Genomic DNA, 144,179 nt, shown 5'->3' on the forward strand with positions numbered 1-144,179 from the left:
TGTACTCAAGGTCATGTAGTTAAGTGGGAGAATTGGGATGGAAACACCAACCTCTTGAGGAGAAAATGGGGCTAAATGACCTCTAATTTTTCCATTTAGTTCTAATAGTGTCTAAGTCTATAATTCTAAAAGTTACCTCAATAAAGTATTCAAAGTTTCCAGGAACCTCAAACCCATTGAAACTGGAAGAAGTATATTCTGGGAGCTCTGCATCCTTGAATAACCTTAATTTCAGAGCTAATTCATTTTGGTTGTTGGATGCTTTCTAGAAACCACACTCCTATAAATAGGATGCCAAACAAAATGGGGAGCTAACCTTATAATGGTTCATATCTCTAAAGTGCTTTTTAAAGTTCTATTCTCTCAAAAACTCTGCCAGATGGGGATAACAATTATTGTTATCCCCATATCACAGATAAGAATGCTTGAGAGTCAGGTCTACTGAAACTGACCCATATTACCTCAGTGTGTTCTAATGATAGTAGACAAAACTTCCTAACTACTCTCTGAGATTATTATGCTAGGACACACTTATTTAAAGGTGTTTATCTGTTTTAATAATCCCTAAATTACTGAAGTGGATAAAATGTCTATATCTATGCCTTTGAAGGAAATCTGAGGAGCCAAATAGCCATGCAGATGCCACATGGCCTTGGTCTATGAATTAATCCTTTGTTGATATCAAAGGAATGTAGAGAAAGGATCCAGGAACTGAAAAGGAATCACGTGAAAGTCATCTCATTGTGATTTTCACTTTTCTCCTGAGTAAAATGGTTGGACTAGATGACTTTCAAGAGTTCTTCTGGTCATAAATCCTGTTATTCAAGCTAGTGTTACTTAACTAATTATTCCCTTCTGACTTTTTTTTCCCAAATGGATCTCTAGATGAGTGGCTATGTGAGATTGAATTAGACAAAGCTAATGACTAGTAGTAGCATATAAGACACTACTGTCTTTTCCACCTTTGAATTTTAACTTGAACTGCTTTCAGGACTATAGCAATTCTTTTAAGTCCTCTAGGTAAAGTTAAAAAATGCCATCCACTCTGTGCTATTGTCTTTGAGCCTTAAGTATAATAATAATAAAAAAAAAGCATGACAGTAAAAAGAGTGCTGGATTTGGAGTCAGAGGACCTTTGCAATTTATTCTCTGTGTGCTGTTCCATGAACAAGACACACTGCTTCTCAACTGTGGGCATTCTGTCTGCCTGTCCCTATGTCTGTAACTCAGGTCATCCTGATTTCAGGGCCAATGCTCTATTCACCACTCCACCAAGCTTTTTCAGAGATCCATTTTTTCTGAAACATTTGCCCAAGATTAGTTCTAGGGCAAAAACTTCTTTTCGAACTTGCTTATAAATTATAACTTCCAGGAAAATGTTAGTTTTCTAAGCTTTTCTTTTTATCTTTGTCCTTGAATCCTCAGCACCTAACTTGGTGCCTTGCACAGAGGGAGTTAAAAAAGTGTTTGTTGTATTGAATTGTGCCTCGTTCTACTCAAACTCAAAAGGTAGAATTAGGAGCCATGGGTCAAAGTAACAAAGAAGTAAATTTCTGTTGGACATAAAGAAAAACTTCATAATAATCAGTTGTCCAAAAGTGGAATGGTCTATTTCAATGAAGTCCAATCCTCCCTCAGACATAGATTCTGTCCAAAATTTTCAGCTTTCTTCAAGCAGGGTTTGTGGCAGATAGTTTGTGTTCAGACCAAACACAAATGTCTTCAATAAATTAAACAAGCTGAAGAGAGCCAAGTAGACTATGCACTGTGCAGTCATATGAAATAGTGGTCTAGATTTTGCAAGATCAGTTAAGGTGAATTCTAAGCAAGACTGAAACTGAAAGAATAGTATGGGAGAAAGCCACTTTTCTAGAATATCTATGTGAGCAGAGTTAGAGCAAACTTCCTTTCCTAGAGGCCATTGAGCCCATTTCACAGATTTAGAGCCTGAAGCTCAGAGTGCTTAAGTGACTTGCCTTGCTATAGTTACTTAATAACTAAGGTGGGATTTGAAGCCAGGTCTTCCTGACTCCAAGTCCTGTACCATTTTCCCACCATATTATTCCACTTAAGAGCCCAAGGCTCATAATGTTACCAGACTAGCACTCTTTGTCAACTATCTCAAACTACCTCTCTGGGCAGATGGATCCCCAAACGTCTAAACCAAGTACATTTTCTAGCATGCCAACAGTACTAAAGCAGTTTTGCTTTTTATAGATATACCTTTTTCACTCTCAACTTGGTTTCCAAAGAGAAATGTCCCTTTGACATTTCTCTCATATTTGGTCCTCCTTTTAGTCTTTCCTTCTTTTATGGAGGTAAATTTCCCTTTCTTCTATCTGTTTTCTGTTCTATGGTTCTCTCTCAGTTAATCTCCCAAGGTGGCAGCAGCAAAAATCAATTTATAGTCCTCTGCTAGAGAATAAGATAAAACCTACAGAGGAAACTCATGCAAATGGGGATGCTTGCCATTTTATGAAATTGATTTTGATACCTATTTGTAGATTTTGTTTGCTTTCTCCTCCTGTGTTCATGAAGCTTCTTTTACTTGTCCAGGGTCTGCTGGCTGTACCAATAGAACTTCAGTGAGCATGCCCATTACATTCTGATCAAATTTAAGACTGAGTGATACAGCACACTATCTTTTAACTTGCCTGTGAATTGCCTGAGACTGTTCCCCAAAGCATAAAGCAGTCTTTCTCTGGCAAAACAACTTGTTTTATAACACATTGGGTGCATCTATAGAACTAGAAGAACATTTTTCTACATGAACTGAGATTGGCAAACAATTTGATTTTTATTGTCTCAACTGGGGATTTTAGAATCAGAGAACTACAAAGGAGAGAAAGAACCCAGAGGTTATCATTTAGTCTAGACGCTGGCAGAGCATGAATTCCCTCTACAAAATCCCCAATAAGTGATATCTAATCCCTGCTTTGAAGACTTCTCCTCACAGGAAACTCATTATTTCCCTTGAAATGGCCCATTCCATTTTTGGACAGTTCTAATGTCTTTGAAGAATTTCCTAATTTTATGATAAAAACTGTTTCTCCATAATTTGTAACCATTAGTCTCAGTTCTGTCTTTTTAAACACACATTCATATGCTAACAATAAACATTTATTATCAGCATTTAGCATCTGTCATGTGTCATATGTTATATACATTTACTGTGTGACATGGTGGGGCTAGGTGACACAGTGGATAGAGTACTAGAACTGGAGTCAGGAAGATCTGAGTTCAAATTCAGGCTTCAACACTTGCTAAATATGTAACCTTGAGTAAGTCACTTAATCCTGTTTGTCTCCGTTTCCTCATCTATAAAATGACCTAAAGAAGGAAATGGCAAACCACTTTCATAATTTTGTAAAAAAAAATCTCAAATGGCATGCTAAGGAATCATGCATGGCTAAAAAAAACTGAATAACAACAACTATGTCATGTACTCTGTTCAGTGTCAGGGATACAAGGAAAGGAAAAAAAGAGAGAGTTTCTGCTCTCCAGGAGTTCACAATCTAATGAGGAAACCAAGATGAAAACATCAATGTATAAACAAGTGACATGCAGGATGAATTGAAGATAATCAAAAGGAAGAAATTAAGAAGATTCAGGAAAGACTTCCTGTAGAAGGTGGAATTTAAGCTGGGTCTTGAAGAAAGGCAGAAGAGAGAATTCAATTTTTGGAAGAGAGCCAGTGAAAATGTAGAGTTGGAAGGTGGAGTGTCTTTCTTGTGTGAGGAATAAGGATGCCATTATCACTGGATAACATACAAGGTACAATAAAACTAAAAAGGTGGAGCAGAGGCAGGTTAGAAAGGGCTTTGAATGCCAAGGAGAAGCTTTTATTTGATCAGGGAAGTGATATGGAGGCAGGAGAGTTTAATGGAATAGGGGACTGACATGGTCAAACTGTGTCCAAGGAAGATCAGAGTAGAGGATGGAGTGGAGTTGGAAGAGACCAACCAGCAGGCTACTACAGTAGTCTAAGCTATGCCTAACCCCTCCATCTAAACCTTACCTTGTCTAAGCAAAGAATCTAGATATCATCAGCTCATTTGCTTGTGGCATGTATTCTAGTTTCTTCACCATGTTGGTTGTCTACTTCTGGATGCACACCATCTTGTCAATGTCCTTCCTAACGTGTGAGACTTAGAACCAATCAGAATACTGCAGATGAGAACTCCCTTATTATCTCACCATCTACATCAAGAATCTCTTCAATAATCTTTTTTTTTTTTTGCTCTTAATATAGTTTTTTTTAAGTACCTTTCTGCTTTCTTTAGCATTTATCATGTCTCATCTTAAGCTGGAACCCTAGTGTTCCTCATTATAACCTTGGTACACGTTTTCATTCCTTCCTTGCTTCTATCTCTTATGTAGGTCTTTTGAAATTACTTATGCCTGAACAGGTATCTAATTAAATCATGTTTTTTTTTAATATGATTCCTTTTATTTATCATTTTCAACTAGCTTGTCAAAATATATTTCTTCAGTACTTCTTCTAGTCCAAGGGTCATTACTTTGTTTTGTGTCACCAAATCCTTTGGTAATCTGAAAAAGCCTGTGAACTTTTCAGGATCATAATAATTGTAGAAAATGCTAAATCTCAGTTATAGGTTAATGAAAATTAAAATGCAATTTATTTCCCATCCAAATTCATAGAACCACTGAAATCTATCCATGAACCCCTTCTTGGATCCCAGGTTAAGAATCTCTATGCTAATTTCTCTTGGCTATCTGACAATGCAATTTACTTTCTAAGGTGCAGAGAGATGATAAAGATTTTTGAGCAAAAGAGTGACATAGCCAGATCTATGGAAAAAAAGGAGTAGCCTGACAATTTTCCCAAGTGCAGCCTAGAAGAGGAAAAGAGTGAAATAGCAAAGCTCCATTAAGAAGATATTGAAATAGTTTAGAGGAGGAGCAATGACTTTGGTGATGATAAAAACAGGGAGGTGATGAATCAATGAAACTTGATCACATGAGGCAAGTCACTTAGCCTCTCTGGACTTCTGTTTCCTTATGTGTCAAATGAGGAAGTTGGAATATATATGATCCTTTCAATATCCATTCTTATTAGGTTTGAAATGAGAGCAAGATGGAAGAGTTAAAGCTAATATAGAGATTTCAAATATGGAAGACCAGATGAACTGTTTGGGGGGAAAAGCATTAATAAAAAGAATGATGTCAGAAGAAAAAAATAAGTTTAAGGGGAATATTAGAAAAGCTTATTCAATTCTATATTACAGTTATTTGTATATACTTTTTTCTTTCCTACTAAGCTTCATGGTACTTGAAGACTGAACCATGTCTCATTTCTGTACTGCCTTTTTTTTTTTCAAACATCTTCCTCTCCCCTTTCCCTCATACTTCAGTAGCCTCAGACTTCCCTCAGAGTCCTAAGAAGCACTCCAAAAGTGATGGTGTTATATATAGCAAATAGGTGAAAGTGAAATGCATATTTGGAAGAAAGGCTTTTCAGTGTTCTTTAAAATACATTTAATTGTCCACCGCCTTAGAAGGAACAGATGGAGTCCAAATGCAAATTGGGACACAGCAATCTTTCACTTTATTTTCTCCATGAATTTTTGTCTAGTCTAAGCAATATGTGTCTTCTTCCACAATGTGATGAACATGGGAATATATATATATGTACATATATATATATAATATGATAATATATGTTCAACCTATATCATATTACCTGCCTTCTTGAGGAGGGAGGAGTGATGGGGAAAGAGAGAACATTAACTGCAAAATATCAGGAAATGAATATTAAGAAATTTTATGGACATGCAGCCTGAAAAGAAAAACATTTTAAAAAGGCAAAAAACAAAACAAAACAAAACAAAAAAACAAGATGCATAAAATTGTCATCTGCCTTCCCTGACTAAAAATTAGGGTACTTCTGTGTACAAGCATTGGCTTAGCAAAAAAAAAAAATAAATAAAAAAAAAACATTGTGGACAGGTAGTAGAGATCATTTATCAGTAAAAGCTATGAACCTTGCATTCTTTGAAGTCTTCTAGAGTACAGTAGTGTTGGGATTTCTGAAAACAACTTTGACTGATGGTCCAAAACAAGAAACAGAGACCTGATCTTGGCTTCAGAACTAATAATTCCTCCAGAATTAAATTTAAAACTGGAATTTGACTGAGGTGACTGCACCAGCAGTTCTACATCATTCTTTTGGTCCAGTATGCTGGCACACAAGCATTTGAGCATGCATGTACCTTGCATATTGTTGCTTTACATTTGCATATTCATGGTACCCAGATGCCTGGGGACCAGCCAAAACAGCTCTCAGAAGCAAATCAAAAAGGATACAATTATAAGGTTTCAGTGTGAAATTTAAAAAATAATAATCCTTTGAACCAAGCAATTTTCATTTGCTGATTTGTAAAGTCATTTCCCAAAGCTGACTAATAATAAAGATTCAAAGCCCCTTTTAACCAGGATGAATAAATTGACGTTTAAATTGGAAGGCAAACTGAGGAAGACAAAGAGCACAGGACCCTTGACTCTCTCCAGGTGGACAAAGTTATTTACTTTTAGTTCAATGCTCATTGTGTAAAAGTTTTGCTACTGGGCATAATACAACCAGGAGCATAAATGTTAATAAATAAATATGTTAACAGGTGTTTACTGAACATCTACAATATGCCCAATTTTGTGCTAATCCTTACAGGGGGAAAAATAAGATATAGGTCTTACTCTTTTTTTTTTTTTCAATTCTTACCTTCTATCTTAGAATTAATACTGTGTATTAGTTCCATGGTAGAAGAGTGGTAAGGGCTAGGCAAAGGGGGTTAAGTGGTTTGTCCAGGATCACAAAGCTATAAAGTGCCTGGGGTTGGATCTGAACCAATGACCTCCCATCTCCATGCCACCAAGCAGCCTCTACGGTCCTTACTCTTATAGAGCTCTTTATTTACTTGAGAAAATATGAAATGATAAATATTAAAGAATAGTGGCCAAAACCAAAACAATGCCAAAGTGGGTGAAGCAAGATCTGAGTAATTAATATTAATAATTGCATTTATATAGAACTTTTAAGTATTGCAATTTTCAAAGTTTTGCACATACTGTCTCATTTTCTCCTAACAACTCAGAAATGTAGATGCTGTTATCCCCATTTGGCACATAAAATCCATGGCCTGGGGATGGATAATCCCTCTTATCAAAGTGTCTCAGCTCTGAAAGTAAAAGGAGAAGATTCAGTCCCTTGGGAGATGGGGAGAGTCTGATACCAGAGAGAAGAAAATTCGTTTTTCCTTAGTTCACCCGAGGTCTGGCCAGATATACTTCTCCTGGAAGCACTCATTTTTATCATTTGAGGAAATGTTGAAGAGATTATCTCTTGCTGGACAGCTAATACCTGGTTCCAAATAGCCCCAAACACTTAACTCAAGTAGTTGCTACCAAGGCTCAGAACATCCATTCTAAGGTTTCTATGTAGTCACTCTTTCTAATGGAAATAAACACAAAGCAGAGAAGTCAGTGAGGTCCTTGAGATTTATATCAGGCTTACCTAAATGAGTATAAGCACTTCTATGTGAGTAGTCCTTATAGATAATGAGAGTTATGGGGACACATTTCCTTCTTCCTGCCCTTAGCTTCAATGGAAGGCCAGCAGAGAACCCAAGAAGCCCTGGCACAGTTGAATGGGAGGGACTTTGTCCTTTCTCTTAAGTTTTATTGATTGTGCAGCTTTTTCTGACCCCACTCTGCTCCTCTCCGTTCAGGGAACATGGGCGCAACCAGAAACCTCTATTAACTACTCTTCATGCCTTTGAGAAAGAGGACAAAGAATATGTGCCTTTAAAGTGTCCAAGACAGGCTTAGATCCCTGGGAAATGTCCCAGAGAGAACACACGTCAACAAAAGAAGCTTAGCTCAAAGCTCAGCTCCATGCCTATATGTACTTCATGAATTGTGCTTAAGCCCAACTCCCTATTACATACGGATGAGGAAACTGAGGCTCCAAGAGGTTAATTTGCTAAGATACAAAGCTAATAAGTACCTGAATTGAAATGTGAACTCAAGTCTTCCTGATTAAAAGTAATTTAATCTATTTTCTTTTCAATATAAAGTAGAAATTTAATTTAGAATGCATCGGTTAAGCGCAGAAGAAAAAGAAATGATTGATCACGTGGTTCAATGAGATTATGATTGGGGTTTTGGTGTTAAATGGTTGCTCTATTGCAAATATGAATATTATGGAAATGGGTTTTCAACAATGATGCATGTATAACCCAGTGGAATTGCTTGTCAGCTCCAGAAGAGGGGAAAGAAGAGGAGAGGGGAAGATCATGAATCATGTAACCATGGAAAAATATTCTAAATTAATTCATTAATTTTTTTAAAAGAATGCATTGATTAAGGAGGACTACTTAGAGGAGATAGTCTTAAGGAACAGATAAGGCTTGACTAAGTAGGAGGAAGAATGCCCTTCTAGAAGAGAGAAACAACATAAACAAAAAGGGCAAAAACAGGAATAGCTCTAGTTGGAGGATATACAAATAGGAGACATTAGCACATTGCCATATGAGTGTTCCATCATGTCCTGAAACTTAGGCTAATGATTTGCATAGTAAATTTCCCACTATCTAAGGATGTCTAAAGATCTTTTGAGATCCAACCTCCAAAGATACCACTGAAGGAAAGGAGACAGAAAACTAGTGAAAAGGGGAAAAGGGCAAAAAGTACCAAAGGTTTTACAAAGAAGAAAACTCAAAGACCTTAAACATTAACAAATTTAAACAACCAGAAAAACAGTAACAGCAGTAGAAAATAGTGCCTTCAGAACTGGTAAACAAATTTATCTACCTATGAAGAAATAATAGTAATTAAAGGAAATATAATGCAAAATAAAGCAAAATGTTTCAACATTTGATGACTCAGAGGACTCTGAAACTTGAGGAAAACATAGAGTCAAAACATCCTATTCCTGAGTGGTTTAAAGAGAAATGAACATTATGAGAGAAGAATGTTGATTTTGCACAGGAAAAAATAATAAACTTGAATCTGCAATGGCAAAATTCACCAGAGAAATAAAAGAGAGAATAATGGATGTGAAATCCAAATACACAGAAGTGAATGACAATCTAGAAGAAGAGAAGCAAAAAACAAGAATATTAAAAAGGGAATATGTTCACTAAATAAGCAAAACATACTAATCTTAAAGATGGGATGCTTAGAGGCAAATTAAGAATCAGAAGCCTCCCATAAGAACATGACAGGACAAAAAACCTTGAGGATATGAAATAATAGAAGAGAATTGACCAGAATTTCTAAACATAGGACATGAAATTCATAGAAAGAATTCACAAATCACCTCCAAAAAAAATCCAAAGACTAAAAACTCTAAGACACATAGTGGTAAAAAAACAACTCATCTCGGAAATAAGAAGTTCTGCAAACCATTAGGAAAAAAAAGATTTTCAAATACAAAGAAAAGAACATTTGAATGATGCAAGACTATTCCATACCCTCTAGAAAAAGGAGAAGGGCATGGAATAATGTATTCCCAAGATCAGTGGAACTGAGGTTGCAGCCCAGGGAGACCTAGTCTACAAATCTGAACTTCATCACACCTACAAAATGTGTAAATAAGGAAGAGTTTGAAACATTTTTAGGGGGAAATGAAGAGATTATTTGTTTCTTGAACACCTCCAAACAATATAAATGCAGAGAAGGACAGTAACAACAACAGAATGACAACAAAGAAACCGGTAAGAAACTTTCTAAGTGTTCTCAAAGAGACAGGAGTGAAGGTGAACATCTGGTAAAGGTACCAGTGAAGAGGTAGACTGGGAGGTGCTATGGACAGAGCTTGGCAATACCCAGTCTATTGATGAATGTTTCCTTCATGAGACTAAATTATAATGTTGGAGAATACATTGAAGAAGGGGAAGGTAACACTGGAATAGGGAGAAGCAAGGTCAAATCAATGATTAGCACTGAGGGGAAAGCAGCCTTGCCATCTTAAAAGAGCCTCCAGGGAAGCAAATCAAAGAGATGTGGTTGCAGGGAAAGGAATAAGCCCAGATTGGTGGAGTGGGGTGGGATAAAACTAGTGAATGGTCTTATGGATAAAGAAGAGATAAAGGGAACTGAAGACTTTATTCTGGATGAAGCCTGGGAAATTTGGGAGTAGGATTCTCTGGAGACAACTAATACATAGAGGAGCAAGAGAGCATGGACACAGGGGAGGATATTTCAATGCAAAATAGAAATAAAAAGATCGTCAAGAGAGAGTATAGATCAGTGATGGGCTCTATAATCAGCAACACAGTGGTGGAAGGCTACTTCCAAGGTGCAGTGTCTTCTCTGACACCTGTAATAATTGACATTGTTCTAAAAGCGAGGCACAATGAAAAAGGGGATTGATGGGGCAAGCTGTATAAGACAATAGCAGGAAGAGCTATAGTGGAGAGTCTAGAATGGATACACTGTGAGCTTTGATTGCATGGAAAATCCAGAGAAAAGAAAGAGAGTAGATAATTAAAGAAGGTGGGTCTGGAGTAAAGAGAAAGAGAAGATGGATAATAAAGAGAGTGACATAGATCCTTTTTGGAAAGGGCCACAAAATGAAATCTCAAAACTATGGAATAGATCTAACTGAAGGGGCAGAAAGTAAGAGCTAATTTACTTGATTGAAAGGGAAAAAGAAGGTGAAGAAATATATAATCAGATAAAATCAGGAGAGAAATAGGAACTAATAAGGAAAATCCAAAATAGAAAGAGCTATCAAATGAGAAGATAAGGGATGAGGGGAAGAGAGTCAATGGGAGCAGGGCCATCTTAAAAAAAAAAAGTAAAGTGGACAAAGGAAAGTGGAAAGAATGATAGCATAACAAAAAATCAAAAGTGAAGCAACAAAATTATAAAGATTAAGTAAGACTCAAATGAAGAAATATGAGAAAACACCAACCTACCCCTTCATGGAGATGGAAGGTCTACAGGTCTTACACATTACTCATGTTTTTAGACTTTTTCAATGTGTCAATTAGTTGTGTGATTTTTTTTTTCATCACCAAAATAATTGTCATATTGGATGGCTCTCTGGGAAGGGAAGAGGGGGAATTATGATGATGTAAGAAACAGAAAATATGAATAAAAACTTATTTAAAAAACTGCATTATCTCACCCCTCTGATCAGAAGTACTTGTTAACTCTGTATTAACTACAGCATAAAATCCAACCTTTTGATGCTGATATTCAAGATTCTCTAGAATGTTCCGCTATAATTTAAAAAATTACAAAGAGGAAAACATTGACATTGTATAGGGAAAATTCTCTAACAATCAGTTTTATCCAAAAATTGAATTCCCTTTCTTAGGAGGTAATATATTCCCTGTTACTGGAGGTCTTGAAACAAAGATGGTACAATGATTTGTTTGATTGTTGTAGAAGGAATACTTGTTCAGAATGCATAGCCTCTAAGGTCTCTTCTAAGACTTAAACTCCTTGGTACTCTCCTACAATTTCTCAAAGTTAACCTTTATTTATGCAGACTTATCCTTTTTTACTATTCCTTGAAACCAAGCAAGTTCATTTTTTGATTCTTTGCCTTTGTCTCTGCAGTGACCTTAGCTTCCTTCAATCCTGAAAACTACTAGTCTGTACCTATATAAATTCCATCATCCTTCAAGCCCCTATGATTCCCTCCTTTTTTGAGAAATCATCATATTTAGCCACCTGGGTCTTATCACACCCTTTTAGCTCATTGCTTGTATCAACACTCTGCATCTACTATTCTTTCTGGTTTCAACTTCTCAGAACAAAATGCCCTTCTCAGGAGAAGCTCATCACTTCTAAATTTTCCATCATACTACTAACTCAAATCTTGATTGACTCCATCTCCATCAGCCTAATTTCCCCTCTTTTTGGAGGGCTGGAAGTGTAGTATAGCACTTTTCTCATTTATAGCACTTAATTTGTAGAGGGTAGAAACTATACTCTCAGATCACTCCACCTTGCATTCAGCTGCCCTGCCTGGTTTCACCTCCACAGAAAAAAAATGCCCCCAGTTAAGTACCCCTGGTGTATCTTCCCCTGAACCCTCTATCCATGCTTTCCTGCCTCCTTTTGTATATTGTTATCCCCTTTAAAAGCTTATTGAGGGCAGAGACTCTCTTTTTGAAAAGTTACATCCCTAGCATTTAGCACAATGTTTGGCATGTCATAGGCACAGAATAAACATGTATTAGATTGGACTAGATCTGATTCATTTTGGTGTTAATATGTGGTCTTTTACTATTAATTACATATTTTAAGTTCATTTGCTTCATTTCCCCCAACAAGAAAATAAGCTCACAAAGCAGGGATCACATTTCCGGCTTTTCTGCATCTCATTTAGCATTTAGTATGGTGCAATCACAAAGTAGGTGACTAACAGGTACATCTTGAATTGATTAATGACATACTACTGATTGACTATTGTTCCTTTCAGTCTTACCTGAAAAACATACTGACTCCCAATAATATTCTTAAAAAAAAAACGTATATACAGGTATAATAATAAAAAAAAAAAACCACCATCAAGTCAACATGTTAGCTAGCATTTATGAAGTCCTGACTATGTCCCAGGTGAGACAACTAGGTAACACAATGGTTAGAGCACTGGGTCTGGAGTCAGGAAGTTCTGAGTTCAAATCTAATCTCAGATATTCACTAGGTATCTGACCCCAGGCATCTCACTTTACCTATTTGCCTGTATCCCCAGGAGATGGGAATGGGAAACCACATATGAAAACCTCATATGAAGAGTCTGACATGATTGAGTGACTGCTAAGAGCTGAGGATACCAAGAAAGATGAAAAATAACTTCTGTCCTCTAGGAGCTTACAGTCTAATGGAGAAGACAACATACAAACGACTAGGTGCATGCATGATGCAGACAAGGTAAATTGGAGGTAATTAGCAGAGGGAAGGCTGCTTATAGAAGTAGAGAGAAACCGACTGGCAGAGATGAGGGGAGAGAACATTCTAGGTATAGGGGACAAGAGAAAAAAGATACAGAGTCAGGAAAGGAACATCAAGGAAACTTGTGGTGTTGGTATTATTTCTTTGGAAGGGAGTAAGTTATAAGAAGATTAGAAAAATAGGAAGGCTCTAGGCCAGTGATGGTGAACCTTTTTAGAGTCTGAGTGCCCAAACTGCAACTCTCACAACACATGTGAGTCCCCCATCCCCTAACCCCAGAGAGGAGAAGGAAGAAGTGCTCCCATTGGGTTTCTGGGCAGAGGGATGTGTGATGTGAGAAATGTTCTCAGGCACATGTGAAGAGGATAAAGGGGAGCATCCCATGCCATTGGTTCATCAACATGGATCTAGACTATGAAGGAAGGGCTCTAAAGGCCTGAAAGGTGGCTTTATATTTGATATAAAAGGACATAGAGAAATATTTGTTTGTACTAAATATGGGGGTAACATGGTCACATCTGAGCCTTAGAAAAATCACTTTCGAAGTTGAATGAAGGATGAAGGAGAAGAGTACTTGAGGTAGAAAGACCCACCAATGAGCTATTGCAATATTCTTGGTCTAAGATGATAAGATCCTGCACCAAAGTTTTTACTTTGTCAATGGAGAAAAACCCATCCATGGAAAATATTGAAAAAAATAGAATAGCAGAATATAGAGACTATGGTAAATCCACCAAGATAATCTTCTTGACTCAGATCAGTCTATAGGTGGGCAGAAAGGCAATGCTGTAGATTAGTTAGAGTCTGTGTCCTGGTAGAGACAAGAATAACAAAATATAAATTCTGCCCCTTTTCATAAGGGTTAGGGTATTGAAAGGGAAAGGAACAATACAAGTTATACACTCTTTTAAATGTAATAGTTCTCTGATTACAATAGACACTAGCCAGAGGTATAAGAAATTGTGATATACAAATTATATGTAGTTAGGTAAATCCAGGTATATAAATTTTGGTCCAACTTTGTCCAGTTGAGGAGATGAGAGTTATTGAATGTCCTTCATCTAGTTAACTCTGTCCAGTCATCTGGATCTAGTCTTCTTATTTCAAGATTTCTTTAAAAAATGTCACCTTTGATTCAGTCTCTTTTCCACCCAATTTAATCTGAGCTTCTTTCCATTGTTTTCAAGAAGTCTGTGTTTCTTCTTCCATTAGACTAAATTCTTTTTTAATCTTTCCCTCTTAATAGGCTTCCCTCTTCCCTCTAAACTAGATTCCTTTATTGATCAACCTGTTCTCTCAACCCAGAGCTCCCAAGGCAACTTTGTTTGTTTGTTTGTTTTTTTCTTAACTCTATAAAAATTCATTCTAATGTTTCTAATTCACTCTTCTGATTTCCTTACTCCTCTGACAAAATACTATCAATGGCTTCCCATTGTCTATTGAATGGAATAACTGCCACAATCTGACTCAGACAAATCCTTCTAGGCTTCTGCAATATTATGCCCTTGTCATGGACTCTACATTGCAGTGAAATTGCATTCCTCACTATGCTCTATTTTTGTCCCATTCCTTTGTTTTTGGTGTGTCTTTGCTGATATTTTATTGCATATTTGGAATGAACCTTTCCATCATCTCCTCCTGGTGCAAAGTCCATCTTGGACATGTATGCTACCACATGCATGAGCCTTTTTCCTCAGAAAAGTGATTTCTCCCTCCTCAAATTTCTCCTCACACTTTCCCTGGACTTGACATATTCTAATTTGCATTCAAAGTATTTGTCGAATCCCCTCCTTGGATCCTGAACTCTGTTATATTTCACTTGTATATCCTTAGAATCTAGAAACGAACATAATAGGTACTTCAGAGATAGTTGCTCAGTTTAATTTAATCACACTAGCCAATCAACCAACTGCCAAAAACTTGTAAAAATATCTCACACTAAGGCATGTTCAATGCATTCCTAGTTATCTCTGTCCTTTAGAAAGCCATTTCCCAAAATACCCATTAAGAAAAAGCCTGGAGGCCAATCCTTTGACTTGCTAGGAAGCTCATTATTTGACTAAACAGGTGACATATTTTGGAAGAGGTAAATCACTGATTGTTAAAACATTTCACTTTAATTTTGATGACTCACCCAGTCAGTCTGATTTCTCATTTTCTGTCCAGAAGTGAAATAGCCACTATCGGCATTCATATTTATTTATTTTTATAGACACCATCATCTGGTAATCAAGTATTACATTATAAGAGGCTGATTTTCTGAAGCATGAAATGGATATATAAATACAAGTCTGTGACCTGTAACATCCAATTTCAAATCTGTTATCCAGAAACAACAACCTAACAGGTAACTCAAGATTTTCATCCATTACACATAAAATTGTAAATATTCAAAAGCATTAATCATGCAAAGTGAATTTAGAGTAACTCCACTCATGGGGGAGGGGGTTAGACTAAATATCTCATTTATACCAAGTTTTGTTTTCCAAATTCAATTCTTTTCATTTCTCCTCCCATTTCTCAAATTCAGAGATGAAGAAAGAAAGGGGACAGCATTTAAGAAGAACGGCTTCAACAGACACATCCAGAATTGACACATTCATTCTGTTTTTCAACATTTCACAGAATCTGGCTTCAGATCATCAGAATAATTTATTATCCAGAGTACTCACAGGAATTGGAAGCTGGTGAACAACCCAAAAAAGTACACATCATATTAGTTCTAGGCAAAATTATCCAGAAGGTAATAATTGTAATTGGTGTTCCTTCATGCCTGCCCTTCCCTTAATTCCACCCTAATTATAAGTATTCTTGACCTATGTCTAGTCATCTCAGGATTCTTGATATTTATCCCACTTGGTTTCTGAGCATATGTTCTCCCCAGACCTTTTCTTCCTCCCATCACTCAAGTATCTCGGGTAAAGAACAGATAAATTAACTTGCACTGATTTTGTAAATAGACACAGTGGTGTGATGCATGGTTATCCTTCCTCAATAACATGTCATAGGATCATGGATCTAGAATTAAAAAGAATCCCAGAAGTCATTAAAGTCAACCCACTGATGTATACTTTTGGACTATGTGTCAACTCTGAACCCTTTGGGATCTGTTATTTTACAGATGAAGAAATTAAGACCCAGGAAGATTAAAATACCATTTACAGGTAAAAGTATCAGAGATGGAATTTGAATTCAGGTCCTCCTACTCTAGCAACAGGATTCTTGCTACTATAACATGTATTTTTGACAGTTAATGGCATAAAACAAAGTAATGAGTAATGAGAATTATAGGCTGTGACTAGACCAGTAAAGAAAATATTTTGAGATAGGGAGACTATTCTTAATCTAAGGAGTTCAAGTGACCTACCTATGTGTGAGGTTGACCTTACACACCTATCATACATTGCCTATAACTTTACATGTACAATTAATTAAAAAGGAAAGGATCACTTGAATTTTAAAAATCAACTCTTCCTAGCTAAAATCAGTTTCCTGGCAATTTGAATCCATTTTCTCTTCTTCTGTTCTCAGTAATGGAAAGCAACTAGTCTACATTTGTCATTCCCAATAACCCCTAATACAAAATCACATTCTAGTTTCCAGAATAAAAAACCCAAATGATTTTAAACTTGTCCATTAAATTGTACTTTTCAATATATTCACAATATGTTGGCATTGGGATTTTTTTGGCCCTTCAACTTTTTCATTTGGTTACCCCTTAAAGTATGGAGTTTCTAATGCAATCTGCCATTCAAGTAAAGATTTATAAAGGGAAAAGTGAATGCCTACATAGATTCTGATACTTCACACATTAAAATAAGGCATGATTGTTGACCAGTTTAAAGGGAGGAATACACTTACATTCTTCAGACTAAAAAATGAACATTCTTTGGCCCATATGGGATAAGTAAGATTAATTATTTTTCAATAATAACATTTCATAATTTTATGGTCCTATTTTACTAAGATATAAACCCCTTACTTTTATGCTAGCATGAGCATCTAGAAAAAAGAAAAAGCTTCCCCTCTCCCCAAACTCTTACCTCTCATCTTAGAACCAACACTGTGTATGGGTTCCAAGGCAGAAGAAAGGTAATATCTAGGCAATAGGGATTTATTGGGACATAATTACCTTCCCTATCTCTTTTAACTAAATCTATTTTTACTTTGGCTTTGTCAGATATCATGATTATGACTCCTGCCTTCTTTTTATCAATTGATGGCCAATAGATTTTGCTCCATCTGATTACCTTTACCCTACCCTATGTATGTCTACCTTCCTTGTGTGTGTTTCTTGTAGACAACATATTGTAGGATTTTGGATTCTAATTCACTCTTCTATTTGCTTCCATTTTATGGGCTCATTAATTCCATTCACATTCAGAGTTATTATTAACAGCTGTGTATTTCCCAACATTTTGATTTCTAGTCCTGATCCTGTCCATTCTTCTTTCACTATTTCCTTCTACACCAGTGTTTTGTTTTTACTCAGTTCCCCAAATTCCCACCCTTATTTTACTTCCCTTTCTACAACCTTTCCCTTCTTATTCCCCTCTTATTTTCTTTACAGTCTTTTTAAACTACCCCCTAACTCTCTCCCTCCCTTGTATTGCTTCCCTCCCCACCAGTCTGTTTGCTACCCTTCTGCTTCTCTTTAGAGCACAAGTCAATTCTCTGCCCCAATAGATCTGATTGGTCTTCCCTCTTTGATTCAATTTCAATACATGTAAGAATTAAATATTTCCTGTCTCCAACCTCTTTACCCTTCCAATGTATTGGTTTTCTCCCCTACTCCCGCCATGAGCTTCTTTGTGACATATAAATTTAGCCTATTTTGTCTCTTTCCCCATTTCTCTTAGTATTAACCTCTTTTTTTACCTCTAGTTTTACACACACACACACACACACACACATATATATATATATGTCTTGGCATTTCATCCTATACAGTTTATCACCTTTCCCTCTAAGTATAATTCTTCTAGCTGCCCAGATGATAATAACAATTCTTAAGAATTACAAATATCCTCTTTTCTTGTATGGATACCAATCATTTTAACTTATTGGGTTCCTTAAAAAAAGTGTTGTTTTTTTCCCTTTCTTAATTACCTTTTGGTGATTCTCTTGAATTCTGTGTTTGGGCATCAAATTTTCTGTTTAAGTCCAGTCTTTTCTTTATGAATGCTAGGAGGTCTTCTATTTTATTAAATGACCATACTTTTCCCTGCAAAAATATAGTAAGTTTTTCTGGGTAGTTGATTCATGGTTGTAGACCTAGTTCCCTTTCTTTCTGGAATATCATATTCCTTTCAGTCCCTCACTATAGATGCTGCCAGCATCTTATCCTATCTTATTCTAACTGTGATTCCATGGTGTCTGAATGACTTCTTTTTATAAGCTTGTAATATTTTTTTCCTTGGTCTGGTAGTTCTTGAATTTGACTATAACATTCCTGGATGTTGTCAATTGAGGATTAAGTATAGGAGGTTATCTGTGAATTCTTTCAATCTCCTCTTTGCCCTCTTACTCTAGAATATAGGGATATAGAATGATATCACGACTTTTTCTTTTGTCATGATCTTCTGGTAGTCCAAGAATTCTTACATTGTCTCTCCTTGACCTGTTTTCTAGATCTTCTGTTTTGTTGAAGTGTTTCATATTTTCCTCAATTTTTTCATTCTTTTGATTTTGTTTTATAGTTTCCTGCTGCCTTGTGAAGTTGTTTGCTTCTAGTTGTTGGATTCTAGTTTTTAAAGACTGAAATTCATCCCGGGCTTTGTGGCCATCCTTCTCCTTCTGATCTTTCATCTTCTTTGTCTCATTTTTAATCTCATTAGTTTTGGTTTTCAAGACCCTGTTTTCTCATTTTAGTTCAAGTACCAGATGACTTATCTTGCTTTTTAAGTTCTTTTCTCAGTTATCTTCAGCCTCTCTTAATTGTTTTTTGAATTGTATTTTGAGTTCTTCCAAAGTCTGTGTCCAATTCACTGGAGTTTCTGTGTTTTTGCTTGCTGTTCCTTGATCCTCCTCTCTTCTATTGATCCTCCTTTGTTCATTGCCTAAATAGAAACTGTTGATTGTAATTTCTTTTTTCTTTTTTTTGTTTACTCATATTTTCTCCTTCTTTCCCCTCTGTAGTTGCCTGTAGTCTTTCTCCTCTCATTATATGCTGGATCTGTGTGTTTGGGCTATTCTGTCCTGAAGGGGCTTCTTCTCTGTTCTACTGATTGATCAGGTTAGTCAGATCTTCCCCAGCTGACCACAGAAGCTGAGAAGGAGCAGGACTTCCCATCTTGTTATCAAATTTGTTGCCCCTAGTTTGTTGCTGCCTTTTACCATTGGAACTGAGTCAGCAAATCTCTCAGATCAGTCTATGGGGGAGGGGTGTTGGAGCTTGAGCTTCCCTTCCCTCTGAAGGCTTATTATTTGCCCTATTGATGAGATTGAGTCAGGGTAGAGTTGATCTGCCAAGGTGGCTGTGCCCTGAGGCCAAAACCTAGAGTAGGGGAGGCAAGATAGAGCATCTTGGCTGTGACTGGGCTGCCTGCTCTGTGCTTCTCCTACAGTGGTCTCTATACCACCTATATTCAATGTCCTGAGCCTGGCACAGCTGTGCCAGTAAGGTACCCCTCCTAGACTAGTTCCCTTGCCACATAGATTCTAGCCACTGATGGAGGCTCAGCACTGTAGGTGTGGGAGGGGTCCTGGGACCTTCCTTCTTCCTTCCCTTTAAACCCAAGTGTTCTTGAATTCAGTCTTTTTTTGGGGGTGTACCTTTTAAGTTGGTTCCAGGAGGAGGGTTCCCTAGCTCTGTCCTGTTGTTAGATTTAGTTTTCAGTCCCCTCAAAGCATTGTGTTTTTTATTGGTGAGGAAGGGTTTGAGGAGGTGTGAGGTGTTGCTGTATCTAAGCCGCCATTTTGACTCTACCCTTAACCTCTTTTTTGCCTCAGTTTCTTTAACTATATAATGGATATATTAGTAGCACCTACCTCTTAGTATTGTTTTCAGGATGAAACAAAACAATAATTTTTCAGATTTAGCACAATGTCTTGTACTATAAGTAAACACTATAATTGTTAGTTATTAAAATAGCTGAATTTCTGGAGATTGAAAAAAAGCCAATTACTTTATAAGTACTTTCCAAAAGCTATAACACAGCTCCCAATCTATAACTTCAAGCCCAAACCTCTCAAAATTAGAAAGAAAACCACTAGACACTTCATATTTCAATTATGAATCTCCAAAATAAAAAATTATTTTCAAATTTGTAGACTAAATTTTAAAAGTTTTATTTAATAAATATAACCTCACATTATATAATATATGAATATAAAGAAAATATCAACATAAATGTTCATACAAATGATATATTAATATAAAGAGCATATGCATATAAATGTTTAAATAGAAAAGAATGTATGAATATTAATAAATATAAATAATATATGATTATATTTTAAAACATATTTTTGCTATATTTCTATATTCACATATATGTGTGCATATTTTCATATGAGTATATGTGGGTGGTATGCACATGCATGTATTATATATTTATGTGTTGTGTATGTCTAAACACCTACAAATATATACACAAATACACACTACCAAAACCTTTCTATTAGTTTTGGGATAATTCTCATTAAAATTCTTTAGTTTAGGGATCAAAATCATAGTAAGCCAAGGGCCTCTTTACCAACATTTTGCTATCTCCAAAAGGCTGAGAGATGTTGGATTAAACCAAGCCTTAAAACCGGAGAAAGCAGGGCTTGCTGTCCTGCATCCTACATAAAGATCACTTCTAACAGGGTGCTGCTGCCCTGTGTTCCTTGAACTCAATTGTCGACTTTGCGCAGTTGACCCCAGAGGACGCAGCTGTTTATAATGTAACTATGAAAATAAAATGATTAAACTCAACATACTAGGCTTCTCTGAAAATAAAAATGTATTCTATTCCTAGACAGTTGTTAGAATTCAATTTTTCACAGGAAGGACTTTCAGAACAACTTAATTAGGAAGGGACACACTATACATAGGAATACTCTTCCAGAGAAGGGGAAGAACAAGTCCCTGGATTCTTAATTAGATTAAGTTTTGTCAACATAAATTCCATAGCAACTAAGAAAGAATTCCCCAAGTGTTAAGAAGAATATACTGAGTCTTTTGATCACACACACACACACACAGAGCACAAAGACGTTGGGAAACATAAAAGCAAAAACAAGTATTGTCTGGTATGGTAGAAAGAGCACAGGATGAGGCATCAAGAGATAACTGTGTTGTCTCCTCCTAACTCTGTGACTGTGGGAAAGTCACTTCTCTCAAATACTCATTTTCCATGGATGAATATAATAATATTTAGATTAACAGCCTTAAAAAGTAATTGTAATGATGATGATTTGTAAATTTGAAGATATTATATAAATAAGCAATTATTATTATCAATGAATAAAGAAGCCTTGAAATGCTTCTCATATGACTATTCCTGTTCTAGACATTTGAGGGAAGGAGGAAATATAAAAAAGGATCAGATGCAATCCTTGCCTTTTAGAAGTTTATAGTCTGGGTGAGTTTATCTCTCATTTGTGTATTATTTTCCCATCTATTCTCTGTCCTCCTACACGGAAATATGCTTTATCTTCCACCTCTCAGAATCTCTGGTTTGTCCAGTCTCAGTTCTAGTACCACCTCATACCTAAAGCCTTTCCTTATGCTGCCTCCCCCAGCCATTAGTGATTGCCCACCAAGATTTCTAGATGTAATGCATATTCACATATATGCACACACATCTACATATTGGTTATCTACATATATGCACACAAAATACATATATGTATTTTGTTACAGTTTTATAAAGAATAATATATGTTAACATAATAATGTAATAGATATGATTTATTATAAATATGTAATAAATTATAATAAATATGCTTATCTAAGAGAAACAAATTCTCATATTAGCCATGTTCAAAAATCTATGTTTCATTCTTTTATTTCTCCTCCCTCCCACCCACCTCTACTCTTCAAGAAGGCAGGGAACATGGCATAAACTATATATTTATATATATAATCAATATTTTTCAATATGTATTTCCCTATTCATCATGTTGTAAGAAGATACATACTGCTGACACAAGAAAAAATCATGGAGGAAATAAACATATATGGTATGTTTATAAGTGGGCATGCTATATGGATGGAATAGATGCTCCTGGAAGGAAGAGAATATTTCATTTTTATCTTTTAACCTTAAAGCCTAGTACAGTATATGGTACATAGTAGAGGCTTAATGAGTTCTTATTGATTCATCAGTTTGTGGAAGAAATACAACTAAAATACACGAAACTGCTCTATGAGAAGTATGTAATTGTATGTTAAATCGTTGACTAATACCTAAGTGCAAGATGAGTTAGGGAAAGAGAGATGAGAATGCCATGATAGCTGAGGAAGGCTTCATGAAATTACTGCAAAGAAAGTGCTAGTATAATTCATCTTCCCTTTTTTGTCTGAGTACCTAGGGAAAATAAAGTATATCTTCCTCAAGGCATATGCATGGTGATAACCAAGATAACCAAGAGAAGATGAATAAAGCATCCACCTGTGGGAGAGAACAGTAGCAACCAGGGGACATGATGCAGCAAGTTTTCTGCCATCATTTTGCACTGAGGAGAAAGCCTTGAGAGACTAGAGGACTCTATAGAAACTATTTAGCCTGTCCTGGGAAACTAGTGATTTCCCCGGTTTGATACTTGTGATGTCATCTATCTATGAGCAGTTTTAAGAAAAAAGGTGAAGGAGAGAAGAGTATTGGGGGGAAAAGAGAATGAGGGACAGGGGGAGAAGAGGAGATAGGGAAAGAGCTGTTAAAATTAAGAGAGGAAGAAATTAGAAAGAAAGAAAAACAGAAAGACATACAGGGATTCTACACTTCTACTTCAAGTAACTATAAGTAACTAAATGTATTATGTGAATATTTAGGACTCATTCAATTTTTCATTTGCTTTTTCTTCTTTTAATAAAATTTATTACATTCTGTACCAAGATACAGTCAAAATGGGTATGTGATTTAAACATTAAGAGTGATATTATAAATAAATTAGGAGAACATAGAATAGTTTACCTGTCAGATCTATGGAGAAGGGAAGAACGTATGACAAAACAAGAAATAGAGAATATTACTAGACATACTAGATTAATTAGATATAAAATGAATAATTTTAATTATATTAAAAAGAGTTTCTACAAACAAAGACAGTGCAACCAGTATTAGAAGATGTTCAATTTAAATTGTGGTTGGAATCTGAATATTTATATAGGTGGATGCCAGGGATTTAAATTCTAAATCCCAAAATGAATTACTAAGTAAATGGAATTTATGGTAGTTTATTTACAATAGAGGGAAGATATTAAGGAAGAGAGAAAAGGGGAGAGAGAGAGAGAGAGAGAGAGAGAGAGAGAGAGAGAGAGAGAGAGAGAGAGAGAGAGAGAGAGAGAGAGAGAGAGAGAGAGAGAGAGAGAGAGAGAGAGAGAGAGAGAGAGAGAGAGAGAGAGAGAGAGAGAGAGAGAGAGAGAGAGAGAGAGAGAGAGAGAGAGAGCGCGCGCGCGCGCGCGCTATGGCTTCCACTGATACCAGTTAGAATTTCTAAGTCCCAGCCAGGGGAAGAGAGTCTCAAGATGATGGGGCCTTTCCTGGAGTTTTCACACCTCTAGAAAGGTGGGGTCCCAAAGTCAGCATTTCACTCACCAATGGTGACCGTCTAAAAGGAAAAGCAGTCAGTCTCCTGCACGAGCTCCTCCAGGGGTCCAGTTCTACAGCCAAGTCTGAGTGTCTGTCTTCCAGGCCAACTCTGAGTTAGAGATCTCAATCTCGTCGAATCAAAGATCTCTTCTTCTGGCCTCTGGTCCTCTTTTTAAAGATCTTTTTCTCTTGTATCACCTCCCTTAAATTTCACACCTACCAATTACAGCAGAGGCTTTTCTCCAGGACTGCCCACTCTTTAGTTCACACCTTCTTTGGTAACCTTTTGGGTTACTTAACACCTTTTTTTAGTTAGTTCACCTTTTGTAGTTACTTAACACCTTTTTTGTAGTTAAAATGGGTAGATCTACTTAAAGTACTGAGTTATCACCTTTTGTAGATTAAAATGTAAAAATAGATTGTGGATTACAATTCATTCTTCCCAATAAAGGAAGAGCTAAGTATCTTCATTGTTACAATCAGGAGATAGCTAAATCCAATCTTCACAAAGAGAAGCAACAAACGGGGGGGGGGGGGGGGAATTATAACAAACTTCTCTGATAAAGGTCTCATTCTTCAAATACATATGAAAAAAAGTCACATTTATAAGAATTCAAATCATTCCCCAATTGACAAGTGGTCAAATAGGCAGTTTTCAGATGAAGAAATCAAAGCTATCCGTAATCATATGAAAAATGTTCTAAATTACTCTTGATTAGAGAAATTCAAATCAAAACAACTCTAAGGTACTACCTCATACCTATCAGATTTGCCAATATAACAGTAAAGGAAATGATAAATATTGTAGGGGATGTTGCAAAATTGGGAAACTAATGTATTGCTATTGGAGTTATGAACTAATCCAACCACTTTTGAAGGGCAATTTGGAATTGTGCTCAAAAGACTTTAAAAAATGCAAACCTTTTGATCCATTAATACCACTACTAGATCTGTATCCCAAAAAAATTTTAAAAAAAGGAAAGGGCCTGTTTGTACAAAAAAATACTTATAGCTGCTCTCTTTGTGGTGGCAAAGAATTAGAAACTGAGGGGATGTCCCTCAATTAGGGAATGACTGAACAAAATGTGGTATATGATGATGATGTAATACTATTGTGCTATGATGATGATGATGAACAGGATGATTTCAGAAATAGATGGAAAGACCATGTCAGCTGATGCAGAGTGAAATAAGCAGAACCAGGACATCATTATAACCAGTAACTGCAATATTGTGGGATAATCAAATGCGATAGATTTTGCTACTAATCGCAATACAATGAACCAGGACAATTCTGAAGCCTTTTGAAAAAGAATGCTACTATCTACATACAGAGAAAGAACTGTTGAGGTAGAAATGCAGGTGAAAACATATGATTTATGACTTATTTGGGTAAATATTTTGAGGTTTTGGTTCTATAAGATTATTTGCTTACAAAAATGAGTAATATGGAAATATGTTTTATGTGTGATAATACATATATAAGCCAGAGTGGAATGGAGGAGGGAGGAAGGGAGGAAGACCATATGAATCATATGACTTTGGAAAATTTATGTAGAAGTTTGTTATTAAAATAAAAATATTAATTAAAAGAAAGAAAAATATTTACTCCTTTAACAATGTGAACCAACTGCTTGAACATCATTTTCTGTACAATATGAATTTGTTTTCCATCTTAACCAATTGTTTAACTGATGTTTTTAAGTTCATGATTGCATGTTTATGGCAAGCAGGGGTGATATCATTCTTCATTTTTGGGAGCACTGGACTGGGCATCCAGAAGGCTTTGGAGTACTTGTTGACAACATAAAACGAATGCTCTGGCAGCCCCAGTCAGACACAGCCTGAGCTGGAGAGAGGTTAATGGCATGTTCAGAATTCATCTCCAAGTTGTTCATTAGTGTGAAACGGTTCCCCAATCATTTCTAGGGATGTTCAGATAAGACTTTATTCAGAGCAGATTGGAATGAGACTGTGCCACAGAGTTCTTAGCATAGATTCTCTTTATTGCAGGCTGCAGGGGAAGAGGGAGAAGTCATGTCTTGGGGAGAAAAGAATGGCCTCAGAGCCTTGGAGAAGGGCCTTGGAGCCTATTCGGTGGTCATTTGTACTGTGGCATGGGCTGGTATAGGGGGCTGCTTGAAGTTAAGTTGTTACCCAAGCAGGCAGCCTAGAGAATGAGGGAAGAAGTAAAGCAGGAGTGCCAAAGGAGAGAGTCCAGGAATCATCATCACACAGGAATTTGATCCCTGGAAGAAGACATAGATAGATCAATAGAGTGGGAAAGGGAACAGAGCTGGATCTTGACAGAAATTGTTTACTCAGTGTTCTGGTGCCTCTTGACTGCTCTTGTGCCTCTCTGCCCAGAAGGTCTTCAAGCTCCTTCGAATGGTCCAGAGCCCTGGCAGTAGAGCAACCCAGACACTATTCTTTGAAGGAGACGCTGTCTCTACAGACCCAGCATTAGTAATTAGTAAAAAAAATACAATTCTGAGTATTTTTCTAGTAGTAATGATGTGACATAGTGATACTTACCCTGTGCTTCTTAGCAGAGGGATGCCCAAGGTTAGAAATGAAGCCCAGGATTGAAAGGAACCTTAGAACTCATTTAGTCCATTGCCTCTGAAGAGGAATCTCTTCTACAACATAGTGGCAGTGGGGAGTTAAAGAAGGGAAAAGACATTCAAGACATTTCAAAGAGAAAAAACTGTGGTATTGGGGAACAGGATATTGGCAGAGAAGAAAGGATCCAAGATGACTGAGGATTTTGAGCTTGGATGACAGGGAAAATAGTGGAACCATAATGGAAATTAGGAACTCAGGGGGAACAAGATGGGGCAGAAATAGTGGTTGGAAAGGGGAAGGGGAATGATTAAAAATCACTTTTGTCTTGAAGAGATCACATTTTTTATTTCTTCACATAAAATGATAATTTTCATTTTCATTCCAATTTTCAATAAAATACAATACAAAACTTACACTTAAAATACATTAAAGTTTTGATAGAATCTAACAAGAAAGACATTTAAAGCTCAGTGCAATGTATCATCCTTAACTCGTGTCTTCTTTTTTTCTTCTATCAGATTGGGTCAAACTTCAGGCCTGAAAAAATAATAATTTGAAACTAGTTTTCTCTATGATATATCACCAGGATGCAATGGGCTTTGGAAAGAATAGATCCTTTTTATTATGCATAAGTCATTTGCTTTAGATTTGGGTTGCATGAATGCTCCCAGGACTTGTCTGTTATCTATTGAGAGATTGCTGTATTTCTGCTGTAATGGAAGGCACTGAACAAAATTGCAAACTAACTCATGTTTCTGCCACACACAAAAAAAAAACTATTATTAAAAAACAACTTAACTAAAATGACACTAGCAATTGCAATAAAAAGACTGGGAAATTATACCCTTTTCAATATGCCTTGGATTTAATAAGTGTTTTTCCAATATTGGAACAGTTATATATCATGTATCAGAGATAAATATATAATTTATAGTTTTTGTTTCTCCATGAAAGAAATAACAATCCAATCAGAAAGATATTAAGGAAGAGTCCACAACAAGTATTCTGAAACTTATAGGACATTATAAATTATAATTAAGTTCTCTAATTTCTAAAAGGTTTTGTCTAGCTAATAACCTTAATTACTATACTTAGAGCCTTTAATTATTTTGTTCTATTCCCAATTCTTCTAATCCCAAAATGAGAAGCAGCACCTTCCTACTTAGTTTGCCATTTTTTTCAGAATAAAGAAAGACTTCAATCATTTCTCTCACTTTCTCTCCACCTACCAGATCAGTGCTTAAGGAATTAAAAGAAATATGATGAAAAATGCTAATGTGTCTATTATATCAAGCTCTTTGAAAGGCCATGATTGTAAAATATGTTTATTTCATTCTCCAAGTGCACCCATGTTGTAGGTTAAATATTTTAAGTAAATTTAATTCCAGCAAAAGAAGCAACATTGATTGCTTTTTGGAACCAAGTCCATTATTCCCAAACAATTTAGGTAGGCCCACAATCCACAACTGGAACTGGCAGATGAAGCTCCTCATTCATTGCCTGCCAATTGAGATGCAGGCCTCACTTCTGTCAATGAGTAATTTCCCTACTCTTTCCATTGTTCAGCTTTTTTGAAAGCTATAAAGGAGGGAAGAAAGAACTCCTCAGTTCTCCATCAAGCATTTACCCCCAGAGGGTCAAGGCAGTTTGATACTCTGATTGCTATTTATCTTGAGAGAGACAGACAGACAGAGCTGAGAGGTAGAAATACAGAGTGACAGTGACCCAGAGACAGAAATAGAGACAGAGATTGAGGAGACAGACAGACAGATAGACAGACAGAAACAGTATAATTAGTCCTGTTGTAATCAACAAGAAGCTTAGGAGTCAAGAGAAACCATCCCCTGTTACCTACCCAGTGAATCCACTACCAGGGTATTTTGAGACAATTTGCTATCACCTTAAATTAACCAGATAATTGACAAGAAGTAGGACTGAGGGCCTGCAATATCTCTATTGGCTATCTTCATAGACCAAATTTACTTGATAATTGACAATCTGTTGCCTGATTACCTCAGCCAAAAATTAAATTCCTGAGACACTTATTGTCTGAACCACTCAGATGGCAGTTTTCATAGATTGTCTGTTATATTTTTCATAAGCATGAGTCAGAATAACAGAATATGTGAGCTAGGAAGGATCTTAGAAATAATAGAGTCCAGCCCAATATTTTATAAACAAGGAAACCGTAGCCCAGAAAAATAAGATTACTTACCTAATGTTACACAACTAGAAAGTGGCAGAACCAGTGATCAAATCAAGGTACTTTGATTATTTCCTACCAAATCACATTATAACCTCCTTAAGAACCGGACCCAGAGTTATATCCTTCTGACCTACATACATCTGTCCCTCTTCCCTTAGATAACTCTCTCCTCTGTGGTTCATGCCACTGTTCTCTCCTAGTTCTCCCCCTACTTGTCTGACCACTTCCTCACCGTCTACTTTGCTGAATCTTTAATTAAATCAGCCCTAGAAACTCAGGCAAACTATTATAATCAGGGCAATTCCTTTGTTCCCTTACATCCTCGGGTCTCCTAAACCACAACATTTAATGGTCCCTATAGGACCCTGAGGGGATTGTCCTCCTTTGATCCTCCTTTAGACTTAAGATGGACAGAGAGATGCACCTCCAGGGTATCTCCATATGCATCTCCATACTATCAGGCTGTATCTCAGACAACTGTCTGTTCCTAAAACTAAAGCATCTTTTATGAGGGTCATTCCCTATGTCTCCAGTCAGATGATCAAAACCCCTGACCTGAGGGTTTACCACTCTAGAGTCATGTCCTCACCACAACTCAGCATCTGTTGTAAAGAGTATAAAATCCCCAGAACTGATGTCGTCTGGGGGACAGCTTTTCCATCCATGCTGTCCTCCCAAGGAGCAGTCTTCCATCTTGCTGTTCCACCTGTACTATCCTTCTGGCCATTCTCAACATTATTTTCTAAATTAATAACTTTCCCCTTTTATTTCTAAGCTAAGTTTCGGAGTCTTGCATTCTTGCAGAAAGGTATCCTTCCCGAACCCCAGGGTGCGCCTCTTCACTCCCACAACACCCACTAAACTTACAATCTTTGTAAGAGTCTGTCCTAGCCCTTCTTCTCTTCTTCTATACTATCTTGCTTAGTTATGTTGGCAGTTCTCACAGATTTAATTATAATCTCTACACAGACAATTCTCAGATATATTTACTAGCACTAATCTCTCTCTTAACTTTGAGGATCACATCACCAGTTGCCTGTTAGAAACTGGATGCCTCAGAGACATCTAAGCATAATATCCAAAACTGAATTTAATGTATTTTCCAAAAACCTTTACCTTCTGAAATACCATATTATTTTCCAGAGAACTTCCATTCCCTGAGTCACTTGGGCTTTCTACTTCATTACCCTTGAGTCTTCATTTATCATTTATCCAAAATTTTGCCAAATCTTGTCATTTCTACATTTATGATATATCTCATATATATCTCCTTCTCTCCACTCCCATGGTCATCATTCCTGGCATAGACCCTCATCACCTCACTCCTGGACTATTAAAATAACCCATTGATTGTTTTTTTCTGACTCAGACCTTCCTACTTCAGTCTTTGCACCACACAACTGCCAAGTAATAATCTTCCTAAAGCAATTTCCCTATCAGTTTACTAATCCTACCACTATGCTGACTGAATAAAAAAAATGGGCATGAAAATGAAACATTCCTTCTTGTTTCCCTTGTTCTTACACCCCTTTGAGTTAGATACTGACTGGGGATCAAGGAACAGATAAATGAGAAGTTTCTTTTTTAGAAAGAAGTATATAAAGATGAAGAAAAAGTTCCTTCACTTCAGGAACTTGTGAGTTAATTACCTCTGAGACCCCGAAGGTACCCTGCCTTCTATGGACTACAGTTTGATCTGTTAAGGGATTTGTTCATTTGCTCATCTTCTTAATGCACACCCTACCATGAGGTCTCTTCCCTGATCTTTTGTGATGCCACACACAACAACAGCATTTTTCTTGTAGTAGATAGAGTGGAATGACCAATATGGAATGGAGTCCCTTGCTCTTAGCAGGTGCTCAATATATGTTTTTATTTCGGTTTTGTATTTTTAGCCAGCCCTTATCTTGGGTAGTTGTCTGCTGCCCTCTATTGATATGAGCAAATCCCACTGGCTCCTTGACATTCTCAGCCCTCATTAAAAGATTCCTCTAATTATGTGTCAGTTCTATCTTGAACCATTGCATTGCTAATTTAGAATATTACTACAGGTGAAGAAAAAAATCACCCTACATATTATTTATATCTCTTCAAAAAGTAGGGGAAATATTAAACCTATATTATTTTGACAAATCAGTAACCTCACGGAGGCTCAATTTCCTCCCTATAAACTGTGGGGGTTGAACCAGATGACCTCTGGGTCCCTTCCAACTCCAAATCTGTGATCTTAGGATCATCTGTAAAGTGAAAGGATTGGACTAGATTATCCCTATGGTCCCATTCCCCTTAGGTTTCTCACTCTTAGAGTCCTATGAGCCAATATTTTGTAATTTCCCTCTCATTTTAAAACCTAGTCTGTTTCTAAAGCCATTGGGAGAGACAGAGGTCAGAAAAGGAGCACAGCATTATTCAAAGAAATTAGAATTACATAGAAAAACACTATCCGTTAAAGATTGCCAAGCCATTCTGGGCAAACTCATTGATTTAACCCAGGGCACTGCACATTCAGGCATTAATTTACTTTGATAAAATATTAGTAACAAAATGATGAAGTTCAATTCAAATCTACAGGGCCTGGCACATCACAGAAAGAACTTCAGCCAGTAAAAATGCAGGCCCCCAACTGGCCCATTATCCCCTTGGAATCCAAATGACCCAGCCAAAGGAAAGCCTATGATGGAATTATCACAGCTTGCTTCCTCTAAATTTCCCATTTATGCCTCCTTCCTCAGTGTCATAGCCACATACTAATTACCTTCACTCTCCATTTCATCTAATAATAATCCTGAACAAAGAATCAAAAGTAAAAAGGGCTGATGGCATGGGTAGAGGTGGGGGATTTATGGTACTACCCTTTAATAACAAACAAAGATTTAGCCAAATGAGGCTTAGAGCCCAGAAAGAAGAAAAATGGAGAAATAATTCCTTATAAAATGCAAAAGGAAGCACTTCTTAAATGGAAGTGAATATATTGGACCAAATGTGGCTATACCAAAAAATGTTTGCAATGAGAAGCTTTGTAGTAGCTAAAAAAAGATCCAGGAGAGGTGCTATAAGAGCCAATGAAGGGTCTCAGCTCACAGAAGCTGAGACTTCCTTAGAAGAAGAAGCACAGAAATATAATGTGATCTTGTTTATCTAGAGTTAGTGAGCAAGCCATAATTCCTAAAAGGTCTTTAGAATCAAAGACAAGGAAATCATTTACCCATTTCCTTGAAAGAGTTCTAATGCCATTTCTAAGTTCTTTATTTATTAATTTATCTATCTATTTATTTATTTATCTATTTACTTATTACTTTACTTCTTCTAGATACTTTTGTGGTCCTTGTAGAAAACCTTCCTTTCTTCCTTCCTCCTTTCTTCCCTTCTTCCCTTCCTTGATGGTACAGTATTGTTTGCCCCCCAAAAAAAACCAAAGCATACTGAAGATAGGTTGACAAAACTATGGGAGATACAGAACATATGTGGGTATAAAATTTATATTCAGTAAAAGTTGTCATAATTTATTGAATTCTTGTGTTTAAATTCCTGGGTATTTTAAGGTTAATAAAAATCTACCTGAACAAATAACTTTTGCTTATTTTGATGAATGCTATGCCTAGTATATCATAGGTTATGCGTAAGTAAAATTTATGTGAAACCAAATTGTTCACATACTTCCTTTTGACTTATAACATACAAAATCCTACAGCATAACTAGTGAAACTCATGACACACCCTCTAAAGAACCACTGGTTAAGAATCTTCATCTTCCTTGACTTTTCTATAGCTTTTGACTTAGAATTTCTTCCTTCAAACAGCTCTTTTCCCCTTTGACTTTCTTCATCATTTTTCTTTAACTCTTTTTATGCCATTTGGATATGTGATAAGCATTTATTGTCTACTATGCACAAAGTGCTTAGGATACGAATAAGGGGGGGAAGGGGGGAGGAGACAATCCCTGCCCTCAAGAAGATTACAATCTAAAGGGGAAAGAAGATACACAGAAGGAAGCTGAAAAGGTGGTGAGGAAAGAAGTTACTCAGCAGTCTGGGCCTGCTGTGATGTTAGAGTTGAAACCAAGCAGAGAAAATGTAGCAAATGAAGAAATGACTGGAATTTTGAGCCCTCTTTTGTTTTATCTTCTAGCCCTCTAATCAGAAGGATAGAAGCAACTGGAGTTATTGTCTAGGAGAAATCATCAAAGCTGAAGCAAGAGGAGGATGAGGAGTTCAGTGACTAGAAAACTGGGACTAGAGTCAGGAGGTCCTGGGTTCAAAATTGACCTCAAATACTTCTTAACAATGTGATTCTAGGTAAGTCACTTAATTACAATGTTGTAGCCACTGAAATTGATATTTAATTCCAAGACAGAAAATAAGATTTTTTTTTACTTTTTTCAAAGGCTGAAGAAAAATTTATTTAGAGACTAGAGCCAAAATGGAGGAGGAGAAGCAGGGAAAGACAAACCCTCATGAGAATCCTCTCCAACCTATCTTAAAATAATGCCTCAAAATGAATACTGGAGTGAAAGAACCAACAAGGGGATGGAGTATAGAAAATTTAAGGCAGAAAACAACTTGAAAGGTAGACAAAAAGTGTCTGGTTCAATGGACTGAGAGGAGAATACAGCTAACAGGAGGCAAAACCAAGAAGTACAGTAGAAGCCAACAACAAATCTCCCCATCCTACACTTACTATTTCAGGTTCTGAACCTATGCCCCAGTCAACATCCAGATCCTGAGACCCTGCCTAAGCCAACTACTGCACAAGCCCATGCATAACCTGCAAAGTTTCAGTTGCTACCCCAAGTAAGGTCTGGAATCCCAGATTGAGGCACTCTTCACTGCATGCCTGATCTGTGTGTTTGATTAAAATAGGATCCAGTCCTTAGATTCTAATAAAAATGTATTAGGATTATTTGGATAGGTAGAAGGTGAGAGAGAGATAAAAAAGGGGCCCTAATCTAACTTTTCCATGTGGCTCCTCCAACAGATCCAGCATGGCAATTTGTTAGACAGAGAGCCAGAGACAGAGAGAGCATGAACTTCCTGCTTAGCCCTTTTTATAACCTCCTGACTCCCCTGCTCCTATCTGAGATATCTAGGTCACGGTCAGGCTGATGCTAGGTATGCAGGTAATTGATAGGAGATGATATCACATGAATAAAACAGAAACTGAAAAAATCCACAGATCACCTCTGAAAATACAATTCCAACTGACAAATCCCAGGAGTATTATAGCTAAATTCAAGAGCCCCCAATCCAAGGAGAAGATACTGCAAATAGCCAGAGAGAAACAATTCAAACACCATGGAGCTACAGTCAGGATTACACAGGACTTAGATGAATCCACATTAAAGGATCAGAAGTCATAGAATATGATATTCTGAGAGGCAAAAGATCTAGGTTTATAATATAGAATCACATATCAAGCAAAATTGAGTATATTCTGTCAGGGGAAATAATGGTCACTTAACAAAAAAAAAAGATTTTAAGCATTCCTGATTAATAAAAAAGCCCTAAACAGAAAATTTGATGTCCAAACACAAGACTCAAGAGAAGCTTAAAAAGATAAATAAGAAAGAGAAAATTTAAGGCATTCAATAAGGCCAAAGTATCTGTATTCCTACATGGAAAGAGGATATTTGTAATTTTAAAAAAAATTATCAGTATTAGAAAAGTTGGAAGGAATATACATAGATAGAGTGCTTGGGAGTAAACTGATTAGGATAACATGATATGCAAATCATCTCACCTAAGGAGGCATGGGGAAATATTACAGTGGAGGGGAGGATGAGAGTGACGATGAGTATTACTTAAACCTTACTCTCATCATAATTGACTCAGAGAAGGAATAACAACCTTAATCATTCAAGCATAGAATCCTATATTATCTTATAGAGAATTAGGAGGAGAATAAAGACAAGGAGATGGTAATAGAAGGGAGAGGGCAAAAGGGGTGGAGGTACTTAAAACCAAAACAAAAATAGATCTGATTAAAACAGATGACGAAGAAAATTACATCTTTCTAAAAGTTATTATGAACAAAGAAGCAATATTAATACTAAATATGTATGTACCAAACTATATAGCTCCATGGAAAGGAAATTTAAAAATAATTAGAAACTAAATAACATAATGCTCTAAAGGGGTGGGTCAAAGAAGAAATTATACAACAATCAATAATTTCATTAATGAGAATGACAATGAAGAAACAATATTTCAAAATTTATGAGATACACCCAAAGCAGTACTTAGGGGAAAATTTATATCTCTAAATGCTTATATCAAAATAGAGAAAATGCAGGTCAATGATTTGGGTATGCAACCAAAAAACAAAACAAAACAAAACAAAACTGGAAGAACAAATTATAAATCCTCAATTAAAGACTAAATTTGAAATACTACAAATTAAGAGAGAAATTAATAAAATTTAAAGAAAACCATTGAACTAATAAGAGTGGGAGTCAGTTTTATGAGAAAAAAAATAAAATAGAGCATTAGTTAATTTGATTAAAAAGAAGAAAGAAGAAAATCATATAGTCAATATCAAAATTAAAAGGGTGAACTCATCACCAATAAAACAGAAATTAAAACAATCATTAGGAGTTATTTTGCCTAATTAAATGCCAAGAAATCTTACAATCTAAGTGAAATGGATGAATATTTCAAACACACAAATTGTCCAGATGAACAAAAGAGTAAATAAAATATTTAAATAATCCCAACTCAGAAAAAGAAATTGAAGAAACCGTCAATGAGCTCCCAGAGAAAAAAAAATATCTAGGGTCAGATGGATTGACAAGTTAATTCTATCAAATATTTAAAGAACAATTAATCTCAATATTATATAAACTACTTGGGAAAATATGCAGAGAAGGTATCTTGCCAAATTCTTTTTATGACACAAATATGGTACTGTTACCTAAGCCAGGAAGAGCAAAAATAGAAAGAAAATTATAGGCCACTATCCTTAATGAATATAAATGCAAATATTTGGAATAAAATACTAGCAAGGAGATTATAACCAGCTGATATTTATGCAGGGCTGGTTTAATATTAGGAAAACTATCAGCATAATTGTATCAAAAGCCAGACTATCAGAAATCATATGATTATCTCAATACATGTAGGAAAAACCTTTGACAAAATACAATACCTATTCCTATAAACAACTCTAAAAAGCATTGGAATAAAAGGACCTTTCCTTAAAATAATAAGTATCATCATCAAGCATCATTTGTAACATAGATGTTAGAAACCCTCTCAATAAGAGTGTGTTGTAAGGAGTGATTTAGTAGTAAGGGTGCCCATTATCACCTCTATTATTTAATACTGTACTAGAAATGCTAACTTTAGCAATAAGTAAAAGGAATTGAAAGAATTAAAGTAGGTGATGAGCAAAGTAAACTCTTACTCTTTGAAGATGATATGATGGTATACTTAGAGAATCCTAGAGAACCAACTAAATAATGAGTTGAAATAATAACTTTAGTAAAGTTGCAGAATACAAAATAAATCCACATAAATCATCAGCATTTTTACATTTCATCAAAAGTTCAACAGAAATAGATAGGAAGAGAAATCTCCTTTAAAATAACTCTAGACTATATAAAATATCTGGGAATCTACTTGCTGAGACAAACCCAGGAATTATATGAATACAACTACAGCACACTTTTAATACAAATAAAATCAGAATAATTGGAAAAATATTAATTGCTCATGGATTGGCCAAGCTAATCTAATAAAAATTACAATTATATCTAAATTAACTTAATGACTTAATGTCATGCCAATCAAATTACCCAATAATTATTTTATAGAATTAGAAAAAATAATAACAAAATTCATATGGAAGAACAAAAGGTCAAGAATATCAAGGGAACTAATGAAAAAAAATATATATATATAAAGGATGGTGACCTTGCAATACTAGATCTCAAACTGTTTTATAAAGCAATAATCATCAGGATGGTGTGGTACTGACTAAGAAACAGAATAGTGGATCAATGGGATAATTTAAATGCACAATATAAAGGGATAAATGATCTGTGAACTTTTAAAATTACTCCACCCTACTCAGACAGTGCCTTAGGGGAAGATAAAGTTGTAAACTCCTGATTGAACAATGAAAGTCCCTAACTCATACCTTATAGTAAAGCTAGAACCTTAAGATAGGTCTATTTTTAGATCTAATACAAAAAGGTGTTAAGTTCCTGTAAGGTTAAATTAATCACAAAAGGGTCAAGTAACTTACAAAAGGCAAGATTAACAAAGAGGTGTGAAGTACTCAGAAGATTTAATCTAACTAGAGAAGGTGAAAACCAAAGAAGGTGAAAACTAAGAATGGGCAGTCCTGGGGAAAAAAGCATCTACTATGATTGGTAGACGTAAAAATTTAGGGGAGGTGACATAAGAGAAAAAATCTCTTTTAAAGGAGGCAAAGGAACAGTTCAGGGACAACTGAATTCAGTTACAATTGAATACAGTTTGGAGAGTAATTTCAGTTCGGAGTTGAAGAACCCAGCTTGGAGACGATCTTATGGCGAGCGATAAAGACTGACTCACTCTCCCTTAGGCTCAGGCCTAGGCCATTTTGGTCACTCTCACTCTCTCTCTCTCTCTCTCTCTCTCTCTCTCTCTCTCTCTCTCTCTCTCCTTCCCTTAATTCCTTCTTTCTTTATTAATTAAAATCTCCATAAATCCCAGATGACTTGGGTATTTTCATATTTGGGAATTTCCCATGGTGACCACTTATTTTAGAACTTAAGTCAAAACACTAAAATTATCCTTACAGTTTGGGCATTTACAGACCTTAGCAACCTAAAGATTGATAAACCCAAATATTCTAGCTTTTGGAATAAGAACCCCCTCTTTAACAAAAAATGCTGAGAAAATTGGAAAACAGTATAGCAGAAACTGGGTATAGACCAATATTTCACTATCTAAACCAAGATAAGGTCTGTGACACGGGAATCACTTTAAAAGACTGATATATATTAATTTAAGGTCGCCAAGGAATTCAGCTATGTAATTCCTAAATGAAAAACTCAAGTCAGCCGTCAGCCTTTTTTGGAGTTTAATTACAATAGGAGCAAGAAAGGAATTAGAGATAGAGAGAAAGAAAAAGGGAGAGAAGGGAATAGGGCTTAAATACCCCTTCTGTTTAGGCTGGGCCAAAAGGCCCAAGCCCTTAGATAGTTGGGGCAAAGAAAAGAGATCAGTCCCTATCACTCACGTGACCAAAATGGAGAAACAGTCTCAGAGGCCCCCACCTTCAGCTTCCTTCAGAGCAAGCCTTCTCAGAGCCCACACGAACCACACCGACCAACTCTCCACCTCCCCTCAGTTCTCCCATCTACCAATCACTGTTCATCAATTTCCCTGTGCCAATGGAGGCTCTAGCTTAACCCAGGACCGCCCAGAGGTTTCTGGCTTTTGCACATGTCTGTTGAAGGTCATATTTTCAAATGATTAAATCTATACTCCTTTGCTACAGCCCTTTCTAAATCCTGTTAACCTGAGTAGGGTAGAGATTGGAATAATTAAATTTTGATCTAGGCTGCAGCCCTTACTCAATCCTATTAGGACTGAATAGGGTGGAGATTTATTCCAAGTATCTCCATTGTATCAATTCTAAAATCAATCAAGACTCAAAGAAATTCCTGTTCTATGCTTAAGCATAGGTCAAAGTCCTTTCCATTGTTCAGCAAAGGGTTTCTGTCCTAAAGTAATCTTAAGAAGGGAAGAGAAGGAACCTCCCATGCCAATGGGGTTCCCATTCCAATAGACTATCAGTAAGAAATTTTCCAAGTATGAAATATCCCAATGGTGAAATTTCCAACATTTATAAGTCTAAGGAAATTTGAGGTTTACAGGTCAAAATGGGTATATGATTGAGATATAAAGAATGATACCATAACTAATTAGGGGAACACAGAATTGTTTACCTGGCAGATCTTTAGAGAAGGGAAGAATTTATGAGCAACTTATAGTATTCTGAGATATAAAATCAATAATATTGGTTATTTTAATTTATAAGCCTTTTGTTCAAACAAAACTTACATAATTAAGATTAGAAGTGAAACAACAAAATGAGATAAAAATTTATGGCAGATCTCTCTGATAAAGGTTTCATTGCTCAAATTTATAAAGAAGTAAATCAAATTTATGTGGATAGAAGCCATTCCTCAACTGACAAATGATTAAAGGATATGAACAAGCAATTTTCAAATGAAGGAATCAAAGTAATCAATAATCATACAAAATGTTCTAAATCACTCAATTAGAGAAATGCATATTAAAACAATGTTGAGATACCACCTACACCTATCAGTTTGGCCAATATGTCAGTAAAGAAAAGTGATAAATGTTGGAGGTGATGGGGCAAAATTGGGACAGAAATGCATCATTGGTGGAGTTATAGAATGAGTTATAAAATGATCTAACCATTCTGGAGGGCAATTTTGAACTATGCCCAAAGGGTTATAAGAGTCTGCATACCCTTTGATCTTATAATACCACTACTAGGTCTGTATCCTAAAGGGAACAAAAGGGATAATAAATTTTCTTTAAAAAAGCGACTGAACCAATTTCCTGTAAATAGTTCATTTCTCAAACTCTAGTGCCTGTTTTAATGATTCTCTTAAACTCCAACCCCATCATCTCCATCTGTTTACTAAATATTTTCATTTGGATATTATTCCATCACCTTAAATTTACATTTCTATAACTGGATTCATTTCTTACTACCACACCAGATTCTTGTTCCCCATTCTGACCTCCATATATCTCCTTTGGTTTGATTTTTTTTTCCATGGTTTCATGATTCCTATATACCCCTTAATGAAAACACTATTCTCTAAATCACCCCTCATTTTTGAGCCCAAGTACCTTCTGAATGCCTCTGATATCCAGCTATCTTTTTTAATGTCCAGTATTATTAATTTTGTTCAAACTTTTAATATTATACACCTCAGCTACTACAATAATGGGCTAATTGTTCAAGTAAGAAATCTGAGGCAAGCCCTCTTTGGGCACTTAACTTCAAATCCTCTCTTGCCTTAATCATTTATATTCATATGTTCCCCATAACTATTCAGATGGCCTCTTTTATGTAAAATTTTTGTTATATGGCCCAGTTACAATAATAACTGCTTAATTAGGATTATAGATTGAGAGTCTAAAAGGACCTTAGAGTACTATAATGTAATCATCCCATTTTATATATGACAAAACTGAGACCCTAAGAAGAGAACTGATTATTTTCCCTGCTGTTAGGCTCTCTAACCCAGGCTTTCAAAGATGCAGGAGTCTAATGTTCGAGTCACTTCCAGGTTGAAAGAGCAGAAGAAAGTAGAATTGAAAAGAAGTCAAAGTAGAGGGAGGACCTGGAAAACTCTGACATGTCCAAGGGCTGTAGGCTGAAGAAACTTAGAAATATAGAGAAAAGGTTTTGAATTTCAAGCAGGCTGACTTATCACAGTCAGATTGATGCTAGTCAGAGGCCACATTAGGATTTTCTTTGATCTATATCACTGACTTTTCAATAATGGTTGCCTTTAGGTCTTAAAGCTTCTCCAGTGGCCCCTGAGAGCTGATCACTACTTTACAAGCATAAGTTTTTTGAAAGCAAGAATTTAAGAGTAAAAAAGGACCTTAGAGATTGCCTAATATAAACTTTATCATAGTGACATGGGAAAATTAAAGCCCTGAGATGTTAAATGATGAGCTGAGGGTCACACAAGCAACATAGCAGTTAAACAGACAAAATCCATACATTAGTCCAAACTAAAACATTTAACAAAAACAATCCTTTCTATCAATTACCTTGATATTTTAGGTAAAAATTCACTTTAATCTTAATAAGCACTATAGTGATCATTCCATTATTTATTTCTCTAAACATGTACATCCTTTAGATTTTCTTTGTTATAAATTTGCTGTTTTGTCCTCATGTGATCATTTGGATGCCTCTAGAATCTGTATACTGTGAATACAAACATGTACTAACTACAGAGATACACATTGTATTTACAGACATGTGATTTTGATTCAACCATACAACATATTCAGATGTGTTTTAAACTTTGTACCATAGACACAGTTGATACCTATTCGTCTAAATAATTAGACTTTTTTTTCCTCCTTCCTGGTTTTCTGCATAGAAAGTTCAATATTAATTTATATATGCAAGGAGCACTGTGGGAGTTGATGTCATATCTAAAGATAAAAATAATAAATTGCTTTAACTTTGAATTTTCTGCCTTAGTTGAACTTCACTCTCAACTCTTAAAACTTAACTTTAATATCACTTTCAAATATTTAATTGCTTTTTATAACCAAGGAATAATGTCATGCCTAATAGAAATGTAAATTTCTAGTAATATGGCACTAATGTCTAATATGGGCTTCGATAGAATGTTCCGAAAGTCAAAGTTATGCTCCCAATCATAATTACATTTCCTTTCTAGCAAGGTCAATGGTAGGAGCAACATACTTGGGGATTCCCTAGAGAAGAAGGATGGGAAGACTGTGTGTGTAATATGAGAACCAATGACTCTTGTGATGTTAAGCTTAATTCAATCAGTAAGACATCAGGGAATTAATAAAGCCTAATTAATTAGAGGAAAATTGACTTTTTATCACTAACAATATGACTTAATTTCTCAGGCCAACTAAGGCTTATAACCCATAGCAGTGCTTCTTCATAGAGAGCATCAACTCTCCCCAAATCGACTGAGGTTGGCAACAAAAGACCTTAAATCCAAATTTTGTGAAATGGATGCAACAATGTTCGTACTCATTCAACCATGCAGCAGCACAAGAATATAAAGGCATTAGCTCCGTGATTAACTGTCTCAGAGCTAAATAGATTTTTATATTACATTCAGGTAAATCATTTGCAATTTGTTAGCTATAATCTGACTATCTTGCTATGGTGGCCAGTCTAGTGCTCTGCCTCTATAGTTAGTTAGCTTCTCCTGATAGAAAGATGTCTTTACTTAAAGACTAGAAAGAGAGAGAGAGAGAGAGAGAGAGAGAGAGAGAGAGAGAGAGAGAGAGAGAGAGAGAGAGAGAGGGAGGGAGGGAGGGAGAGAGGGAGAGGGAGAGAGGGAGAGAGAGAGAGAGAGAGAGAGAGAGAGAGAAAGAGAGAGACAGCAAGAGAGTGGGAGAGCAAGAGAGAGGGGGGGTAGCCAAGGTCCCCAGGGATCTAATATTGGTTGCTGAATCCTCCTGAGGCTAAAAAGAACACTGGATTTGAATTTATAAGACCCATATTAAAATCTGAGGTCTGGATGATCTTCAGGAAGTCCCTTTAAATATTTATATCTCAGGTTCTTCATTTGTAAGGGCTAGAATTTCTAACATCTATTCCAACTATATAATCCAAAGAATCCAATGATTCTCTATTTGAACCTCAGGCTTCCCCCTACACTTTTTCTGAATTGACATTCAGAATCTTGGACTTTGCTTCAACTTTGGTTTACTGTTCTCACATCCCATCTATTGTTGTTTTCCTCCTTTTGCCTGACCTATTTGTCTTAGATCCACTTTCAAAATTCATATATTTATGTTCCCATCTTGTAGATGTATCAAATATATGCTATTATTTGCATATCTTCCTCCTTCCTCCTATTAGTGTGTGCAAGCTTCATTGGGGAGGGAAGGTTTTTGATGCTTGCTAGGAAAGAGAAGGGGTGAGAGAAAGGGAGAGAGATTGTGTGTGTGTGTGTGTGTGTGTGTGTGTGTGTGTGTGTGTGTGTGAGTGAGTATGTAAGCATGGAACTTGAGTATGGAGGCTTTGAAAAGGTATAGAACATTAAGGTGGGGAAAGGGAACAAAATTAAAGAGAGGGAAAAAGCAAAATGACTTGGGACTACAGTGTAGACTACCATACCAGCTGGAGGAATGGGCTGATGTATTACTGATACAATTCACTTAACTGTCACACAAAGAGAATATCATTATGTCAGGAAAAGCAAAGACCAAATTAAAGCACAAAAGGTTGGTAGCATTGTGCCCCATGGAATTTCTCTTCAGGGAAGATCCATGTGTGCTGGTCCTGGTTCTTTAAAGGGTTCCTACCGCCAGACACATTATATGCAAGCAACATTAGAGTGAATTCTGCATACCTGCCTTTCATGCAACTCATTATAAAGCCTTTTCCCATCCTGGCACCATGGCACCTCAAAACTAGGAAAATTTAACACCAGCCAGGTCCTTTGGGGTCATTTTTTTAAAATTATCATCATCATAGCTTGAGTTTCTTAGAGCACATTCCAATTAGCCTAAAATGCATATTGTATATGCAATATATTTTCTATATTTATAAAATGATGAGCTGGATTAATCAAAGGGATAATGGGGAGATGGTTCTCATTACTTCACTGTTCACAAATAAATAATATTCTTATTCATTAAAATTCAAACACAGATAAATTGCACCCTCTATTCACACCTTAGTTGCATAGGTTCTAATAGAAGCTGTCATCAATCTGAAGTTATCCTCGATTTAAGGCTGCAAAGAAAAGTAATTAGATTTAATAGAAGCCATGGCTTCCATACAATGGATAGTCATTTTAAATTACAAAATGTCAATATTTGCAGAATATTGAGACTTCACAAAATACAAACTGTGCTATTCTCTCTATGAATTATGAGTCAGTTCTTATAAATATTGAAACTTAGCAATTCATCACTGGAATTATCCTTTCTTTTAGCTAGTTTCATCCAGGAGTGAATAGAAATGACATTTTTTTCGGATTAAATTGAAAAAAGGAGAACTTCTTTACCCTTTCCTCCTATTCTTGATAAATTTGGCCTGAGACAAGAATATCAAATTAGATGTTGCCAGGGAAAATAATATGATATCCTGAAGGAGCCTTGAAACTCCCCATTACCTTTGTACTAGGGCGATGCAGCCAACACTGTCAGATGGGGAGAAAAATATTAATTAATTAGCATGTATAATGAAGACAGGTTATCTAATCAATAGAGGATAATTTGGTGGCAAAAATTTAGAATTACCCAAACTGTTACCCTTTGTCTAACTTTGAAGATTTCTCATTTATTCATTTATCTGCCGTTCAACCATACAGATGGAGACTATTTCACTTGAGTAAACTTGGCAAAGAGGAGAGCCATTAGACAGGCTTACTGCCATTTAAAAAGATACCCACATCATTTTAATGCACTGCCAATAGAGAAATGAAAAATGATGAGATAAATAGTGCAATTATCTAACATTTATAGGAAGTAGCAGCTACTAATGGTGCATGGTGTTCTGTTTTGTTTTGTGAGTGGTCTAGTCTTGCCTCTAATAGAATACACTAAAGTTATTGGGTAAATTAAGTCCCTGAGGCGGAACCAAAGCATTTCAATGCTCCATCTGCTGGTGGGGGGTGTGGGAGAGGAGAAAATAACTGTCAAAGATCCTAATTGGAAATTTTCAGTTCTGTAAAATGTATACTATTATCTGTACATTTTCCCAACATATCCCAACTTCATCAAGATATTTCACTCACCCTTTAGTAGTCAAAAATCATTATGGACTAAAGATCTATTAATATTTCTAGTAAAAGGGCAATTTGACTTAATAGAATGATGCTTACCAAGATACATCCATCTAATAATGAAAACATGATACAGTGGGGGAAAATGGCTCTAGAGTCCTAGGATTTGGTTTCAAATCTTGTTTCTGACACTTATTATCCTACATCACTATGGCTCTCGATATATAATTCCATGGTGGTAATTCTATGTTTTGTCATAGTATGTGCAGAAAAGGTTTGAAGTACCCTAATCATGTAAGGGAAGAAGAAAAAAGAAGAAAAGAAGGAAGAAAATTTATCAAGCAGGTTCTATGCATTAAGAACTGTGTCAAGCATTTTACAAATATTATTATTATTATTTGATATTCACAATTCCAGAAGTAGGTGCTATTATTATCCCCATTTTATAGATGAGGAAACTGAGGTAGACAGAAATTACTTGTCCAGAGTGTCTGAGGTTGGATTTGAACTCAGATCTTTCTGAACCCAGCCCCAGCAATCTATCCACCTAGCTGCCTGGAATATTTTTCCTCATCTATGACATTTAACCTCTTTCTTCTGTCTCTTTGTACAGATTATCCTCATGCTTTGAACATGTTCTTCCTTCCCAATTCTACCTCTTGGAACCTCTAGTTCTCTCCAAAGCTCAATTCCAGTGATACTTCTTATGCATGAGGCCAGGACCCCTCAGTTGATAGAGCTCTTCTTACCAATCCTATTTTACTTTGTATTTAGTTGTTTATATATATATATATATATATATATATATATATATCTTGTGTTTACTTATCTATTTATCTCTATATATGTTGTTGTAAAGCCTCAGCTGACCTTAAGGTCTTTTAGGGTTCATTTTTCTTTTTGTCTTTATTTTCCCCAACACCTAGCGCAGCAGCTGGCACATAGAAGTAAGCATTTAATAAATACTTATTGAATTGGTTGGAAATAGCAAATGATACCCAAACAACAGCCAAATGGCAGGAGACAGAGCCTGGCACTCACTTGGGAGACATCTGTGCTCCTTTCCCTCTGGCTGGAGAGGAAGAGAGGAAAAGATGAAGAAATAATACACATAATAGGGTAAGTTCCTATCCAAATATTATGTCATTGATTTGGGAAAGGCTCCATGGAAGAGTGTGTTCCCCAGTACCTGAATCTATAAGGCCCTAAAGGAGAAAAAGGAGAAAAAGAGAGAGAGAGAGAGAGAGAGAGAGAGAGAGAGAGAGAGAGAGAGAGAGAGACAGAGAGAGAGACAGAGACAGAGAGAGACAGAGAGACAGAGAGAGAGACAGAGAGAGAGACAGAGAGAGAGACAGAGAGACAGAGAGACAGAGAGACAGAGAGAGAAAGATTGAGAGAGAGAGAAAGATTGAGAGAGAGAGAAAGAGAGAGAGAGAGAGAGAGAGAGAGAGAGAGAGATTCTTGGCAATTCATTTTATTTTTATAGATTTTTATTGTCTTGTTTTTTAGATTATTACACAATTCCTCACTCCAAAGAGCCATTTCATATAGCAAATTTTATTTTTAAAGACAGGGAAAAAAGAAATAAAGAAAAAGAAGGAAAAATATCAGAACTGATCAATATATTGCAGAATTCTATAAGTCTATATAACCTGTATAACCTCCAGTCTCCACAAAGGGTTGCACTGGATATGCCCTCTCATATCTCTTCATTCAAATCATACTTGATCTCTATGATTTTGTTAGTCACATTTTATTTTTGTATATGTAGTTGTGTTTTCCATTCACATTGTTGTAGTCATTGTATATGTTGATTTCTTGAGTCTGCATAATTTCTTATAACACAGTAATATTCTATGATATTTATGTACCACTGTTTAAGTATTTCTCAATTAATGGACATCTATTTTGCTTCCAATTCTGTTATTATAAAAAGTATTGGTATTAATATTTGGGGATATATAGGGACTTTCTTCTAATGGATAGCTTCTTTGGAACATAATCCCAGTAATAGAGTTTCTGATTCAGAGGTATGGGCACTTCAGTCATTTTATTTGCATAATTCCAAATTGCTTTCTGAAGCATTTGTGCCACTTCACAGTTACAGCAACAATATATTTGTGTACCTATCTTACCAAAGATCCTCTAACATTGATTACTGCCATTTTTGTCACCTTTCCCAATTCACAGGTTATAATGTAAAATCTCAAAGGTGTTTTGATTCACATTTCTCTTATTAATAGTAATTTGGAACATTCTTTCATTTAGTTTTGAATATATTATATTTTTTCTTTTGACAAGTGTTTACTCACATCCTTTACATATCTATTGGGGAATGGCTTATTCACCTTGTTTTATGCATTTATAAATGGTACTCTGAGAAGGGGTCCATAATTTTCTACCAAAGGAATCCATGACATAAAAAAGATTAAGATGACGTGTTCCAGGATAACTTTTGCTGGTTTCCTTCTGAAACTACCATCCTACAAATTAATGAAAGATGGAAGGCAGGTGGAGAATTCTTTCAAGTCCTTTTAATGAAACCCAAAGCTAAAGTCATCATATTCATTTTAGTTGTTATACTATTCCTTTCTGTAACAGTCTGCCTGGTTCTTTTTTATAGAAGGTCAAAACCATTTCCCTAAAGAGTAGATTCTATATTAATGAATCAGAGGGCTAAAGGAAATTTCCTCTATAACTTCCTCCCAAAGAATAAACATGGGATTAGGAAATCTAGTTTCTGACTTCTTGTTTGTAAAACCAAAAATATATGTAACTTTGAATTAGTCACTTTCTGTCTCTGTTCCTTGATCATCTGAAACAACTATATTTATCATTTCTGTTTTTCCATTCCCTTATAATTCTTTTTTCTCTAACCCATGTCCAATTTATATAAAGGAACCAGAGTGTGATAAAAAATAGAATATTCATAAATACTTTCATTCAGAAATAGATTTAGTGTATATTTAGCTAATTGATCTCTTTCTCTATTTTGTTAATACTTATTCATGTTTTCCCTCTGAGAACAATTTCAGTTGCATCTCAGAAATTTTAAAATGTTATTTCATAATAATTATTTTCTTTTGCATAATTATTCATTGTTTTATGATTTGTTAATTTGTATTTTTGTGGATATGAAATTACTTTTTTATTATGTATTGGTCTATAAAAGAAATCTTTATTATTTCTTCGTTTTTGCATTTGTTTGAAATATCTCTGTCCCCTTATGGATGATTAGATTTTTAGGTTCTTGTTTTCATTTGTTTTTGTAAAGGTTCTATGTGGTGCTGAGAAATCTCTATAATTTTTATGAGTCTTATTTAAAATATGCTCTAAGTCTTTTAGGTCTAGTTTCTCCAAAAATGTGTTTTATTCTAGCTGTTGTTTATCTTTTAGTTAGATTCATCCAAAACAAAGAGGGACATTGAAATCATTTACAACTGTTGCTTTATTATCTATGACCTCTTGAAGTGAATGAATTTAATATGTGAATTTAAATGCCACATTTTTTGGAATGTATAATATTGATAGTGATTTGTTGTCTGTAGTTTATCAATATAATGAAGTTCCCTTGTAAATCTATTTTTAATATTTTGGATATTTGTTTTGTCTATGCCTAATAGCATCATTGCATTTCTATTTTTGAATTCTCATACTGTATAATTTTTTTTCTAAATCCTCATTTGTACTCTGTATATCTATTTAAAAAAAAACATTTTTGCGTGTGTGAACAACAGTTTTATTCTAAATACTAAGTCCTATTTTAAGTTTTTTATCTCCCATTATAGAAAATATCTCTTCCTTTTGGGGATTATTAATCAGTGAAAACCCTCTCCCATCACTGAAGCAAGATGTCCCCCTTTTCAATCTGTTTTTAGTTATTCCCTTTGCCTCCTTGTCTAATATCCTATAGATTCCCTCCTTTTTAAGAGACTGTATAATTTAATTTTCTCTTCCTTGTTAGTCTTTCACTTGATGAGAGTACATCATATATCCCCCTCTGACTTTTTCCTCCACTTTCTTACTTTTATGCACCCTTACGTTTTGTAATTTAGTTCTATAAAAAACTTGCATTCACCCATTTGGGGTGTTATGAGTTTTGGTCCATAGTATCCCAGGACTGTTTCTCTGTGACCACTTCTATTTGACTTCTGATTTCATCCTTGTCTCCTTTTGCAAATTCAGAAAGAAATTTCTTAATGTTTTCTTTTCATGTTGTGTTATCATCCTTCATTATAGTATTTACATATTTTTCTTGTATTTCTGTTATCTAGGGTCTTTGAGAAGGGGAAAAATAGGATTTAAAAAAAAATTCCAGGGAGGCCCTAAGCATTTATTTTTAATTAAATATTTAACTTAACTATGGTATGTTTTAGAACTTGTAGTATAGATTTTGGGTTTGTTTTCTGGAGACATTATTTAAATTTTTATTTATTTATTTTTTAAAATATTTTTTCCATGTTTGCATGATTCATTTTCTTTCCCTCCCCTCTTCCCTCCTGGGTCTCAGAACCAACAAATAATCCCATTAGGATATATGAATGTTATTACATGATGACTATTTCCATATTATTCACTTTTGCTATAGAGTGATTTTTTTAAAGCCTAAACCCCAAATCACATACCCATATATACATGTGATAAGTGATGTCACATGTTTTGCTTTTGCATTTCTACTTCCATAGTTCTTTCTCTCAATGCTGATAGCATTCTTTCCCATAAGTCCTTCAGGAGTGTCCTGGCTTGTTGCATTGCTACTAGTAGCCAAGTCCAATACAGTGGATTGTCCCACAGTGTTTTACTTTCTGTGTACAGTGGTCTGGTTCTACTCATTTCACTCTGCATCAGTTCATTAAGGTTCTCCCAGTTCATATAGAAAGTCTTCTGGAGGCATTTTGTGGAGTCTCTCAAGTATACCTTTCTTTATGGTGTTCGGAAGTTTTGAATAGCTGTCTTTCTTGCATTATGATGTTCAGGTTTTTTGGCTTGTCATCTTTTAGGAGTCCTATAGTCATTAAGTTGTCTCTCTATATCCTGTCTTCAAGCAGATATGTTTTGTTTGTTTAGTTTATGTTTTCTATTGATATTACTGCCTTTTGTTTCTCTTCATTTGCATTCCCAATCCTTTATTCTCTCTTTTGTTTCTTTGTTGAGACTTTTTACCACACAACTTAATAACAGAGGGTTTAAGTGACTTATCCAAGGTCTTGGAGTCAATAATGTTATTATTATGGTCTTGGTACAGGATCATCTGACTTTAGATCTAATTCTCTTCCATAGGAATCTAGGAACTCACATGATATTCTAGGAATGGTTAGAAAGAACACTCTTTGGGGAGGGGTGAAGTCTTAACTCTGCCACCAATGTACTATGTCATCTTAAACTAGCCACTTTATCTCTCAAGTTCTCAGTTCCTTATCAGGAAAATGGGGATGGGTAGATTGGATTAGATGACCTTTTGTTCCCTTTCATTTTTAAAATTCTATGATTCTACAATGATACCCAGAGTCTTGGGCATATTTCAATTTTGACACTAAATTACACTGGGGACTTCTCATAAAATACTCATTGAATGTGTTACAGGCAAACATCAATGCAGGAGAACAGACCATAAATACCCTGCTAATCAAATAACAGAAGTTTAGAAAGGTCAGAACTGTAACTTATAATGGTATCTTTCCCTCAGTATCTCAGAAGAATAAAAGAGCAAAGTATGGAGGGTTCCCCAGGCAGAAACAGCAACTAAACTTGATAATGAAAAACAAATCTCTAGGAAGTCAGGATCATGAGGATAATAAGTTGGATAAAGAACAGATGAATAAGTTCCAGACCCTGCAGTTCTTCATCCTCTTTTACCTGAATCATCTGGGCTTGAGGAATTAAATTCTCTTGACAAAGTGGAAAAATCTTGCCCCGTCTCAACAAATGGCAGAAACAGGATAGTCACCAATCAGCTTAGTGAAACAATTTAGACAGAGCCATATGGAATGTATTTGCTTCTGCCACTTATTTTCCCCAGGATGGTTATCATTCTCCAAATCTTCATGGCATGTCAGTCGTTCAGGTGGCAGGGGAATGACCAGTTTGTCCAAGGAATAGAATCAAAGGCATGAGAGGGTAAAACATGGTATGTTCTTTCTCCACCCTTACCTTCCTCCCTGCCTTTCCACTCTCCTCTGGGATCTATAGCAGTTGCCAAGAGTTTAGTTTATTTTACCAACCCAGCTTCCCTATTTAAGCACAATCTGTCACTTCTCATCTGCTTTTGGATTCTTTTTGGCTGCTCATTAGTCATTTGATCACTTGATTATCAAGTAATGCAAGGGAAAAAGAGAAAGATTGGCAAACCAAATGAAAATGTTCAATAGCTGAAGATCCAACAGAAGACTTAATTGAAACATCTTATTGTCCCTATGCCCCATCTGCTAGCACATCTCCCAACAGAAAACATAAAGGAAAATGACTAATAAAATAAGAATTTTCCATTGTAAATTTTGGCTAAACAACTAATATCTGAAAGTAAATTTCTTTAATGCAAATTCTGAGTAAAGGAGAGCCTTGAAAGAGCATTAGGAAAGAAGTTACATAAGAGCTACCACTCTTTTATTTTTACTTTTCACATAATTTTTTAAAAATATTTTTCCATGATTACATGATACATGTTCTCTCCCTCCCCTCTCCCACACCTGACAAGCAATTCCATTGATATATATATATATATATATATATATATATCCTATTACTCAAAAACCAAGTGATGAATTATATGTTTTTCTTCTGCATATTTCTACTCCCATAGGTCTTTCTCTAGTTGTGGATAGAATGCTTTTTCATTAGTTCCATGGTATTGTTCTTGATCATTGCATTGCTAATAGTAGGAGATTCTATTATATTTGATCATCCCACAATGTTTCATTGTGCATTCACATTCACATTCAACTGTGCATCAGTTCATGGAGGTCTTTCCAGTTCATATAGAAATCAAACAGTTCATCATTCCTTATAGTACAATAGAATTCCATCAATGAGGTATCACTTTACATTTATCTTGAAAGGGAATAGGAAATTCATAAGCTAGAAGTAAGAAGGGGACACATTCAGGGACTGCTTGTGCCAATTCAAGGAAAAATTGGTTCATAGTAAGGAGAGTGTTCAAATGAGAATGATATGAAAAAAATAGGAAATTAATTGGAAGCAACATTATGAAAGGGTTCTTATGTTATAGTGATCACCTTTGGTTCAGATAATACTGCATTATCAATTTTCCACTAAGCAATTTTCATGTAAGAGTTAGAACGACACTGTGAATAAAGGGTTCATCTTAGATCCAGGAAAATGTAGTTTCAAGTGCTACCTCTGAGTCATACTAAATTTGTCACCTTTTGCCTCACCTTGCCACAAGTCTCTGAGTCTATAAATGACAAGCAAGTTGTTGATCTGCATTGATGAGATCACTGTGTATATTGGAATTTCCCTAATGCAAATAAAATTACATGTCTGGATACCCCAAATAAAAATCATTTTTACAAATATGAACTTAATTTTCAATTGTGAGCTCCAGAGGGTATTTGCTAATAATTTCAACACTTCAACAGATCTTTTATTAAGTACCTACTATGCATAAATCATTATTTTAGCATTGGAGATACAAAGGGGAAAAATGAAATAACCTTACATCTTACTTGAGGAACACTATAGGATATAAGAGCTTTCCTCTCTTCTTCTCTGGTCCTTCCCTCTATGTCTAGAAAGAATGGGGAATACTCACCTATTTTCCACTTTCAGAAGCTAGTACAGAGACAGCTCAGTTGTATAATTATAACTTTGCCAGTTGGCTTTCCTTTGTTGTCCTCAAACCACAATGACCTTTTCCTCCTCTGGATGACAGTCATAGAGCCCAGCAATTGATTTTATAGTATCATTTCTTCTCCTATTTTTTGTTTTCATGTACGAATATTTCATCCATTGCAGATGCCTTGGGAAATAATAGAATTGGCTCATCAGGAACTGCAAAATGTTCCAATATACAAATTGTTCCATTTAAATTTCATTTAGTTTTCTTGTGAAAATGCTAACATTTAATTGTATTTTATATAAACACATAAAAGAATCAGATTGTTCCAAATGTTTCAGTTGACAAGAAACCCAGTACTTTGTACATCATAGTTACTAAATATTTATTTCTTAGGTTCATTTGAATTGATCTAACTTGGTCCATTAAGATGGCTCAAGATCTCTAGCTCAGACTTCCCTTGGTGAATTAGAGAGACCCAATAGTGATTGAAAGAGGAATGGATTTAGAGACATAAAACTTGTATATGAATATTGCATTTTCTCCTAAGCAACATCATGACCTTAGACAAGTTACCTTACCACTCTTGGCTTCAACTTGCTCATATATAAAATGAGAGAGTTAAACAGACATTCCATGAGGACCCTTTCATGTAATCTATGTAATCTATGAACTCTGCCTCACTAATGTCTTTCACTAAATGGCAATGCTCCCAGCCACAATGATATCTAAATTGGACCTTTTACTAAGGGCAAAAAATCTGGGATAGTTTTGAAATTCTTTTCTAAAGAGCTCTATTGAAACTCAAGGTTCTTACCACAAATGCCATTGCTCTTCTCCATCAATCTATAGACATATGTTTGTTAGGAGAACAACAGACCTACTGACTCTACAACTTGATAATGGTCTAGTTTTATTGAAAAATTACTTATTTTCAAACCATCTTTCATTTCATGACAGCTTTCAACACTTGTCATCTATCATATCCTCTATCTCTCTACACATCCTCCCTCTCGTCACTATTTAGCTTTCATTAATAATGAAGGATATTCTTTCTGCCAATAAATTAATGTTTAGGAACATTATCTCCAATGCCATGAAGAAGGACATTTTTTAAAAGGGAGAGTTAATTATTAATTATATACCTTGCCTACTAACTCCCCCATATGTTGCTTTTTGGAATTCATGATAAGCCATTCATTATGCTATTGGGAACTGTTTTTTAAGGGAAGTTTTAAAGACAGTGATATGATAAAAGATTATTTCATAGATATTTGTATTTTTTTAATTAATGAGTATAACATACTAATATTTTGAAAACTTTTCATGCAGGTAAATATATGGCAAATCCAGTAGTGTGCTAATAAATATTTAACAATTGTATTTTTTCATGTATAGATATATATGAAATAGATATAGATACAACACACTTTTAAGTTTAATCTGCATTATTCACAGGTCCTCCAACACTTTACTATGTCTAGAAAAAACAATACAATAAATACAAAAATATAATGCAATGAAACAAGCAACACAATAAGTTTTTGTTTTTACTTAATTTGTAGTATTTGCCGTTTTCCAAAGTATGATGCCTCTACAAAAAAATTTAACAATTTACTTTTGCAAGCCACTTCAAACTAACTCCAGTATACCATTTGGTACAAGTATTATTGATAGAAATATGCTAATATCTTTTATGAAATTGAACTGAAAAGGATTTATAACAGAATATGAGTTGAGTTTTCCACAGATTTTAAATATGACTTGCATGCTTTTGTGACTATCACAACACCTTGGAAAAGGCAGGTCATTGATAAGCATTTAGTGACTGATTTTATTATGTTCATATATATTCTATTCAGTTCTATCTTTTATTCTTTCTCAGTTTTCAAAGGCATCCTGAAAACATATTCCCTCTCGGGGCACTTTCTTTAATTGAGTGTATGTAAATACAATTTCAGGATTTAAATTGTACTTGTCTGTTTTAATCTCCATCAGTACTCAGCTGCTAACATTTGATACAGTAACCATTCAATATAATATTGGTGAAAGAATGAACTTAGAAATGGAAAAAAGTGGTGAACAGAAAGATCAAAAGATCATGGGATTTTAAAGCTGGAAAGGTCATGCAACTCCCTCATTTTTGGAGCTGAGAACTGAAGTGACTCATAGTCAAAAAAGTGACAATCCAGGTCCTTTGAGTCTAGATAATGCTCTTGAGGACTTCATTGCTATAGAAGAAACCCAAGAATAAAAGTACTTAAAGGAAGCAAACCATGAAGAGCTTCAATGAAGAGTGATTTCAGGCTGAACTGAGATAATGGAAGTAAAGCACTTGTAAATCTTAAAGTGCTACATTAATGCCAATTACTTATTATTATTATTATTATTTGCCTCCTATCTGTGTTGACTTCATTTCCTAATGCATCTACTACACTTCTGCTGAACTTGTGCAATGTGCATAAAGCAGCAGAGGGCTGTGCTACTAAATATTTAACTGGGCACTACCAAAAAACAGAAGAAGAAGAATGCATACACTCATTTAAGTGTCATCAGAATTAATAACATATTCTTGAGTCTAGACAATAAACAAAATAGTAAATCAAGAACTTATTGGTAGAAACTGCTCATTTGAGGAATTCAAATGCTCAAATTGAAAATTTAACAATCAGCTCTCAAAAAGTCTGGTTAGAGCTGGCTCCAACACACTTCTACTGAAACCTTATATCCAGATATTTTATTTATCAAATTATGTAGTCAAAATGTTTTGGTTAAAATGTTGTCTGCTCATACTCAATGAAGCAGAGAGCAGAACAATTATTTGCGTTTTTATCCACAATGAGAAACAGGAAGAATTTGTGGTGGGATTAAGAAAGGTGGCGGGATCTCCCCTAGAATTTTTTATAAATAGTCTCAACTGTCAGACATGGTTCTAGATATGGTCCAACATAGCATCAAAGAAATGGAGCTGGTGGCACCTGGACAATCCTTCCTTTTCCAATATGTGGTTCTGTCATAAGTTTAGCAATCATTTCATAAAATTAGACTCCTCATAATAAATAACATACTTTTTCTTCAGTAACTTGTGCCAGGAGAAGATTATAATTCATCACCACCTTTACTCTCCCCTGCATTTCAACTGCATAAATACTGACCTAATATGATAGCCACCACCGAATCAATAGAGCTCATATCAATAGCTTAAAAGTCAATCAAATTCAGTTGTCTTAACAGCTGACTTTGGTAATCAGGCTAAATTGACTTGGCAATAACATAAAGATACATTGAATATGGACTCTGTATTATTAAGAAGAAGCCTCTCTGTCATATATCAGGATAGCTTCATAAATCATTCTTCTCTGAGAGATTTGTCACTATAATTTTTGAAAAAAATGATTTCCCAATTCAATTAAACAAATATTTATTAAATACCCTCAATGTGCCTGACAAATTAAAATTAGATGATTGCCAAAGTCCTTTCCAGCTCTACATCCTTTGATCCCATATTCTAAAAGTCTGAAATTCAATATCCTCCATAATCAGTTTCAACTTAGCACTCCAAATTTATTTCAAATTATTTTTATAATCAATACTCTATACAAACCAATTCTTTCTCAAATCCATGTCTTTTTGTTTCTACATGCTCTATGTGATTGGACTACCTTTCAGTTGCTTCAGAATCCTCCTTCCACTGTGTTCTTATGGGAGTCATACAGAGTACCATAGAGTAAAACTAAGTATAATTTTTTAAAGCCCTTATCTGTTGTCTTAGAATTGATACTATCAATTCCAATGGCTAAGCTACTGGAGGGTTAAGTGACTTATCAAGGATCACACAATTAGAAAGCATCTGAGGTACAATCCACTGAGCCACCTAGTTGTCCCATCTTATTTTCTCTTTTATTTAGAGAAGCAGAGTCGCAGCTAAGAATTCCAGGGAAAGAGCTCACTGTGTGTGCCTCATCCAAGTTATGTCACTTCAGAAATACAGGATTTCATTTTCAATAAAACTTAATCCATTTTTCTTTTAATTTGTGGAACTCAAAACTATGTATCTTCCTTCATTCCTGCCCAAATGCCTGAATCATAATTATATTGTGATTTCCCTTTTTATATGCTGGTATATGTTTCATGAGCAAGAGGTGAGATGGTAGAATCTTAGTAATAGTTCTACTGATACTGTGTATCAGTGTGCCAATTCATTTTCTATCTTTCCTTAGTCAATGAAAGTTTCACATTCTGATGGTTGGCTTATAGTTATCTTCCTCCTGTCCGTATATAGCAAGTCCAAGAATCTCTGAATCCCTATTCCTCCTCCCCATTTTCTCTATCTAGGAACATTCTTTAAGTAAAGATAGCAAGGTTATATAAATCATTCAAGGCTTAGGTTCAATACCACCATCTCCATGGAGCCTTCACCAACTAGAATTATTCCCTCCCCCAATGGGAACACTAATAATATATTTCTCATACTGTTTATACATGTTAACATTCTATTTTGGGTTATACTTATTTAAGTATATGCCCCCTTCCTCTAGCTAGATTAGCAGATCCATGAAGGTGTGACCTGTTTACATCTGTTTTTATCCTCCTTTTGCTTCTGGTACATAGTAGGTGCTTATGAAATGTGTGTTTGATGGGGGGGAGGGGACAACACTGCCCATTGTTTCCTTAAATGTTTATTTAAATTCCTTAAATAGTTCAGCTAAAAATGAACTTTGATCCATATTAGTCCCTACCTTATTTCTGAAAATATTGAAGTCTAACTAGTGAACCACCAAAAATTTTAAATAATTTTGTTCAAGACCTCCATTTCTGCAGATTATCATTTAGTCTTTACTTTCTCTATAAGCCCTTATAGTAAGGGAATAACTTGGCAGAAAGGAGCTATCTCCCCCCCCCCAATTAAATCACCATTTCTTAGTGATTTGGTTCCCACATTAGCCACATTGACAAGTAAAGGGCAGGCCCTTAATCATACCCATTTTACTTGTTGGCTCAAAACTTCAAAAACTCAAGGGTTGAGCAGCTATGGTTTCTGTTCAATTTATTTGCTATTTACCAGTCCACGGCAATTTTTATTCCCCTGGTAAGAAGAAGAGCTTGGATTTTTTCCCCTTATTTAAGAGAATGCTGAGTATAGTTAAAGCAATGAAACAACTCTCAAATCTATGTCATCTTCTCAAGCTCATTTATCAACATCCAAATAAATGAACACTTCAGTTTGTTTAGAATGACAAATTTTATAGATTATAGCCTTCATAAAAGCTGATGGGAAGTATACCTGAAAATGCAACTTTCTATCATTTAAACTACAAAAGAAGAGCCTGTCTCCAGGAATTTGTTAATAAGTACCTCCTTCCCCCCTCCGTTTTAAAAATTATTATAGCAATGGATCTTTCTCAGATTCTGAGTGGTATCTGAGATACCACTTCTTCAGAGTTATAATGTAAGGAAACTTTAATAGTGGGATTTGGTAGGGGAATGAACAAGAAGAAAATATAAAAATCAGGTTTATTTTTTGGAAAGAGAAGAAGGAAAAGGAGTAAGGAGAATTATTACAATTAATCTTAAACCCTAATTTCTATAAACCTATCTTAACCTAACTTATCTAAGCTAAAACAATGTTTCCCCAGCACCAAGTATCACAAATAGAGTCCAATCAAATGGGCCAGGATTTTCAGATAAAAATTGTCCAAAGCAGTTCCAGTGGAGAAGTGGATCTTCAGTCCTCTGTTCTAGCTGCCAACAACCAGTTCAAAAGATTCCTCTCTTCAAGTTGGTATCACCAAAAGCCAGAACCTGTTGTCAAACCTCCAAACCCAAGGTCCTTCAGGAGAGAAGTGCCTAGACTGTTGGGACCTTAGAATCTTTACCCAGATCTTGACCCTTAGGGTCCATTGTGACTCTCTGTCACATGCTCCTGTCAATCACTCTAACTTCTGCATTACACAATTCTTTTGCAAACATCCTCTTCCTATTACAGAATATAATTAAAAGAGCCTGGAATTTGAGGGTTAGAGACTTGGATTTGAAAATTACTCCTGTTACTTCCCCCTCTCATGACTCCTCTTTGAACTAATTGTACTCCTCTCTAAAATAAGGGAATTAGACTTAGATGTTCTCTAAGAGCCATTCTAATTCAGTGATCCTAAATAGTCTTGAACTCACTGAGAGAGAAAGAGACAGAAACATAGGAAGGAAGGAAGGAAGGAAGGAAGGAAGGAAGGAAGGAAGGAAGGAAGGAAGGAAGGAAGGAAGGAAGGAAGGAAGGAAGGAAAAAAGAAAAGATAGGAAGGGAGGAAAGGAGAAAGAGCCTCGTGTATAAAACAGGAAGGAAAGGGCACTTTTGGATGTAATGGTCTCTAATGTCTCTTAAAACTCTAAATCTATGGATTTGTGATTGTTAAGACTCTTTCAGCTCAGAACTTAAATCACTCTTTGCCAGTATAATGTATTAAATGACCCCACCTAAGTATTGTACCAGACTTAGTTGCCACAAAAGAAAACTCCATTGGGGACAGAGTGGGAAAGAGTCAGAGGAAAGTGGCAGTATTGTAAAAAGAAGAATAAAAAATAGAAAAAAAAGTTTGTAATCAATAAATAAATGTTTATTAAGCACCTATTATGTGCCAAGAACTATGCCAAGTGCTAGGGTTACAAAAAGAGGCAAAGTACCATTTTTGCCCTATGCAAACAAATATATGCAAATAAAGCTATATAAAGGACAAAAAGGAATAAAAAACAGTGGAATCAAGACTAAGATAGTGGAAGAACAGCATTCCAGGCATAGTGGACAGCCAAGAAAATAAATTCCCAGAGCCAAAAGATTGAGTATTCTTGTTTGTGGAATGGCTGGGACACAAGGTTACCATATCTAAGAATGTGTGTTTGGTAGTAATGCATGTCAAAGAGAGAATTTTCTAATTTCCCCTAGCAGTGATGAGAAGCTACTGGAGTTTATTGAGTAAGAGAGGGTTTACATGATCAAACCTATATTTAAAGAAAATCACCTTAGTGGCTGAATGGAGAATAGATTGGAGAGGGACTTGAAGGCAGACCCATTAGCAGGATATTATAATTATCAAGGTATGAAGTGATGATGACATGCACTAAAGTGGTGGTAGTGTCAGAGAACAGAAAGATGGAAAATTAGAGATATATTGCAGAGGTGAAATGAGCAGACCTTGGCAACAATCTGGATATGGAGGGTGAAATATGGTAAGGTATCCTGGAGAACTCCTAGGCTGTAAGCCCAAGGGACTGTAAAAGGGAGTATAGAAAGAAGGGGTAAGAAAGATAAGTTCTGTTTGAGATATATTAAATTTAAGATATCTTCTAGACATACATTTTGAGATGTCTAAAAGGTATCTGGCTATTTGCTTCTAGAGGTCAGCAAAGAAAGTGGGGCAATAAAAGTACATTTGATAATCATGAGCATAGGGATGGTAGTTGAATCCATGGTAACTGATGAGATCACCAGTAGTACTAAGAAAGAAGAGAAAAGAACTGGGGACAGAACCTTGATGGATACCTCTTGTGTTATAAAAAGAAAAAGTATTAAAGAAGAAAGGGGGATCAACAGTGTCAAAAGCCTTATAGAGTTTAAGGATAATTAGGATTGAGAAAAGGCCATTGGATTTTACAACTAAAAGATAATTAGTTCTTTGGAGAGCAATTTCCATGGGGTGATAAGGATGAAGCAAGATTGTAAGTGGTTAAGAAGAAAGTGAGAGAACATGGAGACACCTATTGAAAATGGCTTTTTCAAGGGGTTTAGCTACAAAGGGTAGAATAGATTATAATGGAGAAAAGGTTTGGGTAAAGGAAACAGGATCTAGAAGAGAACAACTGAGGTTTAGGGTGGGCTCAGAGAGAGGCGAGGGGGTTTGAAGATTTTCCTCCTTCTGCCTCCCCTCCTTAACTGGCTTCTCTCCCAGATTTGCTCTTGTCCCTCTTGTCCCCTCTCCACTACTAGAGACCAGACGGTTTCTTCTTAGGAAGATGTTTCTCCCCTTGATCTGTTCACTCACACTTGATTCACAGCTTGGGGAAAAGAGGAGAGTGGGGAAAAGGAGTCCCTTTCTCTAGCTAAAACTTTTCATCTCTCTTTGAGTTGAGGGGAGAACTCAGGCCTTAGTAGCCTGAGACCCCTCAGAGAAAGTCAGGTTGACTGACCCTGGGTTTGGCCCCTTAGCCACAGTTCAGACACAGGGCAACAGGAGCTGAGGTAAAGTCTGACAGAGATTCAAAATGCCTTTCTCAGATTTCTCTTCAAAAGTCTTTTCAAATGAGAAATGTTGGGGGGGAAAGATTTGCAGTCACAAGCAGGGAAAAGTTGGGTAACCCTCAGGAGAAAGTCTTATTCACCCCTTCCTCTTCAGTTTCTCCAAACTGAGAGACCAACTGCTCTTCCAGCCAAAATCTGCTGGTTTCCCTCAACATTCCAGTCTCCTGGGGCCCCTCCCCCATTGAGGTGATCAGATCCACACATTCTTCAGCCTGGCACTTTTCCTTTATTGCCAGCCTCTGTCACAAGATGTAGGATTATGGTTAGAGATGGAAGGGCCAAGTGAGGGTTTTTTTCAGGATCAGAGAGCGGCATGTAAACTCCTTTATAGTTCTGGGCACAACACTTCACTTAATGTACCCTAACATTGTTTTAGTTTCTTTACCCACCATAACAGATTGTTGACTCCTATTGATACTGTAGTATGCTAACATCACCCAGATATTGCAGTATACTAAAATCACACAGTTTTTTTAACTCATGAAAGATTTTTTGAAATTTATATACATTAAATTTCATTTTTTTACATCAGGGCCCAATATTCTAGTCTATTAAGATAATTAGAAGTCTTGACCAGTGTGTTAGTTGTCCTTTCCATCTCTGTCACTTACAAATTTGATAAGTGGAACATCCATTCCTTTTTCTAAGACACTGATAAAAATGTCAAACAGCATAATACCAAGTACACATCTCAGGAGGCTTCCTCAGAGAAAGAGGCTTATTTATGCTTCCATTAGAGGTTTCCTTCCCTGGAGTAGATGCTGAACCATTAATGACTAATCTTTGGGTTTGGCCACTCAACCAGTTCCAAATCCAATTTATGCAGCTCCCATATATTCATCTTATCCAAAGAAGTAGCTTTAGAGACTTTGTAAAATACTTAGCTGAAATCTGGACAAACTATATTTACAATATCTCTCTGTTTTTCTAGTGTAGTAGATACATAAGTATTTGGTAAATAGGACTGAAATAACCAACTCCTCTCATGAGGTTGCTTGGGCTTTGGGTCTTAGAAGTATCAAGAATCTGGAAAGCACTCCCCTCATAATCTCATTGGCTATCTGGCTATTGGAGTTTTTTCTGTGCCCTTTGCTTCTATGAATAAAATATTCTTCCCTGTGTAGACACCAAAAAGTCTTAACTTCAGCTTTTTTTTCTTCATCCTCCTGGAGATCTCAATGGCTTTTTGTTTGCTAGCTTTCTCTCTCTTACCCTTGATCTATTGTCTCTATCTAAGCTAGCTTGACTAAAGCAGAAGTGTAAAACACCCAAGCAGCCTACAAATCTCACAAGTGACCAGAATGAGATTATAATTTAATAGGGAAATATTTACCAAACAAATAAGAATGTAATAAGACAAAATGCTAATTTGTGGTTCATGAAGTCAATATGCTCCCTCAGGGGTCATTATGTATGTTTTAGTGGCTGCCATTTCTACTTGAGTATGACATCATTGGTGTAAAACAAATTCCCTAGCAACTTTCTGTGCTCTTCTGATGAAGTCTTGATTTCTTGTTTCTTCTTTCTGTATCTAGAGAATCTCATCCATTCTTAAAGGTCTAGGTCTTAAAAAGCTTGAGCCTCATGATCCCCTCTTTGAGTCTATCAATGCCAAGCTGTTTCCTATGAGAATTTTCCAAATTTTTTTCTAAGCAACCTTGACTCATGGAATCAGGTGACAGAACAGACCAATTAACAACTCTGATAATTGTTCTACCTTCCTGCCTCAAATCATATCTCACAATCCTTTCTCAATAGGCTAGATTTTCTAAAATGTCCCTCTCACACAAATCTATAACTGAAAAAATAAGTCTAAAAATACAATACAAATAATAATCAATTCCTTCTTTTTTCTCTATTAGATACTCTGCTAAAAATGAGAGATCATGTTACCACACTTGAGATATGTGGATTCTTTTATGGCTTCTTAGTTTTCAAGCCTCACACAAGGATAATGGACCCAGTGAAGGTCCTGTTAGTGGGGTCCCCCCAGACCTACAACACTGCAAAGCACTCAGTTCTACCTCCTCCAGAAAGATGCAGAGCTTAGGCAGCCCTGCAGGAGATCAAATAAATCTCCTTCCAGTGACACTGAAAATATATGAGAGCTAGTGTCAGGATTCTTAATGGTCTTATTTTATAGCATTACTAATGACAACACTAAGCTCTGTCTCAAAACCACACAAGGGAAAGGCTGGCTGGGAGCTTTCAGCATCTGGAAATGGGACTGGGCACAGCAAGTTTGAATGATTCAAACAATTTCTCTCCCACCGCAACGAGAAAACTTAGAAAATAGACCAAGGCGAGTCTATCCATTTAGAGGCAGGGTTGGAAGCTGCACCTGACAATTTGGCTAGGTTCCCCTGACCACCGACATGTAGCATCCAATAGTGTCCACATGAGAAGTGACTTCTCTGGAGGAATATGGCCTTTAGTCTGCAGAGTGTATGTTATCAATGCAGGGAATTATTCCTCATCTTGGTTGGTTTTCAAACTAGCAGAAGAACAGAACATTGGGGAAAATTAGACTCCTACTGACAAAGAAAGTTGAGACTATTCGGTTTTTCTGGGCAGAATAAATTGAGCTGACAGTTCAGAAAAGAGAGCAAAAAAAAAGATAAATAAAAACATTCTTATTTTTGAAAATTTTTGTTGATTTACGAAAATAAAGTAAGACAAACCAAAACCTAGTCCATATCTTAAGGGCAGAAAGAGGGCATGTGCCTTTTGTTTTGGCACTGTCTTAAGTGTTAGTTCCTTTGGCTCATATACACATGGGAGGAAAGGATGGTACTAAGTGAAGGAACTGAATTAACTGTATACTGTAACTGAGTCAATATAAACTCACCCAGATTTAGTAGTTTATTTTAGCCATTAGGGCATCCCTTTCAGTGTTGGTGTAGCCTTGTCTGACTGGGCCAACCCTTATGAAAATAACACTGTAATATACCAGTAATTATGGGTGAGGAATAAGGATATCAAGTCTCCAAAAGTTCAATTGTGATAGTAAAAGACTTCCTTTCTTTTATTCACTGGTGTATTGTGAGCGGCCTTGGCTCATATACCTCTAGAAGGGTAGTCAGTTAGGACCTTCTCTACACTTTGTGTTTTGGGGGTTCTTGCCTTAGATTTTCACTGTCTGGGAGAAAGAACTTGGAATATATCCAAGATGGGATTAAACAGTGATATAGTATCCACTAGATTGAGCCATAGAGCTTTTGCTATGGTACATCATAATAATATTACTATATTTATACAGCAATTTAAAGGTTTACAAAATGAAAAAGGGAGACTGAAGGCAGAGAGATAGACAAATAGAGAGAGAGAAAGAGTAAGAAAGAGAAAGAGAGAGAGAAAAAGAGAGGAGAGAGGGGGAGGGGGAGAGAGAGAGAGAGAGAGAGAGAGAGAGAGAGAGAGAGAGAGAGAGAGAGAGAGAGAGAGAGAGAGAGAGAGAGAGAGAGAGAGAGAGATCATTTCATCTCACAATCCTGGCAAATAGGCATTTTTATTATCCCTATTTTACAGATAAGCAAGTTAAGGCTAAAAGAGGTTAAAAGACTTACCCCAAATCCCTTCATAGTATCTGAAGCAGGATTTTCTAGGACCAACTATACTACCTATCTTCATGGTGGCATTCAATCTTCTATCACAGGAAGAATAAGAGAAATGGACATCTTCATGGCAGACAAAGATCAAAATTCAAGAGCCATCAAATTGTTTTCTATTTGTCTTAGATTTTGAAAGTATTCTTCCTTCAAAGACATTAAATCATGAAATCTTCACTTATCACTTCTATATAACAAATATCTTTAAATGGTAAAACTGAAAAATAAGAGCAGTAATAGAGAATTAAGGGGAAGAGGGAGGAAGCACAGTTCAGTAAAGAAAACAAAAGGGTATTAGGTGGCAAATATCCTCACAAGCAAAGATCTTGCTTTGTGAAGACTTCCAGTTCTCAGAGAATATGAATGTGTTTAGGAGTCATTGGGGTCAGCTGAAGAGGAATGTTGGTGGAAAAGAGGAAGAGTTTATAAGTATAAAGAATGAAAATCACCTGTAAGAAAACTTCTACAATGCATAGAAACAACTGTCCAGTCTTCCAGATTTGGCTGAGGAAGGAGAGTTGAAGTGAATGGCGTTATAAGTAAAAATTAATCTTGGAGGCTTATCAAGATTTATAAGCATTTATTAGGAAAGAGAGAGAAGGGGGAGGGGGAGGGTTTTCAGCCTAACTGTGGGTAAAAATTGGATCTTCCATTGCAGCTAGCCTCTGAGCCTTGGTTGTCAGAGATCACTAGATATGAGCTCAGATGAGGGAGTAAGTCCAGAGAGAATTAGTTCAAAAAGATAGAGTTCTGCTCTGCTTCCCAGGATGGCTTTACAAAACATCTGCTCCTCCCTCCATGGCAACATTGTGCCTGGATGCTGACACTGATGCTGAGAACCCCAGGGGTCACTGGCCTCAGACACATGACTGATTCCTACCTTGAGTCCCTGGGGTACACCAAATCAAAGCTAGGATGGAGGCCTCCTACATATTTGCCTAGGATCCCACAGCTAGAATATATCATAACAGAGGTAAAACTTGAACTCAGGTCTTACTCTGGCTCTTAGGCTACTCTTTTCCCACTGCAGGTGCTTCTCATCTACTTCTATATTTTTATGTTTCAGATGCTTGAGAATCTATGTGTAGAAAACAAAGTATTTCCGAGTGTAAGAATGTATTTGTCAAGGTAGGATAAATAATTTGATTAAGTGTGTAAAAAAAACAAAGAAATTAACTTGAAAATAGTTTCACTGGATTAAAAAATGAATTTAAAAGCAATTAAGTTAATAAAATAGTCTGACTTCACAACTAAATGAAAATTTTCCTTTAAAATTAATTTCCCTAGTTTTTTTTTTTCTGTTAAGTCATCAATTTTTAAAAAATCACTATCTTTGAGCTCAACATTTTTTGCCTCAGTAAAAGTGGTTTTGGCTCTCTCCCCTTTAATGCTATGTTACAGTCAATCTGCTTTTCACTGTATTTTAGCAGATCCTGTCTTCTAATTTTCCAATAGGGAGAGAAATTTGCAAATTGACCCATTTCTCTTCCCAAGTCACATGTACCATAGACCATGTTGCACCCTTCCATTTTAAGCTAAAACAGCCTTTCCCCATGCTTAGCTCTAACTTTTCTCTGCTTCCTTCTTTTATATTAAAGCAATATCCCCATCTTTCAGGGCTGTAAGGAAATTCAATATTTGTCTAGTCCAAAGCCTATCTCTTCATCCCTATTAACTTTTCAGTAACAAGTAGTTATTCAGCCTTTGCTTGAAGACTTCCAATGAAAAGTAATCTACATACCTTTAAGGATTACATTCTACTTTGGAATAACCAAGGATTAAGAAGATTTTCCTGATATCAAATCAGCACTTATTTTGTTGTCGTTTTTTAAAAATGTTTTTAAACATTCAAATCCATTGTTCTTAGTTCTACTCTCTAGGATCAGGCAAAGTAAATCTTACCCATATGACAACCTTTCAAATATCTTAGGAAACTACAATGTCCCATGTCTTTCATTCTTCCCCAACCAGTCCTCATCTGGGACCTTTTGGCATCTTACTTTGTCTCTTCTGAATGCTCCCAACTTTGAACTCAATAATCCAGCTGTAGGCTGATTAGGTATAGCAGAGAACAACAAAGCTATCACTTTATTTCTGTAAGCTATAACTCTTTTTAATATAGCCCCAAATTGCATTTTCACTCTTGGCTATCAGGTTGACCTTTATTGAGCTGCCATGTATGTTTAAGCCCTCCCCCAAACAGAGCCAATACTTTCCTTCTTGCTGCCATTGTGCATAGAGGAGAGGTGCAGGGTCCTGAACAAGACAGTATTCATCAGTAAGTACAATTCAAGAAACACAAATTTTGGCCTCAGCTACACCTCTAACTACCTACATGATTCTAGGAATTTAGCCTCTCTGGCTTCAGTTTATTTATCTGTAAAATGATAAAATTGGACTAAGTGTCCTGGGTCCCATTACAGCTCAGAAAAAGCGTCTATTACTCTACCATTGACCAATAAACAAATCTTTATCAAACATCTATTGGGAATGAAAAAGAAATTGTGTTGTGATCTCTGCCCTTAAACATCTTCCAATATGATCGAGGAGTAAAAAATTGATTATCTGAAGTTTTACATGAGAAATTGTTCAATTAGAGTCTGGAGAGGATTTGGTGTTGTATGAATTGGTTTAGGAAAACTTTTTGAAGGAAGGGAGGCTTTATCTGGACTTTGAAAAAGTGGTAGAAATTAAATCAAGGGAGAAGAGCTGGAGGAGGACAGTATAGTCAGGGAGAATAGCATGGATCACATCATGGAATAAGGAATAAGGATGATGTGGGGTGACAGTGAGTGACTTGGCCTGGTAGGAACAGATGGTCTTTACTAGTGAAAGAGGGGATAAATCCGGATAGGTAGGGCTGGATTTTGGGGAATATTCATTTGGTTATATAGAATTGTTTAAACTTTCTATCCCTTTCTACCCAGGGCAAAATAATAGCTTACTAATCTAAAATAAAGTGATATAGTAAGAAGGTCAGATGCAGGAATAAGGTAAAGAAATCCATCTAATCCCTTTAATCAGATTCTAGGGGAAGTGATAGTCAAATGGAAGAAAGTGTTCATACCTAGTTCCTTAGCCTGACTCTGGAGTTCTGAAGGAGGCATCATAAAACATAATCACTAACAAATAGCCTTTTACCATTCTATCAGCTTCTCTAACAATTCCTGCCCCCATAACTACACTCTCTGCCTCTTCTGACTTCTGACTTCACAAAGCTTTCCTTGCTTTGCATGGATTGCATCATTCCTCAAAATAGCATTTTGTTTACCTTTTTAATTACTTTCTTAATTTTCCCTTTTTTAAAACATAGTTTTATTTAGTCATTTTCACACATTTCACACATTATTCATTGGAAACAAAGATAATTTTCTTTTCCCCCCACCACCACCTCTCCCATAGCTGATGTGCGATTCCACTGGATATGACATGTGTCCTTAATTCGAACCCATTTTCATGTTGTTGGTATTTGCATTAGTGTGTTCATTTAGAGTCTCTCCTCAGTTATGCCCCCTCCACCCCTGTAGTCAAGCAGTTGCTTTTCCTCGTTGTTTTTACTCCCACCATTTGTCCTCTGCTTGTGGATAGTGCTTTTTCTCCTAGATCCCTGCAGATTGTTCAGGGACATTGCATTGACACTAATGGAAAAGTCCATTATGTTCGATTGTACCACAGTGTATCAGTCTCTGTGTACAATGTTTTCCTGGTTCTGCTCCTTTCGCTCTGCATCACTTCCTGGAGGTTGTTCCAGTCTCCATGGAATTCCTCCACTTTATTATTCCTTTTAGCACAATAGTATTCCATCACAAACGTATACCACAATTTGTTCAGCCATTCCCCAATTGAAGGGCATCCCCTCATTTTCCAATTTTTGGCCACCACAAAGAGTGCAGCTATGAATATTCTTGTACAAGTCTTTTTCCTTATTATCTCTTTGGGGTACAAACCCAGCAGTGCTATGGCTGGATCAAAGGGCAGACAGTCTTTTATTGCCCTTTGAGCAGAGTTCCAAATTGCCTTCCAGAATGGTTGGGTCAATTCACAACTCCACCTGCAATGAATTAATGTCCCGACTTTGCCACATCCCCTCCTTAATTTTCCCTTTTTATTTTTAATTCAGTTGACTTTGAGCTTCCTGGTATTTTAGGAAACTATTGTGACTAGACTAACAGGTAAATCTATTTAAATTTAGATGTAGAAATGTGCTTTTCTCTTGGGTGTTTCCTATATGTATGCCACTAGGTACCACTGAGAAAAACATTGGTCCTGGACATGAAAAGTTTATAATCTAGTTTGGGTAATAAAATGAATATGCAAAAAAACTGGTTTAAGAATACATGCAAGGAGCACTACAAAAAGAATTAGAAATAAAGTGACAACATAAGGTAAAATGGTAGAAGAAATTCTAAGTGGTTTCTACCTTTCTAGCCTAATCCTTCTCTAATCCATTCTCATACAGCTAATAAAATCATCTTTACAAAAGGATCATAGATTGAAAGCTAGAACTGTCTCTAGAGATTACCCAATCTATTTCCTCATTTTAGAAATGAGGACATCTCTCCTACCTGGAATTATTCCCCTCTCAATCTTCTTAATAAATGTTTCATTATAATTTAGGGTAATCTATTATAGAATATAATTTTTAAGGAACCTGACACATATAGTCCAATCCATATGTGTATATAATCTCTATGATGTATACATCTAAGGGGATCCTGGAGGAAGAGACAATATTTTGACAAGTGGAGATAGGAAAAGAGGAATAATGTTCCAGTTGGAGATTCTAGAACTTTTACCCACTCTGGGCCTTGTTTTATTTTCCATTTGTAAACAGGAATAAGAGGGTAAGTGATGTCTGATAACTCTTACACCTAGAGATGTAGTTATAAATGTTTAACAACTGATTCTTGGGAAAGTGTATATGCAACATGCTTTTAAGTTTAAGCTTCATTATCAACAATTTCTCCATCATTTTCTTAAGTATAAACAAAGAATAAAATAATTATCAAGCCTTGATTTTCTAATTTCTGAGATATAAAAGCTCAGAGCTAAAAGTAACTAATGACTCAATGGATAGAGAGTTGGACCTGGAGTAAAGAAGACTTAAAGACATAAATTCATTTCTAGCTTCAAACACTAGCTGTGTGACCCTCAGCAAGTGATGCACTTCTATTTGCCTCAGTTTCCACAAACAAGGTTGAATGACTTGCTCGGGGTTACATAGCTAATGGGGATAAGATTAGCAACTACCTCTCTTAATATTTTTTATTCATGTTATAACACTTATTTTTTAAAACATTTCTGATTTCCAAATTTTCTTCTCCCTTCTCTTCCCCCACTCACTGAGAAGAGAAGCAGTACGATATCAAATATACATGTGAAGTCATGAAAATATATTTCCATATTAGTCTATTGCAAAAGACCCCAAAACTATAAGAAGCAAGAAACATAAATGGAAGCTAAAAGGAGAGGAGAGGAAAAAAGGGTAGGAGAGGGAAAAGAAAGGAAGGACAGGGGAAGGGAAGGGAAGAGGAGAGAGAGGAAGTGGAGGTGGTTTCAATGAGCAACTATCCTATCAAGATCTCATCAAATCCCAAATATAGCACCAATGAGATGTTTTTATAGGCTTATTAAAGAAATATGTCATCCTCTAGCCTAGTTATCCTTGACCAGACTTCTTCAGGTCTTCAACAAGCAATAAATAAGTACATATTAAATCCCTACTGTATTCCAGGCTCTGGAGATACAAAAACAATAGTTTCCCTCAAAATAGTTGCAGTCTATTGGGGGACAATAAAAATGGAAGGATATATGTTAAGTAAATGCAAGTAAATGTAATTGGGCTTTGCACAGAGGGAAGCACATATTTGGGAGCCATAAATGACTTGCTTCTGTGAGAAGACATCTTGTACTCTCCTGCCATGCGAGTAGGAATAACCCTGAAAACCTGGAGTTCTAGCACACAATTTAACTGAACTTTTGGACCTGGTGCCTGGTGGACCTGTGCAATATAGGAACTGATTTAAGCTAATCCTCTTCCCGCCCCAGAGAACGAGGTGGTATAGATAATGCATCCCTCCTCCCCAGTGTTTATATGCTTATTCTTGCTATACTGAGGAAATAAAAATGTCTTTGTAAAAATAGATCTGACCCTTAAGTGGTTAAATGGAAATGGGGTGCAAAGGACTCCTTAAGTTGTTAGAATATAATCAGTAGAAGCTTGAGACAATGTTTGAGAGACTGGACACCTCCATACCCTGTTAAGGATACCAGAGAACCTTGGGAAAGGAATAAAGTGTAACTCGCCTGGCTTTCAGGCATTGGGTAGCTAGTGCAGTCATTGTTTAAATTGGCAAAGTAGGAGCTAGAAAAACTTAAGAAAACCCTTGTGGAAAAGATGAAATTTGACTTAAGTTTTGAAGGTACTAAAAAGCAAGTAACTAGACATTGCAGACATGAGGGACAGTCTGCATAAAAACCCAGGGATGGGAGATTTTATTGTTCAGTTATTTTCTGACTGTTTGTGACTCCAAGCGGTGTTTTCTTGGGAAAGAAACTTGTGATTTAGCATTTCCTTCTTCAGCTTATTTTGCAGAACAGGAAACTAATGCAGAGAGTTAAGAGCCTGGTCCAGGGCCTCACAGCTAGTAAGTGTCTAACCCTAAATTTGAACTCAGGAACATGAGATTTCCAGACACCAGAGCCAGTGCTCTATCCACTTTGTCACCTACATGCATTTTGTCTAAGTAAGGACAGTTTGCCGTGGGTGTGTTAGGGAGATATATAAAAATCTATAAAGAAAAGTTGGCACCTGTAGTGAGGGAAATTACAGGGTGCAAAGAGTTTGATTGACAAGCCCTCAAGACTCAGAATTCTCCCAGGGCTGACAGGAAAAGTTCCAAACTGGTTAAGAGACGGTTTTTTCAACAACAGTTGGGAGCTGAGAAGTGAAGCCTGAAGAGTGCAGATCTGATCTCTCTTGGACTCCCTTGGACATCTTGGAAGCAGCCTTTTTGGATACCATCAAGCAAGAGTGAGCAGGAGTTTCCCCAATACCCTCTGGTGGACAGAGAGGAAAATTGGAGGAAATCAGTCTCTCTTTTGGACATCTGAGCACTCAGCTGGAGTCCTGTACCTGACCCATCAAAGGACTCTCTACGTGTGAGAAATCTGGCAACCTGTTGGAATTGGCCTTAGGAATTTATGTAATTAGTTAAGGTAGTTAAATAGTGGGCTTAATTAGAGGATAAAGCAGTCAGATTTCCCTTCTCCCATTTTCCTTCCTCCCTTCATCCCTTCTCTGTTAATAAAGTTCAACATTATTTATATTTATGCACTGTTTCCCTTTGTATTACCTTCCTTCCCCCTTTCCAAAATATAGATTTAACATACCCAATTATGAAGGACTTAGGATGCCAGAGAAGTTTGGATTTTGTTCTAGAGGTAACTGGGAGCCAAATTACATTAAAAATACTTCCTATAGTACTGTGGTTATTTTCCTCCTCGAGGGGAGAATTCTAACTTCAGGTCTTGTGTCTGAGGTCAGAATTTAGTCTGACAGAAAATGGAACAGGGTGAGACTACTTTTAACCTTCAGGCATTTGGCAAGTTGACTGGTATAGGTGATATGTAGGAAAATAAAATAATTTGGAAACATCTCTAACCTACATCCTTTTGAAAAAGCGGTGCGAAAATGAATCTCAAAGGGAACATCACAAAGAAATTGTAGCCATCTTCCTTTCCAACCCCTATAAAGGTTTGTCACTCTCTGGATTGCTCTTCACTTGATTTCATCACAAGGGAAATTAATTTAATGGCTGTTTACAATTCCAAGTGTCATTTTCTTTGTGTCCCATAGCCCTAGAAAGCTGCTAAGCTGCCTGCCCAATGGGCTGTTGTTGCTTTGATTTTCAAAGTAACGGATTCTAGCACTGTTTGGTGATTCGTCATAGCAAAGACATGAAGGTCAACTCAGTCCAGACTCTTGTTGCTGCCCTAAAAGGTCTGCATCTTACAGAAAATGACAGGAATGATATGATGGGAGAGCTTTGCCTACATCATTTGTACCTCAACACACCCTTCTCAGGCATACAGGATTATGGACCCCAATTTATAGATGAAGCTAGAGATTTTAAAGGACTTGACCCATGTCACAAAACTATGAAACAGCAGACTCAGGATTCTAACCCAGTTTTCTAACTTTAAAGCCAGTATATGATCTATGACCCTTCCCCCACCTTGGTCATCTCCACTCTGCTCTCCCCTCCCCACCTCCATCTCCAGGGACCTTCCTAGTAGCACTGTCTAATAAACCAAATCAGGTCAACCTGTATTCAATGCATACTCAGCTACTCCAACCCTGAATGTGGCAAGAAAATAAGCCATGCACATAATGGCATCTAATAAATTAACAACAACATTTTGCCTTGTCAAGGCTCATAGAGATGGGTTTTAAATGTCATCACCCAAGTGGATTCTCTAGCCTGGAGAAGGTATGCATTTCATGCCCTAGGCTCTTTGTGATGAGGAGCATTTTAGCTTCTCTTCATTAATGAAGGCTGCAAGGGTCCTCTCTTTAAAGGTCAAGAACAAAATTGCTCACTCAGACAACTGACCTTACACCAGGCTGAGATTTATTGTCTGTATCATGCAGGGGAAGGTGGCAGGTTTGAAGGAACCCTAAGCTTATTAACTCCATGCTTCTACCCAAAAGACATCTCTCATTGACTTTGCACAGATTTCCACATCAGCCTTTCCTATTGGCTAAAGATCCTGAAGGACCTTGTGGGAAATATAAAAGCTGTCTGGGAGGTGATAAAAATTAAATCACTATCGAATATTAGTACTTTAGTTCAAAGAAGTTTCTTAGATTGGCTTGTCACTCACCCAGAAGAAAGAGAACAGGAGAGAGAAAACTTTTCATTTGAGGGCAAAAAGGGAGTTAAGAAAAACTCTTAGTACTTCTGAAAATGGGGTGGGCTCTGAGAGATAAGAGGCAATATGAAGCAATTGTCTCATCAAAAGGGAAGAGAAAGTCCCAACAGAGAAATGCAAAAGGGTCAGCAAAAAAGGAAATTTACCTTCTTCATTACTTTACAAAGAGCTTATAACATTTGTAAGCAGTGTTGACATTAGACTCATAGGATCTAAGTATGATTTCTGCCTCTATCACCTGGGTGTCCTTGAGCATCTATCCTCTCTGGACCTCAGTTTCTTCATCTATAAAACAAGGAGGTTTGGATTCTTTGGCCTCAAGTCCTTCATTTTGATACATTTATGGTCCTGTGATCACTGATATGGAAGTCAAGAGATTTTATTCCTAGGTCTTCCATTAATTAACAGTATGACTTGTGGAAAATTAATGTCGAACTGGGATATTATTGCAAATTATTTTTCCCCTTTGCCACTCCTCCTCCTTGGAGTTCAGGATGAAGCAGTCTCTCCCAGACTATGAAACCAGGTTGGGTTTCCCATTTTTTGATCTAGCCCTTTTGTCTTTGTTGCAGATAACTTGATTAAGGGCATCTCATTGGGCTGGCTTTTTTTACATTCCTTATTTATTTATAAACAAGACCCCTCAAGGCAAAGAGGAAAGAGGATGTTGGAGCTCTCCTGAGACCCAACTCTTTCTATGATGAAGTACTAAGAGAGGAGTTGAGATCTCCAAGCGCACCTTCTCAGTGACTATTTTCCAATCAAAGATGGCCTGAAGAGGTCCTGGATGATGATGTCACAAGGAGTTGTTAAGATGTGGCCATTAGGGTCTTTTTTTTGTCCCTTTCTTCTGGTTACACTCTTGATCTTTCTCCGAACTGATTACAATCATGCCTTTATCACTTACCTAGCTCTCTTGGCTAGTTCCTTTTGGTGTGATTGTGAGGGAGTTCATTAGCTAGTTAGACTTTCTAGAGCAGCTGTTTAGTAAATTAAGTTAAATTTAATATATAAAGCCTCCAGGAATTTCATTCATTATAGATAGACTTTAGACTATTCACCTCTCCCCCCATCTCCCTCAGGCCTCAATTTCATCTTTATAAATTAGTTGGGTGGGAGGGATAGGGAAGAAATTTTTGATCCCCAAGATTCTTTTTTACTCTAATTTAGTAATTCTTACCCTTTATTATTTTCCATCATTGATTCCTCTATTATAAAGCATACAGAGCCCTTCTTAGATAGTGTTTTTAAATTTAAAAAAATCTGTGCGATCACAGAAGACAATTATAATGAAATGCAGTTGTGAAAATGTTAAGAAGATCAAATTCATGGAACCCAGTCTGAGAATCCTAGCTTTAGTAGTTTTAAAATCCTGGAACCATTGTTGTACCTGTCTCACCGTATTTTGTTCACTTTAGTATCTATATCTCCATTAGTGAGAATGTTCCCTGGCACAAAGTTAGCACTTAGTTAATACTTGGTTGATTAGTGTTTATAAACTATACTAGGAAGCTTTAGAGCTTAATGAATGGCATACTAAGCAAGAGAGAGGAAGCAGGGATGATGCAATTGTTGTCAACTTGAGAGACAAGATGGCAGATGGTACTCTCATCAGTAATAGAGAATTTCATAAGAGAGGTGCTTTGGGAAACAATGAGTTCTATTTGGATCATGTTGAGTTTGAGATGACTATGAGAAATCCAGTTGGATATGTCCAAAAGGCAGATGTTGATGCAGAATTCCTTCCTTACCTTATACATTAGAGCATCCTTAATTCTCACAAAGCTCAGCTTCATTTTTTATCCTGAGAAGAATGTTCTGATCCTTCTTGGGTTGAGGTTTACTCTTTCCTCAAATTACCATATATTTGCTGAACTGTTCACATGTTGCTTCTTCATAGTAGAACCTCAGATCTATATCTAGAAGAGGAAAATGAATCTTGGAGAAATGTGTGACTTTCTAAAAATCACAAAATTAGTGTGTGTCAATGTGAAATCTTGGGGACCCCAAAGTTTGTGTCAACTTGGGATCTAGCAACCCTGAGTTCAGTCAGTTTGGAAGCTGGAGACCCCAAGCTTGTCCCTGTTCCTGAGAGAATTCATCTCAAAGGGAATCTCAGACTACCAGTTTCAGGCTGAATAATAGACCTCAAGATATGGCCCTGTTAGGTAGTTGCAGATCTTAATCAAATGCTAAATATCCTTTTGCCCTAGAAATTTCTCCTATTGTATTAGAGTCCTTTCCCAGTTGGCCCAGCCCTTGTCCAGATTTTTTCCTTCAGTATCCATTGTAAGGTAGGTTCCCCTGGTTCCTTTTCCCAGCCAGTCAGTGTAGTTTGAACACTCCCATTTCCTTGTAGCCATGGTAATGCCAATCATTCATATTTCCCTGTCCCTATATAAGTCCCCCAAGTTCTTTTGTTCTTTGGAGCTATCATCTTGCAGGTTGATTTCTCCCAGGGATCAGTACCCAAAGAAGCCAGAGCCCTTTGGCTCTGTGTGTTTTTGAGCATGTGACTCCATGTGGAGGCCTAAGAATTGTACCACCTTCCTCTCCTGATTAAAGGCATGGTTTTTCTGACTATTTATTAGTTCTGAGTTTTTTACAATTTAACATGTGCATTAGAATTGGAAACCAAACTCAGGTCCTCCTATTTGAAATCTAGTGCTGTTCTTATTATACAAAGTATCCCAAAAGTCTTAGTGCTGAGTTAAGTTTTAATCTCTTGAAACTACAGAGGACTACAATGACTGGAGGAAAGAGTAAAGCTAATGACTTTGTATAACTCTGCCTCACTTAACTCCAATTAACAGGAAAATTAAAACATTAGCCTGTGATGTCATTGATCCTCTTCCAAACAACAGGACAAACTATAAGACTTTTGAGAAACCCCAATTTATTATACCAGTGACCCCATTGGCAATGAATCTTAGGAATGCTGGTAGCATGATACATATTATATCCCATTGTAGGATATGAGTTCTTTGAGGGCATGGCCTAATTTTCAATTTTTGTCTTTGTCCTTGCTACTGTTGCAGCTCTCTGATTTTGACTTAATGGAGAGAAATTCTCTTCCTACACATTGTTGGTTTTGGTGAGAAAAGAATTCCTTATATTAGCAGCCAAGAAATGACCTTTGTTGCCAGAATCCTAAAAGTACTAAGATGAAAAACAGTTTAAAGGCAGAAAACATTAACTCAAAGTAGAAGTTTAAGAGATGGTAGGAAGGTTCTGGGAAAAGATATTGGTAAAGACTGGAAATGAGAGCCCTGAGTCATGTGGAAGTGAACTTCATTGCTTCAGAAATCTGGCAATAAGAAAAGTGTTTGACAACGGCAACCTATTATAAATATATTGTCTAATCTGTACTTTAACAAAAGCAGGCTATCATTGTCCTTATAGATATGAAGAAATTCTCCTTACCAGAAACTTGGATGAAGTCCAAGTCTCATTATCCCTATTGCTTTCCCAGGCAGAGTTAGAAGACAGGAGAAATTTTAGGAGTATTGCCACAATCGGGATCAGGACAATTGAGCTATAGAAGTAGGAAGAGGGCAGCTAGAGCCAGTAGCCCCAAGTAGGACATCAATCTCTCTTTTACTGAGTTTACCAAAGACAATAAATGAACTCAAAGAGATCTAAAAGCTGTGGGGGGAATTTTTATCCTGTGGCTATATAGCTAGTTTTTTTTTGGAAAGTAAGATAGCAAAGTAAGCTCTCTTCCTGGCAGAGCAGTTGGGCTCCTGGGCTCTAATTACTTCAGTGATTTTCCTTATGAACCTGTTGGAATCTTGGAAAGGTTCAACTCACCTGTGGGCTCAGGAACAGAAAACAGCTTGAAAAATATGGGACTCACACCAAAGGGCTAACCAATCTTCATTTCATGGCTCAAGATCAGTAACTAATTACAACATATACTGATACATTTCTATTCTCTTAGGTCAGTAATCAAAAGACATGGCCATAGTCTTTGACTCCGTTCACCATCCCTATGGGTGAATTCCCAGATCAAGATACTCCTTCAGAATTGTCAGTCCTTATATTTGCTATCTTCTCATATTAAAATTTAATCTGCTTGAGGGAAGGAACTGCCTTGTTTTGTGTATTTATATCTCCAACATTTAGTACATAGCTTGCACATACTATGTGCTTAAGTATTCTTATTCATTAACATTCAATTATTCATTCACTCAAGTGAGTTTTACAAACACATTAATAATGCCTAAAGTGATATATCCTTTTTATGGTGTATTCTAATTTATACATGGAAGAAAAGAAGGTTTGGCCTTTGCCTTGGAAATACAAAGAAACCTGAGGAGTTAAAGATAAGGATGACATTCCAGACTCAGTCACAGAATCCTCAGATGTGTTGTTATTTGAACCACTGCTGAAGGAATAGAGGAAGGTCAGTGAGAGCCCTTTGGAGAAGCCATACTAGAATTTAGCATGCTCTGTTTCTCCTAGCTTTATCTCACTCCTACTCATCAATATTTAGGATACTTTGTCTTGCCCGGGAAGATTGTCTTATAAGTCTTATGTTGTAAAATCCAAGGTCTCTCCCTACAGCTTACCCCTCAAAAATGACTTTGCCTTTGCCATGGGTGCATTCTGTGATATTTGATTTTGTGATGTATTTAATTTTGTGATGCTTACTTTTCAGCAAGATTAATGTCTTGCTAAAAAGCAACAAAACAATTAAATTATCCACTTTGATGAACCAGAGTAAAGATGATCAAAGACGTACAAATTACCTGAATGATTATTCAAATCCTGAGTTCATTTCATAAACCTAAATCTGTCATCTGAGTGATATTTTTTCCAGCAAATTTTAGCCTGAAAACATATCAGAAAAAAATGACCAAAAAAAGTTGATTTCTGTGGTCTAGCTACTCCTCACCTTTGCCTCTTGCCCAAATGAAGCTGTTACAGAAATATTTACAATGAAGTCCCTTGGGCAAAAGACCACAAGAAGAGTTTGAAATATCAGTTTTCTTTTCTCCATGTCTCACATGTAAATTTTGCTGTCAACAAAGTGATTGTACAGAGAGAAAACTCAATCAAATAATGAGAAGATGGCAGACATCCACAATACTTCAAATTAAACACTCTAAAAACCAACAATTTTTAGGGTGTGGGGGGAGATTAACAACAAATCACAAATTCCACTGGAGAGGAGAGTTATAGCCCTCCACTGCAAGAAAGTAATTCAGGAGATTAATTCACTACCGAAGCAAAAAAACTGTGATTTTTCTCCCTCTTTCTCTCCTTTACTACCCTTTGCTGTCCAAAAGCCCTTTTATGAGGTTTATGGATAGTTGTCAGATTTTAAATTGCACCTTCGTAGGTGGAAATTAAATTACAAAACAACTTTCCCTCTCTATTACTACTGCAAACATTTGAAATTTGTTCTCACAAAAATAATCTGTGTTTTTAATATATCTTTTCCTCCAAGACGATTTATTCCCAACTAATTTCCCCAGTGAAAACAGTTACATCTCTCACGTTTTGCCTGGTATTGGTCTTCTGAAATAATCTTGTTTTCCTATGAGAATTTTCAGTTAGGGCAACTACCTTTGATTTTATGCATATATAATGTATATAATATAATACAACACAAAATATCCCAATATATGCTTCTGTGTTTGTATGTGTGTATACAAACAATTCTGTATGTGTATATATAATACAAAATCTAATTTAATTCAATATGTATTTATTAAGCAATTAGGCAGGTAGGTGGTACAATGGATAGAGCACTCTACACGGGGTCAAGAAGACTGATCTTCCAGAGCTCAAATCTAACCTCTGATATTTCCTAGCTATGTGGCCCTGAGTAAGTCACTTAACCCTTTGGGCATCAATTTTCTCATATGTAAAATGATCTGGAGAAAGAAATGGCAGACCACTACCATATCTTTGTCAAGAAAACCCCTAATGGAATCTCAGAGAGTCTGAAGTAATTGAAAAATGACTGAACAACAAAACCAACTACTATGTGTAAAGCATTATGCTGGGCACTGGGAATACAAATACAATAATTAAAATAGTTTTTGCCCTCTGCCAAAGATCTTGCATTCAACTGGAACCAAATTAGGAACTGGCAGCAACAGATAAAGCTATAGCTAAGAACTGAAATGGTGATTGGATTGGTTTCATATGGACCTATGAATTCATGGGAAGGTCTTGATGAGAACATGCCTTCTACCAATGCATATGGGCAACTATTTCACAGTGTTTACTCTTGGAGAATTATCTGGATCACAGAGAAGTTAAAAAACTTGTCAAAGGTCACATAGCCAGAATGTGTCAGAAATAGAACTTGGTTTTGTGGACTTCAAAGGAAATTCTATATTCATTATAACATTAGGAAGGTAGTGGTTATAGGAATAGAAGTTTGAATTCAAGAGATAGAGAGAATGTAGAATTGATGAAATTACAGAGGCATAGGTTAGGAAGGAGTCAAAAATGACTTTCAGTATGAGAGAAAGTGTAGAGAGAGATATAAGAGCATTACTTGAGCCTAGAACAATCTTTATTAAATGTACCCACAACAAAGGTGAAGTCAGCTGTAAGGAGAAAATTTGGGGAGAGACCTTTGACATTGGGACATAAAATTCCATTGATGAAGATACATTGAATGCCACTGCATGGCAGAGAGACAGAGACCTTGCAGAACCCAAAATTGCCATTAATGGATGCTGCTTCTAGAGAGATAATGGCTGGTGATAGAGGAGGACACTAAAAAGATAGAACAGGGAGAAATTTGAATTTAAATTACTCAAAAAATTACTATTTATAGTTAGATCCTTTGGCCAATGGTTTCTACCTGCTAATGGGATGTATTGCCCAGATCCTCAAAATTAAAAACAAAAACTGAAGCAGATCCCCTTTGCCAAAAAAATTGGACATTGAGGGAATGAAAATAATCTAGTTCTTTTTGTGATATCAAAAAGTTGAAAACATAAATATTTTCCCATCATTTAGGGAATGCCTAAACATATGGATTTAGTGAGATATTACAGTATAAGAAACTATGAATTGGAGAACCTAAAGAAGCATTGAGACACATGAATAGATATGGTGAAAGACAGAGAATGAGGAAAATCAAAGAGATATTTTTTTTTATTATTCAATCATTTCAGTCATGTTTGACTCTTCATGATCCTATTTGGAGTTTTCTTTGCAAAGATACTAGAATGGTTTGCTATTTCCTTTGCCAGCTTATTTGACATATAAGGAAACCAAGGAAAACAGAGGTTAAATGACTTGCCTGTGGATTACTCACATTTAGTAAGTATCTGAGACCAGACTTGAACTCAGGAAGATATGTCTTCTTGGCTCCATGCAGGGTATTCATCCATTGCACCACTTAGCTGCCCCTAGACCAGTGATGGGCAACCTTTTGAACTTGGTGTGTCAAAATTCACCAAAAAAACAAGCATAACTCGGGTAGTATGTCACTTTGAGGAAAAAAAAAAACATAATTTTGCAATATTTATAGTTCAAATAACAAAAATATTTAATTGCAATATATAGTAATAGTAGTAGTCTCTCGGTAACTGAAGATGACTATTGTGTTTGTGTGTTTTTGTGCACAAAGACACTTGTGCATGAAGATTTAAGTGGAAAAGTCGATGCACAGAGACAGTCCCACTCTCTCGGCTTTGGAAGCCTGGGTCCAGTGGCATGAAAAGTCGTTACACCTGGAGACTTCCTCAGCTGCATTGGATGGCCATGTTGTTCTTTGTGTTCCAACATGCCCTAAGCACTCCACAGTGCCCTGCTGTGTCACCATCTCAGCTGTTGAAACTTCTTGTTGGTTTCTTCCTCCTGTTCCCCCGAAGCAGTCTTCACATGCTGGGTGAGCAAAGCCCTAGTTCATCAGGGGTTCACGACGGCCTGATGGCTACCCTCACAAGGTTTAGCTGGTCTGTCAAAGCCATTGCCCGGGGTGTGGCCGCTTCCCCATGCTAGCAGCTACTGGGAGCCACAAGTGAGAGCTGGGTGTCAGGTGAGGGTCAGAGGCTGGAGAGCTGCCCTAGGAGGGCACGACAAGCCCTCCATACCAGAGATATTACCCCTCCCTGAGCACCCCTTTATTTAATAAACCAAAAACTAATTATTTAATTTACCTTCTTAGTGACTTCTTTGTTCATCTGTCAGTCGGTTTCTTTTGTTGGTATTGGTATTATTTAACTTGTGTGAGGTGCTGTGAACTAAGATAAGTGAGGGGGAGGGGATATTCTTTAACTAACCTGCCTATTAGTGACTTTTTTGTTGCTAAATTTCATTGGCTAAATCTTCAATTGAAGGTTCGTATTTTGTACACTTTAAGCCCAAGCAAGCCCTACTAACTTCATCTGTCAATCTGTTTCTTTTGTTGGTTTTGATGTTATTTAATGCTGACAGTAAGGTCTCACAAAAGTATGTAGAAGGAAAAAGTTTGAGTAAAGCCATTGCTATATTTTTCAGGGTGCTAAAAGTGTCTGGTATTTGGTTCCAGGCACTCCTCTGTTGCATGTGGACAGGAGCCCCACCCAGTTTTCCACAGGCCTGGCCCCACCCCTCCCCAGCCTGCTGGCCCAGGAGTGCTGCGAGAGCAGCTGCTCCCATAGGTTCACCATATCAAGACCCTAGACAATTATTGTAACAGTGTAAACAAAAAGAACAAAAATCTAAAACTGGAAATCATATAATTACAATGACAAAGATTGACACAGAAAAAAAATGGGAAACTCACCTCCCAGACTTCTTTGCAGAAATGAAAGCCTATCGGTGTAAAGCCTTGCATGTCAGATTCAGTTCAAATCTCAGTTTTAATAAAATGCTTTTCCCCTCTTTTTATTGTCTTTTTTTGTTCCTTTTTACAAGAGACATCTTTTGGGAAATAAAACTAATACAAAAATAACATATGAATACCTTTTTGGAAATAAATAAATCCTATGAATTAGACAAATTCAAATTGTCATTTTAAAGATGAGAAAACATTGTAAGTTATTCTCTCCCACCTCCTTCCTACAGCTATTCTTTACTGGATACAGATTTGTACCCCATATTCCTGACAGCAAATCCAGCCTTCAAAGAAATACTTTATACTGTCACACATGAAGTTAACCATTAGAGAATTATATCACTTCTATCAGAATCAGTTTCTTCAATTTAAGGCAAATAGGTGGCTTAATAGCTTGAATACTGGGCCTGGAGTCAGGAGAAGTCTTTTGAAGCTCAAACCTTACCTGACACATTTACTAGCTCTGTGACCCTGTGCAATTCACCTTACCTTTTTTGCCTCATTTCTTTATCTGTAAAATTAGTTGGAGAAAGAAATGGCAAACCATTCTAGTCCCTCTGTCGAGTAACAAAGAGTAGGAAACAAATGAAAAGGAGTCTCAGTAGATTGAATGCTGGACCTGATATCAGGAAAACTCAAGTGCACATACTGTCTTGAAAAGTCTCTGTGTGTCCTTGGGCTTTACCTTCCCCACTCTCCGTTTGCTCATCTATAAAAATGGGAATGATAATGCCCCCTAGTCTACAAGGTTGTTTTAAGGATAAAATTAGGTATTTGTAAAGTACTTTGTAAACCTTATAGCTTTCTACAAATGCTAGTTATTCATTTTTATGTTGTTTTAATGCAGAGGAGAGGTAGATGAGGTGATCCACACCAAACTTAGCATGATGAAGTGATAAGAAATGAATCTAACCCTGAGAAATATTCAGTCAACCTGGTCCACATGGTGCCAAGCATCGCAATGTTTCCAAATATTTGACATGCGGGAAAACAATTTATCTGAAAGTTCTGGTGTGTTTTAGTAGTATCTTTTTTCTCTATGAAGACAACGCTTGCCCAAATGTATTATTTCAATATGAAATTTACACAATATAGGTGAAAATGAAGAGAAAAGAAACAAATTAAACATGTTTGAACTTGAAAAAATAATATGAATTTTTAGAATGACTTTAGAATGGGGAAAAGGAAAAAGGAAGGTAAATTACTGTCCAGATTAGCTAGTGGAAACTTCATTTTCTGCTTTTTTTTTTTAAATCCCAGGTTTTCCCTTGTAATAACATGTGGGAAAATTGGGTATTTAAAGTTCACCAAGAGATTTACAAGACCATTTTGGTTATAGTGTCCTTCCAGAAAGCAAGTTTTCATCATTTTTTTATATGAAAAAACCACAAAACTATAAATTTGATGTTACCTAAAAGCCTCAAACCTCCAACCTAGCAGCACACAAAAATATACTTCTGCAGCAACCTCATCTTTTCCCATTAGACAATAGCTTTTCTCTTCATTTCCTGATTGTTTAATTAAATGATTTCATTTCTCTAGCAAATGGGACTTTTCTCACTCAGTGTGTTTTCTCACTACCTACTTATTTCTCCTGAACTTTTTGTTATCAACAAAATCCAACATAAAGGAAATAAAGGAGAGAAAATTAAAAATTTTAATGCAAGTTATTTATTCTTTTTGTTGTTGCTGTTGAGTAGAGAAATCATACATTAGGATATCCACATGATAAATCAGAAGACAGTACTACTAGGACTCACTGGACAATCAGCTATTCTCAGGCATAATCAAGCAAGTTCTTGCTCCCAGTTTGCCACTCACAATGTATCTGCCTGAAATTCAGTAATAAATGGGCATCCTCTTTTCCTTTTTACAGTAGCAATGTATGACCACATCCATCAATGTTATAGTAGTCATTCAAATATTCTAATAAAGGCTATAAGCATACAGCATTCTTTCCCATCGCCCTTTGTAGCATGAACAATAATGGTGCTTCTTTAAATAGATGGCAATCAAGCACTACTCCCTACCATCTGCCACACTTGTCAATAAATGTGCTACCATTAAAATCATATATTCCTATGATTTCAAGGGACTTTTAAGATTATTTAGTCCAACCCACTCATTTTACAAATGAGGAAATGAGACTTCAAGTGGTTAAGTGACTTACCCAAGATCACATTGATACTGTTTAACTAAAGCCCCTAAGTTTCTTGGATGTTTGTTCTAGTTCTCTTTTCATCATATTACATTGAGATAGTAGTTTTCAATCAAATTAGGGGAGCTGTTCTACTTTCCTACTTTGACTATTTCAATATCCAGGGATTATTGATTCTCCTAATAACCTAATACTGATTACAGAGTTATTTTTCAATGTATTGAATTCTATCAGCTATAGAGGTGATAAATTAATTTTTTTTTTGTCTCTTGGCGATTCAAAAATCATTTAGTGGTATGTATGGTGAATTAAGAGTCAAAGGATCAACAATAAAATTCTGGCTCTTGTACCTGTATGATCTATAGAGAGTAACTTCCTCTCTCTGCCTGTTTTCTCATATAAAAATGAGAAATTTGGATTAGATAATGATTGAGATTTTTTAGAGTTCATTTTATGATAAAGGCAGGTAGGTGGCACATTGACTAGAGTACTGGACCTGAAATTAAGAAAACCTGAGGGCAAATACATCTTCAGACTTTTATTAGCTCTGTGATCATGATCAAGTCACTTAACCTCTCTTGGCCTCAGTTTCCTCAAATATAAAAAAGAGAATTATAATTGTACCTACCTCATCAGGTTCTTGTAAATACCAACTGAGAGAATATCTGACAATACATGAGAGTGATTGGCACATAGTCAGCATTTAATAAATACTTATTCCTTTCTCTCTCCCATGCCCTGCCCCTCCCTTTCATGATATTCAGTTAGATAGATAAATAGAGTCAAATGGAAATAGAGGTGGGAACCACTAAAAAACACATAAGGATTCCTGTGGCACATGTTAGATTATAAAACAACATATTAACATTGTATATATTTTATTACATTTTTATTTATTTTTTAAATGTTTCCCACTTACATTTATATACAGTTCAGGCAACACCCAGAATCCCTGTGGGTTTCCTGCACTGGTCCTGTGGGTGAAATCTCCAACTGATATGATTCCATAAGAATGTGAGATTCTGACAGAAATCAGAAGATTGCCTGATCAAGAATGATTCTCAGTCCAAAGGAGAAGCAAGTGAACTGAGTGCTCCTTGAGGAAAATTTAAAATGTCAAGGAGATTCTAGGATTGAAGAACAATCAACCAATCAACAAATGTTCATTTAGCATAATGAATTCGAAGCACTATACCACTTTGGGTGAATATTTTCGAGATCACATGCCCAAAGTGCAACTTTGAGCTGCTTGTGAGCCACCCCCATCCCTTAATCACGCCCCCTTCCAAATTTCCCCAGATAGCAGAAGGAGGAAGTGCTAGCATTAGGCAGCTGGACAGAGGGGCAGGGCATGCAAAAATGTCCTCAGGCACTGTGGAGAGGGGGGAAAGAGTAGCCCTCCCCATGCCTCCCAGCACCCATGCCATAGCTTTGCCAATACAGCAGTATACTAAACAGTGAGGTTAGAAAATCAAAGAATGGAACATTCTGTATTCTCAAGGAACATACCTTTTAAAGGGAGAAATAAGTACTAAGATATCATTCTATTTGTAGGATCCATAGGGATACAGATGCCCATGGCATTAAAGGCTGGGTCTTCAGATCTATAAAAGAATATGAGGTTTACTTAGGTCTGCAGAATAATATTTAGATAGAAGAGCTTTTAAGTTTAAGTATCATTTATCCTGTGGGATTTAGAATCTTTAATAAAGCCTATATGGATATGAATTATTTTCCTTTCTCCTCCTAATAAGTATCTTGTTTAAAACCTAGATGGTTAAGCTATGGTTGAGAGTGAGTTCATGAGATAAGAAGATGCCTTGGTGAAAGAAGCAACAGAAGAACAAGAGTAATTAGAAAGTGCAGCCTTTCTTAGAATTCAGGAAACCAAACAGACTTAAGTAACCAAGAGATTCAGTGACGAGTTCAGGAAACTTCCTCTACCAATGTGTAAGCAAATTAATAGTCTTAGAGAATCATCTAAAACCCTGAGATGTACCCAAGGTTACACAATCAGTATATATCCATTTCAGAACTTGAATCCAGATCTTACTGGCTTCAAAGGAATGTCTGTTCTTTATATTAAGAGGCCTCTTAGTGCCTTACAATGATAGCCATGAAGTAGTCCTGGTCATTCTATTGGGGGCCTGTAACCCTTTACATATAAGAAAATACAAGGTGATTTGAAGAGGGAAGGCTCCAAAGGGTACAGTAGCAATGAAAGTCTTTTGACTAAATAGGGATAGCTGTTTCTATTACAGAAATTACTACCCCTGGCCACCCCACTCACATCAATATATCACTTTGTTAATTTTTTTTTCAAATAAATAGCAGTGTAGTTTTGTGTATATATAAAATTATATTAAAATTATATATACAAAATTGCTGATCTATTCATGTATGTATATATTAATCTTTTATATATGTATATGCAAACCTTTTGCTGATTTTATAAATATATAATATAGCCTTTGTTGAATACATATTATATAGAGAGACATATATAGACATACATATAATTAATACAACTCCATCTTTTTTTTTTTAATCCAAAGCCTTCCAGTATGAGGAATCATGGAATTTCTATTTGACCTGAATAGATACATTATCTCTTCTATAATTTAGGCTTTATAGAATCCTCCAAAGAGCTGAACAACAGCTTTTAGGGTTTTAGCACTTTCTGAGAATTGGTTCGGGAGGCCTCATCCTTGACCTTCCCATTGTCCATTCTTCTTTACTAATCTAAATCCAATGACTTGAGAATCTTTAGTAGCTATCTGTTGCCTCTAGTGAAGTGCCACAGAGATCTACCATTAGCCCTGCTCTTTTCATTTCTATCATTGACTTAGAAGAAGGAATAATTCATATATATTAAATTTGTAGATGACATGTAGTGAGAGGGGCAGGTAATACATCAAATGACAGAGTTGTTGTCTGTTAAATTTATTTGTGTTTGGACTCTGAATATATTATTAGGTGGTCGCCAGGGATTTAATTTCTAAATCCCAAAATGAATTACTAATGTAAATGGAATTTATGGTAGTTTATTTACAATATTTACAATAGAAGGAAGATAATAAGGAATAAGAGAGAGGGAGAGAGAGGGAGAGAGAGAGAGAGGGAGAGAGAGAGACAGAGAGAGAGAGAGAGAGAGAGAGAGAGAGAGAGAGAGAGAGAGAGAGAAAGAGAGAGAGAGAGAGAGAGAGAGAGAGAGAGAGAGAGAGAGAAAGAGAGAGAGAGAGAGAGAGATAGAGAGAGAGAGAGAGAGAGAGAACTATGGCTTCTTCTGATACCAGGTAAATTTCTAAGCCCCAGCCAGGGGAAGAGAATCTCAAGAAGTTGAGCCTTTCCTGGAGGCTTCATGCCTCCAGAAAGGTAGGATCACTAAGTCAGCTTTTCACTCACCAATGAAGACAGGTTTGTTTGGGTTTTTTTTTAAACCCTTACCTTCCATCTTGGAATCAATACTGTGTATTGGCTCCAAGGCAGAAGAGTGGTAAGGGCTAGGCAATTGGGGTCAAGTGACTTGCCCAGGGTCACACAGCTGGGAAGTGTCTGAGGCCAGATTTGAACCTAGGACCTCCCGTCTCTAGGGCTAGCTCTCAATCCACTGAGATACCCAGCTGCCCCCCAATGAAGACAGTTTTAAAGAAGTCTGGGTGTCTGCCTTCTGGTCACTCCTCTGAGTCGGTCTTCTAGTCACTCCTCAGTCAGTGCCCGAATTTCCGAATGCCTGAATGTACAAATCTCCAAATCTCCAAATCTCCAAATGTCTGTCTTCCCTCCAGCTCCAAGTGACTGATCCTTCACTCCAACCCTGGGTGACTGACTCTCCTTTTTCAGTCTTTGTTTCCTCTACTTAAAGACCTTTTTCTCTTGTGTCACCTTCCCTAAATTGCATGCCTACCAATCAGAGCAGACACAGTTCTCCAGGACTGCCCATTATTTAGTTCTCACCTTCTTTGGTTAGATTTTATCAAGGACTGCCCACTCTTTAATTCTCATCTTCTCTGGTTACATTATATCTTCTTGGGTTATTTAACACCTCTTTTGTTAAGTTCACCTTTTGTAGTTACTTAACACCTTTTTATGGTTAATTCACCTTTTGTAGTCACTTAATACCTTTGTGTAGTTAAAATCTAAAAATATATTGTAGTTTACAATTCTAGCTTCACTATAAAGGAAGAGCTAAGTACCTTCATTGTTAAAATCAGGAGATACCTAAATCCAATCTTCACATGTCCAAAAAATATTGAGAGAGGATTCCAAGAAAAAATTTAATAGTTTCCAAAGTGAAGATCTAGGCAGACCATCTTTTAGATCAGTATCCAGTCAGGATGGTAAAGAGATTAAAGCATATATTATTTATAAAGATAAGCTTAGGGATGGGAAAGAAAGAAAGAAAAACATATTTATCTTAAAGAGAAGAAAGTTTGATTAGGGCCTGGAGATAACTCTCTTTAAATGATTAAAGAATTGTCCTATGGAAGAAAAGAGCAGGTTTGTTCTGTTTAGCATCAAAGGATAGAACCTATACCAAGGGGAAGAAGCAGCTGAGAGAAAGATCTTGGCTCATTTTTAAGGGACAAACTCCCAATGTTGAGATCTATACAAAGTATAATATCCTGTGGTGAGTGGCCTATCTCTGGAAGTCTCCGAGTAGATGATCACTTATTGAGGATATAAGACACAGGATTCTCAAATTGGGAAGCCGTTAATTCCATGTTGGCAAACCTATGACATGCATGCTGGAGGAGGCTCTTCCCCTCCTCTTCTTCACATTTGTCAGAGGACATTTCTCTCATCACCCACCTCTCTGCCCAGCAGCCCATTGGTAGCACTTCCTCCCTCCCCTGCCTGGGGTAAGGCAGGGAATGAAGGTGGGGTGGGGCACTCATATGCAGCCTGAGGATTATAGTTTCAGCACTCAGTCTCTAAAAAGTTCACCATCACTGGCTTAATTTATATGGTATCTAAGTACCCCTTCAACTCAGACTCTATGAACCTTGAAATAAAAGGAATTTTGTTCAAAGAAAGACACCTTCCTATACTTCACTTAAGTACTTAAAACAAACACCACAAGGTTTCCTCTTAAAGTATTTATTAAACTGTGCAGATGCAAGGCTGAGGAAGTTTATTTTTTAAAAAAAGCAAAAAAAAATTACTTAGACTAGCCCACTGACAAACAATAGTAATAGTCTCAGATCAGTACTCTGAAGGTCAGTTTAGGTGGAAGAGAAGAAGAAAAGTTATATCACTGAAAACAATAAAATACCCAGGCATCAAAAAGGAAAAGGGGGCTTATTCAAAGCTTCCCCAGTGAGGGTCCTGAATACCATAAAGCATATAGGTCTATGCTCTTTGTCTTCCCTTCAGCAAAGCCTACAGGGTGTATTTCATAGTAGAGTAAGTGGGACCCCTCGAGATATTACCAATATTACATTCATAATATCAATAGTAGATTGCTCTAATTTTCTTTCAGGTACCACAAATGAAAGTGAAACAAAATGACATTAAAAAATAAATGAGTGCTCCAGGCAGAAAACTGAAATAATAGGTAGACTCAGAGGCTCCCATCTCCAAAGCAGGAAAGTTTATGAGATGAGAGTTGCTTTTCTCCAGAGAAACCTGGTCTGAGGGCGAATAGAACTGTCTAGAAAGGGACAAATAGAAGTTAACAAAAGTTAGCAGATCAGGTGTTCTCTAGAGTCAGGAACTGGTTGAGAATTTTCTTGAATAATGGGATTGTGTTAAAGCCTTTAACATTTAGTTTAAGTGAAATTTTAGGACAATGAATAATTCAAAAGTAAAGGAAGGTCCTTAAGGAAGTAGGAAGAGCCAATAAAGGAAGTTGATAGAGATATTTAGGATAAAAATGATGCATACAACCATCTTTCAGGGATAGTTAATGTATAATAAAAATTATACCCAGTGTAGCAATACAGAGATATCACCCAGAGTCTCCTCGCTTCACTGACTCAGTGCACATTCAGGAGTCATCCCTCGAATCACAAATTCTCCCATAACGATCAGCACAACTTTAGAAATACCATTTTCTCAAGGCAAGTCACTCAAGCATTTCTTGAATGCTGGCTGTTGCTCAGCCTGTCAAATCCTGAGACTATTGACACTCCCCAGAGAAAAGGGAAGGGCTTACCAGAGTGACCAAGGATGCAGCTGCCTGAGACCCTGTCACACAGATCCATCATTACCCAATCCTCTGGTGTTCTCTATGTCCAAGGTCTCATGGAACTCACAGAAGAGCCCAGTACACAAAACAGGTTTATGGGATTTGGAGCTAGCTGGGGTATCTCAGAAACTAGAGATCACCTGGTCCATTTCTCTCATTTGACAGATAAAGAAATTAAGGTCCATTATGGAGAGATAACTTTCTCAAGGGCACATTGCTAGCAAGATACCGAAATGGTATTCAAACTCAAGTCCTCTGATTCCCAATCCAGTGATTTTTCTCTTTTGTCTGTGGGACTTATACTTTATAAGAGAACACATCTGGATAGTCCTTGAGCAAGCATTTATTAAACACCTATGACCCTGGGCAAGATCCTTAACCGCTGTATGTCTAGGAGGCAGCTAAGTGGCTTAGTAGATAAGGATCTGAGTCAGGAAGTTGGGAAGACCCTAGTTCAAATCCAGACTCAAATACTTCTTAGCTTGTGTGACCCTGGTCAAGTCACAACCTCTGATTGCCTGACAAAAGGATCCACTGAATCTACTAGAGAAGGAAATGGTAAGCCGTTCTAGATCCTTGCCAAGAAAACCCCATGTATAGCTATGATCCATGGGATCACAAAGAGTTGGACATGAAAGAATGACTGAGTGCCAGGAATCTGCAAAATGCTGGTCAATACACAAAAAGGCAAAAAACACAATTTGTGCCAATCAAGCTCACATGTGAATCGAGGTGACAACATATAAACAATTATGTACATATAAAGGCTCTTTGTTATCTCCTCCTTCCCCAGCCCCTGCCATCCATCACTGCCAGGACAAAACATTGGGTCAACCTAAACACCAACCTGATGCTCTCACATGCTACCTAGAGTAATGGTGTCAAACCTAAATAGAAATGGAACCCATTCACCCATACCTAAAGATCTCCATAGTTGTGTATTGACTTAGAAAACCCCATAGTAACATTATATTTTCCTATGTACTTTTGTATATTTTTATCTATTTCAGGCCTCACTCAGGAGTGCTGGCAGTACAATGATCTGATTTTGACACTTTTTGCCTAGAGGAAGAAAATCAGTAGGACAACTGGAAACAGCTGCAGCCTTTTTTCCCCTCAGATCAACTGTGTTCCCTGATTGTAGTGTTGCAGTGTGGCACTTGTGTTCTGTATTCAGCCTACTTATTATCTAAAACTGCAATTAATCAACTGACAAACCTTTATTAAGTGACAAATGTGTCTTGGGTACTTTTAGGTGGTCAGGATACAAACACAAAATATTTAACAACGTCTGCCCTCAAAGAGTTTACATTTTATTAGAGGAAACATTACAATGTTTATAATATATATGTACATATATATAAATGTTTATAATATATAAATGTAGAAATAAAATATATATGAATATAGATACAAAACAAACTTGTAAATAGTCTGTATTAAATGATACAACATAATCAAAGGAAAGGGAGAAGATATCACTAGATCAGATGATCAAGAAAGGCAATTGTGTTGAGCTTTGTTATGAAATGGGATATTTAGAGGGTGTGCATTCCTTGATAGGAGAATGATCCCAGGCAAAGGTATGGAATACAAGGGATGGAGTGTCATGGGGTTGGGACTAACAGGAAGATCATTGTTGCTGAACCATAATGTCCACAAAGTTGAGTAATATCCTTGGAAAGATAGGGCTTTAAATCCCAATCAGCAAGTCTATATATGATCCTAAAGATAGTAGGGAACCACTGGAACTGAATGAGCAGGAGAGTGACATGGTCAAACCTATGCCTTAAGAAAATAATTTTGGCAGCTGTGTGGAGGTTGGATTATAAAAAGAAGAGACTTGAGGTAGGAAGGCCTTTTAAGTTATTGTAATCATCCAGGCATAGCATAAAGAGTGCTACACTAGAAGTCAGGAGGACTCAATACTTATTCCTACTATTTAGTAGTTGTATGACCCTAGCCACATCAACGAAGTTCTCAGAACCTCAGTGTACTCATCAGAGATATTAAGTCCCTATCAGCTCCTATATTCTGAGATCCTTTGATTCCATATGGAAAATTGTCCACCTCAATTTCACTTTCGAGTCAGTCATTTCTTGGCATATTAACAGGACCTGTGTGAGTACAAGAAAAAGTGCAACATGTATATTGTCCTCGGTCAGGGGATGCTATGTTCTACTGCAAGCTTATAAAACCTATTTATTAAATTTCTAGTATGAGTATTTAAACCTTAGAAACTGACAAATGTTACAAATCTGGAGTTGATTTATCATTTTGTTAATTGCTTAGACTTAAGAAACTAATATAGTGTTAACAATGATTAAATTTTAACATTGTGTCCTGTTTTTGGAGAACTGGTTGTTGAATATTTACCATCATATCCCTGACTATAAATGTATTAATAATTTTCAAATCTTCCTTTAAGGAACAGAAACTAAATAAGTAAAAAATAAACCAGACCTAGCTATCTTACTGCATAATTTTCAATGTTAAAAATCAGAAGCATAAACACAAACACACACACACACATGTTTGTCGATAGATAGATAGATATGCCAATGAACCTCTTAAAGAAGTAGTGGAGTACAGAAGAAAAGAACTTGCTCCAGACCCAGAAGAACCATTTTCAAATACTATTCTGTGCTAATTCCTAAATATATGACCTTGAGAAAGTCATTTCACTTTTCTGCTTGAGTTTTTCACCTTTAAAGCCAGGGTAAAAATACTCATATTTGTCATTTTCCAGAGTTCTGATTTCATCCGCATGGGAAATTCCTGTCACTGATAGAGATCCAGGACTTGTCTGGAATTCAGATGTAATTTGGTTCTAATCAAAGAAAGAGATTGTGAGAGATCAGAAAGGGAAGATGGAGAAATCACACAAACACACACACACACACAAAGGAGCCAGTCAGAGTGGGGAGAAGAGAATACTTATTAGCATATTGGATTTCAAGGAGATCTCTGGCACTCTGCTTTTCTTCCAAGATTTCTATTTTAGCTGGTTGCTCAAATGCCAAGGATATAAGCACAGTTCTGTTTCTAATCCAAGTTTACAAGGGTAGGATGGGGACAAAGTACCTAAAAGAAAAAAAAAGGTATCAACACAGAGAAAAAAGTAGGATGCTCAGGAAATGAGGGTCCTCTGGCACATGAGAAAATTATATGGGTTCCTCAGTTTGATAACTCAGCTACTTTTGAAATTTGATTTCATTTAAAACCAAATAAACAAGTTGCAATTGCAGTTCTCAGTGGTTAATTGTCCACTTTATAACCAACCTCACCCATGTTTCTGAGGACTGGATCCCTGTTTGAAGCACATTAGTATTCATTTTTTAAATGCTTAATCATGGAAAACTTCATTTGAAACTCAGTAATTTAGCCTGCAAAATTTCAAGTTGATGTAAATGTCAAAAGCAAAAGATGGCAATGTTTAATTAGCTAAGTACTTTATTAGTATTTTTTAAACAAATACTAAGTGGACTTATATCACATTTGCTTCCAGAATTTTAAATGTGATTTTTTTCTTATAAATAGAGCTGGGATAATTAAGGTCACTGAGTGTGTTACCCTTTACTTCCCACCTCTTTCCCTCCTTTACTTATTCCTTTTGCTATGAATCAATTGCCTTTAAAACCTACTTCATCATCATCTCATTTTCAGAGGCTTGTGGTATGATGAAAAGGGACTTAGTCCTTCCACTGAGTCAAGTACCTTCACCTTATTGGACTTGGGGACCTTCAGCAGTAGAACGAGTGGGTTAATTCTAGGAACCCAGTCTGTGCTTTCATTGCTATAGAGAACTCCCTAGTGAAGAAATTCTCTCTGACAATGAGGGCTGGTGCCCCCAAGATATCCAAATGACCTTGGATAAGCTATTTATCCTTCCTTGACCACAATTTCCTTATCTATAAAATGAATAGTTCACTTAGTGGAACCCCAACAATTGGGAAATGTTTAATCAAATAAAAATATACAACATAGATAATGTTAATAATTTGTGTTTTATGAAGATCATTTCTATCTGTGTTTGATACCACTGGATTAGATAACCTCTGAGGTCACTTCTGGCTTTTAGATTCATGATCTTACTGTGCTAAATTGAATGATATAATTCATACATGCAGTAGATACTGAAAAAAGGGAAGGCTTCATGGAGAACAATTAAACAATCTGGGGATTGAAGGATGGCACGATTGTGTTAGACATGAGATGGAAGATGAATTCAGAGATATATAATAATATAAACAAGGACACAGAAACAATAACGATAGCCAACATTTGCATAACACTTACTATGTGTCAGGCACTGGGCTAAACACTTTATAATAATCCTTTTATCACAACAACCCTAGGTACTATTATCCCCATTTTAAAGATGAAGAAACTGAGCCAAATAGAGGTTCAATGTTTTTCCAAGGGTGGCACACTTAGTATGTGTCTAAGGCAATATTTGAACTCGGGTCTTCTTGACCACAGACCCAGTGCCCAATCCATTACAGTATCTAGATAGCTCAATGAATAAGAATGTGAATCATTTATTCATGGGAAGTGAAGAAAGCAGCTTAGCTAGAGAGAAAGGTGTATATTGGAATGTAATGAGACATGAGTGTGAATACATAGAATTAGGCTACATTATGAAGGCCCTTAAAAACTTGTCTGAGTTAAACATTATAAGTATAATATAGCATGGGGACTTATTGGAGGTTAATGAACATAAACATGAAATCCAGAAAGGCATTTTCTACTTTATGGGATGGGAAGTCATAATCAAACCAATGGATACAAATGTTCCACAAGTTCATGTGAAGGGGTTAGAATAGTTTCACTTCCCCCAAAACTTACATACTCTGCTAGGCCAATGATGGCTACAATAGTCATATGTATCTTCTAGATGGGGGAAAGTTTTCACTGCCTATGACTGAGTAATTTTCTTTCACAATAAACGATGACCTCTTGTGAAAATTTTCTGCTATTCGTAAAGCTCTTTAAGAAACTAAGTTTATCCAAGGTGCCTAGGGGAAAGTGTCAGGCCAGTTTTTTCTATCCAAACCAGAAATTCCCCTCAAGAACTAAAAAGGTTTAACCTTTCCACATTTTGTGCCCTGCTTCCATTTTTCTCTATCTATGTAAGTTTCCCTTTCTACCCTCTGATAAAATGGAAAAGTATCAGACTCATAAACCAAATGTCCAATAGAGAATCCTTTCTTTTCTAAAGATTAAAGAAAAAAAAGTCAATCATTATATGTCAAGTTCTAGCATTTATGGAAATACTTTATATCTTAGCAACTTAACAGTTATTTATTGTTTTCTTTAGTTTTTCCTAAACTTGAGAATGTTCTGATTTCCTTATCTCCTTCCTTAAATTTTAAATGAGTCTGTGATCTCATTTATTTTGAAATTCTTTCTGAAGTCTCAATTCCCAAACCATCCATTCCTTCTCATCTGTATGACTCTTTTCCATGATCTCCTGAAAACTCAATACTGAGATACCACTACACAAGCTAGAGGGCTATTTCACTTTCTCCCAACATCTTGAGGATCCCAGTGTACTACTGTGATACTTTACTTGTCATCCTACCACTTCAGCAACTCAACTCTTTCTGTTAGATCTTTTTTAGTTGTTCTTCATTGGTTGCCTGGCACAGCCTGCTCACACTCACCAATCTCCTTTCCATTTCCCTCTGAATTGTGATAGAAAATTTATTAGCCAAGATACCAAAAAGAAAAAGAAAATCTCCAAGCCAAAAAGAAATAGGTTTATTGAGAGAGAGAGAGAGAGCTGCTCTCACAATAAAGCCAAACTCTGGTTAGCAACGAAAGAACCTGAGCCTTGTGAATGACCCCCCCTTATATAGCACTGTTTTACAGAGGAGATGTCAATAGTAGAGTATCATCTGACTCAAATAAATTGACCAGTGTGTCTTGGTGCCCATATCATGGTCCCTACAATGGCAGTCATGCCACTGACATAACCTCCACCTTTAGCATGAATGTACTGCATGCTGTACTGACTCATCAGAGGTCAGCATAAAGACAGGCTTTCTGAACAGTTATGAGGCAGAAACCTATCAATTAAGCCCAAGTCTTTGGCCCAGTGTCACACCTGAGCAGATGAGAAGGATGCACAGCTTAGCCAGCTAGCACTGGAGGGGTTGGGGAGGCAATATCAGTACAAAATAGCTATAGAGTATTGCAGAATTATAGAATATACAAAATACACTATCAAAATCATAAGGGGTGAGGGATTTCACATTCACAGAGTGTTGTTTATCTTTAATTTTTAACAGGCAATGGTGTTCCGGGCCTCACTGTTACACAACAATATTGAACAACTACATTTAAAATGATGGCCTTTCTAATGTAGAAATATGTTTTGCATAACTGCCTATGTATAATCTATATTAATTTTTTCCTTCTCAGCTAGGAAGGAAGGAGGTAGAGAATATGGAATTGGACATTTAAAAAATAAATGTCAAAAATTGTTTTTATATGTCATTGGGAAAAAAAAAATTAATGGACTTTGCTGATTGGCAGAAGCCTTGAAAAAGTAAGAATGCTTGGGAATTTTCCCAAAGCAATGTAGCAAGCTCTTTTTCTATTCTGGACCCTGCTCATTATCCATCTTTCTTAGATATGCAAACTACTGTAAAATCCCTATAGAAGGCCTGTCCAAATACATGCAACAATCTGGGTAATATTCTGAATCAATCTGGTTTTTTGTCAATGTAGATGGACAGGCCAAATTTCCTTGAGTCTCAAATCTCTTTCTTGAGGCTTGGCCATGTCTTGAGGCTTAATGCAATCAACACAATATCATCCACAAACCAGAGTATATAGAGGATGTGGGGAGATGAGAATAATCAAATAAAAAGAACAGAAAGTTTAAAGCAATGTAAGGTTTTTTTGTAAGGTTTGCCTGCAAGGGTGGTTCTCCCACCCCATAGAATCACACAGCTTAAGGAGGTAGAGCATTTAAAGGGGGGAAAGAGATGGGGAAGGAATGGAGGAATAAAAATTGGACATCAAGTACTTATTGGAAATAGTTCTGCTCCTAGGGGTCTAGAGTAGATCTTTTTTTTTTTTAAACCTTACCTTCCATCTTGGAATCCATACTGTGTATTGGTTCCAAGGCAGAAGTGATAAGGGCTAGTCAATGGGGATCCAGTGACTTGCCCAGGGTCACACAGCTGGGAAGTGTCTGAGGCCAGATTTGAATCTAGAACCTCCCATCTCTAGGTCTGGCTCTCAATGCACTGAGCTGCACCCTAGAGTAAATCTTAAGTAACCATCATTTATCCATTTAAGCCAGGATACTGTGGTTAAGATAATTCTTGGAACTGTTTTTCAACAGGACATATCAACACCTTGTTCTGCATTACTTGCAATTTCAAGTAGAAAACACGTAAGGGCTATAATGGAGAGACATTAGCAAATGACATGATTATGGGGTCAATGCCTACAATCACCTCACTATCCGCAGGAAATCAGTACTCAATCTGTCATCAATGATGAATCTCCTCTATCACAGTGGTTAATAATTTTATTTAGTACAGTTCTCCCAGTTTTATGCCTCATTTGATATTTATTATCAAAACACAATTATTTGTGGTGTTATATTGTCAAAGAAATCTTAAATGAACTTGATATATAGACTGAAAACATCTTTTTTATGAGACTAAAAGACAGTCTTTTATTTCACCCAATCAACTGCTTTTTTTTGTAAGTAACAAACAGTAAGCAATTGGATATTTAATATTCTTCCCATCTTTTATTCAGTGGTGAGGTATGAAAAATGTTGTCCATTTTAGTTTTGAATGTCTGCTTATTCCCTAGTAACATTTTCATCAAAAATGCCTTCAAGTGAATGTCTATCAATTAAGAAATGAATAAACAAGTTGTGGTGTATGATAGTGATGGAATATTATTGTGCTATATTGTGCTATAAGAAATGGCAAAATTCAATCAGCCAATTTCTTCCTATGTATCCAAGTCATTCTTCTAGAGGCAACTTCCTTCTTCTGCTGATTTTATTTATAGAGATAATATCAACATTAATATGCTTTGCTTTTGTGGTCATTGAGCAAGGACCTCACATTTAGGTACCAGCAATCAATTTAAAGGATTTTGATATTCTAAGGACGATGTGATTCCCAGCACTTTCTGCCCCCATTTATAAAAGCTAGAAAGACCTATATGAACTGATGCAAAATGAAGTGAGCAGAACTAGGAACACATTGTGCACAGCAACAGCAATTTTGTAACAAAGATAAACTATGAAAGATTTAGTTACTCTGATCAATATAATGATCCAAGACAAATCCAAAGAACCTATTATGAAAAATGATACCCACCACTAGAGATCTAAAGTCTAAATGCCTATGGAAGCATGCTTCTTTTATTTCCTTTATTAATTTTTTTCAACATGACTGATATAGACTTTTTATGACTGAATATATAATTAATATCATATTGCTTGCCTTTTCACTGGGTAGAAGAGAGACCAGAGGGAGAGAGAGATTTTGGGGACTCAAAATGTAAAAAAAGGTGAATGCTAAAATAAATAAAATAAATGTTTAAAAGTAAATAAGTAAACAGATAAAGAGAATCAATCTCTTTAGTTCATATACAGATGAAATTCATAAATGTTTTTAAAGATAGGTGAGTAAGTACTTAGGTCAGTAGTTGTTCCTATTTTATTAGTTATTTATAAAAACCAATAACATCTAATTTTTTTCGTGCCTTTGTTCATTTTACCTCCTTTAGATAACTAGTAAATCAGTCCTTCAATATCATCACAATTGTATTACATCCAGCACTGATCAACTCTAATAAACTTAATAAAATCTGTCTGATTTTCTTGGATTTTTCCATTTTTAGTGATTGCAAATATAAGCATTTCAGAAGCTTTTGATATTAGGTTTTGATATTAGGTACAGTACTTTCATTATCCTTGATGAAGAAAACTGTTGTAATTATTTTTACAAACTTTCTATTTTTTTTTCTCTTTTTAGTACTAATCCTTGAATGCTATTAGGATGACTTGGCTTTGACTGGCTATCTTGTCCACATTTCTTTAGACTGTTCTAATTCTCCACTGTTTCCTATTGCTCATAGTCATCCATCATTATTAATAGATTTTACAGATCTGCTAATATTCTGATCTGATGTTGTCTTTGGCAGCCATATCTCATCATTTGGCAAGTAATTCTAATGCTCGCTGAGATTATTTTTGCCTGTTTGGAGGTCTCCTTGTTGTAGCACCTAATTTATACTGATTTAGCCTCCAGATAGAATTATGATAGTTGCTATTGATATCATTCCTATTATTTAGTTCCCATTTAAGCTTTTTTCAATAGCTTATTTATATAATTCAGGGTTAACTTTTTTTTAAATTCTGGGCCATATATTTTTCTTGTCACTAATCTTCTCATTTCTTATAAATTCTACTTTTAGTTCTGATGAATGTATGGCATAATTAATACTCTGATAGTACACAGATAGCTCACTCAATCATCACTCCTGGACTCACATCTTTTCAGTCTGCTAAAACACAGTAAATTTCTTTGTTGTTGCTATAGTAATGTTAGAGGGTTTTTGATTTTGTTTTTGCTATTCATCCTTTCTAGTCCTTCTCAGTTCCTTCTGTTAAAGAAAGAGTTCATGATATAAAAGCATGAGATTTCCATATAATCTCTGTTTTGGGCCTCTATAATTTATTTCTCTTAAACTATACATTCCCCATCTTAATTTCTTCCCACATTTGTGTGGTAACTCACCAATATCAAAGGGTTCATTGATTAATGTGGAGAGTCTGATCAGGTTCTTCATAGAATTTCTCCTCTACTTCATCCTCATCATCTGATGTTGATATATAAGCTTCAATAATTTTCATAGTGATTGTTTATTTTTTGACAAACACATCATTAGCATTATAACATGTGATAACCAAATAGCCAATGAAATAATATTTCTTGTAGCTTTTAGGTGTATAATAAAATTCAATCAGCCAATTTCTTTCTCTGTATCTCCAAGGAGTACCTATCTGTGAGGCATTCCTTTCCTTAGAGGTAACTTTCTTCTCTCTGCTGATATTATTTATAGAAATAATGTCAATATTAATACACTTTGGCTTTTCTAGGAATGTCTACTTGTAGTCACTGGACAAGGACCTCATATTTAGGATACCAGCAATCAAGTTAAAAGTTTTTGATGTTCTAAGGGCTTTTTGATTCCCACTGTTTTCTGCCTCTTGTCTAACTACTTTGCCACCACCATTGAAAAATAGAAGTATGGAACTGAAGGTCATTTTTACAACATGGGAGAATTGCTGTACTTTGTGTTCTACTGGCAAAGATGCTAAGAATATAAGATCATCCCCACACCATCAGATTAGGCTTTTGTCCTTATCTCATTAAACCATTCAATTCCTATTGCATTTTAACATTACATGAGCTATTTAACACTGGCCTATATCTCTGGCCTCTCCACAATATTGTCCTGAGGATGGCACAGGACAGGGTAGACTTCCTTGTTATTAGATTCATAGGTTAAAGATCAATATTAAGTAGCCTGGTTTTGGTAATAATCTATGAGAGTTGTCAGATTCATGCATCTGATCAAAACTATTATAGCTATTTACATTTTCAATCTGTAGCTTCTTGGGTAATGAGACCCCTGTTTCTCTGTCGGATCTTCTTTCCATAACATTGTATATCCTATACATTTTAGTATTTGGGTATAGTGTTTTCTTTTTACTTAGTTTATTTTAATTTTATTATTTAAGTAGTGAATCTCCAAATAGATTGTGAACTCCTTACAGAGACCCTCTTTCTTTAGTTCCCCTAAAGTGTCTACAACAGAATTAGAAGCAGAGCAATTAATAAATATGTGGTAAATTAAAACTTACTCCCTTCTGTGGAAAAGGCACCTATTTTAATCATTTAAAATCCTTTCAAGCTTTATGGAGACTCCCTAGATCTAGATTCCTGGTATTTCCAGATACCCAGCTTTATTATATTATTGAAGAACACTAAGAGGATAATTCCAGAACAATGGAATCTCTATTATCACTTGAACAATATTATTGAAGAGATCTAAGATCAAATAATGCTAGGTTATGGCCTGTCCATAGTCCTGACGATATTATTTATGGTTTTTACATGGTTGTGTGACTTTTCTTATCAACCTACATCCTTCTGGACTACAAAGATCTAACCTTTGCTACATCTTCATGACTTTCCCCTTTACCATGTATTGCCCTTTTTTGTATCTCTACTCAAATCATTATGGTTGCTCCACCTGGTAAACAAGCACCAGTTTAGGAAGCTGCAAACAGAGATCATTTAAAACAGTCTAAATGTTTCAGCTGTGCTCTCTGCCAACAAGGGTTGGGGAGAAGCAATCTGTTCATGGAGTTCTTCTGGGAATTCCTTTTCCCACTAAAGAGCACCTAGAGGAGATGATAGAAAGCAAGAACATGTGGCATTGTGCTTGGAATGTTTCTCTGACTAATTGGTCTAAATTTATGAGCACATAATAACAAATTCGATCAGTTTTCAAGCCCAGGCAGCAATATAAAATAAGCCTGAGTAATAGGCAAGCTGCTTTGTTTTATGACGATCTTTATAGCATGAACATGTAGCATGCAAGTACATGGGGTGTGTCCAGATGTTTGCATTCATTTACTCTTCCTATGGCAGCAGCAACAATATGAGCACATTTTGGGCAGGGTCATTAGAAATCACTCTTGGACTCCCACTTTATTGATCTAAAATAAAATATTCACCATTCTCTCTCTCTCTCTCTCTCTCTCTCTCTCTCTCTCTCTCTCTCTCTCTCTCTCTCTCTCTCTCTCTCTCTCTCTCTCTCTCTCTCTCTCTTCTTTATTTTAGGAATAATAATTTAAACTGCTCCAGATGTGGTCACTTTTCCTTTCCCAAGCAAGGATTTCTAATGACCCTTCTAGTTCTAAAATGTTAATTTTGAGTGTGAATCTGTATATCAGAGATAAATGCTTTCCTTAAACCATTACTATATTTGCATTTCTCACCCAGAATTCCTCAGCTGGGCAATATTTTAACTAACTAATCAGCCTCAGGAACAGGACATTACCATTGTTCAGGGAAAAATCTGGGACTTTGTTCCTTCTATCTGGTTGCTTGAACTAATGATTTCATATTTGGCATGCTATTTTTTTTTTGTACCAGAACACTCTTTCTACTCTGTGGAAGATGCCAGCAAAGAAACATTTGTAAGTAATATTGCACTATACTGATTCAATAAGTGGGTAATTTGTTCCGGTGTATAAAGTGGCAGGACTTACTTATTATGAAAATAAATGAAATAAGATACTCACCTGGCTTTTCAATACTGTGCCTATGTGCTTTATTTTGTTGTTGTTTTTTTAAAGGCGTGAGATAGACAATAAAGCATAAGACTGGGAAATGATTATACTCCCTCACCCCTCCCCCCACTGATAATCAAGCAACACATAGCAAAAGCTTAGTTACAGGACTTTAACTCATTATCCAATGGGATCCCCATTTCTTGGAATCTCAAAAGCTAGATTTCATCTGTCTCAGTTCACACCTTAGAAGTCCCTATTTCCACTGAATATCAAGAACCAAGACAGAATAAAACATATTGAATCTTAAAAAAGGAAGGGTATTTCATTGGATCAAAGTATACTTGGCCTATTGCATTTTCCAACATTTGGACATCCAGTTAAATGTTGGAAAATACGAATATTCTTCTTCAAGAGGAAAATAAAGGACCTGGAAGGTTGGCAATATCACAGGCTTAAGGGCAATGAGAAATATCATTTCCTGAGAAATTTGTTCATGGTTATCTCACCTGAGAGAGCCTGCCACAAAGAGAAATGTAGCTTTTTCACCAACATCTACCACAAAAGATAGAAATTCTATTTTTAAAAACTGAGAAAAATCCAACAATGCAAACATAGTTGGATATTCAGTGGCTAGGATGTGAAGATGAGCACAATGGAGAATGGCAAAAATGAAGATGGAAATCAATGAGATCAAAGGCTTTCAAATCACCCAGCAATTTCATACCTATCATCAATATTTCTTCAAAAAGAAAGTGAGAAGGTTCTGAATATGGAAACAACACATAAATATTACCATGCCTTCCAAAAAGAAAAAGAAAATGTATTATATTTAACAGAAAGGAATGGTTACTGGCATGGGAGTCATTTCAGAATCACTGGTCTATGTGCCATCAGATAGATATGACTGACAAATTAGAAGTAAAAGTCAAAATTAATAGAGGCACGGCGACACAGTGGAAAATGGATTTGCAATTTAGATAGAATTGAGCCTGGAGTCAGGACGACTTGAGTTCAAATTTGGCCTCTGATACTTACTAGCTATGGGAACCTAGGAATGTCAATTAACCTCTGTCTACCTCTGTTTCAGCATATATAAATGGGAATCATAACATCAGTTACCTCTGATAATTGTTGTGAGCATGAAAGAAATAATAATTGGAAAGGGTTTTATAATCTTTAACACTATAAAAGCTATTAGCATTATTATTATTATTAACATAACTTCTCTCAATATGTTAAAATCTCTTTTTGGCCAGGTAACTTATAGGTTGAAACATATAACAAAAATAAAACAGAATAATAAAAAAAACAAAAAAGGAAGGAGTTCATCCAGAAGCATTAAAATTAATTCATATAACTAGAAACCTAAATTTGAGTGAGCCTGTAATGTTTGAAAGGTAAATTTGGCTCTACTTTCTGCAAGCTGAGGAGCTAAAGGGAAAATGAAAGTAGTTATACAGCTTTCATTTTCCAAGAAAAATTTAAACAGTATATTTCAAAAGATGATGAATAATCTAGAGCAAAATTTATAAAAATATATACAAGCTATATAAAATCAAGCTCCTTAGAAATCTTTTAACTATTACCAATCACAGCTTAATCAACACTAGTTTTCCCTTTAGGCTTGAGAAGAATATTTCTTTCAACTCTCTCTGAATTATTGCACTTCTAATAAAGAGCTTTCTGGAGAGTGGGTCTGGCTCTAAGGCTTTAGGTCAGCTGCATACATATGTGTTCAGCAAAAATCTCCTGAATAAATGAATGAATGAAACAACAAATAATGCTACTTCTCTGTAGCAATTTGTCTAGAAAGCTAGGCTGCAGCCTGATAGTGAAGGGCTTTAAAAGCCAAACAAAAGAGGTCGTATTTTAAGGTATATTAAAGGCATTAGGGATCTATTAAACCTTTTTTGAGGAAAGAGACATGGTAGCACCTTGAAAGAAAATGAATAAATAATTAAATGAAAAAATAATTTATTAAGCACTCACAAAGTGCAAAGCACAATTAGCACAATTAAGGGATAAAGATACAAATAGAAAGGCAAGTTTCTATAATCATGGAATACACATATGGAGAAACGACACATATGGAGGGTTCAGATGTTAAACAGATGGAAAGGTCCAAGTGGTCTTTAAAATATAACAGGAAGGCTGCTTTTTAAAAATAAATATATTTTGTTTACTTCATTAAATATTTCTCAATTACATGTAAACAAATGTTTAAGATGATTTTTTAAAATTTTGAGTTCCAAATACTCTCCTTCCCTCCCCTACCCATTGAGAAGACAAATAAATATTTGATATATCTGTGAAATTTTATAAAGCATATTTCCATATTAGCCAGGTTGAAAAGAAACTAGTTCCCACCCACCTTACCCCACCCCATCCCCCTAAAAAAAGAAAAAAAATTTAAAAATTGGTAAAGGTATGCATCAATTTGCACCTAGATTTCATGAATTCTCTCTCTTGAAGTTGATAATGCTTTTCATCATGGGTCCATTGTAATTATCTTAGATCATTTTCTTGACCAGAGTAGCTAAATCTTTTGCAGTTGATGATCCTTATAATATTATTACCATGTACAATGTTTTCCTTATTTTACATGCTTTACTTTACATCGGTTCATATGTCTTCCCAAATTTTTCTGACACCATCCTGCTTGTCATTTCTTATAGCACAATAGTATTGCATCACAATTTATATAACTTGTTATCCATTCTGTAATTGATGAACATCTCGATTTTTAATTCTTTGCCACCACAAAAAGAGCTACCACAAATATTTTGTTTATAGATAGGTCCTTTTCCCTTTTCCTTGATGTCTTTGGGATTCAGACCTTGTTTTGGTATTTCTTGGTCAACAGATATGATATGCACAGTGTTATAACTCTATACACATAGTTCCAATTTGTTTTACAGAATGGCTAGACCAGTTCACAATTCTACCAACAATACATTTTTGTACCTATTTTTCCACTTCCCCTACAGCATTTGTCATTTTCCTTTTCTGGCATGTTAGCCAATCTGGTTGGTGTGAGGTGGTACCTTAGAGTTGTTTTAGTTTCTACTTCTCTTATCAATAGAAATTGAGAGAATGTTTTCATATGACTATTGATATTTCTTCTTCTGAAGTGTGCCCATTCATATCCATTGAGCATTTATTAACTGGTAAATAGCTCTTTTTATATATATTTGGCTCAGCTCCCTATATAATTGAGAAATGAGGTCTTTATCAAAGAAACTTATTGAAAGATTTACTGTTTTCCTTCTCATTTTAACTGAATTAATTTTATTTGTGAAAAATTCTTTAATTTCATATAATCAAAATTACCCACTTTACTTCCCAGAACATTCACTTTCTCTTCTTTTATTATAAACTCTTCCATTTTAAACCTTCTATTACCATTACATAAATGACAGATACTTTTTTCCATGCTCCTCTACTTTACTTATTATAACACCTTTTACATCTCAAACATTTATCTATTTTGACCTTATCTTGATATTTGTTGTGAGATGTTGATCTTGATGTGGTTTCTTCCAAGTTGCTTTCCAGTTTTCCAAGCAATTTTTGTTCATTGATGAGATTTTGATCCAAAAGTATGGATCTTTATTTTTTCTTTAAATATCAGTTTACTATGGTCACTGACTACTATGTCCTTTAGTTTCTAGGATATCAGGGTTATGTTTCTTGATAATTTCTTGAAAGACAATGTCTGGTTTCTTTCTTTGATTGTGACTTTCAGGTAGTCCAATTATTCTTAAATTACAGCTCTTCAATTTTTTTTAAGGTCTAGTGTTCTTGCAATGAGATATCTCACATTTTCTTCCATATTTTCTTTCTTTTGATTTTGTCTTATTACTTCTTGATGTCACATAGAATGTTCTAATTTTTTAAAAGTTATTTTCTTCAGCAAGTATTTTTACCTCTTTTTCCATTTGGCTAATTCTGTTTATTAATTAAAGTATTATTTCTTTCAATATTTTTGCTGCTTTTATAAAACTGTTCATTATTTTTTCAACATTTTCTTCCTTCATTTCTTTACTTTTAATACTCATATTTGATTTTGAAAATAAATTTTTGGATCTTCTGGGAATTTTTATTGACCTTGTATTCAATTTACATTTTTTTTCTTTGAGCTTTGCTCAGAGCTTTTACTTCAGTGTCTTCTGAGTTTGTATCTTGATCTTTCCTGTCACCTTGTAGTCAGGTTCTTTTGGTTGTTATTCATTTTTCTGGCCTTTTTAAAGTTAAGCTATTTTTTCTGGCATTGTAGGGAAGGCTGAGTGGGAAGGGACTGTTTCAAGTTTCAGGCTTTTTTTTTTTTGTACTGTGGCTTTCAGAGCTAGTTCTGGGTGGGGGTTTGGATGTTTTAAGAGTTTCCAAGGTGGTATGATCTAGGGAGAGGTATATGCTCTGCTCCTTACCTAGAAAAGATTCCTGATTCCTTTCGATTGCAATAGATATGACTCCTTAGGATTCTTTCTCCCTCTTGATAAAAAATGTTTCTTTTTGCCTTTCAACTGTTACCTAGATATATTTTTAGGTACTATAGATGCCAAATAGCATCCAGGACTAGCACAGTGATCCCCTATAGTTTCTTTCTAACCAATTAAAATTCCCCCTTACTGTCTCTGTTCTTAGAGGTCTCACACAACTGCTACAGTTTCTGTCACTATTACCAAATCCCATCATTATTGTATCATCCATATGGGCCCATGGACAGCTTACACTCCCATGTCACAGATCTCTCCTTCAGTCTACTAGCTGTCTTGGGAAAGAAGAGTGTCTAACTCCGCCTTTTTGTGGGGGGGGCGGGGTTACTCGACAATTCAAATTGAGACATTATTTTAAAATTTACTTGGAGGGAAATGTTGGGAGAGTTTGGCTGAGTGTTTCTTCTACTTGGTCATCTTGGCTCATCTCCTCCCCCCCCCCAAATTCATCTTCTTACATGTATTTTTACATTAATAAAGTCACATTTATTTCTAATGTGCCTGGTACTGAAAGAAATTAAGTGATTAGCTTTGTAGCTAAGAATAGCCTGTCTCTCACAGATACTGACTGCTTGACTCTGGGCAAGTCACTTAATTTCTTTCAGTGTTTTATGTAGAGGGGAAAGAGGAAATCTGCATTTATTAAGTGTCTATTATGTGCTAAGAATTTTACAAATATTGTCTCAGTTGTTCCTCACAACAACCTTAGGACTTAGGTGTGATTATTAACCCCATTTTACCATCAAGGAAACTAAGATAGACTAAATGATTTGACTAAAGTCACACAGCTAATAAGTGTCCAAGGCCATATTTGAATTCACCCAGTGCTCTATCCACTGTTCCACCCAGACGGTTCTAGGAAATTTACTAAAGCTATAATTTTCGGGGAAGATACACATCTCCATAGAATTTCCTCTTGTACACCAATGAAATTATAGGTTTAATCCCTATCCCTATCTTAAAATCACTATTATTCTTATCTCAGGCAGAATGGCATTCTATAGGGCTTTTTAAACTGAAGTAACTCAACTTTAAAACAATAGATAACTATTTATGATTTGATTGATAACTATGTATCAGTTTAATTGATTTCATTTATAATCCTAAATTTTCTATTTTATGAATTTAGACATTCGGAGGGAGCCAGTCCATAGACTTTACCAGACTCCCAAAGGGATATAGGATACCAAAAAAGTTAAGAACTTTTGATATAATAAATTCAAAGCCAACCTTAGAACCAAAGAGACCTGATTTCAAGTTCTCTCTGTGAAAATTATTGATTACGTTACTCCTGGTAAGCCCTTCAACTTCCCCGGGCTCTGAAGCAACTCTCCAAAACAACTTACAGAAAAGATGAGATGTGTATTGGAAGAGGGAGTTTCCTAATTCAGAAATTTCTCATATCAATGAAATTTAATCCCAGTCCCTATCCTAACTCTTCTTTATTATTTGATTCCTATCATCACATCCCCACCATCGTTTTTATTGTTCTTATCAAGCTATCTACAGAATTCCTATTTTTATACTCTTTTCAAGAGAAAGGAACCAAGCTACTAAGCATTCAACTCCTGAGTAATCTTGAATTACCATGGCTTCACCCCTCCAACCTGGCTCCCTGACATGCTTCAAAATAACCTACTGGGGGTTAGATAATAGAAAAATTCTCTGACCTTTCCATATAAAAGCCTATAAAAGCTTTAGTATTTCCTACCTCTCCAGTGGTAGGAGATCTGGTTCAGAGATCATTCTTCCAGAAGCACTGGGAAATTTGTTCCAATAGAACAGGCAGCCTTCTGCAAAGAGTATTTGTCAACAGATTTATCTATTATGAAGGTATAAGCCTTTGGCTCATCTGTTTAAATCTATACTGGCATGCCTCAAGATCATTTTCATTCCTCTCTTGAAATCCCTTTTATTTTGGACCTTAAGTAAATAAGCAAATGCAAAGTTCTGCCTGTGTAGTATATTTAGTGACCATAATCCGAGTATATTTAGAGACTAGAGTATTTAGACTCTGATATACCTCTTACCTCCATCATTCCTGAAACATCTAATTGTACCAACTTCAAGAATCTCAGACCAAATCAAACCAGATTCAATAGAACCTGCCTGACAGTGTAAAGGTTAGTTAGACTGGGAAAAGGTGAAATTAGAGACAACTTCAATGATATAATGCATTTGACTTGGCTTCTAATTAAAACTTTAGGGGCATCCCAGGCACTTCTCATTTGCTCTCCACTTCTATAATCTTAAAAATACTAACTCCATCTCCTTTTCCCAATTATATTTTTATCACCCTATGCTTGTTCAAATAACCACATGCCACACTATGTGGAAACAGCTTTTCTCTGATTAAACACCATTTTTCTTGGGGGGTGTCACACTTTGGGGCTCATGGGGGGATGATTGGTAGTTGCAGTGCAGATGGACAGGAAATTGTTTATCTTCAGGGAAGACAACTCACATATTTTATTCCTGAATAAAACACAGGGGGTAAGTTTGAGGTGGAGAAATAAGGATCTTTGAAATCCCAAATCCTTCTAGCACTTCACTACATGACTTAGTGAGCCAATAAATCTCCTGCTGCTTCTTACTCTGCTTCTCCAGCCTGGAAGTTTTGGGGCTGTTTGTTTTATGGTACCCAACTCATAATCAATTGTAAATCTGCTGGGGAGAAATCTGTCCTATTACCAACCTTTCATTCCAAAACAGCCAACTTCAAAAGGCAAGTCAAGGAAAGAGCCCAGTTGTTAGAAGCAGCTGTTGAGGAGTTCCTCCCAAGATTTACATAAATCCATATTCAGTGATCAGTCAACTTCTCTGTAATATAAACAAGCATGTGGGTAAGAGTGCCTAGAGAGGTCTGGGTGTTAGGGGTGCTAAAGAAACACAATTTGTTATTGTTGTTATTTGTTTCTTTATCAAACATAGCCTGGGGCTATTGAATGCAGTAATATTTTCCTTCAAATGCTCATTCTGACTGAAAAGCCTTTCGCTCCTTTACTTGTCTTAAATTCTGCTAGGAAATTCACACATGTGAAGATTAAATTTAACTCTCCCCTGATTGTGAAAATGAAATTAATTAACTCTCCCCTGATTGTGAAGATTAAATTGTAACCCCTGCCCAGTTTTAGATTTAATCATCAAAAGTGTAAATACCCTACTTACAGTTGTAGGGAGATCTGCCCATTTTTAGATCTAATCACAAAAAAAAAAAATGTAAACATCCCACTTAATTGTTTAATGGGGAGGTCTGTGATCCACATATGCAATAGTGGATGATGAATCAGGATCAACTGACTGCCTCCTGAGCAGTCCTAATCAAGGCTTTAGACTATGGTTTGTCCACTTAAAAAGTGAAGGAAGGCACAGAAAGTGACGCAAAAGAAAGTGTCTTTAAAAGGAATTACAACTTCCTGTGAGAGGCAGTTCTTCATTCTTTGGAATTGAAACTGGAGAAGAATCTGCTCACTGGACCTGAGACCCTGTTCCTGGTGAGGCTGTTCTTAAATCTCTTCCTTTTGGACTGACACATGGTGAGTGAAAAAGCTGACTCCTTTCGTGGATATTTTCTGAAGAGACTAGCTTCAAAAGAGACCTACCTCTTAAGAGAGGTTCCCTGTATCTCCAGGTCCTCCGCTACAAGAGCCAAGTCCTCTCTGGTTAAGGACTAAACTCCCCTGCCTGGTTTTGAGCCAGGACTCAGAGTAAATTACTTAGTGCTTAGGCTAGATAACTTACCCTATCCTCTCTCTGATTTTCTAATTTCACCCTTTCTTCATTTTGTAAATAAATTATAAATAAAACTCGTTGGAATAAATTAAATTCCTGGCGACCCTGTTTTAAAATATAATCCAATCCAACTCTTTTATAATTAACCCCTTTTCTCCCTTCCACAGACCTGCTAATATTTTTTAAACTATGTACGTAGGTTAAGCACATGTTCTCAGGGGCCTGTGCTCAGAAAACAGATGACCTTTTCAATGGGTGATGTGACTTGGGCAAAAAACATAATATTTAGCCAAGCAGTGTGTACTTTGAGAATTCAAAGCTAAGTTGGCAGCAGTCAATCATTCAGATTCTTAGGGAAAATGAGGATATAAAGGGCAAAATAGTCCCCTTTGGGAAATGAGGCTGGAAAGAGATAGTCTTACAGAGTTCTTGAGAGATGATTTCAAGTTTTCAGAGTCTATCATATGAAGCAGGGTTTGGATTTGTTTTGGATCTGCTTGGCTCCACAGAGTAGAAATATGAACAAGGTAGAGATGCCACAGTAGAATTTTGATTTGATTTGAGGAAAATCTTCCCTATAAATGGAGCTGTTAAAAAATGGAATAAGCTTCTTCAGGATATTATGAGTCACCATTATTATGAGTCACCATACCAAGTAGAGGCTGATTGTTAGAGGAACTACACGGAGGAAACTCCTACTTAAGTTGAGGTTGGACCAGATGATTGTTAGCTTCTTTTTAGTTCAGAAATTTGACAATTCTGTAAGTCAAAACCATTGTCCAAAGATTTTTTTCCTGAAACTCAAATCCAGTTATGTTTCTCCCAACTCAATAAACTCTATTGATTCCCTGTTGCCTCAAGGAGCAAATACAAAATATTCTGTTATTTAAAGCCCTTCATACTCTGATTCCCTTCTACCTTTCCAGTCTTCTTACACCTGATTCCCCAACATGTACTCTTTGATCCAATGACACTGGCCTCCTGGCTATCCCACAAACAAGACACTATCCCTCATTTTGCACATTTTCTTTGACTATCCCCCATTTCTGGAATGCTTTTTCTTCCACTCAAACTGCTACTTTCCCTCACTTCCCTTAAGTCCCAGTAAAAATCCCACCTTCTACAAAGGCCTTTCCCATTACTTCCAAGAACTTTTCTCAGTTAATAATTTTTTTTATTTATCTTGTATATAACTTGCTTTGTATATAATTCCTTGCATATTATCTCCTCCATTAGATTGTAAGGTTTTTGAGAACAGTAATTTTTCCCCTTTTTGTATCTATAGCATTTATTGCAAAGCCCTGCACATAGTATGTACTTAGAAATGTTGATTGATTGATTGAATCCTTTACTGATTCTTTCCAACTGCTAGTGCCTTCCTTCCCAAATTACTTTTTATTTAACTACATTTTCTATATTTATATTTATACTCTGGACATGTAATTGCTATAAGTATGTATCTAAAGGTATAGATCCAGGTGAGGATATGCTTCTTGTTTCTCCCACTAAAATACAAATTCCTGGAGAGAAGGATTATTGATTTCATTCTTATTTTTTGTATCCTAGCAAGCAAACATCTAGCATTTACTAGGTATTTAATAAATACTTGTTGACTGATTGATGTATATTCATAACCAAAACTATTTTCTTCCACATTCCCAAATCCCATTTGTAGGCTCTGTCTGTATATATAACATCCAAGGGAATTCAAAAATTTGGCACAAGTTTGCTTAAAATTAATATATGAATATGTGTATATAAAATACATATATACACACATAAAATACAAAGAACTTTGTAAAATATATAAGAATATATACCATTGTCCAGTTGATAAATGGTCAAAAAATACAAACAGACAGTTTGGGGACAAAGAAACCTTTTTGATTTAATGTAATCCAAATTATCCATTTTATATCCCATAATGCTAAAGAGATAGCTCTTATTTGGTCACATTTTTCCATTATCTAGAGATCTTGGAGGTAAAATATTCCACATTCCCCTAATTTGCTTATGATATCACCCTTTATTTCTAAATCATGTATTCATTTTGACTTTAGTATATGCTGTGAGATGTTGGTCTATACCTAGTTTCTGCAAAACTGCTTTGCAGATTTCACCAAAATTTTTGTTAAATCATGAATTCTTTTTCCAAAAGTTTGGATCTTTGTGTTTATCAAATACTATTATTATGGTCATTTACTATTGTGTATTGTGTACCTGATTATTCCAGTGATCTACCACTCTATTTCTTAGCCAATACCAGATTGTTCTAGTGATTCCTCCTTTGTAATACACTTTGAGATATGCTACTGGTAAGTCATCTTCCTTCATGTTTTTTCCATTGATTTCTTTAATAGTGTTTATCTTTTGTTCTTTCAGGTGAATTTTGTTACTATTTTTTCTAGCCACATGAAGTAACTTTTGATAGTCTTATTGCTAGAACTCTGAATAAATTAAGTGGAATTTTCATTTTTATTACATTGGTTCAGCCTAATCATGAGCAATTAATATGTCTCCAATTGTTGAAATTTGACTTTATTTGTGTGAAAAGTGTTTTGTAATTGTATTCATATAGTTCCTCAGTTTTTCTAGGCAGGTACATACATAGCTAGCATTATTCAAACTCTTGTTATCCTTTCTGATCCAGATTAAAACCAGGAACATAGGTGTGTATAAAATCATTCTATGTATGTCTATTGCCATGACTTATAGAGTTAGAGGGTAGGTTCTCACTAAGGCAACCTTATTGACTTCCTATCTTTGACTGAGCTGTTAGGAGTAGGAATGACAATAGGAGAGACATGACAGAGAAGAGGAGGGATATCTATGCAACATGTTCCAATAGGCAGCTTTCTGGATTTGGATTTAGGAAGACTTGGGGGCTCAAATGCCTCCCCAGAATAGGATACTGGGTAAGTCACTTAATTATTCTGGACTTCAGTTTCCTCATATATAGGTCATGGGAAAAATAACACCCATTCCATGGAATTGTTGTGACAATCAAAGAGAGAAAGCCTATGTTAAATGTATATGGTTGGACTGAATATTAATTTGGTGGTCACCAGGGATTTAATGACTAAATCCCAAAATGAATTACTAAAGTAAAATGGAATTTATGGTAGTTTATTTTACAATAGAGGGAAAATATTAAGGAAGAGAGAAAAGGGGAGAGAGAGAGAGAGACAGAGACAGAGACAAAGACAGAGACAGAGACAGAGACAGAGACAGAGACAGAGACAGAGAGAGATCTGGCTTCCTCTAAGCCAGGTAGAAATTTTCTGGCCCCAGCCTGAGAAAGGAGTCTCAAGATGTTGGGCCTTTCTCAGAGGTTCAGACCTCCAGAAAGTACAAGGAAACTGAGTCAGCCTTTACACTCACCAGGGTGACCACCTAAAAGGAAAGCAATCTGGGGTCTCCAGCACAAGCTCTTCCAGGGGTCCAGTTCCACAGCCAAGTGTCTTCACTCCAATAATGAGTGATCTGTCTTCCAGTCCAACTCTGAGTGACTGAATGATCTTGATCCTCCAATCATACCTATGTTTCCTCTATTTAAAGACCTTTTTCTCTTGTAGCACCTCCCCTAATTTTTTACATCTACCAATCATAGTAGACACTCCTCTCCAGGACTGCCCACTCAATGTATGAAATGGGTGTTCTTTTTTAGTTAGTTTTGTGGTTAGTTAATACCTTTTGTTTTTGGTTAGTTCACCTTTTGTAGCTAGTTAATGCCTTTTTGTAGTTAAAATGGATAGATCTACTTTAAAAACTGAGTTAATACTTTGGGGATTAAAAATCTAAAAATCTAAAAATTAAAATCTAAAAATAAAAGGGGATTTTAATTTAATCTTCACAATAAAGGAAGAACTAAGTACCTTCATTGTTACAATCAGGAGATAGCCAAATCCAATCTTCACACCTATAAAGCACTTTATTAATCTTAGATGACTAGATGTCAGTTATTTTTATACTCTGTATGTAAGAGATATTTTGCCTCCCAAGGGTACTAACATGTGATTGGAGATAGATGCTTCAATGCTGTGAAGATTGGATTTAGTTCTCCCCTGATTTTAACAATGAAGATACTTAGCTCTTCCTTTATTGTGAAGATCAAGTTGTAATCCCCTGGTTATAATAATGAAGGTACTTAGCTCTTCCTTTATTGGGAAGATTGAATTATAATCCAGTCCATTTTTTAAACTAACAAAAAAGGTGTTAAGTAACCAAAAGGTATAATGTAACCAAAGAAGGTGTGAACTAAAGAATGGGCAGTCCTGGAGAGGAACGTCTGCTGTGATTGGTAGGCATGAAATTTAGGGGAGGTGACACAAGAGAAGAAGATCTTTAAAAAGAGGACCAGAGGCCAGAAGAAGACATATTAGATTCAATTCGAGTTAGATCGAAGAACTCTCACTTGGAGGAGAGACTGGAAGATGGATACTCAGACTTAGCTGTGGAACTGGACCCCTGGAGGAGCTCGTGCAGGAGACCTCCGACTGCTTTCCTTTTAGATGGTCACCATTGGTGAGTGAAAAGCTGACAATAGTAATCCTGCCTTTCTCAGAGGTGTCCAAGAAAGGCCCAATCTTCTTGAGGCTCTTTTCCCTTATTAGGGTCTTGGAATTTCTACCTGGCTCACAGGAGTTTCTCTGTCTGTCTGTCTGTCTGTCTGTCTGTCTCTCTCTCTCTCTCTCTCTCTCTCTCTCTCTCTCTCTCATTCTCTCTCTCATTCTCTCTCTCATTCTCTCATTCTCTCTCTCTCTCTCTCTCTCTCTCTCTCTTTCTCTCCCATTCCTTAATATCTTCACTCTATTGTAAATAAAACTACCATAAATTACATTTCACTTTAGTAATTAATTTTGGGATTTAGAAATTAAATCCCTGGCGACAACCTATTAATATATTTTAGCCACAAATAAATTTAACAATGGAAGTTTAAAAAAGAAAGGGATGAGTATTTGGCCAAGCATTATGCCAGATTCTTCTTGGAAAATTCAGTCCAGATACAGAAGCTCTTAAAATGGTGACACCTACTCAGCTAAAATAGCTTCATGAACAGAGGAACTAATGAGAACAGAGATTTTGTGAATAGTTTTGGAAGATAGGATGTAACTGGACAATGATGGCAGTAATGTAAAGACAAGGTAGCCAGAGACCAAGCCAGCAACTTGTCATAGGAACAGCTGTGTAGAACAACCTTGGATAGAAGCAGAGTACACCTACAGGTGTGTGTGTGTGTGTGTGTGTGTGTGTGTGTGTGTGTGTGTGATCCTCTTCAGTGTTGAGAAATCCAGCATTTCTAACAGCTCTTATGAAGTTACTTCCTATATCCACTGACTGAGGTATTTCTATCACTAGATGTATAGTGGATAAGTGCTGAATTTGGAGATCAGAAGACTTGAATTTTAAAAATCCCTCAGATATTAACCAGTGGCATAATTTCAGATGAGTTATTAAACCTCTTTGGGGATCAGTCTTCTCCTGTGTAAAATTAAGAGTTGGACTCAATCACCTCTAAAAGTTCCTTCTGTCTCTTAAAGTCTATAACCTTTACACTCATCTATGAAACTGCTTGCCTTTCAATGAGTTGAAAATTCAAGGAGAAAGTGGGGGGAGGGGTAAAGAATAGGTTCACATCTAATTGAATAGGTTGGTGTCACTATTTGGGCAGTGGTAGTAAAAGATTTTTTTCTATTTGATTCAAACATGATTTTTCTTAAGTATATTTTGTTTTGTTTTTGCAGTTTGTCTTAAATAAATACATATTGCCTTAACTAGATATTATGGTTAATTCTATTTGGAGGTTAAAAAAGATTCAGGGGGAGGGGGAAATTATAGCTTGCAAGTGGTGGGTTTGGATAATTGAGGAACCCAAAAAGTTTTTTATGAAACTGAAAGGTATAGTGAGACCTGCAATTTAAATAAAATCAGTCAAGTAACAATAATTACTGACATTATGTCTACTATGAACAATGGATTTTATGTTTTATTGGAAAGAATTTGAGGTTGTTTTAGGGCAGAAGGTCCCTAAGTAAGGTCTATATCATTCCCCAGAAGAAGTACTTGTACCAATAAATAAATGTTAATTTATTTCTTAAGAACCTACTATATGCCAGATATGTGCAAGATGATTATGTATTATTGCTAGCTAATTTCATTCAAGCTCTTGAACAACAGACATTGCATTGGGACGGAATAAACATTTGACTAGTCATCTGAAAATTTGGATTCTAGTCTCTATTCTGTTATTAATTTGCCTCAGGATCTTTGACAAATCATTTAACCAGATGGACCTCAAAAGTTTGGACTAGATGATTTCTAAAACTCTTTCAACTTTGAGAATTCCATGATTTTCTGATACTAAGCAATGCTTAATGTCATTAAAAAGAAATTTACAAGGGATCTCAGTAGCCATCTATTTTACCCCAGATTTAGAAAGAAATTTCCTCCATGACATACCTGGTAAGTTGCAATCAAGACTCTCTTAAATGCATTATATACATTCTACAGTAAAAAGCTTTAACTCTTTTCCCATGGTGCAGTGGAAAGAACACAAGACTCAGAGTCAAATGATTTGTCTGAACTGAAATAAATAACTAAATAAATAAACAAATGAATTGTCTGAACTGACCTAAAGTACTTTCAGGTGCTCAATCTTTGATTTTCTTATTCTATAAAGTGACATGGCTTGACATATAGAATTATAATTTTCTCATCAAATTCTGGAATGTCCTTTTGGTTCTTTTTACTTTGTCTCAGAAGACCCAAATCTTACTTCTTTCAACATCCAACTTAAGTCCACAGTTTCTCCATAAAACTCATCTGATTCACCTAAGCCCACAATGTTTTTTCTTGTCTCTGACTTTCAGTAGTATACATAGTCTGCGTCCCACATTTTGTATAGGCTAGCCTCAGAATCTTGAACCTTATCACCTCTGCTTAGTAAACAGAAATGAAAGTACAAAGTTCAAGGTTATTACACTTCTTCTCAAACTTCAGATAGTTTCTAGGAGAAGAGAAAGGACAAGTTGTTCTCATAACAACAACAAAAACAGTACAAAACAACATAACAACTTCCATACCAACACGGTTGTTAAGTGTTTGTTCATTCACCCTTCTTTAATCCTCTCTATCATGTCTTACCTCCTCCACAAATCTTTCAGCCTTCAGTGATTGCTCCTTCCTCTCAACCCTTTTAGCACATCTACCTTGACATGTATGCTAAACTGACATTTAATTACCTTTTTACATTCTCCTCCCCTTCATAACTATATGGAAATCTCTCTGAAGGGACTAGTCCATAGACCATGGTTTAAACTTCTCCATATCCCCTAGTGTAGTGCAGTTCCTTGGCAAAACTATTGCTCAGTTATGGTTCCTGGATTGATTGATGATCTCAATCATGACCTCTTTGCCAGGTAGTTGCCCCTCTGCCCATATGCCATGAGAGAACTGTCTTCATTTCTTCAAAACTCTCTTCAAATTTCACTGGCTTAATGAAGCCATTCCAAGAAGCCAGGGGTTTGGACTACAGGGACACAACAAAAGAAAATTGAAAGAGACTGCTAGCAACATCACTTTGGTGAAAATCATCCATCATCTGCTGAGTGCTTCTTTTACTTTGTAATTTTCCCATTATCCTTATCTGGGCTGTCAACCCACCCAGTACAAACCACATCTATGTCCAGTCCCCTGCTTGTGTGGACCTTGTGCTATAGTAGGCATTCAGTTTGCAACTGGTTGCTATAATTTTTTTTTAATTAAGCCTTTATTTTAAAGTTTTTCTTAATCATAGGCAATGGCTTTTGAGAGGCACCAGTATGTCTGAGAATCCCTCAGCTAACAGCTGAACACTGCAGCACAGAATGGTGAGATTAGTAAACTGAAAATAAAGAAACCTGAGTGTTGTTTCTAGCAAGGTCACTAGCTTGCTATGTGACTTTAATCAAGTCTCATCCCTTCTCTGTCCCTTACTTTCTTTATTTATCTCCAGGTCCTTTCCAGCTTCAGAGGTTGATGACACAGAGTCATTTAGCTCTCCAAGAGAGCATAAGATATATTATCAAAGGTCTCCACTAGTGCTCCTTGGAATAAGGTATTTATAACAATAACAACATAATTATTATAGCTAGCATTTATAAAACACTTTATATGATACCTCATCTTATCCTTGTGTTAATCTTGGAACGTAAAAGGTATTATCATTCCCATTTTGCAAATGTAAAAACTGAGTCAGAGATTAAATTATTTACCAAGGTCAAATATGAACTTGGGTCTTCCTGACTCCAGCTCCAACTCTTTATTCATTGTTCCACCTAATTAATTACTTGTCTCTTATTTGTGGAGATACAATACTTAACATATACATCAACATTTATGGGATAGTTACACAAAATAAAACAAGAATGTTGTGAATTCAGCACTGACAGAATTAATGAATTTTATAGTCGAAAGGGCCCCCAGCAACCATCTAGTCTAACCTGTAATTCATAGAGAACCACCAGTACAATATATCTGAGAAGTTGCCATTCAGGTATTATTGGAGAACCTCCAATGAGGGGGACTCACTACCTCCTAAAACAGTTCATTCTGATTTTCATCTGTTAGGAGTCTTACCTTCCATCAAACTTAAATTTTCCTCTTTGCTTGCTCTTGAGGATTAATCCTGGGCACAAATAGAACCATTCCAATCTCTCTTTTACATGACCACTTTTGAAGACAGTCATTATATCTTCTCTTCTGAAGGCTAAATATCCTCCATTCTTTCAACTGACTGGTTGCCTTCCTCAGCATATTCATCAATGTGTTTCATTCTATGTTATACCCAAAACTAAAGGCAATACTCCCCAAATGATCTGATGATGACTTTGTATCACACTCTCTAGCTCTCACTACTCTCTCAGAGGTGATGTCCATGATGCTAGGTTTCTCTCCCTCTCAGTTCCATAAATGACCATTTGATAAACAGGTCATTAGGTTTAGCATGTTGGGATATGAGGTCACTGTGGGATAGTGGTGAGAGTACTAGTCCATATTTCAGAAGAAATTTTGGCATTTTGTGCCAGAGAATCTTTTTAGATTTCATGAGTGATTACTCACTTCCTCCATCTCAAGTCAATTGCCATATTTTCTTATTTCCATAATATGTCTTAATCTGTTCCCTTCTCTCCCCTCACATAGCCATCACCTTCACTGAAAACACCTTTTTTCCTAGACTATTGCAATAGTAGTTTTTTCTCCTTTTTTTAGATTCTCTTCTCTATAATCTATCAATCCAATCAACCACACAATAGCTGCCATATTAAAACGAAAGTGAACTGTACTAGAACACACCTTTCTCCAAGTTAACACTGAACCATTTAATAACATTCATTATTTTTATCTTCTTTTTTTAATGGACCTGTAATTATATTTATATAAGTAGTTTCCAGTGACCAAACTCCTTTCATCAATGGAAGCACCTGCTCTTCAATTTATTCTTAAATGAGAAACTAAGAAGTTTGGTGACTAAAGGTCACTCAATATATGCCAGAGGCAAGATGTAAACTTAGATCTTACTGAGTATGAGACCAACTTTCTTATACCCATGTTGCTTTTTGCTTTGAATCTTCCTTGAAAAGTTTGAGGCACTAAAGAAATGCAGCTCTTTTGGACATAATCATGGAGGAGCAGAGATACTCCATGTGTGGTAGCAGATTTGTTTTTATTCCAAGACCACACTGTAAGGATAAGCATGAATGATGTGATTATGACTATGTCCCAGTATAAATGCCATTTCTAGAACTGCCATCTCAAACTTTGAGACCATCTGGTATTCATAAATATATAGTTCTGCATATTTCAGTTTGAATCATCTTTGCCATTATAGCTTTCCTCATTCTTGCCCATTGAAATAAAAAATTTGACACCCTAAAATGACACTTCACATACTCGTTTGCTGTAATTGAGATATGATCCCAAGTTTCATAATCAAGGAAATCTGAGGTTTCCCACAGCCTGTGTTAATTTTGTAGGACCATGAAATTTAAAGATAGAGGGGACCTTAGAGGTCCTTCAGTTCAAATCTAATCTCTTATCTTTCAGAGAAGAATCTAAGGTACAGAAAGTTTGAATCACTTGCCCATGGCCATATAGCTAAATGGTAAGTGACAGAGCCTAGATTCTAACTTAGGTCCTCTGACTTTGAATGCAGAGTTATTTCTGCTTTCTATTATAACCTTACATCATGTAGCTCATTTAAATAAGGTGATAATGACATATTCCTTGAAGATGCAAATATGAACTATTGAAGTAAAATCCTATTATAAGGTACGATATTACACCACAAGGTAGATAACTACTACATCAGATGTCATCATCCATGCATATAGTTAAAATAACTTTTTTCTTAAATGCATTGCCTTATATTTTGGCCATTATGAAGGTCACTGGCCATTTTTCTACCTACCACTGACTCTGTGCATTTTACTTAAATAGTTATATCTCATGTTCCATGAATCCCATGAATCCACAAAGGTACATTTTTCCACTTTCCTCCTTTTTTCAGTATGTTGTCTCCTATTAGACTATGAGGGCAAAATCTCTTTATTTTTGCTTGCATTTGAATTTGTTTGTGTATTACACTTATTACAGTACCTAGCAAATGGTTAGTGCTTGATGAATATAGAGACAATTAGGTGGTGCACTTGATAGAGTAATGGGCATGGTGTCAGGGAAACATTAGTTCAAATCAGGTTTCAGGTACTTATTGGCTATGTGACCCAGGGCAAGTCACTTAATCTCAGGCCCTCTCAGTATCCTCAACTATTGTAGCAATCCACACCTAGCTATGGGCAAGGGAAACAGTTAGAAGGTACAGAGTGGCTTAGAAGAGAGCATGCTCAGTCTTGTACATGGCTAGGAAAGTCTCTGACCCTTGACCTCAGCTTCCCCCTGGTGAGGTGGGAAAACAGGTTTCTTTGTGCTCACCTGGCTAAGATAAACCACACCTATACCTTGTTGTTAACCAATGATAATCATCCCAATGTATTGTGTATATTTGCATATCAAAGAGATTAAAAGCAGAACCACAGCAATCTCCACCCTCTCTTGGATCTTTGCTCTCACCATGTCTGTCTTTAATTCCTTTCCTACTCTATCTCTCTCACCTGGGACCTGGCTTTCAGCCAGGCACTTTCTTTTCTCTATCATGTCTCCGACCTGTGTGGTATTAAATTTGGATCATTGGACAGAATTAGCCTTCTGAGAAGTCCACTGATTGGGGTTTGCTGTGGCTCCATTATAATCAATATGGCCTGGTTTCTGACTCATTTCTGCCATCTCATATCTCTAACTTGGCTCTGCCACGCCCCTCACAGAATCCTAAAATTCTATCCTTTTCTATCTTTCTACCTTGTGGCTTTTCGCCCAAGAGGCCACATCTGGCGCCCACGTGGCTTTCAACCCTTTATTTCACACAGCCAGGGCAAGACGTGTCTCATCATGAGAGGGAAAGAACAAAAGGAAAGGCTGGTCATGACGGAGCCGGAGAGAGTTCTCCTGTTGTTTGGCCCATGAAGGTGAGTCGTCCTCTGCCTCTGCCAGAGGTGGGACAATCTAGTTCCTCTCAAACCTGTTTGACTCTTAATGTCGTTGATTGACAGGGGAGGAAGTAAGGTCTCAAAAGTGAAACTATTTGAGACAAAGATTGGAAGAATTTCAGAATGAGGGAAACCGAGGCAAAAAAAAAAAAAAATATATATATATATATTGAACACATGGCCAGTCGGAGTATGATTTTAGCTGTTCGACCTTTCCAAACTTCTAGTACTGGGGAGAAAGCAACTTTGCAAACGCAGGAAACACAGCAAGAGGCTTTAGAAAGCAGCACTTCCCAGGCTTCAGCACGGGCTGAAAGCAGGAAAAGGCAGGAGCTGGCCAGAGCTCCGGGAGATACCAATTTAAAAGCTCAGAGATTTTCTCTCCTTTTAAACAAATACAAAACAACAGGCTTGGAAACCTGAGGCTAAGTCTGAGGTGGGGGAGGAGGAGGAGAATCTGACCCAGCAAACCCTCACCACCGGGATTGGTAGCTGGCGGCTGGGTCTGCCTTTAGTGAAGGACTTCTGAAGCTGTGAAGGCTGTAACCCCACCCCCAACCTCTCACCGACACGATTTCTGTAACTTAGGAAATCTCCTCTATCTAAAATAGGCAGTTGACCACAAAGCTTGATTCTACCAGATTTACTTTAGCATAGTGAATTTCAAATGGAGCAGATAGGAAGCAGATCTCGGGGAGTGACTGCATTCCAAGACAGGGGAGGGTGGTGCGCAGCCACTCTTCCAGAGCGCAGGCAGTTCCCTTTTCCATTCCGCACTAAAAAAGAAAGCAGAACAGTTAGCTTTCCCTGTATTACGAAGGGAAAATCTGACAACTGATAGTCCGGACTGTGAAAGGTGGCATGTTTGATTAGTGCACCTGTCATGTGAGCCATAGAATTCCTACCTCATTAAACCAGGATCAGTAGAGTGGAAATTATTTTCTTAACATTTTTATCATTACTAAGACTGTTACATTGATTTTGATAAGCAGATGGGTAGATAGGAAGATCAGTTTGGTTTTTTAAGATGTATCACTGAATCCGTTTATGCTGATGATCACACTTGATTTTTATATCTAAGTTCTACAATCTGGTTTGGTTTTTCATCTCTGTATCAGGATATGATTATGGACCAGAGTGTTTGTATTTGTTAATGCTATAATTTTGTCACCCTTTATATTGTGTATCTTTATTGTTATGTTAAACAAAAAGGGGGAGATGTAGCAGTCCACACCTAGCTATGGGCAAGGGAAACAGAAGGTACAGAGTGGCTTAGAAGAGAGCATGCTCAGTCTTGGGCATGGCTAGGAAAGTCTCTGAACCTTGACCTCAGCTTCCCCCAGGTGAGGAGGGAAAACAGGTTTCTTTGTGCTCACCTGGCTAAGATAAACCACACCTTTACCTTGTTGTTAACCAATGATAATCATCCCTATGTATTGTGTATATTTGCATATCAAAGAGATTAAAAGCAGAGCCACAGCAATTTCCACCCTCTCTTGGATCTTAGCTCTCACCATGTCTGTCTTTAATTCCTTTCCTCCTCTATCTCTCTCACCTGGGACCTGGCCTTTGGCCAGGCACTTTCTTTTCTCTATCATGTCTCCGACCTATATGGTATTAAATTTAAATCATTGGACGGAATTAGCCTTCTGAGAAGTCCACTGATTGGGGTTTGCTGTGGCTCCATTATAATCAATATGGCCTGGTTTCTGACTCATTTCTGCTATCTCATATCTCTAACTTGGCTCTGCCACGCCCCTCACGGAATCCTAAAATTCTATCCTTTTTCTATCTTTCTACCTTGTGGCTTCTCACCCGAGAGGCCGCAACTATAAAAAAGAGAATAATAATATCACCTACATCCCAGGGTTGTGGTGAGATTACATGTACTATTGTTTGTAAAGCTTAGCATATTGCCTGGTATACAGTAGGCACTTAATAATTTTTTCCCTTCATCCCTTAACTGGCTGATTACCTCAGCTAGTGAGTCATTTCCCTGGCCATAAAACATTAGTGCCAACTCAAAACTTAGGAATCACAAATCAGAAGTTAAAGAGGCCTTTGACATCATCTAAAGTCATCAACATCCTCATTTTACCTCTAAGACCCAAAGAGGTTGAGTAATTTGCTCAGAGTGTAAGTGGTTAATGTCACATCCAGAACTGATACCCAGGTCCTCTGATTTCACATCAAGTTCTCTTCCTACAACATCTTTCTTCTTGTATATTTCACTCCACATTTCCTCTTCAATTCACTCCAATGTAATCCAACAAATAGTACGTTCCTACTGAACTGTGATAAGTACTAGAAATACAAGATTAAAACAACAAAAAACCTCCCAGTATTTTTTTTTTCTCAAGGAGGTTATAGTCGACTGAAAAGGGGTTAAACATATATTCCAATGACCTATTTCATATTTCCAGTTGCATGTTTCATAGGCACCTCAAACTCAAAATGTCCAAAACAGAACTCATTGTCTTCCTCCCCTCCCTGAACTCACTGACTCTCTTCCATACTTTCCTATATTATATCTGCCCAAGAAACCACTATTCTGCCAGTACCCCAGGTTCATAACCTTGACATCATCCTCATCTCCTCCTTTTCCTTCTTCCCACATATCCAACCAACTGCCAAATTTTGGAGCTTCTACCTCCATAGCACCTCTGGAATGAGTCTCTCTCTCACTCACACACCTACTGTCTTGGACCATGTCCTCATCAATTCTCACACAGATTATTGCAAAGTCCTCTTAGTTGTTCTACATGCCACAAATTCTCTCTGAATCTATCCTCAAAAGCTCTGCCTAAGTAATTTGGTTTAAGAACACATTAGTTTCTTAATCATTTCCAGTAACTCCCTATTGTATCTAGAATCAAATATAAATTCTTCTGTATTTTTTTTCAAACACTTACTTAGGTCTTAGGATCAATACTATGTATTGGTTGCAAGGCATAAGAATAGTAAGGATGGGGCAATGGTAATTAAGTGATTTTCCCAGGACCACACAAGTAGGAAATGTATGAGGCCAAACTTGAACCCAGGACCTCTCATCTCTAAGCCTGGCTTTCAACCTACTAAGCCACCTAGCCACCTCCTCTCTGAATAGTTTTTAAAGTTGTTTTTTTTTTTCACAACCTGACATAAAATTACCTTTATAGTTTCATTGGACATAGCATTCCTTCTGAATGGGATGACCAAGACAAACTGGCCTTTCCTCTGTTCCTATACATTTATAGATGAAAGAGAAATAACATGAAGATAAATGCAGAGATAGATAATTATATTTAAACAGAACTTATTTCCTTTGTAATATTACATAAAATTTCAAAACATTTTGAGAAAGAATCCATAGGCTTACCAGACTATCAAGAGTCTATAACACACAAAAAATAGTGGAACTTCTAAAATATAGATCATTTCTCAAAATACTAAATGAAACCATTCACACCATCAATCACTGATTGATGATCCTTCACCCTGTGAAGTGCTTCCTTTATTTTTGAAACAATTTACATTGGGTCTTTTGTCCTTAAACCAGTTCTATGTTTAGTTGAGTAAAAAATCCTTCCACATGACACATTGACCAGTTAAAATATTCATTTCTAGGGTCTCTGTTGGCTCAGATGCAATCCACTAAAACAAGTTTTCGGAATTCCTCCATAGGTGATAGTGCCCTCTTATTAAATTGGCCTTCTATTTATTCTCTGTTTACATGTTCTATTGCTAAAATACAAGTTTTGGTACCTGGTACAATGTATTATACATTGCAAAAGCATAATAAATACTTGTTGAATTGAATTATGCTCTTCAGAGGGTTTCCTCTTAGTTTAAGAAGATGACATTTTGCAGTCCAAATCCTTATGATTCTTCTTTGAATCGTCTCTAGTATCTCAGTCAGGCATAATACTTCATTAAAATAAAACATTTTTTCATTCTTTACCTAAGCTTTGTTGTTATTTAGTCATTTCAGTTATGTCCTACTCTTGTGATCCCATTTGGGGTTTTCTGGGCAAAGATAATTGGAATGGTCTGTCATTTCCTTCTCCAGATCATCATATAGATGAGGAAACTGAGGCAAACATGGATAAATGACTTGCCCAGGGTCACACAGCTAGTCAGTGTCTGAGGTTAGATTTGAACTCAAATCTTCCTGATTCCCTAAAAGTTGTTTGTTTAAATGTTGTAATAGAAATAATAATCTGTGGAACTATTTCTATTTGCTATAAAGGAATCCTCTAACTTGTGACTAGAGAGGTACTAGGGAAATCTCAGGGTACCTAGTTATAATGGAGATAGAGATACTTCTGAGAGAGATGCTAGTAGAGGGGTCACTCTGGGGTGGCCTATTGATCACTATTGATGGCTAATAGATCAAGATATTTCCTACCCTCCTCCTCCATTCACCTCCCAGTTTCCACCCATGCCCTCCTGCCACCCTTTCCCCTCCCCCAGTCTTAGTCAGCCACCTTCTAAGTAACTCAGGGGAACTATGAGATTTCAGAGAAATATTCTTCATCTTCCTTTCTCAAGTAAGGGGTTTATTGGGAACAACAGGATGGAGAACTGAGGTAAGATGAGGTGAGAGGGATGAGGGTTTCCCTAATCTATAATGAGGGATAGGAGGATTTTGGAAATGTCAGTCCTGTCACAACTGTGACATAAAAGCTGTCAAGGAGATAGAAGACAACTGCTATATCTTCTTTCTTCTTCCAATTACACAAAACCACCATCAAAAGTTAATTTCTTCTCAGCCTAACTCCAGAACTCCCCCACCCACCCCCAAGGGTTCTTCAATCTGGGACAGAAGCGAACAGGGATCAGTTTCTCAGCTTCTTCCCCCTTCAGGAGCCAAGAAAGACTCCCTCCCAAATCAAGAGGAATAGTTCAAAGCTAGAAATGCCAGCTTCTTCTCCACCACTCTCTCAGTCACCAAGGTTTCTCCCAGTTCCTCTCCTGGCCATTCTCCAACTGACCTTCCTGGGAACATGCCATTTGGTATCTTCACCTTGTTTGACAGATGAAGTCCCCAACTTTCTGTCTTGCGTGCTTGAAATTCTCTCTTCCTTCATATCTCTTCCACAATGTCCTATAATCTCCCTTAGCAGAGATTACAGTATTTGACAAGTAAGACACTCGCAAGCTTATAATGTTAGCACATATTTACTTAGCATTTTAAAGTGTCCAAAAGCTTTTCTTGCAATGACCTATTGGTATATAGAGTAAATTATATTATCTCCACTTTGAACATAAGGAAACTGAGGGCAAGAGATGTTAAGTGATTGCCCAGGGTCACACTACTAGGTTGTGGCAGAGCTGAGACTTGAGCTGTAGATTCATCAAATGTCAGAGATAGAGGAGGATTGTTCCAATTAGGGTCATCATGTACAACATGTAGGTAAACCAGAATACTTACTGCTCTGACAAATGGCCATCTGACTTTATCTGAAGATTTCAAATGAGGAAAAACTCACTACCTCTCAAGGTATTCCAATTTCGAGCAGCTCTAATAATTAGAAAGTATTCCCTTATATTGAGTCAAAATCTTCTCTGGGACATCAAAACTGTTTCTAGTTTTGTCGGGCAAAGAAGTTACAGGGTCACATTACATCTAAATAGCTTTTTTTTTTTTTAAAGATGCTCATGGAATTTAACAGTTTAAAACATTGGTATACCAGCAAGCACTCCAACACCCAAATGACAATTTGGGAATCATGAGATTTAGAGCCATAGGATCTTGGAGATCATCTAGTTCAACTCCATTTGTCTGCATCTTACAGATGTGAAAACTATGGACATGAGAGGAAAAGTGACTTTGAGTCAGTATAATGCAGTGGATCGAGTGCCTGACCCTGGAGGCAGGAAGTCATGGGTAAAAAACATGCTTCTGATATTTTCAAGCTATATTGCTTGGAATAAAAGATAATTTCACAGAGTAACAATTTCCTCATCTGTAAAGTGGGGATAGCTTTATTATCCCCACATTATGGAACCTACCACATAAAACTGTTAGGAGGATGAAATCAGATGGCATATATAACATGCTTTGTAAACTTTGATATTTTAGCTCATGAATTCTAGCTATTATCAGTGGTGGGATTATATGATTACTGGCAGAGCTGGTATTCAAACTGGTACCTGCTCATTCTATGTCATTATTATTTCTAATAAAACTATAATACCTCTCCTCCTGATTTTATTCAAGAGCCTAGTCTTTGTTTGAATATATGTATGAGGGACAGGAAGAGAAGCCTGGGTGAGGACAGCTCTAAGATGCAATCCAGCTCAAATAATAGCAATTCTAGTAATAATAATAATAATAATTTAGATATTCATGAAATGGCAGAAAATGTAGACTATACATAATTCTAATAATTATAGCTTATAGTTTCTGCCACTTTATACATATCTACAATGATTCTCAGGAATTGGGGAACTAAGGATTAGAAAGATTAGCACAACTAATAATAAATTTATGTACAGCTTTAAGGTTTAAAAAACCTTGGAGATACATTATCATATCACTTGATTTTCATAACAATCACATAACAAGTAATAGGTATACCTATTTTATAGGGTCATGCAGTTCAGAAGTATTTGAGGCAGGATATGAATTCAAGTCTTTTTGACTTCATGTCTAGCACTCTATTCACTGTGTCATTTAGCTATACTATCTGCATGATCTTGGATAAGTCACCCTTCTTCTCCTGGACTGGGTTTTTACAAGCTTAGGTATGAGAAGGGTCATCTTAGATTCAGTGTCTTAGACAGAATTCAAATCCACATGTTCCTGGATTAGAAGTTAGAACTCTCGAGCAGAACCAGGAGAACATTGTACACAGAGACTAATACACTGTGGTATAATCGAACGTAATGGACTTCTACATTAGGGGCGGTGTAATGTCCCTGAACAACTTTCAGGGATCCAGGAGAAAAAAAACACCATTCATAAGCAAAGGATAAACTATGGGAGTGGAAACACCGAGAAAAAGCAACTGCCTGAATACAGAGGTTGAGGGGACATGACAGAGGACAGACTCTAAATGAACACTCTAGTGCAAATACTATCAACAAAGCAATGGGTTCAAATCAAGAAAACATCTAATGCCCAGTGGACTTACGCGTCGGCTATGGGGGGTGGGGGGGAGGAAAAGAAAATGATCTATGTCTTTAACGAATAATGCTTGGAAATGATCAAATAAAATATATTAAAAAAAAAAATAAAAAAAAAAGAAGTTAGAACTCTCTACCACACCACACAGCTGGGAAATGCCAAAGATATGCAAACCAAACTTCCACTCACTTCAAATTCTTTTTTTTTTTCAAAATGAGTATTTAATTCTACCAAGATCTAAACCTCTTGCTTTTCCAGGGTTTCTAATAAAATGTTTTTAAAAGTGTCTCTAGACTTCCTTAATTTAAAAATTAGCATGTTAATTTTGTTCTTTAATTACTGGACATGTTTTGTAACAAGTCCTTAGAATTAAGAGAGGAATATATTTTTAAAGGTTTTTCTTGCAAAGAGGATGCTGAATATTTTACATGTTGTGATCACCACTGAATGCTTACCACCCACATCACTGCTGTGTTGGAAAAACAATGAAATCACCATAAATATACTTTGTCTTAACATGTTTTTATTAAGCAAAATAAGATGAGAAGACTAAGACCAAGGCAAAACGATGTAGCGATAACATCACTGGTAGTGAAATTTTTAAAAAAGATCTAGAAATAAAAGCTCTGTGACATTGGACAACTCATTTATCTCATAAAACAGCAATATTCTCACCTATAAGATGGGATTAATCATACTTATAGTATCTATGTATCAAAGTGATTGAAAGCAAATTGCGCTTCCTTTGTATTCTCACAGTGTCTCAATCAAAGTAGATGTTTAATAGATTCTTATTGATTGATTGGTTGATAAATATTTTAGTGCAATAGTTTTCTAGACTTAGAGGTGACAAGGACTTCAAGGGTCATCTAGTCTAGCCCTCACTTAACAGATGAGAAAATTCAGTCCAAAAGAGAGAAGGTGACTTATTCAAGGTCATGCAGATAGTATAACTACATGGTACAGTGGATGGAGTGCTAGACATGGAGTCAGAAAGTCTTGAGCTCATATCTGGTCTCAGATACTTCTCTGCTTTTGTGACCCTGAATTAAGTCACTTAATCTCTGTCAACCTCACTTTCTTTATCTTGAAAATGGTGATAATAATAGTCCTCATATCCCAGGATTATTGTGAATATCAAATAAGATCATATTTGTAAAACACCTTTTAAACCTTAATTCTATGTAAATACTAAATAATATGATTGCATAATAGAGTTGAGATTTGAACCCAAGATTGAACAGAAAAGTGCACTATTATATCATTATCATTAAGCTGAATAAACACAAAAATATCTTCCTTCCAAAGTCCTAGCAAAACTCATTCCTCGTCATCCTTTATGAATTTTTTGGGGGGTCAGGCCCAACTCTTTGTGACCTCATTTGGGATTTTCTTAACAAACATACTGGAGTGGGTTGCAATTTCCTTTGCCAGATCATTCTACCGATGAGGAAACAGACAAACAGGGTTAGACGATTTGCCCAGCCACATAGCTAGTAAATGTCTGAGACCAGATTTGAATTCAGGTCATCCTGACTCCACTTCTGATATTTGAACTATTGTGCCACCTAGCTGTTCCATCTTTAAAAAGAGATACCAGGAATCACTCAGAACTGTCCTCTCAAATAATAGTCCAGTCCCCTTATTCTAGAGCCAATTCTTTTGAGTGTATAACACCTTTATTGTTAGTAAAAACAAATTTTCTTGGGGTCAGATACAGATTCAAAAAGTAAATGCAAGATGGTTATGAGGTTTTGTGCTGGCTAGATTATAGTACACAAATCAGTGGCTTTGTTATGGACACCAAACTTCTCAGTTTGAAATTTAAAGCCTTTTCTATCCCGGCTCTAACCTACCTTTCCAGACTTATCATACATGACTACTATCACTCTGCTGTTCAGTGAAATTAGCTTTCTTGTCTTAAATGTGGTAGTGCATTAGTAAAAATTTAAAGGGAAAAATTGTGCACAGGGTACAATTTTAAATTTAACCTGAATTATTAACATTTTCTCTATCACCTTCTAAAATCTAGATGATCAGCAAAACAATAATCATGGCCTGATTTATAGATTGTCAGTTTCCAAGATGCAAACTAGGTCCAGTTAATCCCTACATATGCAGTACTCCATTTCTCCCCACAAAGCTTGAAATATACTCCTTCCTCACCTTAAATTCCTTTTAAACTCAGTTGATTTGTAACTACTTCTTACATGAAATGAAGCCTTTCCTGATTCTACTAAACTTTTCATATTTCCTCCTAAATATAATTTGTGTTTACTTTACATATATTATGTTTTTACTAATTGATGTACATTTTCCCCATAGATAATATAAGCTTCCTGAGTAAAGGGACAGTTTTATTTTTGCCCTGGTATTTCCAGGGTCTAGTACATAAGTGCTAATTTATGTGTCCCAGAGGTGTGGAATGTGAGAGTTTCAATTTTTTCAATCAAATTTTGTTCTGGCCCTTAGTTTCATTTGCATGCCAGCAAAGAAGAATCTAGGAATTGTGGTGCTCCATTGTCTACATAGCTCCTACCGCATGTTTCTATAACTATTTCTGAAATGAGTTTTGAGAAGTGATGTAACAAGAGTTGAAATGAATTTCCTAATCCTAAGTCAGATAAGGAACAAGGGACTTCAAATGAAAACCCTAAATAAACGATTAAAAAAATTGACTTAATATTAGTCTGAACCATTATGACAGTCTTTTGTTAACTAGATGGCCAGTTGTGGTGACTCAAAGTCTTAGAGGTTATACTCTTAAAAGAACTTCCCCTGCCCTAATCAGAAAGATTTCCATTGCATCTTTTTTTTAATTTTATTTAATTAGTTCATTTAGAATATTTTTCCATGTTTACAAGATTCATGTTCTTTCCCTCCCCTCCTTCATACCCCCTCCTGTAGCTGACACAAAATTCCACTGGGTTTTACATGTATCATTGATCAAGACCTATTTCCATATTATTAATATTTGCACTAGGGTGATCATTTAGAGTCTACATCCCCAATCATCTCCCCCTCGACCCATGTGATGAAGCGGTTGTTTTTCTTCTGTGTTTCTACTCCCACAGTTCTTCCTCTGAATGTGGAGAACATTCTTTCTCATAAGTCCCTCAGAATTGTCCTGGATTTTTGCATTGCTGCTAGTAGAGAAGTCCATTACATTCTATTATGCCACAGTGTATCAGTCTCTCTGTATAAGGTTCTCCTGGTTCTGCTCCTTTCACTCTGCATCAATTCCTAGAGGTTATTCCAGTTCATATGAAATTCCTCCAATTCATTATTCCTGTTAGCACAATAGTATTCCATCACCAACACATACCACAATTTGTTCAGCCATTACTTAATTGTAGGGCATCCCCTCATTTTCCAATTTTTTTTTGTCACCACAAAAAGGGTGGCTATGAATATTCTTGTATAAGTCTTTTACCTTATTTTCTCTTTGGGGTACAAACCCAGCAGTCTATGGCTGGATCAAAGGGCAGACTTTGGGCATAGTTCCAAAATGTCTTCCAGAATGGTTGGATCAATTCACAACTCTACCAGCAATATATTAATGTTCCCTCCAGCACTCATTACTTTCCTTTGTTGTCATGTTAGCCAATCTGCTACATGTTGTTGTGTTGATTTGCATTTGATTTGCATGCAGAGTTGTTTTGATTTGCAGTTTGCAACTGCCACTCTGGTCAATTGGAAAACTGAGGAAGAGAGGTTATTGTAAAAGGGAGGCTGTACTAGGACTGTCAGCTTATAGAATCTAGCCATCTTAGATCTTGTCTAGAAGCAAAGCTTGTGGGGATAAGAACCATTTCCTAACTGTTAACTCCTGGCAGTTAGAGCATAGAAAAGATCTAATGGGAAACATGTTACAGCTAATACTGTGGTCTGCTGTGGTAGGAATAATTGCAATTTATTGGGGCTACTGTATCATTTATAATACAATGGCAGGGATGATAGACAATGTTCTGGGGACATTAACCAATATGGCTATGGGATGAACACAGTTAGCAATGAATTATCTAGATGTATCTAGAAGGAAGGAAGGAGGGAGGGAGGGAATGAGGGAAGGAAGGAAAGAAAAAAGGAGGGAAGGAAAGAAGGAAGGAAGGAATCATTCACCTTATTAAAGGAGACTTTTAAGGTAGAAATAACACTGTATCTGGAGTATGAAGATCTAAATTTGAATTCTAACTTTAGTATCTACTATTTGGATAACCTTTGAGAAGTCATTTAGCCTCACCTATTTTATACAATTTTTGCCTCCCTTAGATTCCATACAGTTGAGTTTTACCCAAGGGTAGTGCATCTGGACTATCTATGTATTCTAGAAGAATGGAGATTCTGAAGTTGTGTCCTCAGACCAAGAGGAAATTAAAATATCCAGTGCAGGGTGTTGGCAGCCATAAGAGGAAAGCAAACAGGCCCTTATGAGAAATAAACCAGTCAGGGTTAATATAAGAATCAAATGATATTGTTTATGTAAACTTTAAAATGTTATATCAATGCCAACTATGATGTTTTTTCCTCTATACCACCTTAACAAAACCATCTAGCTATGCTAGGGCATGTCTTCCACTGGGAGCATCATGCTTATTTCAAAGGGGCAAGTTATTAATTTTTCCTCTTAAGTAACTTGTTAAATGATCCTGACACACTAACAACTTCTAATGAACTTGTTTAAAATTTCAAGAGTGCATCAGAAGAATGGCTCCTTTCATGTAAAATTCCCTAACTTTCTTTAAAAGGCACCAACCCCCAAGGAGGAACCCATTATTTTAAAAGAAAAGTAACTTGCATTTGAAAAGCATAAAGAAGAAAAAACATATATTCTATCCAAACCCCAATACTTTCCATCTTATTGTTACCTCTGAAGTATCATTAAAATTATAATATAACTATAACATTAAACAATAATATTTATATAACATATTAAAATTTTCAGTGACTTACTTAATAGAACTCTTTCTTCAACCATTCCCCAGGGAGATAGCTAGTAAATAAAAAATCTAATAACTTATTGTGTCTTATCACTTTGCAAGTATTTGGCTTTAGTTTTATATGCCAAAGCTATATCATTCCTAAAGAATTAATCCTTGACTTAATTTATTGGAGGCCTAATATAGAAAGTCATTTGGATCATGAGATCATAGATCTAGAGTTAGAAGGGACCTTGGAGATCATCAAGCCCAATTTCTTTATTTATAGAGTAGGAAACTGAGGTCCCAGAGAGTTGAAAGACCCTACTCAATGTCAAACAATAATAATATGGCAGAGGGAGGATATGAATTCATGTCCTATGACTCCAAGTCTAGTGATTTTTCCACTGCAACCTATCCACAAAACCAAATCTTAGTACAGAATGAGAAAAGAAAATCTAAATATTGCTAATTGACCATATTATATGACATAAAATGCATTATTTTAATACTTCTATATATCCAATTTGTACCAACCAAATCAGAGAAATTTGAAATTCTTTCAATTTGCACAATGGTGGTGTAGTTCTTTGCTGTCTCTGATTGAATGCTCAAAGATCCTATTACCAACTCATTTTCTAATATGTGATACATTAGAGTTATTTTCCCACATTTTCCATCCTGCAAAAGATTCAGGTCACTAACATCTCTTTCATTCTTCCTTTTCCTTCCTTCATTCCTTCCTCCATTCTTTCTTTCCTTCTTTCCTTCCTTCCTTTCTTTTGCCAACTCTTATTTGACTAATTTCTTCACTTAAAAGACAAGTTATTAGACAGGGATCAGTTGTTTTAGCTTCACATGACTAAAACCTTTCAATAAGAAAAATTCATTCCCAATGAATTTTAAAGCATCACAAAAAGAAGAAAAACAGGAAACCAGTCACGAGGAGCTGTCTACAGAAAGAATAATGTAGTCAATCACATCTTCATTATTCTACATCCTCTCTCACAAGCAATTAATAAGTAGAGCTCCCAGAAACACTGATCATATTTCAAAGAGAAGCAGCATGTTCCCCCATACCTCCCACTGAAACAGGTAATGCCATGCATTAGGATTGAAAGTGGGATATTAAAACCCATTAAAATTCTCAGATACTTTGATGAGGAAAATAAATCTGGCCAGTAATGCTTGGCTATGATTTACTTGGGATGGTGTTGTTTCTTCTAAGACCTTCTTTCCAGTGACTGTATAGGATAAAAACCTAGAAGAAGCCTGGAAAGGTTATGAAGGCTGTGGTGCAAGGTAAAGCCCTGAATGCCTGAGACCTCTTACTCTTAGCACCAGCAAAGAAGGGTCTCTTTTCCATTTAAAGTTACCCAATTCCCCCAAATAAGTGAAAATATGGATCTATCAGAGAGTGATTTTATGGAAATTCACTGAGACTGTTTCTCCCTCCCTCCTTTAATAATCATTTTCCAGCTCCTGCCATGGATTGTATTATTTTGTTTGATTTCCTTCTTGGCCAGCTGAGCGAGGATAGCAGTTTTCTGAAAACAGCTGGGCTCACAACTCTTTGTAAAAAGACTCTTAAAGATGCACTCATTAATTACCTTTGAAATTAAGTTATATATGTTCTTACTATTTCAACATCTCATTTCCCTCAAGTAGATCTGAAAAAAAAAAAAGATTATCATAATCCTTGGAGACACTGATTACAATCAGTAATAGTGAGAGTCCAAATTCTCTGCTGACCTCATATCTCAGGATATGAACCCGGTGAATTAGCAAAGGTTGCAAGATGTGTCCAGCATCATGAATAACTGAACTGAGCTTTTATCTTATTTTTTTAAGTCTCCATTCTGTCCATTTTATCAAACTGACCTTGTTTGCATTCAAAAGCCAATTGAACTAATCAGATTTTCCATGCTGGTCAGAGTCTGAAACAGACACTTTGGTTTTTGTTCTTCAGTTGGTTGTTTGTCTGGATTTAATTCATACTAGAAAGATTTCTTCTGGCAGACCACCTGAGAGACCACTTCATATAATCTTAGAATGTACCTCAGAGGTCACCCAGTTCAACTCCCCTTCATTTATAGATGAGGAAAGAAGGGTCTAGAGAGAGGGTGGATCTTGCCCAAGACTGCTTAGCCAAGTAAGCAACAGAGGTTAGATTTGAATTCAGGTCCTGACTCCAAATATAGTACTTTTCCCATTATACCATACTATCTTCCTACATAGGGTGCAGGTACCTATATAGATCACCAAGGGAATATGGATAGGGACTGGATCTATGATTTCAATGATAAAAGGAACTTCTAGAAGGAAAAAAAATATCCCTTTACCCATGTAGACAAGGTGACAAAGGTTTTTTTAACCCGAAGTTCGTGAATATTTAAAAAAGATAGTTTGATATCTGTAATACAAAAGAATATTTCCTTTGTGATCCTGTGTATTTTATTTTATGCATTCAAAAATATTATTCAGAGAGGAGGTTTATATGCTTTCCTAGACTACCAAAGGGACACAATACAAAAATGGATAAGAACCCACACCTTATAAAGCTGTTCAGAATACTGAGATGCCCAAAGTCTGAGGGATTAAATGATAGATTCATAACAAATTAATTTTAAAAATTAAATAGCTTTTCAAAGTTTTCAAAGCATTTGACATACATTATCTTGATTGAACTTTAACACAATACTTTGAGGTAAGCTTTATATCTATTAGCATCTCCATTTTGCAGAGGAAGCAACTGAATTTCAGAAACATTAAGCAACATGTCCATGGTTCTATAGCCAATAAGTGTCAGAGGCAGGATTTGAACAAGAGTTTTATCAGATTCAAATTCAGCACTTTACTATGTTTTATTATCTCTCATTCAATTTATGGGGGAGCGGACTCAATATAAATGAGAAATATTGCACATTAAGATGTGAATCTGTTTGAAGAAATGATTGGCTTGATTTGTTTAGATGACAAAAATAATTATTTGTGAATAAGAATAATAAGAATAACAATTCTTATTTTCAAAATGTTTTATTTTTTTATTTTTTATTAATTGTTTATTAATTTTTTTAAATTTAAATTTTAATTTTTTAATTTAATTTAATTAATTTTTTAATTAATTAATTTAATTTAAATTGTAAATATTTTATTAAATTTATTAATTATTAATTAATATAAATAAATAGTTAATTTAATTATTAATTAATTAATAGTTAATTAATTATTAATTTATTGAATGTTTTATTAATTTAAAATTTCTTTTTTAAATTTATGGCTATTGGGTAGTTTAGTACATTTTTAATTGTTTCTCTTCAATATCTCTTCAACATATTCCCAAGACAGTTATTTTTATGAGATATTTAACATTTTCTTCTATTATTTTAATTCTTTTCACTTTATTTTATTATTTCTTGATGTCTCAAGGAGTCATTTAGTACCTCCAGCATGAGGGTTACTAAGTCTTTTGTCAGACTGAACTGAGGTCTTCTCCATACATGCTATAAACCCTTTGACTTTGGGGTTATATAGAAGAAGAAATTAAGACACTTGTCAGAGAGAAGGTTCACTTGTCAAAAGTCCCAGTACTATGACCAGTAATTTTTTTAAATTCTATTCTATTTACCCATTCTTCTTAATAAAAATTAAGTCAAGGTTGATAGTTTAGAAATTAATATATCAATTACACATTTGCAATGAGGGTTTCTATATATCTGGGTTGTTAACAGAATATAATAACTTGGTAAAAAATCTAAATATAGAGATGTATTGAATACAAAGAAAATATCTGTTGGTATCTAAGTTTCAAAATGGAGGAGTGGATTCAGACTACAGTTTCCTGATGAAATTAAGAAGAAAAAGTAAAAAAAAATTGAGCAGATAAATAGAGATAAGAAAAAAAAACCAACAAAATAGTATAAAGATAAATCAATTCAATTTATTTATAAATGCAAAATTCAATTTGACTAAAAATAGATTTAATGAATGTCACAGGGCCAATAAGAGGCAAAAAGAGAATTCAAATTTGATTCCTCCTCTTCCATGATGATATAGAAATACTAATAATATATTGGCTATAAATATAAATCAAAATGGACTTGAAAGGAATCAAGGTATACAAAGAAACAGAGGAAAAGAGTGAGTGAATATACTCAGGCATAGGGGATAGGCCATGAAAAGGAACAGAAATAGTGTCATGTGAGAAAATGAGGCCAGTTTGGCAGGATCATAAAGTGCTTAAAGTAGAATATTGTATAAGTCTGGAAAAGTTAAAAGTAAATAGATTATAAGATGCTTGAAATAACAAATAAAGGACTTGATATTTTATCCAAAAGGTAATCGGAAGCTATTCTAGTTTACAAAGTAGCAGAGTGACCTTGTTGAGACTTGTATGTTAGTCTCAAAAGTACTAAAAGTGTATAAGTAGGCAGAGAATAGGAAGCTGTGTGGATGATAGTTTGAAGGGGGGGGAATTTGAGGCTGGAAGAACAATGCCATAATGCCATAATGGTACAAATAAGAAATGAAAAGCCCTGAACTAAAGTGGTGGCTACATGGCTACATGGGTAATGATAAGAGATTGGATGTAAAAGATGTGCAGTGGAAGGAACATGATTTGGTAACTGATTATGTGGAGTGAGAATGTTTGAGGAATCAAAGATCACACCAAAGCCCTGAACCTGAAGGACTGAAATGATGGTCTTGCATTTGACAGAAATAAGGAAGTTCTAAAGAAAGATGGGCCTGTTTTCTTTTTCTTTTGTGGGGTGGGAATGAATTCTGTTTAGATATGTTGAATGAGTTTATTCATCATTAATCCCATTTGTCATAGCTTACAACACAACCAAATTCAAATATTCATCTGGCTTTCTGATCTCATTAGCTCAGTAGTCATTAATGTTGCTATTGTTTTTATTTGTTTTTTATATTAGAGTAACAGGATCCAGGACTTTTTATATGCTTTTGATATTTTCCTTCTTTTAGATACTTTTTATATTGGTATTATTGGTATTTTTGAGGATTGAGTACTGAGGCTGAGGTCAGAAAGATTTATTTTCCTGAGTTCAAATCTGGATATAGACACTTACTGACTGTGAGATCCTGAGCAAGTCACTTAACCCTGTTTGACTATTTCCTCATCTACGAAATGAGGTAGAGAAGGAAATGGCAAACCACTCCAATGTCTTTGCCAAGAAAACTGCAAAAGGAGTCACAGAATTGAGCATAACTGAAAAACAACTGAACAACAAAAATTGGTATTATAGCTATTTAGCCGCTGGAATCGAATATAGGTGGATATTTGACCATGTTTTCATTCTTTTTGTAGTTGTCCATCATTTTTTTCATAAGATTTTACAGTGAATATACTAACCCCATAATTTGGTAGTATCTTAAGGGCTAATTATATTGAGTAATTTAGGCAAGTTGTGATAATCAAACACTAAACTAAAAAGACTATTTCAGTCTATTTAATGGAACTTGTTTTAGACTGTTCAATCTTCTGGATAAGTTTATTATGATCAATATTGATGCTAGTTTTGTTGTCCATTTCACCTCTTTTCCTTTTATTTTATTTAAATCATTCATTCTGTGTGACATTCTATATCTTTTGCATTATTATTCTTTCTTTGCATTTCTAAAAAGAATTCTGGTCTTAACTCTGATGAGAAGATGGCTGGACAAAGAGCTGGCTTGAACTTATATCAACAGCAAACCTTATCTTGTTTATTAACATAATAGACTTAATTTTTAATGACCATACATAGTACATGGAACAGATCACATCCAGTGTTGATAATTTTTAAAAAGAGAATTTTCATACTACAAAGGCATGAAGCTTCTTTTTTGAACTGCAAGTCTTTGGCCTCCCTCATTTCTTTTTGCATGATCTATACTTCCCATATATTTCTCCCCATTTTCACTTTTCCTCATTTCTGCAGTGAAATCACTAAGTATAAGTGCATATGTTGTTTAGATTTGAAGAATCTTATCAAGTTCTTCATAGAATTTCTCTTCCACTTCCTTCTCAGCAACCAACTTTGGGGCATAAGTTACACTTGCTTTAATGATGCTCTTTCTGAAAATATTTCTCATTAATACTGTAATATGTCATCACCAAACATCACAGACAATAATGTTCCATCTGTGCTTATAACAAAACCAATTCAACTCTTTTCATTGCCTTTCCAATTAGTACCTATGTTTTGCTTGCATGGAAATAATGTCTTCTTTTCTCATTATTACTTTTTTCTTTCTCTTCAGATTGCCCTTCACTTTAGTATAATATTATTCCCTATGTTATTTTCTTTTTTACTTCATTGGAAAGATTTATCATCACAGATTCAGGTTTTTTTCTATTCTTATAATTATTTCTGTTTTACAGGTCGTAAATCAAATCATTTATTACTTTCAAGATTCTGATTTCAATCAGTACTCTTTTGGAAAATGTTGCCGAAGGTCCATAATCCTTTGGCAATTCACCAGGTTTTGTTTTTCATCAGCTGTTCAATGTCCTTTGTCCTACAATATTTGTTTAGAAAGATTTATAATTTTATAAATATTTTTATTCAACTTCCCTTCAAATTTAATATCTTCTCTGTTGTTTCATCTGCTTGTACCCTAGGTTTTTTAATTTAAGTTTCTTCCTCTTGAATTTTTGGTGTTTTTATCTTTTTTTTTCACTTAAATTTGCCTGTCATTCACTTTTTTACTCCCCCTCTCACTTTGATGGTGTGTTTTTCCTTGAGTCTAGAACTCCAGCACTGAACAAGGTTACTCCAGTATTGAGAAATTTACTTTTCCTTGGCCTTGTTGTCTGCTTCAAGTGTTCTTACGTGTGATTGCTCCTAAGTTTCTGTTCCCTTTCCTTCAGAACAAGTATAACCACATACTCTTCTCCTTTGCTCTATTTCCCTCCATTTTTTAGTTCTTTGGCTGGATTCAGTGAGAGTGTAAAGGAGATTGAGGGAGAGTGAGGTTGATATTTCCAGCAAAGTCTCTATATTCTTGCTGTCACCCTAGGCAGAAAAGAAGCACAATCTCACTTCTAGACTTCCCCTCTCCCCTATCATGGCTGTTAATTGAGATCTGTCACCTGTTACAATGGGATAATGGATGAAAGACAGGGGTACAACAGTAGGGAAATTTCAAAGTGGCTCTCAAAGCACAAGTGTAATAAGTTGGCTTGTGTTCCCTGTTGGAACATTTAGGCTACTACTGGATGTTGGCTATTCTCCACTGTTTAATCATGAGGCTATTTATTACTTTGTTGGACATGCCCTGTGGAAAAAGCTATAATTGTTCCAACTCTTGCACATAATTTCTCTTTTGGGGAGTTTCTGACAATGGGTACTGAAGAAAATTTCTCCAACTTGTTGGTCATGTGATTCAAAAGTCCTCCAAGGAATAACTGAGAAGTATCCTTCCATTTAACGGTGACTTCCCTCTTTCTTATTTCATTTGTAAGAAGAATGTCATGATTGAGAATATTCTAGTTCTTCAGTAATATGGCCACTCATTGGACATTATACAAGAATCACATTTAGAGTAACAGCACTAAAAATAGGAGTTTATTGACAATCTAAAAATGTATTCTTGTCCCTTTCTGTCTTCTTTCCTGCCATTCTATCACTATCACTGCAGAAGGAAAAGGGGGGCATGCAAGACTGAAGAACACTTATTTATTTTTTATTTCATGAAATTATATATATATGTATATGTATATGTATATGTATGTATATAAAATACACACAAATATATGTGTGTGTTTGTATATGTGTGTATGTTCACACAATTTCAACATCTCTTCTAAAATTAATTATTTTGGCTCTGTTGGGCAGGAGGAAAGAAAGAGAAAGGTAAAAGAAAGGATGAGGGTAAGTGGAAGTGGGTCACTTGCTTAATATGAGGAATGTGAATTGAACCTTCAGGAAGAGATTTATTTAAATTATAATACCTTAACATTGCTAGCAAATTTCTACACAGAGTGAATGCTATTGATCATTTCTTATTGAAAAATGGGAATTCCATTTAGAGATTATTCATTTGGGTCATACACATTCTTTTATAGCTCAGCATTGGCATGCAATTCATCAATCAACTAACTAACATTTATTGAACACCTAAGGCTTTATACTATACTGTTGGAGTGCGGGCGGGTGACTGAATACAGGAATATAACAATACAAAAATGTCAGTCTCTTCCATAATCTTCATCTGTAGCATTTCTTCATGCTTGCTGGATGAACACTTATTAAATTTTCTAAACTTTTTATTCTTGACATGACCAGAAATGAAATCCTTTTTTTCCCCACTAAAACAGGTCCCTCCTCCTACTGACTTGACATATCCACACTCCTCCCATTCGCCAAGGTTTAAAACAGTAATTCCATCTTTAACTCATCTCTTTCATTTATTTCCCACATTCCCCGAGTTACTTTATAATTTTATCTTTACATTATCTCTTGTCATTAGAAAATGACCTCCTCTTCATTATAAAACTCTCTATTTTTCCTTCCTGCCTTAGGCTACCACTTTGAAATTTTCTTACCAATCATAATGTTATAGACTTAGAGCTAGAAGTTCTCTTAGAGGTTATCTAATCTAACTCGTTCATTTGACAGATCAGAAAACTGAAACGAAGGATGATTTACTGACTTAGGAGCCTAAAATCATAGATGTGAGAGAAGCTATCTAGTTCAAACTATTCATTTTACAAATGAAGAAACTGAGGTCCAGGGAGAAATAACCAATTAGTTAATAATAGAACTAATATTTAAAAACAGTTATGCATAATGTAGAGTCAGAGGAATGAGGAGGGGCCTATATTGTGCAGTCTTGACTTCAGTTAATCTATTTTAGAATAAGTCTCCATTTCAAGGGCAAATGGACAGCAATATCAAATTCTTATGTTTTGTCTTCCTTTACCCCAGTCCTTGTACAAGGTCAACCAAAAAACAAATGCTTATCATATTTCGGATTACTAGTCCCACAACAACCTAGCAGATTAGAAAGTCTAACTCTCTTCCCTTGAATTCATAACAAATTTCTCTAAACAAATTAGTGCCAGCTAGTGACTAACTAGGTATCATCCAGTTTGTCTTTGTGTCTTTTGGGTTTCACTCATCCCATAGAGATACATTTTTAAAGTATCAGGTAATGTTTCTCCCTATCATTGTATACACAAATGAATCAATACTTTTCCTAACTTGTAGTCTAAATGATAATAGCAGGCTTTCTTGCCATGATTTAAAGGCAACATGTAGAAGGGATATAAACAGTATAGATTGTGGCAAATACCAAGAAGTGATATACTTGACAGAGTTTTAAGGAAGGAGAAATCACTCAACTCTAAGCAGACAGAGAAGCCTTCAGAGAGGAGGTAGAATAGAAAAAAAGAGGAAGGCAAGCATTCTATGTAAAGAGATCTAGTCAATTCAATTTAACACTCATTTGTTAAGTAATTACTCTATTCAGAGCAACATGCCAGAGCATTGGAAATACAAAAGCAAAAACAAAGTAGCTCCTGCCTTTAAGGAGCTTACATTCAACTAGGAAGAACACAAGCACAAATCAATATTTTTAAGGTAATAGAGGAACACAGAGATGAGAGACAGAGTGGTGGGAATCCACTAGTACAGGGGTCCCCAAACTTTTTACACAGGGGGTCAGTTCACTGACCCTCACACCGTTGGAGGACCAAACTATTAAAAAAATAGTGACTAGTAAATAGTTTACAGACTGTGGGTAGAGTGGTGTGGTAGAAAGAAGAGAAGGTGAGAAAATGGGTTGGGGTGAGATTATGGATGTACTCAAATGTCTGCCTAAGGAATTAGAAATGTGTCCTGAAGTCAACAGAATTAAGTTGGTACAAATCACCAGGAAGCATGTTGCCATTAATATTGCAAGAGATTGAATTAAATCTTGGCCTAGCTTCCATGTGAGCTCATCTCTGAGAGGCAATACCTCAGAATGACCCAGATAGTCCTCTGATGATATATTGATCAAGTAGAAATAGCAGGGCAACTTCATACTCATCCCCCTGACATTCAAGGTGAGAGTGTTTGCCACAGGCACCATCTCTCATCTCAGAATGTCCATGTTTCTCCCATTCTGACAGCACCCAGATCATTAAGGGACATCAAAGAGTGACACGGAGTGGATGAAAAACTCCCTCAGACTTGACACAAAAGTCAATATCATATAACAGATCATATAGTAGAAGGGAAAGGGATTCTGACCTTCTTGAAAGCTGGATGGGTTACTCAGGGATGGAGAACTATGTATCATC

General features: G+C 36.1%; 1 long non-coding RNA gene across 1 annotated transcript; it reads right to left on the reverse strand.

Moving 5' to 3' along the window:
• Positions 1-26,621: 26,621 nt before the first annotated feature.
• LOC103093358 (uncharacterized) lies at positions 26,622-63,998 on the reverse strand. Its single transcript, XR_001628549.2, has 3 exons — positions 63,585-63,998; positions 51,708-51,914; positions 26,622-26,771 (listed from the first exon to the last, which is right to left on the reverse strand). It is a non-coding gene; the product is annotated as an uncharacterized LOC103093358 (long non-coding RNA).
• Positions 63,999-144,179: the final 80,181 nt, after the last annotated feature.

Source organism: Monodelphis domestica, chromosome 3, assembly GCF_027887165.1.
Source record: "Monodelphis domestica isolate mMonDom1 chromosome 3, mMonDom1.pri, whole genome shotgun sequence".
In the NCBI taxonomy this organism is placed as follows: Eukaryota; Metazoa; Chordata; class Mammalia; order Didelphimorphia; family Didelphidae; genus Monodelphis; species Monodelphis domestica.